Source organism: Dromiciops gliroides, chromosome 1 (assembly GCF_019393635.1).
Source record: "Dromiciops gliroides isolate mDroGli1 chromosome 1, mDroGli1.pri, whole genome shotgun sequence".
In the NCBI taxonomy this organism is placed as follows: Eukaryota; Metazoa; Chordata; class Mammalia; order Microbiotheria; family Microbiotheriidae; genus Dromiciops; species Dromiciops gliroides.
Window position 1 is genome coordinate 318,394,768 of NC_057861.1, and position 144,179 is coordinate 318,538,946.

Here is a 144,179-nt window from a genome sequence, read left to right on the forward strand (position 1 = left end):
AAGACCAGAACACAAATTAATTATTGATGGAGTTGTGAATTGATCCAACTATTCTAGAAAACAATTTGTAATTATGCCTAGAAAGTGACTGAAAAGTCCATTTTGACCCTAAATATCTGTTTGATCCAGAGATTCTATTACTAGGTGTTTTTTCCAAGAAGGTCAGAGATAGAAAGAAAAGCTCATATACACCAAATATTTATGGCAGCACTTTTTGTAGTAGCAAAGAACTGGAAGTAAAGAAGATGTTCCTGAATTAGGTAATGTCTTAAAAAGTCAGTGTTATGGAATATTACTTCACTATAAAAAATAAAACCCAATGAATATGAAAAAAAAACAGAAAATCTTGGAAAGATTTATATGAATTGATGTAAAGTAAAGTAAGCGGAACCAGGAAAACAATGTATGCTATGATTACCATGACTGGAAGAAACAAGAAAGACTGAAATGAATACTTTGTTAATATAATGACCATGCTGATCAGAAAAAAAGAGATTGAGAAAAAGTGCCTCATTCCCTCTTTTGCAGAGGCAGAGGACTAAGGTTGTTTATACTTATTCACTTCCTTTCGATTGTCTGTTTTGCTGGCATATTAGTTTCTGAAATTTCACGCTTCTGTTATGAATTTACCTATTTGATTACATTTTGGGGGGTGATTTGATTTATTATTTCTTTTACTTGATTGGCTTAGTTAATGGTTTAAATTTTAAAAAAATATTTTATAAAAGAATTGTCAACTATATTTAAAAAAATTTAACCTTCATTTTAAAAAAAAAATTGAGTTCCACCCCTTAAGAGGGCAAGCAAATCATGGAAAAAATTTCCATATTTAACTAATGGTTTTAAAAGTTGTATCACAGGGGGCAGCTAGATGGCGCAGTGGTTAAGCACCCGCCCTGGATTCCGGAGTACCTGAGTTCAAATCCGGCCTCAGACACTTGACACTTACTAGCTGTGTGACCGTGGGCAAGTCACTTTACCTCCGTTGCCTGCAAAAAAAAAAAAAATTATAAAATTATAAAAAAAAAAAGTTGTATCACTCTTTAAAAAACAAACAGGTCTTAGTTTTCTGTATCAGTCTAATAGTCTTTTCACTTTCAAATTTCTCTGTTTTTTCTCTAAAAGAAAATTATCTTAGTACTTGTTTTGGAAATGCTGCTTTATTTGTTTTCTAGGCCTTTTAATTGCATTCTTTCTATTCATTTTATTGGTATGATATCAAAGACACAAATATGCCTAGGAGGACTGCTATAACTTCATACTTTAAGTTTTGGCATTTTGCTTCATGGTAATTATTCTCTTGAACATAATTATTTATCATTTCTATGATTTGTTCTTTGACCCACTCGTTATTCAGGATACCATTATTTAGTTCTCATTTTATGTTTATATTCCTTGCTTTTCTTTATTAATTACCATTTTTATCTATAGCCTTTAATAATAGTTAACATCTTTGTAGTACTTTAAGGTTTACAAAGCACTTGACATAATTAATGTCATTTTATCCTCACAGCAATCTTGTAAGGAAGATGCTTTTGAGGAAACTGAAGATCAAAGAGATTAAGTATGTTGACTTGGATTGTACAGCTAGCCAGTCAGAATCAGAGACAGGATTTAATCCAAATCCTTCTGACTTCATTACTAGCACCTTATCCATTACTCCACACTACTTTTATAGAGGGTACATCTATTAATTCTGTCTTTTTATATTTGGGTATGATTCCTTCAACTCCTAGCATATGGTCACAATGGGAAACTGAGAAATATATATATTCTCTAACATTCCCATCTAGAATTTAGGGGCAGCTAGGTGGTGCACTGACCATAAAATTGGAAGAACCTGAGTTCAAATCTGACCTCAAACACTTATTAGCTGTGTGACCCAGGACCCAATTGCCTTAAAGCTTCCAGTGCCATCTTCAGTCATCCTGATATATATCTTGCCACTGGACCCAGATGGCCCTGGAGGAGAGAGTGAGGTTGGTAACTTTGCACAGCCCTCCCTCACTTCAATTCAATTCATTACAAATCATGACATCACCTTGATGTCAGGTCCTCTTCAGGAATGCAGGACAAACAACAAAAACCCATCTAAAATTTGTCACAGGTCAGTTATATCTAATTCTTACAAAAATTTGTTCATTTATATATTTTCCTTTATTTTTTATGTTGTATTTATCTATCTCTGAAAGATTAACATTAAATGCTTTTACTATCAGTGTACCACTATCATTGCCTTTTTATGATTCTCTTTTCCTTCAAGAATTTAGTTGCTATTCAATTTGGTGCATACATTTAATAGTGTTATTTATCCATAGTGATTATTATCATGCAATGTGGCTTCTTTGAATCTCTTGCCATTATCGATTTTTATTTTAATCTTATATGAAGTCTTGATTTTAACTTCAGTTTTTAAAAAGAGGTGATTGAAGCCTAACAGACTTTGTTCTCACCTATCATTTTCACTTTCTATGTATCTATATTTTATATGTTTCTTGTGTGCAATACATTGTTGGGTTATATTATTGTAATTTTTATCCATTATATTTTTTCTTTTTACTTTGGAATTTAACCCATTTATATTTAGTGTCATAATAATTAAGTTTGTATTTTTCCCATTAAATCCATAACTTTTAAATCAGCATTGTTTCTGTGGATTGTTTTGTTTATATTAATCTCATCTCAGTCTTTTCCCTCCCATTATCTTGCATGATATGAAATTCTTTGCAATTGCTTTTACAGTCCTTCCTTTTCCTTCTTTTTTTTTATAACTTTTTTTTTTTTTTTGGTGAGGCAATTGGGGTTAAGTGACTTGCCTAGGGTCACACAGCTAGTAAGTGTTAAGTGTCTGAGGCTGGATTTGAACTCAGGTCCTCCTGGCTCCAGGGCCAGTGCTCTATCCACTGTGCCACCTAGCTGTCCCCCCTTCTTTTTTTAAAAAATGTTTTTTTCCTTCCCTTTCTAAGAGTGTGGTACTTGAACCTCATAGTGTGTGGCATCCATGATCATACCTCATCTATTCTCTTAATTTCAGTCATATTAATTTGTAATGTCCTTTTACAAGAAATATTCTTTTTATTCTTTTAGAAAAATGCTTTCCCCTTCTGGATACTGAAATGTATTTCTACTCTAGGACTGTTAATTCTTGATGGACACAGTAGTATGCAGGGAGATATCTTCTATCACTTGAGTTGAGGATTTCTGTTCTCTCTCTTTTCTCTCAAGGCTTATTCCTGTTTATGTCATGTCATCCTCCCTTTCAACCTATGACATCCTTTTTAGCCCTCTCTGAAGTAGGGAGGCAGAAAAGTTTGAATAACTTTCTCCCTCCTAGTGAGAGTTCCCACCTCATGCTTGTGTTCTTATTGTCCAAGGCACATGAAAACAAATATGTATTTTCTTAGTCTTTCACCATTATCTGAAAGTGTTTCATTTCAGTTGTCTTTGGTTTGGTTAGATTGCATGTTGAAAACGCTGACCAAGAACCCTCTTGGTTCTTTAAAGATATTTCATTTGTTTTAATCACTCAAAATCTGCCTGCCATCACCCCAGCTCTCCATCACAATTGAGAACATAAGAAAAAGAAAGCCCATTGCAATCATATATAGTCAATCAAGACAAATTTCACATTGACCATGTCTCCCAGGAACCTTCTCATATTCCCATTCTTTACCACCTCAAAAAGAGCTATAGATACTTTTGAATTTGTTTTGCTTAGAACTAATCTTTCCCTTAATATACATTTCCTTTAAACCCCCCTCTCCCTTCTCTGTATTTCCTTTTATTTCTCTGTTAAATGAAATGTATTTCTCTACCCAATGCTCTCTCTCCCTCTCCACCCCCTTCTTTCAGCCAGTTCAGATGAAAGTGATGTTCAAGTGTCAGCCTCTCCTCTTTGTTTGTATAGATGTCTATTTGTGCATCTTGAAAATGTGAGATAATTTCCCCTAATTTTCCTTTCCATCTCCCTCCCCAGGGTATTCCTCTTCCTTTCTCTTTTAATTTTTTTCTTAAGGTCATCAAAACATAATAGAATTCACAGGCTTTGTTTGATTGGATTTCCTCTGTGAACCTTGATGATGATAGGGTTTAGAAGAGACTCATATATAATCTCTTTATATTGGAATGTAAGCTGTTTATCCTTGCTAGACCTTTATGATTGCTTATTCATAGGTTTTTTGGGGGGGATAGTGGGGCAATGAGGGTTAAGTGACTTGCCCAGGGTCACACAGCTAGTAATTGTCAAGTGTCTGAGGCTGGATTTGAACTCAGGTCCTCCTGAATCCAGGACTGGTGGTCTATCCACTGCGCCACCTGGCTGCTCTCTCATTCATGTTTAATGTTTCTCTTCACTCCTATGTTTGAACTTCAAAAAATATGTGAAGCTCTAGTCTTTTCATCAGGGATGCTTGGAAGTCTTCTGTTTCATTAAAAATTAACTTTTCCCCTTGTAGCATCGTACTCAGTTTTATTGGGTAAGCTGTTCTTGACTGTAAGCCTAGATCCTTTATCTTCTGGAAGACTGTGTCCCAAGTCCTCCACTCCTTTATATAATAGTAGTTGCTAAATCATTTTGTTCCTGACTGTGGTTCCTCAGTACTTCAATTTTTTTTCTTTCTGGTTGTTTGTGCTATCTTTTTTCTTTGATCTAGGAACCCTGAATTTTGGCTAGGTTGTTCCTAGAAGTTTCTACTTCAAAGCTTTTTTTCCCCCAGGAGGTAATGAGTGGATTCTTTCTGGTTGCACTTTGACCTCTGGTTCTAAGAGATAGGGGAAATTTTTAATTAATATTTCTTGAAATAAGATATCTAGGATCTTTGGAGGGAAGGAGCATTCATGGTGTTCAGAGAGTCCAAAGATTCTAAAATTTTTTCTCCTTGATATGTTTTTTAGGTCAGTCATTTTTGCTATGTGTGATATGAGATACCTCACATTTTTTTCTTAAATTTTCAGTCTTTTGACTTTGTTTTAATATTTCTTGTTGCCTTGTGGAGTCATCAACTTCTATTTGGTCTATTCTAATTTGCAGAAAGTTTGTTACTTGGGCAAGGTTTTGTATTTCTTGTACTCAGTTATTAATTCCCTTTCTAATTCTTCCATAGCTCTCATTCCTTTAACATTTTAAGTGCCCTCCTTTCATTTATTTTTAAAAAATGCACATTTTTACTCCTTAAAAAACAACCTCTTTCTTTATGTTTTTACAAGAATCCTAGTTGATTTTTTTTGCCTGAGCTGTATTTTTCCCTGAAGTTCTGCTTGTAGATGTTTTGGAGTAATTGTCTTCTTCAGACTTTGTGTATTGAGCTTCTTTGTCACCACAATTTTTTAGGTGGGATTCTTTTTTGTTTGCTCATTTTTTGAGTCTACTTCCTAACCTCAAATTTGATTTTGGGGTTGGACTTTGTGACACTCTTCTAGAGGGAAGGTCTGGGCTGGTCCTATCTCTGCTTTCTTGGGATATCGAGTGCTGTGTTATTCCAGAATCTCAGGAACGGGTTGGGGACCTGCAAGCTTTCAGTGCTCCCAAAGTGGCCTGATCCAGGATCCAAAGTATGGTTGATGCTCTCTGGTATGAGCTTTGCAAGTTCTTTACCTGGGTTTGGGTCTGAATGAGAGTAGACTGCTGCTGAACTCTGCCCCTATGAGCCAGATGGAAAGCTCTCTTGGTTTAGAGTGGCAGAATTGTAGAGTCCCTTTAGGTATGGGATTCCTTCCCAGGATATTCCTCTGCAGGCTAGACTAGATGCTAGAAGAGATACCCTGCTCTGTGCTTGAGATCTGAACCACATTGTTATTGCTCCTGACTTCTGAACTTCCTCCTTTCTCAGTATACCACCCAGGGCCTCCTTACCTCATATCACCAACCCCCCACACATGGTTTTTCTTCTCAGTCTACCCTGGATCTGTGATGCTGAACTGTGTAATGGGTAAACCTGCCCATTTGCATTTATCCCTGGTCACAGTGCCCCTCGTATAGATCTAATGGTGCCCTGGAACAGGTATATTGATCTGGGACTTCCTCTTACCCTAGTGTGTAGGCTCTCCCTAGACATTGGAGTGTTCTTTGCAGGTATTGCTGGCCCAACCCATACTCTGTGTTCATAGAACTCCCCATCTGTCTCTCTATGCCAAGCTGGGATGGACAAATGACTTAATGACTTTTTCTGGATTAAGTCTGGTTTATTTTCTAGATCTGTTTGAAGGAGTTTTGTTGAGGGGAGCTTGTCATACTGCTTCCTGCCACTTTGCTATCTTGGATCCCCTCTGGGTTCTTTTGAAGGAATGAGTCAAATTCTTCCTTATAAATAAACACTAATTTCTTATTTGAAGCTTTTCAGGGGGTTATTTTTGTATGCCAACCAATCTTTTTGCTCTTTTAGGATATCCTATTCTAATTTCTTCTTTGATTTCTTGAGAGAGCCGTTTTTTGTTATTCCGAGTGATTGTCCTTGGAATGTGATTTTTTCCCCCTTATTCCCTACAACATTTAATGTTTGATATTTTAATCCTAAAGTCTTACTAATGATAGTTCATGGTGAATTAAACTTGGGGTTACTTTCTTTTAGTGTTCTCTGAATATTTCTGGTTTTTTCCTGTATGATTTCCAGAAGTGTGGTATTCATCTTTTCTTTTTCATGATATTTTTATGCAATGATTGTCATCCTTTGATTATTTTTTAATTATAAAAGTATTTTATTATTTTCCAGTTACATGTAGAGATAGTCTTCAACATTTGTTTTTATAATATTTCTAATTTCAAATTTTTCTCCCTCCCAACTCTTCTTCCCCCCCTCCCCAAGACAGCAAGTAATCTGATATAGGTTATATGTGTACAATAACATTAAACATATTTCTCCATTAGTCATGTTATAAGAGAAGAATCAGAGAAAAAAGGAAAAACCTCAAAAAATAAAAACAACAGAACCAAAAATAAAAGAAATATTATGTTTCAATCTGTATCCATATTCCACAGTTCTTTTTTTTTTTTTCTGGATTTGGAGAGCCTTTTCCATCATGAGTCCTTTGGGACTTATACCATTGTATTGCTGAGAAGAATCAAGTCTATCACAGTTGATCAACACATAATGTTGATACTGTGTACAATGTTCTCCTGGTTCTGTTCATCTCACTCATCATCAGTTCATGCAAGTCCTTCCAGGTTTCTCTGAAATCAGCCTACTTATCGTATCTTCCAGCACAATAGAATTCCATTACATTCACATACCATATCTTGTTCAGCCATTCCCTAATTGATGGCAGTCCCTCAATTTCTTTTCTTGCCTGGGGTCACACAGCTAGTAAGTGTTAAGTGTCTGAGGCCAGATTTGAACTCAGGTACTCCTGACTCCAGGGCCGGTGCTCTATCCACTGTGCCACCTAGCTGCCCCAGCCCCTCAATTTCTAATTCCTTGCCAACACAAAAAGGGCAGCTATAAATATTTTTGTCCATGTGGCTCCTTTTCCCTTTTTTATGATCTCTTTGGGGAAAAGACCCAATAATGGCATTGCTGGGTTAAAGGGTATGCACAGTTTTATAGCCTTTTGTGCATAATTCCAAATTGCTCTCCAGAATGGTTGGATCAGTTCACAGATCCACCAATAATGCATTAGTGTTCCAATTTTCCCACAGCTTCTCCAACATTTATTATTTTCCTTTTCTGTCACATTAGCCAATTTGATAGGTGTCAGGTGGTACCTCAAAGTTGTTTTAATTTGCATTTCTCTAATCAATAGTGATTTAGAGTATTTTTTCATATGGCAACAGATAGCTTTGATTTCTTCATCAGAAAACTGCCTGTTCATATCCTTTGACCATTTCTCAATTGGGGAATGACTTGGATTCTTATAAATTTGATTCAGTTCCCAATATATTTTAGAAATGAGGTCTTTATCAGAAGTACTGGCTATAAAAATTGTTTCCCAGATTTCTGCCTCCCTTCTAATTTTGGATGCATTGCTTCTGTTTGTACAAAACCTTTTTAATTTAATGTAATGAAAATCATCCCTTTTGCATTTCATAATATTCTCTATCTCTTATTTGGTCATAAACTGTTCTCCTTTCCAAAGATCTGAAAGGTAAACTATTCCTTCCTCTCCTAATTTACCTATGGTAAAATATTTTTTATGTCTAAATCATGTACCCATTTTGATCTTATTTTAGTATAAGGTATAAGATGTTTATCTATGCCTAATTTATGCCATACTATTTTCAAGTTTTCCCAGCAGTTTTTGTCAAATACTGAGTTCCTATCCCAGAAGCTGGAGTCTTTGGGTTTATCAAACAGTACATTACTAAAGTCATTTACTACTGTGTCTCCTGTGCCTAGCCTATTCCATTGATCTTCCACTCTATTTCTTAGCCAGTACCAAAGAGTTTTGATGACTGCCACTTTATAGTAGAGCTTCAGATTTGGTACAGCTAACCCACCTTCCTGTGCATTTTTTTCATTAGTTCCCTTGATATTCTTGACCTTTTTTTTTTTTTTTTGGTGAGGCAATTGGGGTTAAGTGACTTGCCCAGGGTCACACAGCTGGTAAGTATTAAGTGTCTGAGGCTGGATTTGAACTCAGGTCCTCCTGACTCCAGGGCCGGTGCTCTATCCACTGTGCCACCTAGCTGCCCCTGACCTTTTTTTTTTCCAGATGAATTTTGTTATTATTTTTTCTAGCTCTATAAAATAATTTTAGGTAGTCTGAATTTTATGGTGCTGAATAGTAAACTAATTTAGGTAGAATTGTCATTTTTATTATATTAGCTCAGCCTATCCATGAGCAATTGATATTTTTCCAATTATTTAGATCTGATTTGATTTGTGTGAAAAGTGTTTTGTAATTATATTCATAGAGTTCCTGGATTTGTCTTGGAAAGTAGACTCCCAAGTATTTTATATTGTCTACCATTACTTTAAATGAAATTTCTCTTTCTTTCTCTCGCTGCTGGACTTTGTTGTATAGAAATGCTGATGATTTATGTGGATTTATTTTATATCCTGCTACTTTGCTAAAGTTGTTAATTTTTTTTTGTTTTGTTTTTGTTTTTGCGGGGCAGTGGGGGTTAAGTGACTTGCCCAGGGTCACACAGCTAGTAAGTGTCAAGTGTCTGAGGCTGGATTTGAACTCAGGTACTCCTGAATCCAGGGCCAGTGCTTTATCCACTGCGCCACCTAGCTGCCCCAGTTGTTAATTGTTTTAAGTAATTTTTGAGTTGATTCTCTAGGATTCTCTAAGTATACCATCATATCATCTGCAAAGAGTGATAGTTTTGTTTCCTCCTTGCCTATTCTAATTCCTTTAATTCCTTTTTCTTCTGTGATTGCTAAAGCTAACATTTCTAGTGCAATATTAAACAACAGAGGTGATAATGGACATCCCTGTTTCACCCCTGATCTTATTGGGAAGGCCTCTAACTTATGTCCATTACATATAATGCTTGCTGATGGTTTTAGGTAGATACTGCTTATTATTTTAAGGAAAGCACCACCTATTCCTAAGTTCTCTAGTGTTATTATTAGGAATGGGTGTTGTATTTTTGTCAAAAGCTTTCTCTGCATCTTTGATTTTTTTTTTTTTTACAATCTATCTTGAATTTCACTGTTCTTTTGTGGGGCTTTTAATGTGTTCTTTCAATTTTCTTTTGATTTTCTTAAATTAGTGAACTGGTCTTCGGTTATTTTTTTTCTATGACATTTACCTTGGGGTAGGTTCTTTCAATTTTCCTCCCCTTTTCATCACTAAATTTGCTTCATTTTGGGGTGTTTTTCTTCATACATTCTCTTTAAAAAAATTTTTTTTTGGTGAGGCAATTGGGGTTAAGTGACTTGCCTAGGGTCACACAGCTAGTAATTGTTAAGTGTCTGAGGCCGAATTTGAACTCAGGTCCTCCTGAATCCAAGGCCAGTGCTCTATCCACTGCACCACCTAGCTGCTCCCATATATTCTCACAAATATCATAGCATTAAAGTAGATTTGAACTGAAAGAGAACTTAGAGGTCATCTTTTCCAATCCTTCATTTTATGAGAGAAAAATGAGGCCCACAGAGGGCAAGTCACTTGCCCAAAGGAGCTGGAATGCATTCATATCTCATCTTCTCTCAAGATCCTCATTCTTCTTCAAGGTTCAGCTTGTTTCACTTCCTTCATGAAGCCCTTTCTTATCCCCCTAGCTGGTAATGATCTTCTCTCTTGATAAGTTAGCTTTGCAGTTCTCTATTATACTTACTTAATATTGCATTCATTTAGGATAATCTGTTTTCATGTATACTGCTAAACTATAAGCTCCAGAAGGACAAAGACCCTGCCTTATGTGCACTTTATATCTCCCCCAGAATCTAGAGCTTTCCATAAAGTTGGTGCTTAAAAAAATGCTTACTGGCAGAATGGCTTTTCTCCCAGATATTTTCTCTTCTCTAGGTTTCTATGACACTGCCGTTTCTCCTGAGCTTCTCTCTGCCCCTTCTCAGTCTCATTTACTACATCTCATTAAGGTCATGCTCTCTAATTTTAAATGTCTCTTAAAGCTCTGTTCTAGGTTCTCTTTCTCTCTCTCTCTCTCTCTCTCTCTCTCTCTCTCTCTCTCTCTCTCTCTCTCTCTCTCTCTCTCTCTCAGTTTCTGTCTCTCTGTCTCTGTGCATCTCTTTCCCTCCCTCTCTCCTATCTGGCTGGTTAATCACATCACCTTCCATGGATTCAACTATCATATCTATGCACATAATTCTCAAATCTATTTATCTAGCCTTAAACTCTTTTTTGAATTCCTGTCTCACATAACTGGCTGTCTCTTAGTCATTTAAATCTGAATTTGCCATAAACATCTTAAACTCCACATATCTGAAACTCTTTACCTTTCCTCCCAAACCTTCACCTCTTCCAAACTTCTGCATTACTATTGAGGATACCACCATCCCCCCAGTCACTGAGGCTCACAACTTTGGTGGCATCTCCCCACACAGCCACCCTTCTTTACCATTAGGGATGGATTTTCAATGAGTCATTCTGTCTTACCACCTCTACAATCAATGAGACCCATTTATTAGATGAACTGCTGAGATTAAGAACAGAAGCAGTAGGTTCTAGTGGAAAAAAATAGTATCTATGTCATTAAAAGATCTGGATTTCAATCTTGGTTGTGTTAGTTTTTACCTATATAATCTTGGTCAAATCATTTAAATTCTCTGGGCTTCAGTGATCTTATGTATAAAATGAGAGTGCTAGACCAGATTGCCCTTATGATCTCTTCCAACTATTAATCTATGGTCTCCCTTCTACCTCTAGAACCTACAAACTATAGTATTATATGTTTGTGGGGTACAGAGCAAAGGTGATGCCTGATATAGGGATTAGGGCCATAACCTTGACCTTATTATCACCCTAATTATAACCAACTGTAGTTATGTGGCTACCAAGAGGAATAAATATTAGTCAAGCAGTTAAAGTATTGAAAGAGGACTATGGAATTCGAAAGTGTGCACCCAAATAAAAACCATTCTTTGGAGATATTTTTTCTATAGAAATCTAAGTGGCCCTAGAATTTGGGACCAAGGCACTGTTAGAGGCAAGTCTAATGTGGTCTACATGTGAAGTATATGGGATCAGCAGATCAGCTACCCTCATATTGAATACTTCTCTGTCTGAGATTGTCTGGACAGTGTCCAGGATACAGGGAGATTATTCATCCCTAGACATTTCTTTTCTTGACCCAAAGCTGAATGTGGGGCTATTGTCCAAGGAGGCAGAAGGCCCTGGGTCACTTTTGCTGCAATCTTCAAGTCACAATGACTTTTAACAGGCAACATCTGATGGTGCCAGAGCCCTATGCAGCCCTGGGTGAAATTATGATAACAAGAGAAAAAAGCTATTACTGCCACCATGCTTTCATTATGCAAATGATATTAAGATAGGCTGTGTGGATCGCCCCTGGCTATGCTATAATCTCCATGCAGTGATTATAATGTGTCAAACTTAGTCATTTTGATTATGACATGTTAATTACATGCCATCCTCATGTAGACATGAATATTACTCGCAGTCAGACAAAACACAAATTGGGGGCATTGTTGGTTGGTTGTGGGTTTTAAAAAAAAAACTTTTTTGATTAAATGGATTAAAAGATTAAAAAGATACATAATATTGCAAACTAATTAAATATCGCAAAATCCTCTCTGCTCCACTGGGCGGGGAGAGGCGGACACAGCACACTTGGGCTGCTGGGGTTGCATTTTTGTTCTCTGGTGCCGCCGGCAGGAACAGAGTGCATTGTGTTTCCTGGGAAACATAGAGCCTGGGTTACGTGGGAGGAGGTTTTGAGATTGGATTTGGGGGTAAGGAGACAGGAGGGGCTGAAGGAAAGAATATGTCAAAGTTGCAGACACACAAGTAGCCCTGGACTTAGAATCATGGAATTTGGGGATTCGGAGGGACTTTGGAGTCAGTGTCCTTATTTTAAAGATTCATTCATTCAATTCTACAAACATTTATTAAGTTTCTATTGTGTGAAGAAGCAGAAGGATACAATGCTTTGATAAGGCAGGGATTTTACCATTCGGGATATTAGTCTAATAGAGAGGCATTACTATGGTGAGATGACTAAGCAGAGATTTAGAGGGTGTTGGTAACATTTATGCCCTTTTAGCCAGTAGAAACAACTGAGGTGGGACCTAGTTGCAAAGAATAATTATTTAAAATAGGAAGATATCAAATAACCTCCTCCCTGTTCTCCACAAGAGCTCTTCTCTGGCTAGGTCTCTACCCTATTTCTGCTACTCTATCTTCTGAGGGGGCACTGACCCCTTCAGTAAGTAGCCTGGAGGTGTCTAGGTCACCATGAAGCCTGAAGTCCAGAGATTTCTCCTTGTCCCTCAGCTGAGTTTGTCTTACTTCTTTCCCCAGGTTCCATAATTTCTAGTTGTGGCTCTGGTCTAGTAGGGAGATAAGACAATAACACAAAGAGCCATCATATACAATAATATGTGAAAAGTTGCAAAAAGAATGCTATGAGGAGGAAAGACATTACTGACTGGAAGGAATCCAAGAAGGTTTCCTTATGGATAGGGCACATGGGCACTAAAGGAAAGATAGGAATTCAAATAAGAAAAATAAGAAATTTAAAAAAAAAGAAAGATAAGAATTCAGAGGGGGAGGGAGGGAATTCCAAATTAAGAAGAGGCTTTCTTGGAGAGCTTACCCAAGGCAATCCAAGTGCAATCACTGTCTATTATTCTTTTTTTTTTTTTTTTAGGCAATGGGGGTTAAGTGACTTGCCCACGGTCACACAGCTAGTAAGTGTCAAGTGTCTGAGGCCGGATTTGAACTCAGGTCCTCCTGAATCCAGGGCTGGTGCTTTAACCACTGCGCCATCTAGCTGCCCCTGTCTATTATTCTTACTGCACTGGAGTTCATACTCCCATTTTATCTCTGCAACTGAACTAAAAACTCTTTGAGACTAAAAGCATGTTTCTCAGAGGCTTAGTAGAGATCTGAGCACATAGTAGTTGCTTAACTGAGGTTGATCCACGATGGCATGCCTTATTGATCTAGAGTTGGAAGAGACCTCAGAGACCATCTAATCCAACCCTCTCATGTTACAGAAAAGGAAACTGAGGTTGTAAGAAGTTAAGTGTCTTTCTACTGGGCTACACTGATTAACTGAACCTTGAGCCTGTCAAGCTACTGGCAGAATTTCAGAGCATTGCTGCTCTATTCCCATCATGGAAAAAACATATAAATACCATTCTCTGGCCAATGGGCATAATCAAATGGCTATGTAAAGAATTAATTGTTATTTGAGGTTTTATGCCTCTTCGAGCACTGGCCTGGGGCTCCGCAAACCGCACGGTGCTCCACCCACTGGTTGTAGCTGTTGCCAGGGCTCTGGCACTTCACGTCATCACCACTCCCGGACGCCTACATGGGCCTGGCAAAATTATAATGATTGGAAGCCTAGTGAGGGTAGTCATGTGACTGTCAGAGTGGCCATCCCACTGGCTGGGGCTGTGTGGGGAGTTTCTAGGTTTGGGGGAGGAGAATTGGGCATTCTGGGTGGAAGCTGGAAAACATTCTGCTGCATATTTTCAGCTGATTCCTGGGTGGTGGTATTTTTCAGGCATTATAATTTCCCTTTCCCCATTTTTATTTCCTTTCCCTTGGTCCTACTGATCCTGTTTGTGTTTTGGGTTTTTTTTTAAGTTCGTTCTTGTTAAAATAAATCTTGTTCTGTTTGAGGGAGGCTGCTGGTTTCCTTCCTTGCCCCAATATTGCAGTGAACTGCTTAGCTAGCACTCCCCAATTAAAAATTGGTCCCCACAGCTATTAGCTTAAAATCTTAAAGATCTCACAGAAACCAGGAGCTTTTCTCTTCCATTTCAGGTTAATGCAAAGACCACTGTAACTGGACTTTGCTAAGATATCTACATACCTCTTCTGATACCTCCCCCAGGTAGCACGGAGGTAGAGTGGGAGAAGAACCATAGGCAGAATTAGCTCTGCTCTCTTATTTAGTAGGATACCCTGGGCAGGGTGGAAGAGGTTACTTTAGTGCAGTGGCACACATTGGATTTGGAGATAGAACGTCAAGGTCCTTTTCTGCTACTTATTATGTGATGGTGTGACATTGGACAAGTCACTACCACTTAAGTGGGCTTCAGTTTTCTCCTTTGTAGAATGAAGAAGATAAATGAGATCATCTCTAAGATCTTCTATATCTTTAATATTCTATATTTCTGTGACTATAGGCCTTGGGCAAAAGCAAGGCTTAATAGAAGGGCTGACTTTTGTGAACTTTGTGAATGGTATTAAATGTTTGTCCTTTCCTCAGTCTGGATAGAGGAAATAGAAACATTTAAATAGCTAAGAGATTTACTGGAAATGTGGAGGGATTACTCATGTGGGAGGATTGGCTTCCTGATGAACTGGGAGTGAGTTTGGGTTAGTGGACCAGTGAATGAGCATTGGTCAGAATATCCATGTCCATGTGGGTGAATCCTCTAATAGTAGTTGATATTCTAGGATGAGAGCTGGTTCTCATTAGAGCAATGGATGATGGGAGGATGTGTTCCTGACCTACATCATTTGAGGAAGGAGACTTTCTTGTTTGTCTTGACATCAAAAGATCTCCAGGTATGCAGATTGCAACTCATCCATGCCTGCTTATCCTGTATTATTCTTGCCTATGTGTCCCCATTGGAGGGAGCATCCAAATTGATGAGATCATAGATCCATATGCATATTTGAGTAGATTTGATTATTCTTTACACTACCATAAACTGCAACCCATCCATAGGATTAAGTACGTTTTCTTCTGTTCCCCACCCGCACCCCCCCCAAAAAAAAGACAATTGATTGCTGATCTTATGATGACAAAATTCTCTGAACTTTCCTATTCTGGTCACCAAACAAGATAGATAGCCCTTCATAAAATCCATACCAATATCACTCCAACTTGTGCTCATGGTCTTTGAGAACTTTATCATGATGCCATGGTGTAATTAAGCATCAGTGGAAATAGGATTTTAGATGAAGACTTTAATTGTATTGACACTAAACATTTCCTTGACCTTACTTATTCTTTGCATGTATGCACACACAAAATTCTTTCCTTTTAGTAATAAGGAAAAATGCACTTTTGTGGTCAGTCAAATATGTCTTAGAGTCAAAGAGACCATAGTTTAGTTCGACTTTGTCTAAGATACTTACTTGCTGTGTGATCCTGGACAAATAACTTAACCTTTCAGAGCCTCACTTTTCTTGCATGAAAAATGGAAGGATGGATTTGATGATCTCTAAGGATCTTTCCAGCTCTACATCTATGAAACCATCCTCTTCTGTGAAAGATAAAGGAAAGAAGAAGCAGGTGCCAACAGCAGTCTAGGATGTCTAGTTATGGTGGGAGAAGTAGAAGAAGAGAAGATGATTAGGAACCAAATATAACAGTTGCCCAAATCCAGGGAACTATCACCACGACCTAATATTTATATGGCCTTGGCCCATTCATCTTTCTGGACCTCAGAACTTTTATTTATAAAAAAAGAGTTGGGTTAATTGATCTCTATGGTCCTTTCCAACTCTAAATCTATGATCTTATGAGCCAAGCAGACTCAGAGACAGGAGGTGTGGTGCCTTGAGCCAGGCTTTAGAAAAGATCAGTGAAGATTTTTAACATAACTAAGGAGAATGAATGCTCTGGGTGGGGGGGGGGAAAGTCCCCTCCCTCACAGATCTAAGGAGGAACCAAAATTTGGTCAAGGCAAGCTGACAAACCACAATACTGACAGCCCCCGAAGTGATTAACACAGATCCATCACGTCATTCCCCTAATCAAATTCCAGTGGCTCCCTATTGCCTCTGGGATCAAATACAATGTTTCATTTTTAGCATTTGGAGCCCTTCATAATCTATCCCTCTCCTACCCTTCTAGTCTTTTTACACCTTATTTGCTGCCATATTCTTCCATATAGGGACACTGGTCTCTTGTCTATTCCATGTGCAAGATACTCTATCTTGGCCATTTTCTATGGCTGTCCCCCATACCTGGAATGCTTCTCCTCTCCACATGTCCTTCCATATATTGGCTTCCCTGGCTTACTTTAAGTCTCAACTAAAAATCTAATATCATACACAAAGCTTTCCTCGATCTCTCTTAATCCCAACACCTTCTCTCCATTAATGGTTTCCTATTTATTCTGTATATATTTCACTTTATATATTTGTTTGCTTGTCATATCCCCCATTAGGTCTTAAGCTCCATGACTGTCTTTTGCCTCTTTTTGTATCCCCAGTGCTTAGAATAGTGCCTGGCACACAGTATGTATTAAATAAATGTTGATTGATTGATTGATTGGTTGGTTGGTTCAGAAAAGCCTAAAGTGATTTTTCTGGGGGGCAGAGAAACGAGGGTTAAGTGACTTGCCCAGGGTCACACTGCTAGTAAGTGTCAAGTGTCTGAGGCCGGATTTGAACTCAGGTCCTCCTGAATCCAGGGCTGGTGCTTTTTCCACTGTGCCACCTAGCTGCCCCACCAAAGTGATTTTTTTAGACACAATCACACACTCTGGTATCTGCTGGATTAAACTCAGTAGCATAAGACTCTGCTAAATGCAGACAGGTAGCATGAAGTCAGCAGGACAATAGGCACAAATGAGTCTAGGCAGGATACTCAGGATCAGAATAGCTAGAAACAGGGAGAGTTACCATCTGGAGATGGTTCTCCTGCTTCACTGTCTAATCCATTGGCAACTTTAATGGTGGGAATTTCAAGCCAATCGGGGGCCAGGGATAGTGTGGAAAGAGCACCAGTCTAGGAGTCAAGAAATGTGACTACTAGTTTAGGCTCCAGTAATAGAAATTTGTTTGACTTTGCAGAACTTTTGCCATTGGTCTCAATTACTAACCATATGGGTGAGAACGGTAACATCAGTTTTTGGTTGTTACTCAAGAACATTCTGATCCTCCATTCTTCTTTTTTACTCTGCTCTCATATCCAACCAGTTGCTGAATTTATCTCCTCTACACTTACATGGACCAGTTCAGGACTTCATCACTGGATTACTGCAGTACCCTTTTAATTGTACTTCCTGCCTCTAGTCTTTCCCACACTGATCCATTCTCCACATGGCTGACAAATGATCCTCCTAAAGCACAAGTCTGAGCAGCTCACTACCCCACTGAAGAAATTTCAATGGTTCCCTATTATATCTAGGATGGAATACTAATTCCTTTATTTGTTATTTAAGTTCTCTTACAATAAGGATACAATTTACCTTTCTAGAATAATTCCTCATTACTCCCCTTCATGTATTCTGTACTCCAGCTAAAGTCATCTACTTTCTGTTCTTCATACATGAGATTCCACTTCCCAAAACTGTGCCTTTGAACAAGCTCTTTGCCATATCTAAATATTCTCCTTTCCCCCCTCTGTATCTGATAATTACTAGGTCCCTTCAATGTTTTGCTTAAGTGCCACCTCCCATACAGTGCCTTTACCAATCCCTTAAATTGTTACAGCTCATCCCCTTGAAATTATGTTGTATTTAATTTTGCATCTCCTCTCTGCCCGCATGTTTTCCCTCCCAGGAGAATGTAAATCCCTTGAAGGCAAGAATTTTTGTGCACCTAGCACAAGTGCCTGAAATATTATAGGTGATTAACAAATACTTATAGAATTAAATTCCATTTAATGTGATGTGACAAGTCCCCGAGATTTTCTGGGGACTTTTGTAAAGTCTTTTGTAAACTGAAGGGTTGAATTAGATGACTTCTAATTCTCCTGTCAGCCCCAATTCTATTTTGTGCCTATTTTACCTACCTTACAGGTTTGCTCTTAGGATCAAGGCATAATGAATGACATGTATTGAGAACTTACTATATACTGAGCCCTGTGTCATGTGGTATGGTAGTATACAAAGATTAAGACAAAGCCTCAGGCTTTATATATTGCGGGTTTTCTACCATGATGGGATAAGATTTTTTGTCTTTCATTTTGAAGAGGACCAGTGACATCAGGAAGGTGATATCATGACTTGAAAGTGAATTGGATTTAAGTGAGGCAGGGCAAAGTCAACAGCCTCACTCTCTCCCCCAGAGCCATGTGGGTCCAGTGGCAAGAGGTACATCAGGATGACTGAAGATGGCCCCCTGGGTAAGATACACACTTAAGAAAAACAGTACTTTATAAGGCATTAGATGCCAAACACTAAATAAGTCACATAGAGAATAAGATAATACAAGCTACAGGTGTTCAGAGGTTGATGTCTGCACTATTAGAGGTGACCAAATAAGGCTTTTAGGAAAGAGGTGAGATTTGACAAGATGAACTAAGATTGCAATAAGTAAACACAAAAGGAAGGATATTTCAGATGTGTATATAATAGTGAAAAAACCCCGTTGGGGTTTTTCAACTATCTTGAAAGGATACTTACTGGGGATCAAAGGTCAATGTCTGGAAAGGCAGGTTGAGGCATGTGGCATTCTGGATTCAGGCTCAAATGAAACCAAGTCTCTTAAGGTGCTTTGAAAAGCAGGAAGCATTATACAAACATAAAGTGTTATTCTTAAAATAAAATTTCAATGAAGATACTTTAATACAATGTTCCCTCTGTCATGAAATGTGTCATTAAATATAGAAATGGATCATATGCTTTCCCACAGAGCATCCCTGGGATGAAGTATCTAGGTGAGAAAAAGAATTGTTGAGATAGCTCTGAAAATGTGAAGGGGTGGGAGGAGAAATTCCTCCCTAGGGAGCTATGCTTAACTAGACTTATAAACAGCCCCCCATCACAATGGCATTTGATTAATTTGGGAGGAAACAAGTAAGAGCATTTTGCCAATTCATCAGATTTCATGCTTCCAAAGCTGTTGATAATGTAAATACTAGCATCCGAACTAACAAATTGTCTTTGGTAATTAAATGCCCTAATTTGCGAGTTCCATTAGCACAGAGCTTAAATGAACTTTGTCTCCCTTTCTTGCTTCCCCTATTTTAACTTGGCGTTAGTGTCATTGGATACATTTGGAGTGGAGGACAATGAGTCAGTAATTATTATCCATCTTTGAGGTGCAGGATCTTGAACTAGGGTCCCTAGGGAGATAAAAGTGAAGACTCCATGTTAGCCCCAGCCCCTATGAAGCCTTAAGTCAAATGAGGAAGGAAAGATGAATTTAAACACTGACAAGTTGGAGGAATTCCAGGAACTTTTAGGGGGGCTGGAATCCTAGGAACAGACCAGGAAGTGAGAATGTAGACTCCCAAGAAACCCATCATGGTAAAGCAGAAAAAGCCTTGTCTCTGGAGTCAGAGTTCCATTTCCCCTCTTACATTTCCAATTTGGGTAACCTTGGTCCAGCTATTCCATGTCTAGGGTTCAGTTTCCTCATCTATAAAATAAAGATGTTGTATTAGAAAGCTTCTGAGGTCCCTTTAATACCTAGATTTATGATCTGGGGTGTCTTTAATATTCTTCCCATGGAGATCATATATCTAAATCTGGAAAGGACCTTAAAAGCCATTAAGTCTAACATTCTCATTTTGCAGATGAGTAAACTGAGTCAAAGAGACATTAAATGATTAGCTTAGGATCATGTGGCCAGTAGGTGTCTAATGTAGGATTTAAATCCAGGTCTTCATAGCTCCAGGTCAAGTAACTTATCCACTCTGCCATTCTGCCATTCGTGATTTCCATTCTCTTGTGATCATTTCCTGTTAATTTAGGCATACTCCATGTGGGAGGGCTGGCTAAGGGGGCAAAACAAAAATTTATGAAAACATAGGATTTCAAGAAAAGAAACTTTAGAGATTATCTGCTCCAGCCTCTCATTTTCTCCTTTAGAACCCACATCAATGACCACCTCTTTTAGGAAGACTTTCCTTATTCCCTTAGTTGGTAATGATCTTTTCTTCTTATGTCATGTAGCATTTTATTCTTGTCTAATTCACTTTTCATGCATTTGGGTGCATTATCTTTATCTATGTATGCATCATGTACCTCCTGCCCCATCCTTAAACTTTGGAAAAAAGTTTGGATTGGACATGTGATAGCATTGATGTATGGAACTCCCAGCATAGAAGTACCCTCTATCAATGTAACATATATTCTAAGAAAATCACCTGATTTAATAGGGGGTTAAATAATGTGCCTAGGGTCAGATGATCAATACATCTTAGGGGCAGGACTTGGACCCAGGTCTTCTTGACTCATGAGCTGGCTCTCTATTCACTATGTCATACCATCCCATTTATCCACCTGATAAAGAGCAGTGCCTTCTTACAACTTACACAGAAATCAGTTGCAGTTATTTGTAATTCAAATCTCTTAGCTCTTTCCTTAGTTTGTCCTAGAATGAAAAACCTTTATGTAAGCTGATAAAATTCAAACCTAGAACTAGAAAATATCCAAAAATGCAATGGGATGCCTTGAAGAAGTGAGTTTCCTTTCACTGAAAGTATTCAAGTGAAGGTTGGAAGTCCACTGGTCAAGGATGTCATAGAAGGGGTTCTTGTTCAGATATAGGTTGAATAAGATACCCTGTGTAGTTCCTTTCAAATCTGAGATTCCATAGTTTTATTAACTAAAACCCGTAAGCATGTTGAAGGAAATTTAGACTTCAATGTTATGACCAGAAATTGGTGACAGTCTTTCTTCTGGACAGGTATATGACACTTCTAATGTTGGGTTCAGTGGAGCTTATGCCCTATTTGATTCATAGAGTCATTTTGCCACAGAGGATTCCATTCTATGTCTAGTTGCTGTCCATGATTCTAGCATAGCTGGATCTGCTATCAGTTTAGGCATCTGTATTGTGTATGCAACAAGTGGACTCAGCAGCAACCATTACAGCACAGGTATGGTTTGCCCCCCCCTCCCCAAATGACACACACAGAGGTAGGTGTCTGAACTGTTGGGTGAGTCTATTATTTCAGCACTTTGGCCAGAAGCTGGATCCAGATTCTGGTTCTGAACATATTTTCTTGTTTGATCCTCACAACAATCCTGAGGAGGAAAAAAAATGTATTTTCCCTGTTTTGAAATTAAAGAAATTGAGGCTCAAAGAAGATATTTAACCTGCTTGGGGTCTCACAGCTATTAAGCCGTAGAGCTGGGACCAGAAACCAGATTTTTTTGTTGATGTTGTTCAGTCCTATCACTCTTTGTGATCCATTTCGGCATTTTATTTGCAAAGGCATTGGAGTAGTTTGCCACTTCCTTCTTCAGTGTATTAAGGTAAACAATGGATTAATGCCCAGGGTCATATAGCTACTGTGTGTCTGAGGCCAGATTTGAACTTAGTTCTTCCCGACTCCAGGCCCAGCATTCTATCCACCAAGCCATCTAGCTGCCTCTTAGGTATAGGTTGAACAAGATATCCTGTGTAGTCCCTTTCACCTTTGAGATTCTCTGGTTTTATTAACTAAAAGCCATAATATGTTGAAGGAAAGTTAGACTGTAATGTTATGACCAGAAATTTTGACAATCTCTTGATAGTTCTTCTGGGAAGGTACCTGACATCTCTAATGTCAGGATCAGTGGAACTTATGCGCTATTTGACTCCTAAGTTTTCTTAAATAAAGCTGTTGTCTGACAGGTTCTCATGAATTTGGAGTTGTCTAAAGAAATATATGATACTCCCATTATCTCCACCTCACCTCTTCAGGGATCTTCATTTGCCCAAAGCTGGATTTTGTATTCTATGCTAAAATATTGAATATTAATTTGACTTTTGAAATTCTGGAACCAACTCTTCATTCATCTGCAGTGGCCATTCAAGATTTGTGTACTGATGGAAATATGTAAAATGCTGTGCAACCGCATACCATAATCTGGACCATATGCATTCTGTATTCATTCAATGCTTTTATATATCATATGGTTGGTTTATTTTGAGTAGTTGTTTGTCCCACTGAGAAAACTGTCATATTCCAGGGCCATCAGCACAATATAATCCATAAATAGTAACATCTATTTGAACCCATATTCAGCTGGAAGAGGGAATCCCTCTCCCAATTAGGATTTGTGCAGGACGTCCTTGAAAGCATTGGCAAACATCTTTGAGTAGAGCACATCTCTCTGTTTTATGTTTTGTTTGATGTAAATAGTTGGAGGATTGCTAAAAAAAAGATCTCTCTGTGGTTGTACCTATCAAGGAATGTTATATATGATCTTAACATATGTCTAGAAGATAACATAGTCCAGGAGAACCTTGAAAACTAAAAAAAAGAGATGAGTCTGGGTAACATGGGGAAAAACACATAGCACTTTCAATGATGCTAAGTTGTTTCCTGACTCAAAATATTATATTTTTTAAAATATAGTTTACTGTGAATTTTGGAACACTATGATATGAAGAGAACTAGAACTTGAAGTGAATCAAAAAAGTTTAAAAAAAGATGCATTATGGCTCTGCTGACTTGCACATAAAGAGGGACAAAAATACATAATCAAGAATGCAGATGATCAGAAAATGAAAGTGGATACATCTTGTACTGAGAATAAAGGCTATCACATGGACAAGACCAAATGCTGCACTGCTATCCAAAGGATATTAGAAAGAACCAGAGGAAGTTCTCCACTATGTTGGGTAGATCTTTGAGAGTAGAATTATGGAAAGACTTGGACAAAAATCCTACAGGGTTGTTATCTATAATGGTGAAAGGCATACCAACATTGATGAGATGAAGATTTTACTGAACTATTAATATAGATAAACTATCTACTGTCAGATAGTAAACTATCAAATGGACATGTGCATTTTTGGTTAGAAAGCACCTAGAACTATCTGTGAGAGGGAATATTTTTGGAATGGGTAGGATCTGAATTTATGATTTAATCAGTATAGGCAAAACCATGATGGGAAATTCCCTCTACCAATGCAGATAGCCAAGTAGATGGCAAATTAGAGTCTCAGAGAGTTGCCTGAAAGACTGCCCAGGGTTATATGGCCAGTATTTGTTTAGAGACAATACTTGAACTGAGGTCTTCCTGAGTCTTGGTTGGTTCTTTTGCTGTTGTTATTGTTGTTGTTGAGTCAATTCAGTTGTGTCTCACTTTTTCTGACCTCATTTGGGGTTTTCTCAGCAAAGATATTGAAGTAGTTTATGATTTTCTTCTCCAGATCATTTTACAGATGAGGAAACTGAAGCAAACAGAGATAAGTGACTTGCCCATAATTATGCTAGGCTGTTATTCTAAAGATAAATTACCACTCTTAGGAGGAACCATTGGGTCTTTCCATCTGCCCTGCAGCTAAATCATTCTATGTATATACTATATATGTGTATAGTAAATATATATTCTGTCTCTACATGTATATATGTATTGCACACATATACATAAATATAGAGACAGAGTATATATTTATAGGCATATGTGTGTCTGTAGATTTTATATGTGTATGTGTATATGTATATATATGTATGTGTATGTGTTTGTGTGAGTATATATATATGTATATGTGTATATGTATATAAAATTTCCTACCACTTAAACTAGATCTCTTTGAGAGCAAGGCTTTTCTTTTTCTTATTGTATCTCTAGTTCTTGTCACATCAGTGCTTAATAAATATTTTTCATTCATTAATTCATAAAAACAAATGATCAGAACTTTGGCCTTATCATACCCCAATGCCCTTGGACCTGCTTTCCATCTCTTCCCCTCTGATTCCCCTCTCCACACTGCCTCCCACCCATTGCAGAAGATAATGAACAAGTTGCTAACTTGGAACCACTAAGGGCAACTTTTTGAAAAAGACACCAAAATCCCTGATTTTGTAATTGAGCCATTTAAATAGAGCATCCTGTACAGAGAAAATGTGTTAAAAATATCAGTTAATTACTTTTTTTTGAAAATCCCAAGGTATGAGTTTCAGTTAATTGGTCTTGCATATCATATGTTTAGGTATAACCAACCTTATATACATAGTACAAATATATCGATGGACATGCATGCATCTAGCTATATGAAGGGTGTGATTGCAAAATGATGAGGGTTTTTTCCCTGTGGCACATGGGATGCACCTCAGTACCTTATAATCATATTTGTATGTATAGTACACTTCATGACTAGAAGCAGGCAGATCAGAGAGAAAAGTGAACAAATTCATGAATCATAGTCATTTTTTATACTTGTATTGGGAAGAGTAATCATTCCTTGCTTTAAGTAAGACCTTCTGTCTTGATTCTAAGTATCATTATAAGAAAATGTTAACTAAGGTTTGATCTTCATTATGTAATTGAAGACTTGAAATTCAAAAGCATTATCCTTTATTCATCATAGGCACTAACTATTTTGATAACATCACACTACCTTTATGTACAATCAACCAATGAGTGTCCTTACTAGCAGAAATATGAACAGGATCCCATTTAAAGAATATTTGTTGTTGTTGTTGTTGTTTTTTCGCTATGACTAGGCAGCTAAGGGGTATAATGTTCTTGGAATGGAAAAGACCTAAGTTTAAATCTTGCCCAGTCACTAGCTGTGTGACCCTGGGTAAGTCACTCAACTTCTTAGTCTCAGGTTCCTCATCTTAAAATTGAGTTAACTTACTAGCTGTGTGACCCTGGGCAAGTCACTAAATCCTATTTGCCCCAGTTCCTCCAAAATGAGCAGGAGAAGGAAATGGCAAACTACTCCAGCATCTATGCCAAGAAAACCCCAAATGGGGTCACAGAGTTGGTCACAACTGAAAAATGGCTTAACGACAACAACAAAACACCCCAGTCATCCAGCTTACTGGCAGTTCAACTATTCAGAACACACCCCTGATGAGCAAACAAAATAGAACTCACTAAGCTCATGTACTATTGATGTACTTTACTATTGAGAGCCTGACCCTCACTCAGAACCCATTTACTCTCATTTTACAATCAATTATAACAAACTTGTTACCTACTTACTTGACCCAAAGAAATTAGAATCAACCAATTATATTAGGAAAGAGAAGACCACTGCCAGAGCAGATGTATTATAAGGTGCAAGAAGAAGCAGCAGAGTGAGGGAGGAAAGCAAAAAAGTGAAGAAAAATATGAAAATATAAGAATTCACAAAGCACAACTTGTCCATGGCCTTTTAGAATATGGACAGTCTTTCACACCTCAATAGCCTTTGAGGGAGATTTGCAGTAGTTTAAATGCAGGGTGTTCATAATCATGAGTGGATTGATTTGATGATCTCACAAGTCTATTTGAGCTTGGTGATTCTTTACTCGTGAATCAGGAAGCAAAGTCTCAATTATGTATGTACTGTCTGTACTCTTTACTGAGACATAGAGGTGCTCAACATGCTTTGGAAATATTTTCATCGAAATGGGCCTAGCAGAAGAAGTCAGTCTGGGTACTTATAAAGGGGTAAGCTTCATTCATTGGGAAAATTCACTTATGTGGAAGGAACCTTCATTCCGCAGATAAATGAGGTGTGACTGTTTATGGTGATGGTGCATGTCAAGGAGTGAATGAAGAGGGGATCTAGTGTTAGCATTAGGATTAGGGGATTTGTTCTCAACCGGAGAGATGGGGGCAGGGGAAGAGGCAGTGTCCTTCTGGGGATCCAGGAGAAAACATCTGCCCAGGGGTTCTAAAGGGAGCCATTGACAATGTAGGACTCAGGCCAGTACTGTGACCACATGGCATTAGTTCCGGTAGCACCAAGAGAATGACAGAACAGAATCAGGCCCTCTCTGCTTTACCCATTCCTTGTCATGGAATGTTAGGATGAGGCAAGAAATGACGAATATAAGGAATTCAGAGGATTGAGGGCTTGTATCATATAGGTCTGCAGACCTAAGAATACCATCCCTTAATACTGCTGTAGCCAAGGGCAAGGACTGACCCCTGCAGTAGAGGTTTCGTTGTTGCTGTTAGTTGTTTTTCAGTCACGTCTGATTCTCAGTGACCCCATTTGGGGTTTTCTTGGCAAAGATACTGCAATGGTTTACCATTTCCTTTTCCAGCTCATTTTAAAGGTAAGGAAACTGAATCCAATGGAGTTAAGAGCCTTGCCCAGGGTCACGCAGCTAGTAAGTGTCCGAGGCCAGATTTGAACTCAGCATGGGGAATGTTCCAGACTCCCCGCCCAGAACTCTAGGCACTACTCCTCCTGGCTGCATTAGAGGTTAGCTGGGGTCTATCAGCTGAGTGGGGAGAGGGATGGAGTCCTGTTCTACTTAGTTCTACTTAATAAAAACCGCTTGGCCTTGAACTACTTAGTTCAAGAACCTCCCCAGTCCAGCTCTAACTGGCCTTTCTAAATTTCTCTCACTGCTCCCTTTAATGAACCTTTCATCCCAACCTAACTCTATGACTCCTCAATCCTGACCTTATCCTGTCCTCTCTTGCCTCTGTACCTTTGTTTATACAGTCTCGGTAACCTGGAATGTACTCCCAATCCCCATTGCCCTTCCTGCTCCCTCCTTAAGTGTCACAATATGCCTCCCTTCCATCTAGGCCCAAATCAGGTGTCTTTTTCTTCATGGAGCCTTCCCCCATGCTCTCAGTTGACAGTCATCTTTTGGGGACAACTAGGTGGCACGGTAGATAAAGCACCAGCCTTGAATTCAGGAGGTCCTGAGCTCAAATCCGAACTCAGACACTTGACACTTACTACCTGTATGACCCTGGGCAAGTCACTTAACCCTCATTGCCCCACCAAAAAAAAAAACAAAAAAGTCATCTTTCCCTGCTCACATTCATCAGGACACATCATGTGGACCTCTCTTTTATATTTAGTATATTGTCTCATATTTGATTTTCTTATACATAGGTCTTATCCCTTGAATAAGATGGTAAGCCCTTGGAGAGAAGAAGGAAAAGGACTATATCTCCTTCCACGTTAAAATCTCCAGCAGCTAGCCCGGTGCCTTTCACAAAGGGAAAGTTTACTAAACGTTTGCTGAATGTCTGAACAATCAGTGATGTCTACTTGTCATGGAATGTTATGGTGAGGTGAGAAATAACGAATATATAAGGAATTCAGAGACTTGAGGACTTGCATCAAGTAGGTCTGTAACCCCAAGAAAACAGAACTAGAAGACACACAACGACTACAGTAATATAAAATAATAGTCATACCTGGCATTTATATACAGCCTGTATGTTCACAAAGTACTTTACAAATATTATCTCATTTGATCTTCCTCACAAGTCTTGAGTTGGTGCTAATATTATCCCCATTTTCCCAATGAGGAAACTGAGGCAAACAGAAATAGGTGACATGGCTAGAAAGTGTCTCAGGACAAAATTTTAATCAGGTCTTCCTGACTCAGGTCACGAAAGAAGAATGGGAAATAAATAAATAATTTAAATAAACTAAAAAATAAAGCACTAGCTTTATTCATGACACCACCTAGCTGTCATTTTAACTCAGATTGGTTGCAATAGCCAATAATTAGTTATAAGCAATAGACACTTAAAAACACAGAGAGGTCAGAGCCTTTGTGGGAGAACGTTGCCTGCACTTTCTGATCGATGCTTTGTTGGTTGGTTTTGCTTAATTATTCTTTGTTTACAATAAAAGATAATTCAGCATTTGCGGCTTATAAGAAAATGACTGGCATAAAAAACAAAAGGTACCTGAGATAAAAAAGTTGGCTAAATTCAATCAGACTGATGTGATTTGACCTGAGTTTCTCCAAGTCTGTGTAATAAGAGCCGCGTTGCCGTGAGGATCTCCCAGGACTCCTGAATTGCTGAATTCATTTTGGGTTTCCATATTCTGCTGGGTCACTTGCCAAATTGTGGTGGAGGGGGAATGGCCCATAGTGTGGGGAAGGCTTGCACAGGCTGTCCCAGGCGCCTTGAGCTGCTGTATCATTGGATGTCTTCCAACCCCTCAAGCACCCATGCCTGGGGCCTTACCTAGTTCTGTACTTACTCTAGGGCCCAGGGCAGCATCAGCCCTGAAAAATTAGGGATTAGAATTGCTAATGATAACAGCTACTGGTGCACGATAAGAAGCACCTGTGATATCTGTGGAGCATGCTATGCTTTACAAGCTACTTTCAGAGGTTATTTTCCTCATTGCTTAGACAGAATCAGACATAGCAGCTCCCTATGACCTCCAAGATCATCAGTTCTTCCCTCTCATTTTAGAGGGGCGAAAACTGAGGCCCAGAGGGAGGAAGATTCACATGGCTAATTCATGCTGGGTTGGGTACAACCCATGTCATTTGCCTCCCAATAACTAGTCTTTCCATACTGTCCACCAAGTAGAAACATTTAAACTTACCTCCCCATCTGATTGTGTGTGTGTATATGTACACACACATATATGTGTGTCACACACATGTATGTATACATACCTGTATGTGTGTACATGTGTGTATCATACATATACATATGTGTGTATATGTGTATACATAGTATACTATATATGGTATATGCAGGATATATAGTGCTTTAAAGCAGAGCTTCTTAAACTTTTTCTACTTACAACCCCTTTTTGCCCAAGAAATTATATGTGTGTGTGTGTGTGTGTGTGTGTATTTTATTATTTTTCAGTTACATGTAAGGATAGTTTTCAACATTTGTTTTCATAGCATTTTAAATTCCAAATTTTTCTCCCACCCTCCCTTCCCTCCCCCCTCCCCAAGATGGAAAGCAATCTGATATAGGTTATATAGGTACAATCACATTAAACATATTTCTGCATTAGTCATATTATGAAAGAAGAATCAGAGCACAAAGGGAAAAATAGCAAAAAAGATTTTAAAAAAACAGCCAAAAAGTAGAAACAGTATGGTTCAATCTATATTCAGAATCCATAGTTCTTTTTTCTGGATGTGGAGAACATTTTCCATCACATGTTCTTTGAAATTGTTTTGGATCATTGCACTGTTGAGAAGAGCCAAATCTATCACAGTTGGTCATCACACAATGTTGCTGTTACTGTGTACAATGTTCTCCTGGTTTTGCTCATCTCACTCAGCATCAGTTCATGTAAGTTCTTCCAGGTTTCTCTGAAATCCTCCTGCTCATCATTTCTTACAGCACAATAGTATTCCATCACATTCATATACCACAATTTGTTTAGCCATTCCCCAATTGATTGACATTCCCTCAATTGCCCAAGAAATTATTATGTGACCCCAGGTATATAGATATATAGGGATATAAAATTGGTATATATAACGTTTTACTCAGGCCAAAGTTTTTGCAACCCCCATATTCAGTTACCCCACAATTTAGGAAGCTAGGCTTTGAAGCACTGTATGTATATATATGTATACACATGTACATATTTACAGACACAAACATATGATTCCTACAGTGAAACATTAATATAATCCTCTTCACCAATGAGCAGAATTATACCATGCAGATCTACTTGCATACATAAATTTCTTCCTCCTCTCTCCTTTTCCTCCCACCCTACCATTTTTGTTCTTTTGCACAGCAGTTACCTGATAATTTCTGTGTTTTGAAAATCTGTGATTTTTATATACTGGGATTGCTTAATAAAGTGAGGCCCAATTGGATACCAATCAATTAATAAGCATTTACTATAGCAGCTAGATAGCACAATGGATAGAGAGCACTGGGCTTGGAGTCAAGACTTGAGTTCTAGTTTCAGATACTTACTAGTTGTATAACCCTAGTCACACTAGCTGTATGACCTGTTAAGAAAGTGAATCTGGACAAATCATTTAACTGCTTTTTGCCTTACTTGTAAAATGGCATAATAATAGAACCTAGCAACCCTCCCAAGGTTGTTTTGAGGATCAAATGAAATAATGTTTATAAAGTACCTAGCATAGTGCTGGACACATAGTAAACACTTAATAAATACTTAATTCCTTCCTTTCTTCCTATTATGGGCTGGACACTGGACATACAAAGAGCAAAACTGATATAGCCTCTGCTCTCAAGGACCTTACACCTTATTGTAGAAGGAAATAGTGTGTGTATGTATGTATGTATGTGTGTGCATACACACATATACACATACATACATACATACACACAAATATTCAAAATAAATCAAAGTAGTTAGGGAAGACTTCCTATAGAAGGAGGTCTTTGAACTGAGTCTTCTAAGGAAAGGAGTGCTATGAGGAATGGGGAGATGAGGAATGAGTGCATTCAAGACATGGGGGGACAGCCAGTGCAAAGATATAAAACCACCTAGTACTTGAGACAATCTCTGGGTTTACTGTATCAGTTTCCATGTGGACTGCCCCAGTTATTCCTGGTTGATTTGAGAACTCAGTGGAATTTTGCCTTCACTCATTACAACTGGGTGGGTTGAGTTCAGAAGTCAGTAGCTTGGTTAGAACATAAGATACAAAGGATAATAAAGCTAGAAAGATAGATTGGAGCCAGATTTTAGAGCATCAAAATGAATATAAATTTCAGTTTCAAGGGGGTGGTGGGTGGAGAGTGAACTAGGTGAAGTCCCTTCAACCTTGAACAATCTATGTTATAGATATCTTATTGGAAAAGTTAATAGGAGGACAGGATTGGGTAGTAGAGAGAGTGTTGCACCTGGAGTCACAATATAAGATTTTAAATCCCAGCTCCAAGGCAAATCACTAAAATTCTGGGTCTCAGTTTCCTAATCTGTAATAATGAAGTGATTAGGTGACCTCCAAGGTCCTTTCTAGATCTGTGGTCTTTTTTATTTTCCTCTCATCTTCCTTCCTCGCACAAGAACTAAAACATTCAAAGTCTCTGAGGACATGGTTATGGTGAGTGGTTGGTGGAGGGTACAAATGGGAGTTGTATTTGGGGTCTTTTGATCTTTGTCTAGGTTTGACCATCAGTCTGAAGGCACATGCCCCACCCCTATGGGCAAAGCTAAAGGTTATACACCTCTCTCCCTCTAGAATCTTGCACTCCTGTGGACCTAGCAGAAAATGAAACTGAGTAGTTAGTTGATTTTGCAGCAGCTGCTGCCAGCTGCCCAGGCTCCTGGCCTGACCCAGTTTCTCCTTCTCCAACTCAAAGATAATAATCCCTGTTCTCCTCCTCACCTCACTGGGAGGCTATGTGAGTTCATTAGATTAAAAAAAGAATCTATAAACTACTTTGAGCACCTTGGAGGTAGGGGCTCTATAAGTACAATGTAATAGTAATAATGCTGCAATAATTACCTTGATTAATTTATGCGTAAGGCAGGAAAAAAAGAATCTTAATTAAGAAGCATTTCAATGTAGCTAATATGGGTCCCATGTATTTGAAGGTGATCCCAGGCATAGGACTTAGAGCAGGCAGGAACCTTAGAGATTATTGAGTTCAACCCCTTCATTTTTATAGATAGGGAAACTGAGTCTCAAAGAGGCTAGTCACTTGTACAGTCACATAGATGGGTGATTTGTACCTCTATGATTTTTAAAAACCAAAAGCAGGTGATTCTGCTAATTAAGCCCCAAAATATGGAGGTGGGGGCATTTTGGAATGGAACTGTTATTCAATAAAACACACAATGAAGATTGTGGGACATCTATCAATGGTACTAAATCATTTTATTATGCTCTAAAATCACTGGGCACAGATGGCAAGCAGTTCACATAAGTAGAAATCATTAATTCTTTTTTTTTACATAGTCTGAACAAGGGTTTCTCAGGTTGGCTAGGAGACAGGCTAGGAAGTGGAATGAATTGAATAGAAGTAGAGAGCTGGTGGCTTCCAGTTCCCTCCCCTGCTAGAGAGAAGAGTGAGCCATGGAAAAAGCAGAACCTGAAATAATGGGGTGGTTGTGTGAATGAGAAAGGGAAGATGTAGGAGAAGTTGAAATTGTAAGATATAGCAATCGATTAGACATGTAAGGTGAGAGAGAAAATTCATGGGAATGCTGAGGTTGTGAACAAGGGAGTCTAGATTAAAGGCGTTGCCTTTGATAGAAATAGGGCATTTTGAAAGAGGGGAGGGTTTGGAAGGGGGCAGGTAGGTGGTACAGTACATACAGTTCCATGTCTGGAGTCAGGATGACTCATTCCCTGAGTTCAAATCCAGTCCCAGACATTTACTAGCTGTGTGACCCTGGGCAAGTCACTTAACCCTCTTTGCTTCAGTTTCTTGTCTGCAAAATGGGTTAGAGAAGGACATATCAAAGCACTCCAGTATCTTTGCCAAGAAAATCCCAAGAAGATTCAGACATTATTGAAAATATGACTGAACACAGTTTGGGGGGGGGAAGAAGGTATTAAAACACATGTTGTATTTAGGATGTCTCTAGGAAATATAGTTCAAAATTTCTGATAGGTAGTTGGTGATGTGGTGATTGGATGCTGGTGTGTTGCTCAGGAGCTGGAGCTATACATCTGGGTTTCATTTGTATGGATAGAGGTAGAAGTTATCCACATGGAGGTTGATGAGATCACCGAGAGAGAGAGAGAGAGAGAGAGAGAGAGAGAGAGAGAGAGAGAGAGAGAGAGAGAGAGAGAGAGAGAATATAGAGGAGAAAAAGAAGGCCTAAGCAAAATCTGGGAGAAAAACCACAGTTAGATGAGAAAAGGGTCACAAAAACCCATAGAAGAGAGAGCATCTGGGAGCAGAGGATGGTCAGCAGGGTCAAATGCAGCAGATTGAATGAGAAGAGGGAGTACTGAGAAAAGATGATTAGATTTGGTAATTAAGAGATGGCTGGTGACTTTAGGGAAAGCCACTGAGGTTGGATGATGCAGGCAGAAGCCAGATTGCAAAGGGTTTGGCAAGTTTTTTCAAGGAATTTAGCTGATAGAGGAAGGAGAGATATAGCACAATAGCTTTAGGGGATGGTATGGTCTAATCAAGGTTTGTTTGTTTTTTAAAGATAGAATAACTTGGGCATGTTTGAAGCCATAGGGAAGGAACTAGTAAAGGTCGAAGATTTGAGACAGCGAGAAAGACATACAGATACAGAGACACACACACACACACACACACACACATAGAGACAGAGAGAGAGACAGACAGAGAGAAAGAGAGACAGATAGAGAGAGACAGAGAAGATGATTGAGGATGCAATTTGATGGAAAAAACATCAGGGGATGGGATCAAACATTTCTTCTGAGGGGTGGACTTGGTAAGAACTATCTCTTTGTCAGATACTAGGAGGGAAGAGGAGAGAGTAAAATATACTGTTAAGGGGGGTTGAGATGAAGAGAATGAAAAGAGAAGGATTGCATGTCTAATGGCCTTACAGTAGAGTAAGAGTAAAGATCTTCATCTTAGAGAGAAGATGAAGGAAAAATGTGGGAGGCTTGAGGAAGGAAGACAATATTTAGAATAGCTTCAGTGGAGAATGAGAAAGAAAATCAATTAACCAGGAATAAGACTATTGCCTGCTCTAGTGAAGGCCCAGTTGAAACGTTCTCTTCATCTCTTCCTTTTGCCTATCTAAATTCTATTGATCTGTTGGGGCCCAGCTCAAATCCCCATGAAGTCTTCTCTGGCCATGCCAGCCCCTACCAGTCTTCCTCTCATAGAACTATTGTGTAGCAATTCTTGTTAGTGCCATACAACTTAGTACTTTATTTTGTCAGTTTTGTTTCTTGTATGTGACCTTTGTCTTTTCAACTAGATTACAACCTCTTGAGCTCAGGGCCTGGGTTTCATACTTCTATGTTTCCTCATAGTAATTAGTAGATTACTGGACATATAATAGGAGTTCCATAAATATAATTTGTGATTGTTTTTAAGGCTTAGATGACCCTTTTATCAGAGATTCTTATGAGTCAAAGGGCATAGGCACTTGGGGAGATTTTTTTCACTCCCTTAGCGAAGGGCCCCACCTGGGAGAATGTATGAGAGTTATCTTTCAGTATTTTGAGACTGATTCTCCATTTGTAAGCATGAGGTTCACAACATAACAGAAGGGAGTTTTATTAAAATAAAAGGGGGATTTCAGGAGAGTCACTGATCATTTGGGTAAGTTCCCCAACCAAGGAGATGGACATCATTTGTAGTAGGTATAAAAATATTTGTTGATTGATTGATTAACCCAAGGACATTGTTATTGATAGAAATCTCAGGTCTTTGACAGGCCAGTGAAAAAGTTTTATCATGAAGTGGGGAGGGAAAGGGGTTTGGGGACCCAGGATTACTTGTACTATATGTTGGTCTATCCCTTGTTGGAACAAAGACTGTTCTATCTAAATCCACTTTATGAGCTGTTCTATCCAGGTTTTACAAGAGGGAATTATGTTTAAAGGTCTTGAGTCGGGCAACTAGGTGGCACAATGGATAGAGCACTAGCCCTGGATTCAGGAGGACCTAAGTTCAAATCCAGTCTCAGACACTCGACACTTACTAGCTGTATGACCCTGTGCAAGTCACTTAACCCTCATTGCCCCCCACCCCAATAAATAAATAAATAAATGAATGAATGAATGAATGAATGAATGAATGAATGAATGAATAAATAAATAAATAAATAAATAAATAAATATAAATAAAGGTCTTGAGTTCTTGAGTCCCTTAAGAACCCAGAGCCAGACCAAAGGACAGGGTGGATCCACAGGCTTTCTGAAGCTTTGCACTGAACCAATGCCCCGCCCCCCCAGCTTTCTCCTCAATAATTATGGCTGTGGTGGTGGATATGGTGGACATGGCTGATCCTCTTTTGTTCCAAATTCATGCTTAGTAATGAATTGTAGTGTCCCAGAGTTATACAGGTAGAGTACATTCAAAACATACTGAACTGTTTTCATGTAGACAGGATTGTGTCTCTATGACCACAAAACAACCTGTCAGTTTTGTCACCTCAGAAAAACATCTGTATTACTCGTTGTTAGACAGCCCAAGATAACATAACAAAAATAACACATTAGTGTATCATTGATAGCTTGAGCTGACAATCAGTTGATGTATTGTTTCCCTTTGTGTACTAGTTGTGATATCACAGAGTCTCAGATTTGAAGACCAACCCACAGCTGAGTAGGCACCAGGCTAAGTGCTAGGGATACAAATGGAAAGATGACAGCGATCCCCACTTCCAAGGCTCTTGTATCCATTCCGACACAGAAGACAACAAGCGATATGGGAGCTGGCTCCATTATTTCCTCTGACCCCCAGAGCCTGAAATTCTAGTGACTGCTGAAAGTGGACCTCCCTTGGATGAGATCATTCTCTCTCTTGTTCTGACCTGAAATTTTCTCTCACTCCCAGCAGAAGAGTTCATTTGCTCTCATGTGATTGTTGGCATATTTTAATCTGTAAAACTTCTCTGATTGCTTTTTGCTATTTTGCTGGATAAAATGGGTTCACTTCCTATTTATTTGTGTTGGTGAGTATTTTGTGTGACTAGTACAAGGTGGATAAGATGCTGAGTGTAAGATCAGAGAAAGTGGCTTTTATTCTGCATCCCTAAACATTGTGCTGCTAGGCGAGATATTCGAGGGATAGCAGATATAATTCTAGATTGATTACCCTTTTTGCATATGACAGAGTTATCAACTTCTGATGGTCCTGGAACCTGGCTGTTCCCTGCCCCCACCCCGTACCTCCAAACCTAAGCGGCTGGCTTGTATAGGCATGGTTTTCCTCCTTTCCACTAAGGTAAGCCAGACTTCAAATCAAATCTATCCATGCCACCTATGAACCCTATTTACAAATCATTACATGACTTACATTTTATTTTTATCCATTTAAAAAAATGAGTCATTGGGGCAGCTAGGTGGCGCAGTGGATAAAGCACTGGCCTTGGATTCATGAGGACCTGAGTTCAAATCCAGACTCAGAAACTTGACACTTAACTAGCTGTGTGACCCTGGGCAAGTCACTTAACCCTCATTGCCCTACCAAAAAAACAAAACAAAACCAAAAAAATGAATCATTGTACGGTTTTGTCTTTATATCACAATCATTTCAAACTTGCTTCCTCCTTCCCCCACAATTGAACCCTCCCTTGTGACAAGGAGAAGCAATTAAGCAAAAACATCTGATGCAGTAACCATATTTAGCAATGTATTCATAAGTGTGTTTTCATAGCCCACCACCTCTCTGCCCTGGGAGTAGGAGGAGGGAGAGGTTTTGTTGTCCATTCTCCAAGACTGTCACCAGAATTTCAATTGTTGAGAATTAAAACTCCTTTTTAGTGATTTTTGAAATTTACATTGTTGTAAGTCATTGTATATATTCTTGTTTCACTCTGAAGCAATCCATAGAAATCTTCCTATGTTTCTCTGAATTCTTCATAATCATTTATTACCACAAACTATTCTATTACATTGATTAATTTATTTTAGCTTTTGATCATGGTTGGTATTATTTTAACCAATAGGAGACAGGTACCCCTTCTACCCTGCCTGACCTTATCCTCACTATACCATGAGACTTTTTCAATGAATCTCATCCCAGGCTTCAGTTTCTACATGATTCTACTCAAATAGAACTACTTAAGCTAAAAAAATTAATCTCTAAAAGTCAAATTTCAGGCATCATCAAACAAAAGATTTTTTTTTTTTTGCGTGTGAAGCAGGGCCTTTTGGGAATCTAAATTCATACTCCCCCAAATGGCTATGCATAAGGCTGGTTTTCTTTGCATGCATAAATGTATCTATACACATACCTGAACAGATTTAGATATTTTATAATATGTGTGACTGCTTTTTTAATTTTAATATATTTATTTGTTGGGGGTTTTTTTACATATAAGGTATTTTATTTTTTCCATTACATGTAAAGATAGTTCTCAACTTTTGTTTATACAAGCTTTACAATTTCAGATTTTTCTCCTTCCCTCCCCTCCCTCCCCCCTCCCCTAGACAACAGGTAATCTGATATAGGTTATATCTATATATCTATATACATATACATATAGATATATAATATGTATGACTGTTAACCAGGCACCTACCAGTTTGAAAATTCTATAAATCTGTAAGGATATCCATACACAAAAGACCAATTCTAGGCAAGATGAGGATTGATTAAGATTTGTCCTGGGTTACCCTGGCTTCTAAGTTCTATGTCCTTTGGGTGGTGGTCCTCAAAACCCCCTCTCTGTTTTTATTCCCAGTAGCCTCTTCCTTTGATCCCTTCTCCCCTCAAACCCTGCCCTCAGATCCCTTGGAACATCTAGAGAGGACCTCAGTCCCTCAGTTATAAAGTTAGCCTTTGCCCAGAGTCCAGTTTTAGAAGCTCATAAGAGTGGGTTATTTAGTTTTAATCGAGAAAATACATTTAAAATAAAATAAAGGAATCTCCCTCCGTGTCCCCTCCCCTCAGAAAAATCCCAACATTCTGTGTGGGTTTTCTCTTTTCAGAGGGACATCTCAAGACAAGTTTCACACAGGTTTAGCCCAAAGGGAAATTAAGCTCTACATTTAAATGGAGATTGCGCACAAAGGAATCCATTAGTTTCAATATTTCTCAGCAGGAGGGCTCAGAGTTATTTAAATAAGTTTAGATATTAAACCTAAAGTAGCCATTAAAGGAATGTGGATTTGTTTGCCTAGATTTTTTTCCCCCTCAGAAATCTTTTTTTTTCCTAGCTGACTGAAAAATCCATTGCTCCTCCAATGGAGGATATTTTAATGCATTTTTTAAAAATTTCAGTGACTTTTTAATATAGCACTTCCTTTGAATTCTTAAATATCATATTACCATGTATTTAGTACAGCCAAATGTCATCTTTTGGAGACATTAAACCCCAAGCCTATTTCCTCCCCTGGCCCCGCCCCCATTCCCTCACCAGAACAGCAAGAATATAAACACTGCCATTAAAACCATATTGGCTATAGAAGAGTCTTTGATTGTCATTGAGATTATTTTAAAAGTTATTTAGATCCCCCTGTTACATCTCTGCAAACCACTGAGAAAATGTTGCGAGCCAGGTTTCTCTTTGTGACATTTCTTTGGGGATTCATAAATATTGATTGTACCGTAAAAAAATTGATGGAATCTCGAAACAGACTGCAGTTGAGGCAGCTGGGGAATTTACTCAATTTTTCTCAATCGCTGCAGTCTATAAAAAGAGGAGATTTTGCAAATTGTTTCTCACCTTGTCTTTTTAGTATTTAATAGCTCTCAATTCTGTAGCCTTCTGAACCATGCATGGGGCATGTTTTCTATCAGAACTGTATCAGGCCTGTTCAGAGGGAATTAAAAAACGGGAGTAGGTTATGGAAGGGTTAAGCTTGTCCCCCTTACCCTACCTTCCTTTGCATCCTCCCTTTCCTTCATCTCTTTCCTCTTTGGTAGTAGGGAAGGGGTCCAACTTCCTTGGTCCCTTAGTTCCCATTACTGCTCTTTGTCCAGAATTTCCTGTTGTTGTTTTTTTTCATTTTGTAGTCACAGAATTTTACTTTTGGAATGGACATCAGAGGTCATCTAGTCTACTCTTCATCTGGGCAAGTCACTGGAGAAATTGTACCCTCGTCTCTTCTTCTGAAAAATGAGAACATTGGATTCAGTAGGTGCTAAGATCTAAATCCATGATGACTCCTCTGTCATTCCTGATAGGTGGACAGGCATCCTTCATGGGGCCATATTGGGGAGCAAACTGAAGAAAACAATCTCAGTGACTCTTCTTGACCCCTCTCCTCCTCTCACTCTGACTAGCCCACCACCTCCAGGTTATTCTCCCTGAAACACAAGTGTTTCAATCTGGAGAACAGCCCCATAGTTTTTTTGGATTCAAATTTTGACTTGGCTACTTATTCCCTATATAGCTCAGAGTAAGTCATGTTGCCTCTCTGGGACTCAGTTTCCTTATTTGTAAAAGGAAGGGATTGGATTTAATGATCTCTAAATCTTATGATACCATGGCCACTGTTACCATATCAATCACTTTCAGTGATCTACAGGATAGAGTCCAAATTTGTTAGTTTAATATTCAAAGCCTTCCTTCTATCATCTGACCCCAACCTACCTCTCCAAACTAATCTCCCATGATCTTCCTTTATATTATTTATACTCTAACTTATACTCTGGAAAGATCTAACATTAGGAATAATCTAAAAACAACTAATTTTATGGATAAGAAAATGGAAACCCAGAGATCTTGAATAACTTTCCCAAAGTCATGCTGGTAGAAAATAGTAGAGCCAGAATTTTTTTAAAAATTGTTTATTTGGGGGCAGCTAGGTGGCGCAGTGGATAAAGCACTGGCCCTGGATTCAGGAGTACCTGAGTTCAAATTCAGCCTCCGACACTTGACACTTACTAGCTGTGTGACCCTGGACAAGTCACTTAACCCCCATTGCCCTGTAAAAAAAAAAATTTCTGAACTTAAGAAATAACATGGTAGAATGGGGGAAAATGATTGTACATGAAAGCCATGTCCTCTGACCTCCATTCTACTGTTCTTTTCACTTTATGGTGCTTACTGTCATGATCCATAGTCCTCTTGCTCTTCTTCCTCTGACCTTTTACAGCATTATTGTCTGTACCGTCTGTCAGCTCTTATCCTATACTGATTTGTGACATCCCTCATTTGGTTACTTAATGTTTCTTTCATGTCTTGTCTTTCTAAATAGACTTTAAGCCTCCCAAGGTCAGGGACTATGCCATATTTCTTCATATTCAGCACAACACTGGGCTCATGGTAAATGCTCAATAAATATATGTGTAAAAATGAATTGATGAATCAATGAAACTTCAGAATTTATTCATTCATTCAAACCTCTCAGATGAACAGTGATTACAAAGCACAATGTGAGCTGGACATTAGGGGAGATACAAAGTTTAATTAAAACACAGAGTTGATAGTCTAGTAGGGAAAAAGGCAGAGATAGCTATAATATGCAAAGTGACATAGACTTGGACTCAGGTGGTCTTAAATTTGAATTCTTTCTCAGACCCTTACTAGCTGTGTGACCCTGGGCAAGTCATTTAACCCCATCCAGTGCCTCATCTGTAAAATAAATGAATTGAATTCTATGGCTTGTAAAGTCTCTTCTAGCTCTAGATGTCATTATTATCCCCATTTTATACAGATGAAGAAACTGAGGCAGATAGTGGTTAAGAAATCTGCTCTATATAGAACAGTTCATATCCTTTGATCCAGCAATGCCACTGCTAGGTTTATATCCCAAAGACATCCCCCAAAAGAGAAAAAGACCTATCTGTACAACAATATTTAAAGCAGCTCTTTTTGTGGTGGCTAGGAATTGGAAATCAAAGGAATGCCCATCAATTGGGGAATGGCTAAACAAGCTGTGGTAAATGATGGTGATGGAATATTATTGTGCCATAAGAAATGACAAGCAGGATGATTTCAGAAGGGCCTGGAAAGACTTGTATGAAGTGATAAGTTGTGAAGTGAGCAGAACCAAGAGAACATTGTGCACAGGGACAGCAATAGTGTTTGATGAAGAACTATGAAAGACTTGGCCATTCTCAACAATACAATGATCTAAGACAATCCCAAAGGACTAATAATGAAACATACTAACCACCTCCAAAGAAAGAACTGATATTGATGGAACACAGACTGAAGCATGCTATTTTTTCACTTTCATTTTTTCCTTTTATTCAAGTTTCTTGTACAAAATGACAAACATGGTAATGTTTTGCATAATCATACATGTATAACCCATATCTGATTGCTTACCACCTCAGGGAGGGGGAAATAGAAGGAGGGAAAGAGGGATAAAAATAGGTACCCTAAACTATAAATAAAAATGTTTATTACTTAAAAAAAGAAATCTGCTCTAAATGCAATAGAAAGGTACAAAATTAAAGGCTAAGTGATATAGTAATTATTTTCAATGTCACACTTTTTGGGTTTTTTTGCAGGGCAGTGGGGGTTAAGTGACTTGCCCAGGGTCACACAGCTAGTAAGTGTTAAGTGTCTGAGGCCGGATTTGAACTCAGGTACTCCTGACTCCAAGGCCAGTGCTCTATCCACTGCACCACCTAGCTGCCCCTGAGGCTATGTGATATAAAAAGGGAGCTTGAATATGTAGTGGAAGTCTGGCTGAAGAAAAAGAAGTTCCACATCTTCTCTTCCCATACCATCAGACTCCTATAAAAACAAATTTGACAACTTGGAGAGCTACCTGAAAAATCTCTGCCTGTGTGTACTTCTAGTTGGTGAGGAAGAGAGGGCTTATTGGTCAAAGTAGAGGTAAGAAAGATTTGGAAATAAACATTTCTGAGTTCATATATTTTAGAATGAGGCTGATGACTTTGCTGAAGCTCTGCCCCACTCATATCCAATTCACTTGCAAGTCAAGACACCACCCTCATGATGTCAGTGGTTCTCTTTGAGCATGAAGGATGAATAACAACAACAACCTAGATAGTATCAGAGGAAAAATCTAAACCCAAGACTGCTGACTCCAAATCCATTACTCTTATCATATTGCCTCATATGGCCTAATCATTATTTTAAGGGTGCCTGCCATGTCCTGCAGTGTCCTAGGGGCAGAATGAGTAGAGGTCCTGCTGTGAGCAGTGTATGGTAAAGGAGACTTCTCTATGGACAATTGAGACAAACGGGGGTGATGCCATTGGGAATTTTGCTGGACATGCTAAGGGAAGTATATTGAGACCAACCATTCCTTGAGGGTTGTATAATGTATAACTGAATGCCAGGGAGAGTTTGTATCATGCATGTAGGGGAGAGATTGAGAGAGGTTAGGGGCATAAGTGAGTAGCATCTGTGATTTTCAGTTCCCTGTGCTCTCATTGTGGTGGGTGGAGCATGTACTAGGGTCTCTTCCTTAGTCCAGGGTCCTGGTGTGTCCTATCCTAGAGCTTACAGAAGGCATGCACCAGATACAGAGATGATAATGAGCAGATTCAGAATGGGGTCAGCATGGCTTCCATCACTAGGGCAGGGAGCTGGTGGCTCTGGCCCCACCTGCAGCAGCTAAGTGTACCTGCTGGCCAGTGATGTAGGGGAGGGGGGCATTACACTGTTGATGGTTGGGCACTGACTCTGGGAAGCAACAAAGTCTGGGAGAGAGGAAAGGGGGATGGTGGGGTGAGGATGGCTTCTTTGTCTCTTGGTGCTTAAAAAAGGGACCCAAGTCTAGAATGGGAAAGTGAGTTCACTGTGTAACTTGCATTGACCTTCCACATCCCCTTTTCTCTCAGCACACCACTAGAGATAGATCCCTGCAGAGAAATAAAGATTGATAACATTTACATAGCACTTTAAAGTAGCTAGGTGGTACAGAGGATAGAGGCCTGGGCCTGGAGTCAGGAGGACTCCTCTTCCTGGGTTCAAATCAGGCCTCAGATACTTACTTGCTGTGTGACGCTGGGTAAGTCACTTAGCCCTGTTTGCCTCAGTTTCCTCATCTGCAAAATGAGCTGGAGAAGGAAATGGCCAACCACCTGAGCATCTCTGCCAAGAAAACTCCAAATAGGGTCAGGAAAAGTCAGACACAATGACACGACTGAGAAATAACTCAACAACAACAACAAAAGGTAGCACTTTAAAATGTGCCAAAGATGTTACATGTATTACTTCATTTCATTCTCACAACATCCCTGTGAGGCAGGTGCTATTATCAACCCCATTTTAAAGATGAGGTAACTGACAGGGCAGCTAGGTGGTGCAGTGGATAGGGCACTGGCCCTGGATTCAGGAGGACCTGAGTTCAAATCTGGCCTCAGACCCTTGACACTTACTAGCTGTGTGACCCTGGGCAAGTCACTTAACCCCAATTGCCTCACCAAAAAAAAAAAAAAAAAAAGATGAGGTAACTGAGGCCTAGGAGATTAAGAGATTTGCGTATGGCTGGTCAGTGCCTGAGGGCAGATTTAAAGCCACATCTTCTTCATCTCATGTTCTCTGCTCTATCCATTGTACAAGGCTGCTGGACTACTCCAGTTGATTGACCCTGGGATGAAGTTTGTGACATAGGGCAGGCCCATGCCCACCTGAAGCGGTCTTTTTTTTTTTTTTTTACAGGCAATGGGGATTAAGTGACTTGCCCAGGGTCACACAGCTAGTAAGTGTCAAGTGTCTGAGGCCGGATTTGAACTCAGGTACTCCTGAATACAAGGCTGGTGCTTTAACCACTGCACCATCTAGCTGCCCCTATCGATTCTTTTCTAATTTTAATTTTTTTTTTTTTTTTGCGGGGCAATGGGGGTTAAGTGACTTGCCCAGGGTCACACAGCTAGTAAGTGTCAAATGTCTGAGGTCAGATTTGAACTCAGGTCCTCCTGACTCTAGGGCCGGTACTCTATCCACTGTGCCACCTAGCTGCCCCTCACCTGACACCTTCTAACAAACAGCTTAGAATCACAGAGTGTCAGAGATTGAATAAAGATCTCAGTGATAATTTAGATCAGAAGTTCTCAGCCTCTTTAGTGTTTTGGGCCACATCCTTCCCTGGTCTACAGAAGCCTAGACCTCCTTCTCCAAATGATGTTTTTAAATAATCGAAAGAAATGGGGAATTTCAGTTAGAGATTACAAAGCTGTATTTTTCCTCATCCAAGTGCACAGACTGCTAGGTTAAGAACCTCTAGTCTAATCCAACCTTCTCAGTATTCAGATGAAGAAACTGAGGCGAGGGAGATGAAATCATTGCCAAAGAATGGTAGAGTTAAGATAAGAATTTCAAATCTCGGGCCTGATCCAGGAGACCTGGCTGATACCAGGAAGAGAGCTGCTCTGTGCTCCTTGCCTGACAGATGGAAGCTTCTCATCGGGTCAGTACCTTGGAGAGTTACTCAAGGATGTTTGGGAGTTAGCAGAGGCTTTCAAAAATCCATGAAACTGCTCTGTTTCCCCACCCCCATTTAAAAAAAATCACGGCTAGGCTGTGGTTTCCATACAGGAGGACCAAGCTGGAACTAAGGCATGGCCCATGAGCAACAACAGCATGACTAGATGGGGCAGATCTGTGACAGTCTCTCCCTTACTTCTCTAACCCCTTGCTAGGTGTTCATTCAGAATGATCAATACAATGCTTGATCTAGTCAATAACTCAACGTGGTTTATAAATCATTCATGGGGCCCTGATGTTGGAAATGAGCACATCTTCTCTGGAAGAGACTGAGCAGCAGGTGGGAAGATTGGACCCTCCCATCACCACTGGTTTCCAGGTTCTGGCTCATTCCCATGTTTGTGGCTGCTTCTAACCTGGGCATGACTCTCTTCCCCTCCAGCCTTTAATTGACACTAATCCTGCCCAGTGACCTGGGAGGCCCCTCCCTCGAGGGCAAGCTGGCAGAGGGAGGGAGAATTGAGAGTTCTAAAGACAATAGGATCCAGTGCCTGTCCCTCAACACAGCTAGAGCAGATGGTGAGCCAGGAGAGGATGTCAACACCAGGAGCAGGAAATCAGAGCAATCGTTCCATCTGCTCTACTGTGCCTAAACAACAGGGAGAGAGAGTTAGGGTCTTTTACTATTCATCAGCCTGGAGACTTCAGCAGCCTTTCTGAAGCAGAGGAAGCCTCAGATGTAAGGAATAGAGGGGCTTTGACCTTGGTGATCAAGAGACCAGGAAACAGCAGCCTCTCCAGGCCCTAAGGGGCTTAGGAACAGGCCAGATCTGTCAGCCAGAGTGTTTATTGAGCACCTACTGTGTACTCAATAAAGCATTGTGTGCTAATCACTGGGGAGGATTCAAAAGAAGGGGGAGATATTCTCCCCACCCTCAAGGGCTTTGCAGTTTTAGTGGGGTGATGCAACACATGTTGTTGTTGTTTAATCATTTCTAGCTCTCCATGACCCCATTTGGGGTTTTCTTGGCAGAGATACTGGAGCAGTTTACCATTTCCTTTTCCATCTCATTTTACAGATGGGGAAACCGAGGCAAACATGTTTAAGTGACTGGCGCAGAGTCACACAGCCATAAGTGTCTTCGGCCTAACTAAACTCTAACTAACTGAACTAAGGTCCACCTACAAAAAGCAATTAAAGAGAATAAGACACTATGATTAAATTGGTAGTATAAAATATAATTTAAAAAAATCATATCTGCAATTTCATTGGTGAAGGAATATCCCAATGAAGAATCCTTTTGCCAAATAAAGTTGGCATCTTCCCAATTTCATCTTAGAAAGTTGTCTGGGGCACCTAGAGGGTAAGTGATTTGCCCAGAAACCCCAGCCAGTAGGTGTCAGAAAGTAGAGTTGAACTTGTATGATCCTTACTCTGAAACAGGTACTTTTAATCGAGTGTACCAGGCCATTTCTCCATAAAACATAATGAGATTTGTTTATATTTGTATAATGTTTTATTATTAAATATAATTAGCAAAATTACTCATATTTTGCTATAGACTTTTAACACTTTGTAGTGTTTTGAAAGAGGCCTAAAAGAGAGGTAGTGCCATCTTCATTCTATAGGTGAGAATATCTGAAAATTAGAGAGATTAAGCAATTTACCCAGGATTTCCAGGTAACACTCTAAGACTTGAAGTTTCGTGTTGGATGCAGCTCTGCCTTGGTAGGAATTTCATATGCTATCAAAAACATAGGTGTGATTAAAAAAAGAGTACTTCATGTTTTACAACAGCCTTCCTTCTCTCCCAAATCATTTTGCACATACTTGTTTTGCATAAAATTATTGGTTTATATATAAAATGTAAATAAGCCCCTTAAAGGCAGGGTCTGTTTCATTCTTGGCTTTGTATCCCCAGTGTCTGGAATACATTAGGCACTTAATAAATGCTCGTTGGTTAAGTATCCTATCCTGTTTGAGCCTCACAAAAATACCATAGATACTATGTGAGAAATGGGTAATTGTCTCCTCTCAATGTGGATATAACAAGTCAGTCATACTCCCCTGACCTGTTTGTAGGACAAAGGTCTCAGATCCCCTCCTCCCCCTCAGGTTAGCAAGGTCACATGGTTCAAGGAGCCCTGGTCTCAATTAGGTCCTCTCCAGAGTTCTGTCCATATAAGGAAGTATAAGGTCCACTCCTGAGTTATGCCCATACAAGGAAGAAGGGTGGGAATACTGTGTTCTGATTAGCTAGTTTTTGCCATAGATTGTAACCCTGACCAGTGATGAAAAAGGGGAAGGTCCATTCGAGTTAGGGACTAGGGTATAAAACAGGGCCTGCGAGCCCCCTTTCTGGGCACCCACTAGCTTCACACTAGGGTGCCTCCTTCTCATGAGAAGAAAATAAAGCCTTTGTCACCTCCCTGCTGAGTTCCTGAGAATTATTGAGAAGAGGATGAATTTTTCCCTCACATACTATATCCTAATTGATGAGTATGAACCTAGTTGATGAGGAAACTGAGACTCTTATAAATGTTGAATACTTTTTCCAGACTTGCCCAGGTAGTTAAGTGCCAAAGATGGGCTTCAAACCAAGGTCTTCCTGATTTTTGAGTCTGGCATTCCATCCATTATGCTACTTTGCCACACTGTGAACTCCTGGAGAGCAGAGACTATCTTTTGGGGTTTCTTCCCCTTTCTTTGTATCTACAGTGCTTAGCCCAGTGCCTCCCACATATTGTCCTCATTGACTTGACTTGACTTGTGCATCTAATACATTCCAGGGCTGGGATTCTTAGGTTTTCTGACTAAAAACATGGAGTGGTTTCCACAACAATCCTTCTGTTATAGGGCCTAGCATCCCAGAAGTTCTCTGGTGTACATAAAAGAAACTTCTCCTGGAGAAATTAAACCAAAGGACAGACACACCTAAAGAGATAAGTGGCACCAGATATTGGGACTGAGCTAGCTCCAGGACCACCACTCTTCATTCCAGTCTCCACCACTCCTGGGGAGATAAGATTGGATGTGGCTGCTGCCTTTGTGTCCAGAGGAGAGAGATGGCTTGAGAGATCTTCAGCCACCCCTCACCCAACTCCTCCAGCCACCACCAGTGGGGGATGATCCTCCCTCAATAAGGGAACTTTCCAGTCAGATGATCACCCCCATCAGTCCTCTAAAATACCGGCCTGTCTCTTGCTCAAGGAGATTGGTATCTCAGAGCCATGCTCTGTGCCATGCCTTCTCCCTGTTGATCTGATTCTAAAGACTGGTCTAAATCTGTTTCTGAACTCAGGTCATCTCCAATAGAGGGAGCTGTTCTGGTATCCCTCTATTGGAGATGACCTGAGTTTGCTGGAAGGTGCTCGAAGACTCTGCTGTGTATTCTCAGCTGATTCCTGAGTGGTGGTGTTATCCAGGTTATATAATTTCCCTTTCCCCATTTTATTTCCTTTCCCTTAATCCCACTGATCCTGTTTGTGTTTTTTTAAGTTCATTCTTGTTAAATAAATCCTGCTCTATTTTGAGGGAGGCTGTCGGTCTCCTTCCTTGCCCCAATATTGTGGCGAGCCACTTAGCTAATACTCCCCAATTAAAAATTGGTCCCCACATCCCCATGAGAAGAAGTCCAAGGATTTCTTTCTTGGTTTCCTTTCCCCAGCCCCTAAATAAATTATTATCTTATTCTATTGGATTTATGTGCAAGAGGGTGTAATTCTTTAAAGAGGAATTCCTAAGGACCCCAACCCCTATCCCTATCTCAACCCCCCCACACCTATTTCCCCATAACACTTCTATATAGATAGTACAAGTATTATTGTCCCCATTTTATAGATAAAGAACCTGATGCTCAGAAAGGATAAGTTGGCTTATCATGTGACTAATAAGTACAAAGTCTTGAGTTCAAGTTTCACACGTGAAACTTGAACCCACATCTTCTGACTCTAAGTTCTGCTTTCTGAAAGTTCAGATTCCTTCTTTATGCATTCTGGCGGGGTAGGGGAGGTGGGTGAAGAAGAGGAAGAAGGAGGAGGGACATTGTTATAACTAGGGGAGGTCTTTCCACTCCAGTCCATCATTTACCCCACCCAGGTGCCAAAGGGATCTTCCGATCCCTGTTCAATAAATTGCAATGAAAACAATCCTAGATTTCAGCCTTGGCTTTGCCCCTAACTTGCTATGTGACCTCTGGCAAGTCAGTTCTCCAAGATGGGTATGTTTCTACATTTTTGGGATGAGGGGAGTAGACTAAACCAGATTCTTGATTTTTGTCTATGTGGCCAAAGGCTGGCGAGAAGCTGCAGCACACAGGTGACATCTCCTGACTACAAGTGTTTTCATTGCCCCCACGCCTGGAATGCTTTCCCTCCTCACCTCTGTTCTCTTCTGTTCTCTAGTTGCCTTCGAGTTTCTTCTTCAAGAAGCCTTTCCTCTAAGTTTAACATCTCATTATATACATTTCTTGCTTGTACTTAGTCACTGGTATGTTTTTTCTGCCCCCTCTGCCCCATTAGAATGTAAGCTTCTTGAGGGCAGGGATTGTTTATTTGCCTTTCTTTGTATCCCTAGAACTTAACCCAGTGGCCGGCACATAGTAGATGTTCATTGATTGTTGAAAGAATGAATGGGCCAATCCTCATTCTTTTCCCAATTCCCCAGTCTCTATGTCCCTGTCCCTTTCCCTGGGTCCCCTTAAGACCTTCCAAAGAAAAAGAGAGAGGGGGGTGGTAGATGAAGTGAGACTGTGGAGCTATAACTAGCCAGACTAGTTTAGAAGTTAAATAACCCTAGTCTGAGATTACATAGATTTTTTTTATTTGTTTCTAATTACCTTAATCTAGCGTATAATTTCTAAATTTGTTTGTTTCCTGGACCCTTGTGAATAAACTCTAGAAAACTCATTGATCACTTCTGGAATGTGAGGAGAAAAGGGTTTAGAAGAGAAAGATGGAAGCAAGTGCTAGAACTGGGCTCCAAGGCAAGGGGTCAGCAGGAGCCAGAGGCAGATGATTAGGATTCAGAGTTGGCATATCTCTGAACTCAGGAAAACAAACAGGTTCCCTAGTCTAGAAGGCTGGGGAAGCACAGACTTTTGGTTGGGGCTTAGAGATTCATGACAGTTAAGAAAATTGTGGGGATATAAAGAGAGGGAAAAGACAGCCCCTCCCCTCAAGGAGTTTACAATCTAATGGGGGGACATGACAAGCAAACATATATATACAAAGCATGCTATATGCAGGACAAATAGGAAATAATAAAAGAGGAAGGTACCAGAATTATTTAACAGAAAGCCCTGGGGTCAAAGGCAAAGGTCCCCTTGTCACTTATGAGGAAGGAACTAGAACCACTGTTCTAGGGAAGCCCATGGCCCAGGACTGAATTGTTTACATAGCTTTACCATCCATCCATTCAATTGTTCATGAATAGCACAGTAGTGCTCACTGAAGGAAAACACAGAAGACATAAAAGGCCTGTTCGTTTCCTTGAAGAAAACAAGTTAATTAGGGAAACAAGATTGATACACATGAAGCAAATTACTCTGGACTCGGCAGGAAAATGAAGTGATCTTATCACAAGGGTAAGACATCAGTCAAGAGTGTGCTGGAGCCAGCTCATATTGGCTCTCCAGAGCTTGTTGTTAAATTTTTAGTGTGAGCATTTAGACCTTGGAAATAGACAAATGCTACAAGTCAGGGCATGATTTATTGTTTTTTTAATTGTTTAGCTTTAGGAAAGTAATAGAGAAAATGTTAATTATGCAGATTAAACTTAAAAATTTGTTGTGGGTGTGGGTCCTTTTTTAAAAGAATTAGTTGTTAAACATTTGTCAGAACCCTGTTGGGCAGGATAGACTTGCAGGGTCAGGCAGGGGAGCAGGTGATCAGATGAAATAATGGGTGTGCATGTGTTTGTAGAAATAGAAAGTATTTGTGATCATGAAGCATCACTGTTATCTAGCTTTTGCTTGTATAATTTCAGGGAAGGGGGAATCATTACTTCCTGAGACAGCTCATTTCATTGTTAAATATCTCTGATGTAGCCTATAGTCTAGAACCCTGAGTTCTGTTGTTACATGAATCCTGGGGGCTTCTCAAAAATTATATTGCTATGGGCTATTTTGTTCCTACATAGTATTTCTTTAGGAACCTGAGAACAGAGTTTGCGTCTACATCTCCATGGATGGGATAAAAGGGTCCATATCTAAGCATTCAAGTTAACAACGCACTTGAGGTATAGGGCAGCTTTTATTTCACCCCAAATAAAATAAAATAAAAACCACAAAGGATTCACAATAAAAACAAGCATGGGAACAGAGAAGAGATATAGGAAGACACCCTAAAGAGGTCTGAGGTTCACAAACATGTAATACTATATATATTTTGACTTTTTCAATTTATCAGTTGTTTTATTTTGTATACCTTTTTCTTTTTTCTTAAAATATATTCTCCATTATATGGGTTGACTCTCTAAGAACTGGAAGGGGGAGAGGGATGCTAAGAGAAATTTTGGTGATATGAAAACAGAAAATATAAATTTAAAAATCTATATAGAAATATAAATAAAATAGATATAAACAAAACAACCTAAATATGTGAAATAAAACAACCTAAATATCATGTTCACCGCAGACTATAAATAATTGACACTGTTCACCTCTATTTTTGGTGAGTTCTGCAGCCCCACTCAGGGTCTTAAAATGTTCTCAGACTCATAGTACCACACTGTGGTTTGAACCCTTTCAGAAGGGAAATGAACTTGACGTTGATAAAGAGGAAATCGTCCCCCAATTCTAATGAACCATGTATGTGTACAGACCTCCAGCCAAAGGATTGGAAGGGCTTGAAATCTCCTAGGAAGGAAAATGAACTTGGAGTGGCTAGAGAAATGACCTCCTTTCTCAATGGACCTACAACACCTATATAACTCAATGGAAGTAGGAGAGGACAAAGCCTAGGTCTTTTCTTCCTCTTGGTTTCCTTACAACTGCAAGTCTAAATGTATAATCCTTTCTTACTCAAGACACTAGTCTAGGAACTCCCCTTATCTCTAGAAAATTGTCTGCTCAAACTCTCTGAAACCATGATTGTCCAGGAAACTCACCTTCCTCTATCCAGGAGGCTAGGTCTCCAAATTCTCCAGGAACTCAATATAATCAAGAAAACTCCACTTCTATTCAGGAAGTTTAGTCTGGATCTCTCTGCCACCTGACCACATGGTTCCTTCTCTCTTGACCACCTGGTTGAGAACTTGACCAACTGCAACATGCCTCGACTGCTCTCTTTCCATGACTCAGTCCAGGAACTTGGGGTCCAGGAATCCTTTCTACTCCACTACTTCTAGCTGCTGCATCTCAGGCCAAGAAGCTCTACCATTGCTTCTCCATGTTTCTCTCTCTGGAGTTAAAGGCAGAGGGGTGGTGGGGTGCTTATTGGTCCCAACCCTTAAGATAGCAGTGTTGAAGCACAATGACTCCCTAGCTCCACCCCACCCTAACCAGGGAGCAAAGTTTACTCTCAAGTTGTCTCATCTCCGTCCGTCCGTCCCTCCCTCCCTCCCCCCTCTCCTTTTGTAGGCCAGCACAAAAGAGTATCTTTGATTCATAAAAGACTACACCAACCAAGTCATTCCAGTCAGAGATTTTAGAAGATGACCTTATCCTCAGTGTGGTATTAATGGGCATGTCCCAGTAGATGTTTCTCAGACATCTCAAAGAGATTGTCAACAGGCAGCAGCTACCCTCCAGACACACACACACACAGAGTAAAAGTCCCAAGTACAAAGGTTGATCTTCCTGTAACCTCCTCAAATTGATCAGGAAGCTCCTTATGGCAAACAGAAACTTGCCTATACTCCCACCCCCAGTCAACTAATAAAGTACTTATTAAGCATCTTCACCTACTACTTGAAATCCAGCCTCTCCAGCGTTTGGTAAAAGCTCTGTTTAGTTGTAGGTATTATCTAATGAGGACAGCTAGGTGTTGAAGTAAACAGAGTGCTGTACCTGGAGTCAGGAAGAATGGAGTTCAAATTCAGCCTCAGACACCAGCTGTATGATTCTGGGCAAGTCCCTTACCCCTGTTTGTCTCACTTTCCTCATCTATAAAATGATCTGGTGCAGGAAATGGAAAACTACTCCAGTATCTTTGCCAAGAAAACTCCAAATAGGGTCAGGGAGAGTCACTCAGTTCACTACTGAAAGGACAGAACAATAACTACCTTCCCTGTGCCAAGCACTGTGCCAGTTGCTGGAGATAAACAGAAAATAAAATACTAATTGAAAAAATTCACAAATCACCTCCAGAAAAAAAATCCAAGGCTTCAGATTACAAGGTACATTGTAGTTATATTTAACAGTTCAATTCAGAAACAAGTTCTGCTAATGACCAGGAGAAAAACCTTCAAATACAAAGGGAATTTGAAAATCACAGGACTATAACACCCACCAGAAAATGTAGAAGGGAATGGAGTAATGTGTTCTAAAGAGCAATTGAGCCTAGGGTGACCTGCTCTACAAATCTGAGCTTAACCATAAATTAGAAAAAACCCATATGTTCAATAATAAATCATGAATCTGGTCTATACCATCCCTGACAAGTATTCTTCCAGCCCCAACTTGAAGACTTCTAGTGACAAGAAACTCATGATATGCCTTGAGGCAGCCTGTTCCACTTTGGTACAGCTGTAATTGTTAGGAAGTTTTTCCTTATACTGAGTCAAAATCTGCCCTTACAACTTTTATGCCTTGATCTTAGTTCAGCCCTCTGTGGCCAAGCAGAGAAAATAGGATGACCCTTCCCAATGTCAGCCTTTTAAATATCTAAAGATAGCTATCATATATGTATATATGTATGTTTATTTAAATGTATATAACACACATATACACACATATTTGTATATTATCTTCCTTCCCTCCTTTCCTTTCTTCCTTTTTTCTTCTCTCCCTTTCTTACTTGCCCTCCCTTCCTTCCCCTTCCTCCTTTCCTCCTTTCCTCCTTTCCTCCATTCCTCCTTTCCTCCCTCCCTCCCTCCCTCCCTCCCTCCCTTCCTTCCTTCCTTCCTTCCTTCCTTCCTTCCTTCCTTCCTTCCTTCCTTCCTTCCTTCCTTCCTTCCTTCCTTCCTTCCCTCCCTCCTTTTTTCTCCCTGATCCCCAAATCTTCTTTGACTGATAACCAAGACAAGTCTGCCTTAGGCTTAGAGCTTTTATATGCTTCCTGTTGAGGTGGGAGCCAATTCCAGTGCAGCTATCTTGGGCCCAGCAGGTGAGAGCAGGTAATTGGGAGCACCTGGTTTAGGTAGAGCTCATATATGGAAAGGAAGTGGTGCCTCCCGGCAGGCAGATCATGCCACTATCCTTACCCTCTCCCCATGGGAGCTGATATTAACTTCACTTCAGTTGGTCTAGAATGCCTCAAGTGAAGGCTACCAGCTGAGAGTGGGGAAAATAAAATACCTTAGGTTAACATCACTTACTCGCAAAATAACAGACATGCAGCTCCTTGATTACATCTTGTTGGAGCGATCCCGAGCATCTGACCAATTTGCTAATGCCTGGCCTCCACTTGGAAAGCGTCCAGCTCATTTCCATGCTACACTGCTCAGTCCCGCTTTCTTAATGTAGTTTTAAAGTTGTATTAAATAAACAATGGGTATAAAATGAAATTAATTATTGGACACTCCATGGCACTTAATTTTAAGTCTCCCATCTTGCCAGTATTTCTTCCAAGGACAACAAGGCGCAGAGTGCCAGGCTGTCCTGAATGGTTCTCCTTAAATATTCATTTAGGAGGAGAAGGAGAAGAAAAACCCACATGTAGATGGCTCAAGCTATTTGTGAGCAGGAAAGGGTCCTTGGTCCAATTACAAGGATTTCCCTGTGGATGCGGACCTCTGAGTGAGAGGAAGCCAAATCGTTCGTGCAAAGCTCTTCATCGGAGTACTTGTTGGCCAGTCCTATTAAAATCCCTTTCTTTTGGGAGGGATGTAACAGCCACCTTCCTGAAGATGATCTGGTCTGTGCTGCCCCAGGAGGAGGGAAGGAAAGTCATTTTGAACTGGTACTAGGAAAACTTCCAACCCCAGGAGCCTCTAGATGCCAGATCTAATTAGGGCAGGGTGCTTGGATCGGCACCATGCCCCACCCCCCAACTCAGCATCTTATCTCAGAGCAAAACTTTTGACTTCTCTTTGACAACCTGCTTTCAAAATGACACTTTCTGTAGGTCTTCTGTCTTCTTATTTGACTCTTGAATTGTGCATCTGTTCTGAGAGAGAGAGAGAGAGAGAGAGAGAGAGAGAGAGAGAGAGTGTTTTAATTTTAGGATCATAGTTTGAGACCTGGAAGGGACCCCCTTAGTCTATCTAATTCACTCTCCTTACCCCGCCCTAATACACATACACAATTTTACAGATATGGAAACTGAGCTTCTAACAAATTTGGGAAATGTTCGCTTATGGTCAGGGGCCATTTCTTCTTTTAAATTTTGTCCATTACTATACAGGCCCATTTGAGGCTTGGTTGAAAGAACTGGGAATTTATCCTATAGAAGATTGAGGGGAGTGGGGAGGGACACTTGAGAGTTGACTTTAGGTATTTGAAAGGCTGTCACATGGGAGAGATTATAATTGTTCTCATTGGTCCCTCAGATTAATGGGCAGAAGGTACAAAGAGGCATACTTTTACCTGGATACAAAGAAAAGCTTGCTAACAATGAAAGCTGTATAAAAGTATAATTTAGAAGTAGTGAGTTTATGTTCTCTGGAGGTTTCCAAATAGAAGCTGGATGATCATTTGTCAGTAATGTTGCAGAGTGGATTCGCATAAGAGATGAGACTAGATGACCCATGAGTCTCTCTCTTTCTGTGATTTCTCCTGCCTAAAATGTCCCCATCCAACCCAGCCCATCCTTCTAGGTCCAACTCAAGTGCCATCTTCTCCATAAAGCCTTCTCTGACTATACCCACTCAAATTGGTTCCCACCACTTAAAGCACTTACCATCTGTGGCTAAATTGATGGTCCTTGATTACTTACAGTCTCTGTGTTCTTTAATTGTTTCATGTGTATAAAGATTGTGATCTTCCTAAGGTCCAGGTCCAAGGTCAGACCCTCTCTATCTCCTGTCTCCCCTGTAGACCTTAGCCCAAGAGCTGCTCAGTGCCTACTTGTTTAGTGACTATTGCCTGGGTGATTGATTAGTATCATTGATAGACTGAAGTCTTCATGAGAACTTTTAAAAACCTTTAGGTCAATGAACATTTTATGGAACCTGTAGAGCCGCAAGAGACCTTAGAGATCATTTAACCCCATCCTCTCATTTACAGCTAAGGAGAGGGACATCAGAGTGGGGTAGTGACAATCCAGATTCATGCCAGTAATAGATAGGATTATAGACTGAGAGCCTGAAGGGACTTTAGAGATTATTGAGGAATCTGAGGCAATTGTCCTTTCAGTCATGTCAGACTCTTCCCGAGCCCACTTGGGGTTTTCCAGGCAAAGATTTCCAGGGAAAAAAACAAACAAGCAAACAAAACACTGGAGTGGTTTGCCATTTTCTTCTCCAGTTCATTTTGCAGATGAGGAAACTGAGGTAAACAGGGTTAAGTGACTTGTCCAGGGTCACACAGCTAGTAAGTATCTGAGGCAAGATGAGTCTTCCTGACCCCAGGCCCAGGGTTTTATCCACTGTGCCACTTAGCTGCCCTATCTGAGGCAATACAAAAATACTACTTGAACTTGCCCCAAATACTTTCATAATAAAAGACTTTATCTAGTTTTCTGTGAGGTAGGCAGAGCAGGCATTATCCTTTGCATCTTCCATCTTACAAATGGGAAAACAGAATCCCAAAGTCACACAGGTGTTTCAAGGTAAAGACAGAACTAACACCTAGGCCTGACCTGTACTCCACCTTACTATCTCCCCGGTAGACAAGGAAGATAGAAGAAATGATTGGCTGGATGCTGTTGCCTTCTTGGGTGGGTGGGTCGGTGGGGGGAAGGCAGTAAATCAAAAAGTGCTCAAGTAATTTATGCCACCTTTATAAACTTCATGAAATTTCTTCACCTATAAAAGGAAGGGATTAGATTAGGTAGCCTCCAAGCTCCTTCTTACCTCTATAATCCCTTATTATATTAGAAGGATCCTGATTCTTGATCATTGGGCTGCTCATTAACTTCAATTAATGGGACTGGTGGGAAATAAATGGAGTAGAAACTTGTCACTCATATACTATTGGTCAGCAGCTCTAAATAGGGAATTGGTAGTGGGGAAGTGTGAAATCATTGGTTCTAGTGTGAATTTGGGGTTATCTAGGGACGTTGTTAATTCATTAAACAAGCATTTATTTAGTACTTGCTGTATACAGAGCCCTGTGCTGGGTACTATGAAGTTGAAAAAAGAAGAGATGATACTTATCTTCAAATACCTTACAGTCTAGTATCACAAAAGGAGTGGAAATGTCAACTCACCCAAGAAAGGCAGGTGATTTATGTGTGTCAGAATTTTGAAACTGAGAGGATCCTAGAAGAGATAATCTAGTCTACCTCCCTCATTTTACATAGGAGGAAACTGAGGCTCAGAGAGATTAAGTGACTTCATGAAAGAACCCAAGCCAGAGTTCAGTACAGTGCTCTTTTCACTGTACATTAATAAGCTATAAAATAAGTCACTATATATAATGTATATCATATTATATTATTATATCCATACTGGTAACATATGAGTATATAATGTATATTATTATACTTATATGAGTGACTTACATAAATATATACTGTATTATTATATTAATACAATTCATACAATAAAGTTATCCATATTATATTAATACATATGAATATTATCATATCCATATATATTCCTATAAAATAAATAAATTTGAATTTATTTTATAGCTATTTCATGTGTGAGAGAGGAAGTCAACACAGATAATACTTACCTTGCCATATTATTGTACAGTTCAAATGAAATAATATGTGGAAAGTACTCTACAAACTTTAAAGGGCTATGTATAGAATTATATTACATCATTAATTACCAATGCTTTCATATATATTATTAATCCATTAATATTATATCATAGATTATTGAATGATTTCCATACATTTCATTCAAGTTGTACATGGTGAGGGAAGTATTATAGTCATTAGTATCCCCATTTTGTGGGTGAAGAAACTGAAGCCGAGACAGGTTAAGTGACTTCCCCAGGGTCACGTAGCCAGTAAATGTCAGACACAGGATCTGACCCTGGATCTACCCGACTCAGAGGACCTCCCTCTAGCTACTACACCTGGTTCCTTCTCAAAATTCCATGCCTGGACTAGATGACCTTTCAAGTCTCCAACTCTAGCATTCTCCTGCAGTCCTGAACCTGTCACTGAGATCAGAAAACTTCCCTGAGAGTCTGAATCCTGGAGGGTCCTCACAGTCCTGGCCAGAGGTCAATGTGTTCTTGCTGTGTTTTTTCCCCCCACAGGGTTATGCCCTTGCAACAACCCTCCAAGGACCCAGCTGTCAGGACCACCTTCCTGAGCCCTACACCAAAAACTTATTAAGCAGCCGCCTGTCACCTCAACCTTAATAACTAAGAATCTCTTTTCAGCCTCTTTGTCTCCTTCACCTCGGGGCCCACCTCCTGTAAACACACTGTCAATTAAACCTTCTGTCTAGCAAAGCCAGTGCTAATGAAAAGCAATAGAGAATTCACTGCCTTTTAATGAGGGAAACATTGCTTTTTACAGGGAACAATTTATTGGGCGAATTCCCCCCGTCCATCACCCAGGGGAGCTGCTGCCTTGTTGGACCCCATGTTTGCTACTTTGTCAGACGCCGTGTAAAATTGCTTGCACAACGCTGAGGGGAAGACTCTGACTCAATTTATGGGGTGACATCTCTGATCTTGCTCTCTGGATCAGTAAGCGATCTTGGCAATGATATGCATAGAAATTAATTACTCTGCCCACGGTCTCTGAAGTAGGCCCCTCCTCCTGTGGCTAGTGGTTGTTGATCACAGGCAGCAGGCAGGGGCAGTCATGAGTGCTTCTCTATCTGAGACATTCAAGGATGCTCAATGGTGAGGACCAATGGTATCCTTGATGTTGTCTTCTCTCCCTGGCTCCTTGTCCCCTTGTTAACAGAACATAGAAAAAGAGAGGGGAAGCAAGAAGAGGAGAGGAAGGGAGAGTGTGGGAAGAAAATGAGAAAGGAGAGAAAAGGGTAGGGGAGGAGAGAAAAGGAGAAGACAGGAGAGGGGAGAAGAGAAAAGGAGAGGAGAGGGGAGAAGAGGGGAGGAGAAAAGAAGAGAAAAGAGGAAAGGAAAAGAAGAGAGGAAGGCAAAGGAAGGGGGAAGAGATGAGAAAGGAGAGGAGAGGAGGAGAAAAGAAAGGAAGGGATGAAAGGAGAGGAGAGGGGAGTAAAGAAGAAGAGAAAAGAGGAGAGGAGAGTGAAGAGGAGAGGAGAGTGAAGAGGAGAGGAGGGGAAAGAGTAGGGGAGGAAAAGAGGAAAGGAAAGAAGAGGGGAGGTGAGGAGAAGGGAAGGGAGGGGAGGAGATGACAAGAGAGTGGAGGGGAGAAGAGGAGAGGGGAGGAAAAGAGAAAAGAAACGAGGAGAGGGGAGTAAAAGGATGGTGAAGAGAGGGGAGGGGAGGAAAGGAGAGGGGAGGAGAGGAGAGAAGAAACTATTCAATGAGAAGAGAGCAGAGTGAGCCTAAAGTGAGGGTCTTACAAGCTCTGTACCATTGAAGGTCAAGCACAATTTACTTCCTAGGAAGAACTGAATGTATTGGGAAGATGTAGAGAATTAATCCATGGTACTTATTAGCATTTAAGGTGAAGGTACAACACAGATAGTGCCAAGGGAGCCTGTGCATAGGTCAGTGGACTTGATTCTGTCCTTAGAGTTTGGTTGATAATCTGACTTCTGGGCAAGTAGTTTCTTGTCCACAGGACTGTGCTTTACAGCTATATTGAGAGACCCAGAACTTTGGGAATGGATTGCCTCATTTTTATATAGTGCAAATGCTGATCATCCCACCATGTGGTAGCAAGCAGTGTTACAACCAGCCATATAAGTCAAGTCAGAGCTGGTTATTACCTCTGCTTCCCAGTTCATTGAGTTCTTCCATAATCTGGATTACTTTGATGAAATCATGTTCTAAAATATTAAAGATCAGTTATCATATTGAATAGGACCTTAAAACTCATCTGATCCAGTTGCATCATTTTACAGGTAGGAAATGGGTCCAGAAAAGTCTAGTATCTTGTCTAGTGACACAAAGCATGTGTTTGTCTAAAATGAGATTCCAGGCCAGGTATTCCTAATTCCAGGTCAAGTATTGTGTCCGTTACTAAGAGACTTAGAGAAATTAAATTACTTGCCCAATGGCAAGTTTATGGCTAAGCCAAGACTGAAAAGCTAGGTCTCCTAATTCTAATCTGGTACTCTGTTAATAGCAGATCAATGAACCAGGGAGAGAAGACAACGTCAAGGATGTTCAGTGGTCCTCACCATTGAGCATCCTTGAATCTCTCAGCTAGGGAATAATTATGTCTGCCTTATTTCCCTAGAGGGCTGTTGTGAGGCTCAAGTGAGATAATATGTGTTAAATTAAAAGCACCATGGAAATGAAGGTCATACTTAGAATTGAAAGCAGAAGAGCCAGAACTGACCTTAGGGGTCACTAGTCTATTCATTCAGTGAACTGAGACCCAGGAGGAATGACTTCCCCAAGGTCACACAAGTAGTTAATGGTGAAGGTAGGACTAGTAACGAGGTCATCTCAACCCCCTCCTACCCTCCCAATGCAGTGCTTTGTCCATTCTGCTCAAGTAGAAGTAGAAAGAGTCAGGACTGGTAGCCACAACTTCTATTTCCTAGCCCTGTGCTTCTTTAAAGTGGTTAGTGAAAAGACCAAAACTTACATAGCCAGGCTTATATGGTATACTTGTAAAGAGTCATTTGGAGGAGTTTCACCGAGATCTGTGGTGATGCTTACCATTGCCAGGGACTCTTATCATTTCATTTTGGTAATGATCTTCAGAGCTTGGGCCACATTCTTTCAAATATCCCCAGTGGAAGCAAATCTTCATCCTTTTAGGATGGGTTTGATTTTTTGAAATATCCACAAGTCTTTCTGGGTCAAAAATAGTGACAGAGGGGGAATTTCAAGCTGTGGAAATGTTTTTTATGAGAAACGAATTGAACAAAACCTATTTTCTTGCCTGGTTAGTAAATTAGCTCTATCACCAATCCTAACTCACCAGGGTGACTTCTTTGAAGCAGAGCACCCATTAGGATGGATAAGTACTGGCTGGTTTGCCAGGAGATCAATCCAATTGCTTTATAATCACCTCACTGATTATACAGGTATACCAATACCTGTTCTTCCTGCGGAAATGGCCTAGGTATAAGTAAGTTGGGGCAGGCTCCCTATTGAGGAAGACCATTTGGTGGGAGATACTGGTGTTGTGGTGTGAGAATGAGATCTGGAACAGCTGTGTAAAAGCTGTACTTGTAGACCTGCCAAAGTTACTCCATGCCCTTGCTTAATCAAGGACTCGGAGCAAGAAGACCATGTACTGTAAGACTTAGACCTGGAAGAGCATCTTCAATGAACCTATGAGAAGGGATAAGGCAGGCATTTGCAAATGCTATTTTAAAACAAATCTCATTTTACTGGCACACTATTGACAAAAAGGTATATAAAATACAAGATCCCACGGTACTTATTGTGTGTGGATGGCTAAAAGTGTTTTATTTGGCAGGGGTAACAGCCAAAATCACTTTGTTCCATGACCCTTTGTTTATTAAAATCAAATAGGATGGAGATAGCTAGGTGGCACAGTGGATAAAGCACTGGTCTTGGATTCAAGAGGACCTGAGTTCAAATCAGACACTTGACTAGCTGTGTGAGCCCGGGCAAGTCACCTAACCCTCATTGCCCCACCAATCAATCAATTAAAATACAAAATAGATAATTTTAAAAAATCAAATGAAACATAAAACAGAGTGGTGGGTGCTAGTGACAGGTGTTCACCACTTTGGTGGAGGATGTAAAGTACAGAGTGAAAGAGGGATTCCCTATGTGTGGTGAGCATCTTCTCGGTGCTCCTGCCTCAGAAGGACTTTGTGCTGGCTGCATCAAGACCTAGAACCGTGCATATCCTCTGGAACAAAATCTATAACCATTCAAAAGTGTTTGGATTAACTATTCACACAGGAAAAAAACCAAGCAGATGAAGAAGAATATCTCTTGTCTTTACTTTGAGACACAGTTTGGTGGACAACCTGTAGAGCAGGTTCAACAACATAAATATTCCAAAGGACAAATATATGAATAATAAAATAAAGGAGGAGAGGAGAATAGGTTGGATTGCATCTGTTTGGCATTTAAAGTCTTTTACAACTCCTTCCGAGCTCAGTTTAAGAGTCACCTCTTAGATGAGACCCTCCCTGATGCATCTAGCTATTAGTGCCATAAAATACTGGACCTGGAACCAGGAATTAGCTGGATGAATCACTTAACCTCTGTCACCCACAGTTTCTCATCTGTAAAATGGGGAAAATAATAGCTCCTCACAGGATTGTTGTGACAATAAAGTGAGATAATTTATTAAGAACTTGACAAATCTTAAAGTATTACATGTTAGTTATTTTTATTTCTATACACAAATGTATACACACACACACATATATATGTATGTATATACACACACACACACACACACACACACACACACACATATATATATATATATATATATATATATATATATACACATGTTGTCTTCCCTGGTTATAAGTTCTTTGAAGGCAAAAAACATTTTTTGTCTTTGTACCCTCTGGTGCCTAGCACAGTGCTTCACACATTGTGTGTACTCAATGAAATATTAAGGAATAATTACTAATAGGTAATTATTATATTACTGTTTATTACTAAGAAATAAGTATTAATTGAATGATTGACTATCTTCATTTAGTCCAACCCAAACCTGAACAGGAAATTCTTCTACATCATCCTGAAAAGCTAGGTTATTCAGACTGTAGTTGAAGATCTGTAAGGGGGGATGGCCACTACTTCTCAAGGCAGCTGATTCCTCTTTTGGACTTTTAAAATTATTAGCAAGTTTTGCTTGATACTGAACTGAAATCTCCCTCTCTCCATCTTCCACTTCTGCATTCCAGAGCTAACCAAAATATGTCTAAAGCCTTTGCCACATGACAGTCCTATGGTTTAATATCATTTTGGGGGCTTGGGGGGGCAATGAAGGTTAAGTGACTTGTCCGGGGTCACACACCTAATAAGTATAAAGTGTCTGAGGCTGGATTTGAACTCAGGTCCTCCTGAATCCAGGGCCAGTGCTTTATCTACTGTGTCACCTAGCTGCCCCTATATTGTTATTTTTTAAAAGAATTAATAGATATTTTAAAAATCTATCTGTTTTGATTTCTAATATGACAAAATATCGGAAGATAGAACCCATATGAAGCAAAGTTCTTTGGAGTCCTCAATACATTTTGGGAGTGTAAAGGAGTCCTGAGATGAAAAAGGTTTGAGAGAACTGCAGCATTAGCCTGTAATTACCTTTCTGGATCTTAGGTCTGCTATGCAACATATTAATGTTCCCTCCTAGTTTTGTGTCTTCTGTGAATTTGGTAAGTATCAAATTATTTTATCTGTGCCTTTGTCTAAATCAATGATAAAAACTAAACAGCATAAGGAACAAGGAAGATTACTTAGTCATTTCATTAAGATCTCCCTCCAAGTTCACATCAGCTCATTCATGGTTACTTTTGCATTCTATTATTCAAATTTCAGATACAACTAACTGCCCCAAGTCTAACCAACATCAATCTCTTCATCTTCTCTATATGTTCACTATGAGAAACGCAGTCAAATGCCTTGCTGAAATTCAGGCGTACTATATTTAAATATTTGTTGTTGTTCAGTCATTTCAGTCCTATCTAACTCTTCGTGACACCATTTGGAGTTTTCTGGGCAAAGATACTGGAGTGGTTTGCCATTTCCTTCTCCAGCTGATTTTACAGATGAGGAAACTGAGGCAAACAGGATTAAGTCACATGCCCAAGGTCACCCAGCTACTAAGTGTCTGATTCTGGATTTGAACTCAGGTCTTCCTGACTCCAGGCCTGGTGTTCAATCCACTGTGCCACTTGACTGCCCTTTTTAAATATTAACCTGATGTATAAGTTTAAAAAGGAAACAAAGTTAGTCTGATTTAACCTGTTACTGAAGAAATCATGCTAGCCCTTAGTGATTGTTCTTTTCCTTTCTATCTCTTTAATAATATGTCCTAGGATTTTTCTAGTAATTGAAATCTCATTTGCTGGCCTTTATACAAATTGTACTCTTCCTTTTAAAAACAAAAAAAAATTAAGACATTTGCTTACTTCCACTCCTATAGCACCTTTCCAATTCTCTTTCATTTTTCAAAATCATTAACAGTGGTTCAGCAACGGCATCTGAGAGTTCTTTCAGTATTCTGAAATGTATTTTTTCTCAGTGTTGGTGACTTGAACTCATTGAAGGAAACTTAAGTATTACTTAATATCTGCTCACTTATTTTGGTTTTCTACTCCATATTAAGCATATTCTTCCTATCTTTTCCAGAATGAAAATCATTCTCATTTTAGAGAGAATGGCAAAGTAAGAAATACTCTGTTTCTTGCCCGTGGTTTGTTATCCTCTTTGAGTAAGGAATCCTTTCTATATCTGGTTTTTGTTTTCTTTTGGGTTGGTTTGGTTTTTTTGCCTGCCCCCATGATAGGTAAAGGGCAGCTAGGTGGCGAAGTGGATAGAGCACCAGGCCTGGAGTCAAGAAGACTCCTCTTCCTGAGTTCAAATCTGGCCTCGGACACTTGCTAGCTGAGTGACCCTGGGCACATCACTTAACCTCTGTTTGCCTCAGTTTTCTCACCTGTAAAATGAGAATGATAATAGCATCTACCTCCCAGGGTTGTTGTGAGGATCAAATGAGATAATTCCATAACACTAAGTGCAACGCCTGGCACATGGTAAGTACTATGTAAATATTATCAAGCTATGGAGTCCAGCAACAGAAAGACAGCCCATGTATGAAGTATGGGAGGAAGATATGCCCCTCCTCTTTCCCCTCATCAGGGGAGACCCAGGGGTGGATGGACCTTAGAAAGAGGCATCAGAAGGTGAGCACTGGGAGTGGGGCTGAATAGCAAAAGAAGAAGAGCTATGAGCTCAAGGTTTTGGGGGCCAAGCAGCCATGAACTATTCTCCAGGCCTATTTCTTTTTCTTTTCTTTTCTTTTTTTTTTGTTGGGGCAATGAGGGTTAAATGATGTGCCCAGGGTCACACAACTAGTGTCAAATGTCTGAGGCTGGATTTGAACTCAGGTCCTCCTGAATCCAGGACCAGTGCTTTATCCACTGTGCCACCTAGCTACCCCATCTCAAGGCCTATTTCAAAGTACCAGGAAATAGCCCTGGGGGCTGGGACTATGGTTTTTGGTTTGTTTTGTTTTGTTGGGGTTTTTTGTTTGTTTTGTTTTGTTTTGAGGTTGGAATCTGATCTGGGTATGGCAAAGGAAAGAGACTAGACAGAGCCGTCATTTGTGCTAAGAGAAGATGTGGATTGGTTGCAGGTGCCCTGGGTATACAGCCAGAGATAATGGTATGAATGGTGGCCAGAAAGGACATAGAAGGTTTCTGATCAGTCCAGGGTATCTGGAGCATAAAGTAGAGTAGGGTGGTATTATAACTAGAAAACGAGGATGTATCCCAGTTTGGAAGGTCCTCTACCTGAGGTCCATCCCTCAGGTGTATATTTGGGGGCTTAGAAAATCCCTTTTTTTTTTCATCACCATCTTCCTATATCATTACCTTCCATTCAGAAGCCCCATTTCCCTTCCTTACTCTGCCATGTCTTGCTCTAGGAATGGTAATGAAGTCAAATACATCTATTGCTTCTAGAAATGGCAGATTAGTTGACTGGATGGTCAAAGATGGGCAACTGCCATCCTTGTGACTTCCCAGAACAAAACACTCCTCCCTGATAACCACTCCCCTATTGTCTGCCCATCTGGAATGTAAGCTCTCATTCTTCATTCATGATCCAACCATGGAATAGGCATTTAAGCTAAGATACTCTTATAGCAAACTTCTTTAGCCTTTCAACATAACTAACTCCCAGGTCTCTTACAAGGACATTGACTCTCCTGAACGACATTATGAGAACGGGCCTGTAGAGCTTGGACATGAAGTGGGAGGAGAAGGCTCTGGGATCTTTAATAAAGAAAGTCAAGTCAAGTCAATATGCATTTATTAAGTACTTACTGTGTGCTAAGCAATGGGCATATGAATCAAGGCAAAAATAGTCCCTTTTCTCAAGATCTCACATTCAAATAGGGGAACCAACATGCAAACAAGTATGTAGAAACAATATAAACATACAATAAATTGGAGATAATCCCAGAGTGAAGGTACTAGAATGAAGGGAGAATTGAAAAAGGTAGAATTGTAGCTGAGACTTGAAGGGAGTCAGGAGGTGATGATAAGGAGGGAGAGAATTCCAGTCATGGAGAACAGCCAGGGAAAAGACAATGAGGTTGGAGATGGAGGGTCTTGTGTAAAGAACAGCAAGAAGTCCAGTGTGACCATTGCCACTGGATCATAGATTTTATGGAGGGGAATAAAGTGTAAGACTGAAAAGGCAGGAAGTACAAATAAATAAAATGTAAGATTGAAAAGGTAGGCAGTGAAGAGCTTTTTTTGTGGAGGGGGGTTAGAAATTTCAACCTCAGACTAGAAATCTTTTTTAAAAAATTTAATAGTATTCTATTTTTCCAATTATATGTAAAGATAATTTTCATTTTTTAAAAGATTTTGAGTTCCAAGTTTTTCTTCCTCTCTCTCTGCCTTTCCCCCTCCCTAAGATGGCAAGCGATCAGATATAAGTCATACATGTACAATCATGTTAAACATATTTCCTAATTAGTCATGTTGTAAAAGAAGAAACAGAAAAAAAGGAGAAAAACTACCAAAAAAGTGAAAATAGTATGCTTTGGTCTGCATTCAGACTCCGCAGTTCTTTCTCTGGATGTGGAGAGTGTTTTTTTTTTCAATATGAAGCTTTTGGAATTGCCTTGGACCATTGCGTAGCTAAGAAGAGCTAAGTCTATCACAGATGATCATGACACAGTGTTGCCGTTACTGTGTACAATGTTCTCCTGGTTCTCTATTCACTTCACTAAGCATCAGTAGTGAAGAACTTTAAAAGCTAAAGAGAAGGGGCAGCTAGGTGGCGCAGTGGATAGAGCGCCGGCCCTGGATTCAGGAGGACCTGAGTTTACATCCGGCCTCAGACACTTAACACTTACTAGCTGTGTGACCCTGGGCAAGTCACTTAACCCCAGTTGCCTCACCAAAAAAAAAAAAAAAAAGCTAAAGAGAAGGTTTTCTATCTTATCCTAGGGGTAATAGGGAGGCAGTGAAATTCATTGGATGGTTGGGCATAGGGGTAGGGCAGGACATAGTTGGACCTGCACTTTAGGAAGATCACTTTGATAGCTTAGTGGAAGACAGACTAGCATGGGGAGAGACTTGAGACTGGCAAGGGGGGGGTCATGGGGTCAACCAAGAAGTTATTGCAATAATTCATTTGTGAGATGATGAGGGTCTGCACCAGGGTAGAGGCTGCATCAGAGGAGAATAAGAGTGCATATATGAAAAATGCTGGGAAGGTAAAATCAACAAGACTTGACAACCGATTGGATAAGGAGTGAGAGAGTAAAGAGTTGAAGATGATACCTGGCTTGTGAGCTTGGATGACTGGAAACATGGTGGTCCCCTCGATGGTAATAAGAAGGAGTTATTGAAAGGTCTTACTAGCATGGCACATGGAAGAAAAAAAAAAAACTCTGGAAAAGCTTGCTCCTCTTTTTCCAGGAGCCTTCTTTTTGGCCCTGGTCATGCTTCAACTTTTCCTTTATTTGCTGCTATCTGAGCAGGATTTGGAGGCTGCCTGTCCACCAGAGCATTGCACGTACATGATTCAATTAACCTTTAAGGTAGCTCGGGAAGTTTGTGCGAGAAGAGATCCTCACATTAATTGGCAGCCTGACACAGACAATTAAGTCTGATCAGATGAAGAGGGCATTGGGGACATCATTAGCATCCTCTACTGAAGACTATATGGTGTGTAAAAGTTGTTTAATTTCTGCTGGAGAAGGAAGAAGAGTAGGAAGCTGCTTCAAATTCCCTGCATTTTCGGCTTATTAAATATTTCATTTCCCCACTGTAGGCATTAAACGAGCCTGGTGTTTGGGCCTGTGAGCTTCTTCGCATCTTTCTTTTACAGCGCTGAAATCCACCCAGTGATCGTTTCTTAGTTATTAAAACTTTGCATTAAGCAAGAGGTGTTGTGTAAAAACAAACAACCATAGAGACAGATGGAGAGATTTCTATGAAAGAAAGAGCTTCAAGTTAGATAACTAGCTAGGGGTGGTGTGGTTGGGTGGGGGGTCTGGGGGACTAAAAGAAATGATGTTAAGGTTTGGGGAAGAGTAACAGGCTTACTTTATGGGAAATGGGCATTGGAGAAGCTGGCCTTGACTGGGGATAGAAGGTCTGGCAACTGGGAGAGGGGGAGGCTGCTCTCCTCCAGAGGCACCCTGCTTTGCCAGATATGAGAGCCCCATTCTCATTGAGGCTCACCAAGTGTTCTTCCTCCCACTACTTTAACAGCTTCTATGATTTCTGTTTCTCCAGGAAACATTATTTGAAAAAATATAGGGATAGTGCTGCTTTTCTTTGAAGGAAAATTCACACATTGTAGCCTTTCTTTGCTCTCCTCTTTTCTTCCCCATGTTCTGGCCTTCTTTTTATGTTCACCACTGACAAATATATTTACCTAAATAGATTGCTCTGATGTAGAGAACTCCCTCCACCAACACAGATTACTATAAATCTATGACTTAGTGGGGGAAGTCCTAGGGAGCTGCTACATAAAAGTAAAGTGACTTGCACAGTCACACAACTAGTCAGTGGCAGATATGCCATCTGAATTCAGGTTTTCCCATTTCTTCCAACAATGCATCCACTAATCATACTGCTTCAAATTTAAAAAAAAAATATTGACTTCATGAGGAGGAGGAGTAAGAGTAATAATAGTCATCATAGAAGTAGTAGTAGTCATCAGAGTAGTGGTGGTAGTGGTGGTGCTGGTGCTGGTGGTGGTAGTAGTATTAGTAGAGGCAGCTAGCTGGCACAGTGGATAGAGTGTCAGGCCTGGAGTCAGGAAGACTCATCTTCCTGAGTTCAAATCTGGTCTCAGACACTAACTGGCCGGGTGACCCTGGGAAAGTCACTTAACCCTGTTTGCCTCAGTGTCCTCATCTATAAAATGAGCTGGAGAAGGAAATGGCAAACCACCACAGTATCTCTGCCAAGAAAACTCCAAATGGAATCATGAAGAGTTATCACAACTGACTGACTAAACAAGTAGTAGTAGTAATAGTAGCTGCTATTGTCATCATTGTCTTAGTAGTATGACCATGACTACTACTAAGATTACTATGACTATTACTACTACTAGTAGTAGAGGCAACTTGAATAATATTTGGCCTTAGAGTCAGAAAAACATAGGTTCAAGTCCTTCCATGACATATATTGTCTCTGTGACTCTAGGTACCTCTATGTGGTTCAAGCAACTCTATAAGTTGCAAAGAAAGTTTAGATCTACATTGTTGGTAGAAGAAATTTCTTACTGGGAACTCCCTCTGTTGGTGAAATCATTGGTTCATTAAAAATGTACTTGTTACTCAAATACTTGTATGTATCTTTTATTTGATAAATGTAGACATTCTCAACCATGCTGTGTATCACAGCCTGTCTGTGCCTGACCAACTTGTGTTGTTCTTGTCCATGCCCTTCCGTAAGATTGCCACAGGGGGTCCTCCCAACATGACGGGAGCTTCCTTAATTTCTCTTGAGATCACAAACATACAAATGGAGGACACAAACCATTCACCACTTATCATTTGTCTATTACTTATTACTCTTGCCTTGAGACCAACACATGGGGAAAAAGACAGATACCCATGGTTCAGAATAGGATTTGCAGGTATATGGATAACCCACAGAGCTTGTCCATCAGTGTGTGTTTCTTTACACATATACGCACACACTTAGATATATGCACATATTCACATATATATATATATATTTGTGAATACAGATATTTTATATATGCATGTTTACATATCCATACATATTTATATATATATATATATATATATATCACCTATCTCTCTATATCTATATTGGTCTCTACCTCTCTATCTCTCTATCTATCTGTTTCTGTGTCTATATCATCTATCTCTATCCTGATATCCCGGACAAATGCTGCAAACAAATAAGAAGCCAGGCCCAGACTTTAACAGGGGAAGCAGAATGGTCTAGATTGCCTTTGGGAAATCACAGGGCTCTTTTAAAGATCCCAAACTTCTCCCAGAAATAAAGGCCCCTCTTTTTAACCCCAATACTCTAATTGGGCAGCTATATGGCTGTGAGTGTAACACTATAGCTTCAGAAAAACTAAAAATGAGCATCAACCAGAGAGCAGTGGAGAGGTTCATGGCAGATGTTAGTAGAAAGCAATCCATTACAGCTGGAGATTTACCAAGAAGAAAGGGAGTAAAGAATGTCATCAGAGAAATATTTCAGGGGAAACATGTATTAGTCTTTCAATACGATAGCTCTTTGAAATATGTATATTTTTGTCCTCCAAGGATCAGTGAGGACACTCCCTCCACCTGTGTTAATTGCTACTCTTTTCATGCCTAAGGAGAACATTTTGCTGAGTTTCTGTGCCCCAAAACTCTCCTTACTCTGTGGTTAATCTTCTGGTTATGAGGCTCTTTAAATCAAAGCTAATCCTTAGATGATCAAGATATCAGCCCACCTACATGAAAGGTCTCTTCATTTTGCTAGGTCCTGCTAGATCTTACTCCAAGAGTATGTGGATCGTGTGAAAACCCAGGGCCCTTCTGTGCTACAGTGAGGCATTGAGAGAGGACTTCAGTAAAGGTTGAAAGATAGAGAGCGATATACAAATGTAATATTATATTATTTTATTTTTGCAACATTATCTCCATAATACTCTTCTTCAGAATCAAATCGATCAACAGGAGTCAGGAAGACTTGAGTTCAAATCCTGCTTCCGATATTTATTAGCTATGTGACCCTGGGCAAGTAAGTATATGGAGTGTTCAGGAAGACTAGTATCTTTGGTGTGAGGGCTTGCTGAGCCCTTCAGGGCTGCTCATTCATCTTTGGTGTCCCCCTGTCATCCAACTCTCACCTGTGGCTCCAAGAAGCTTCAGCATGCACAGAGGCCACACACTGGAAAAACCATCTCAGCAGATCAGCCAAACCAGGTTGAGAGTAACAGACAGACCCCAAACCCATCAGTGAGTTAGGGGATTATCTACCCCAAACATGTGAAGACTTCCTCAGGCAGAATGAAAAATGAGAACAATTCGTTCCAAAGACCACGCTGGTAACTGAAGCAGGTGCTGTGGAGCACTTAGGGCTTGGTCAGTCAGACACAGGACATCAAGGTCACCCACTGCATCCTCAGTCATTGCCAGTCATCCTGATTTTTGTCTTGACCCTTAACTTTGAAGAAAGTGAGGCTGACAACTTTGCAAAACTCGGCCTCACTTAAATCCAATTCATGGGCAAGTTAAGACAACAACCCATGATGTCATTGGCCCTCTTCAAAAACAAAGGACAAACAACATTTATTATATCCTTTATATACAGACAATATGTATATCTCTTTGCATATAAAAATTAATAGGGGTCTAACATTGGTGTTCTAACCCTTAGTGACTGCCTTAAGATGGTAGAAGAATCATTCATGACCTTGCAAGGCCAGTGGGAGAGATTCAGTTCAATCTAATCTAATCCAGTCCAATCCAATCCAACTCAAACAACACTGAATAAGCAACTACTGTGGGCTGACTATCATGCAGGGTTTTTTTTTAGGATGAAAGGATGGCTGTCAGCACTTCACATTTCTCCTTAGCAGCCAGTCCCAAACATCCGATAAACATAAGTGTAAAGAAGATGCAGGTTTAAGAGATGATCAGGTCATGAATCAGGAGCCAGATTTTCTGTGTGTACCCTCAGCCTTTCAAATTCCTTATTCTACAGTCATCCCCCCCCCAGAAACATTCTGGTATGATTTACAATGCCAGCAGAGCGGATGGAATAGCAAAGGCAGGAATAATGAGGATGGTGATGATGGTAATCATCATCACCATCAAGGAAGTGATCATTTATAGTGCTTTTTGTTTTCAATTTTCATCTTCAATCTGCCTCAAACAAAACATTTGCTAATTGATCCTCCTGGCACCTCTGTGAGGTAGGTAAGAATTAGCATTTCTCCCCAAGAAATATCTAGGTTATTAATAGCTGAATGGGCTATATAAGAGTCATGATGAGCTTTTCCCATCAGAAGCCAATTGTTACCAACACAGATTCTGAGCTCACCTATTGACTCCACAGGCCACATGAGAGTTTCCCTCCCCTGCTCCCCCAGATACAAGCTGTTCTGAGTTCTCCAGGGGCTGATTATCCAGTGTGTGGATTATCCAGGCCCCAGACCAGAGGGGGTTTCATGTGTATGGGAAGTCAGGTCACCCCTCCATGTAGGGTGGTTTGAGGGGAACCTTCCTCTGACCCCTAAATAGTTCTCCTACTGACCTGACAGAGTCAGCTCAACAATTTAGCAAGCATTCATGGAAACATGAAGACCTAGGTTCATGCCTCTGGCATGTACTGGCTGTGAAACTCTGGCTAAGTCACTTAACTATTCAGTGTTTGGGTCAACTCTGTAATACTCAGAGTTACAGAGAAGGTGCTAACCTATACCCATAGGAGTTTTTTTCATCTGGGAGTTCTCTATAAAAATAAAATCACAGGTCTAGTCCCTATCCAACTATCTATAAGGTATTCCATCCCAACTTTCATCTCTTTATTGTAGACTAAGCTACCTGAAGATAGCAATACATGAGCAGGAGTGAATCTGATTGACCCTTACTTTTCTTCTTGTCCTACGGTATTTTTCCCTTCTTAAGTCCAAACAGGACTTAGAGTTAGCACCCTTGGGAATATACATGACCCATCCATCCCCTTTTCTTATTTACTTCCAGAGGAAGTATGGATGGTAAGGGAAAAAAATCCGTCACTATTTGGACAATAGAGATGCCAAACCCTCACAACTGGGAGAAGGTAGTTATGGAAAGTTCCAGGGCTACATCTTAACTCTCACCTTGCCTTTATGTCAGTCACCAAGTCCTATTAAGTTTTCTCCTCTTTTCTTTTCACCTTCTCCTCTCTGATCCCATGATGATTATCCTAGGCCAGACCTTCATTGTCTCAGTCCTAGATTAGTGTGATAGCTTTTCAGTGGCCAACTCTGACTTCAGGCTCTTCTAACCTATCTTTGGAACATCTGTGAGATTCAACTGCCCTGGACCACCATTTTATCCCCTGTCCTTCTGGCTTGACTCAAAAGCCTGCAATGTCTATTTTATTGATTCCAAATTCATCCACTTGACATTCAAAATTCCATAAATCCTCTCTGATTCTCCCACCTCCATTTGCCATGCTCATTACCAGATATAGGCCTTTGTTTATACCATTCCCTTCACTGGAATACCTTTCTCTCCCCTCCTGTACGCATCATTCAAAGTCCAGCTCAAACCCTATCTCTTCCATGAAAGCCTTTTCTAATTCCTCCAGGCCATAAACATCTCTTCATTGGAAGGAATCAGTCTTTCCCCTTATGAAGCCTTCCCTAACCACTCCAGGGCCTGGAGCCCTCTGCCTTTTGTGAATGCTTTAGTCTGCTTACTCTCCATAGTACTCATATGTAGCACTTATCCTATGTACACTACCTTGTATTGTCACTTTGCTCTTTCATATAGATATGTATTCTCTCCTCGGCTAGAGAGTAAGTTCCTGGAAGACTGTGACTTAAATTGTTTTTTTTTTTGTTTTGGTTTTTTTTGCGGGGCAATGAGGGTTAAGTGACTTGCCCAGGGTCACACAGCTAGTAAGTGTCAAGTGTCTGAGGCCGGCTTTGAACTCGGGTCCTCCTGAATCCAGGGCCAGTGCTTTATCCACTGCACCACCTAGCTGCCCCTTTAAATTGTTTTTTAATTTAAAAATTATTATTTATTTTTAAGTTATTTTTTAAAATTAGAGTTCCAAATTCTCCCCCTTCTTCTAGTCCTTACATCATCTATTAAGAAGGCATCATTTATACATGTGAAATCATCCAAAATACATTTCTGTATTATCTATATTGTAAATAAGCAAGAAGAATAAAGTGAAAGTAATATATTTTAATTTGCACTCAGAGTTCATCAGTTTTCCCTCTAGAGTTGGACTGTATTTTTCATCATGAGTCCTTCAGAATTGTCTTGGATCATTGTCTTGATCAGAGCAGCTGAGTCTTTGGTAGTTGATCATTGTTACAATATTGCTATTGCTGTGTACAGTGTTCTGGTTCTATTCACTTCACTTTGAATCAATTAATATAGGTATTCCCAGGTTTTTCTGAAACTATCTCCCTTATCATTTCTTGTAGTACAATAACATTCCAACAAAATCATATACCACAACTTGTTAAGCCATTCCCCAATTTATGGAAACCCCTTCAATTTCCAATTCTTTGCCAACACAAAAAGAGCTGCTATAAATATTTTTGTACATATAGGGCCTTTTCCTTTTGCTTTGATCTCTTTGGGATATAAACCTAATAGTGGTATTATTGGGTCAAAGGGTATACACAATTTTATAGCCCTTTATGTATAGTTCTATATTATTCTCAAGAATGTCTGGACTGATTTACAATTCTCATGTACCCCATGAGACCCAGCACACTAGTTGTTATTGTTCAGTTGTTTTAGTAGTGTCTGACTCTTCATGATTCTATTAGGGGTTGTCTTGGCAAAGATACTAGAATGGTTTGACATTTCCTTCTCCAGCTCATTTTACAGATGAAGGAACTGGGATTAACAGTGTTAAGTGACTTGCCCAGGCTCATACAGTTAGTAAGTGTCTGAGGCCACGTTTGAACTCAGGTCTTCCTGACTCCAGTCCCAGCACTCTATCCACTGTGCTACCTATCTGCCTGTGTGTCTAATAAGTGATCACAAAGAGATGTTATAAGCTTTATCCTAGGTTATAAACTGTATGAGTATAAGGACCTTATCTTATTTATCTTTGTTTCATCCCCAGTTTCTGGAACAGTACTCTGTATTCAGTAAACACTTAATAAATATTTCTTGAATTTAATGAATGAGTGAATGAATAAGCAAATGAATATATGAATAAGTGAGTGGTTAGGAAGTAGATATAATTTAACATCTCTAAAAAAGTTTTTTTTTAAATGAGAGTGTATACTTTTCACTTTTACTGATTGAAAAAAAAAAAACTCAAGCATTTGTTAGGTGCTTAGTGTATGCCCTGTACTGGGAATTCAAATCCAGGCAGAAAGAAAGACAGTCTCTACCCTTAAGGAGTTTTCATTTCAATGGGTAATGAGTGAATACAACACATAAAAAGAAGATTAAAAAGCAAGAAGATTTGAGAAATGAAGGTACCCAGCCAGGAAGTATGATGGTGAAAGTCCAAGAGAGTCAGGAATACAGTATGAACAGGAGTAAAGAGGAAGAAATTATTCAAATCACAGTAGAAAGGAAAGAATTTCTTGTTCTTTCTTTTTGTTTAAAGATTCTGAGATTCTGGGACAGGTGACCAAAGTTGTTGTAGAATACACTATGCTAGGGATGAAGTTTTGGGAAGAACTACTAAGAAATGGTGTTGGACAAAACCAGTGGTTTTCTAATCTACTCCAGTCACCTTTTGGCCTCTTTTTCCTCTTCTATTACCCCAAGATTATAGGACACATCCTTTTACAGCAATTTTTGGACTCCTGGTTGGAATCCCCAAATTGCCACTAGACTGGGAAATTATGATGGTTATAGTGAGCTGACTCAGCAGACCCAGGCATGATTAAGGAGACTGAACTTTCTTCTGCTTTTGTGGTCAAGACAGACAGAAGGGAGAGCTATTACAAGCCCTGACTATTGGACAAATGAAGGGAATAGTCCCTAGGGTTCTTCCTATGACTTCTTCTTGTAAGTAATCAAGATGTTAATTAAATCTCCTGGCATAAGATCTGAAATGGAGACAAGTTGTCCTCTGGGTCATGGCTGTGATTTTTCTTTTTTTTTTTCTTTTTTTTAGTGAGGCAAATGGGGTTAAGTGACTTGCACAGGGTCATACAGCTAGTAAGTGTTAAGTGTCTGAGGCCAGATTTGAACTCAGGTACTCCTGACTCCAGGGCCAGTGCTCTATCCACTGTGCCACCTAGCTGCCCCATGATTTTTCTTTAATCCTGTCACTTGAAGTATACAGTTCACTGTAAGTCTTTGATCCAAAGCTGGATGATCCTTTGTCAGGGATGCTTTAGGGAAGAAGGGTGAATAAAATACTGGTCTTGGAATCAGGAAATCTTGAGTCCAAATCATACCTCCAATGTTAACCAGCTGTATGACCATGGGGAAGTGATTTGAACCTCAGTTTCTTTATCTATAAATGGGTATGATCATACCTGTCATACTTATCTCATAGAATTGTCATTTGACTTAAGTGAGATGTATAATTCAATTTACTAAATGCTTATTAAACACCTACTATCAATCAATCAATATTTACTAAGTGCTTCCTATGTGCCAGGTACAATGCTAAGTGCTGAGGATACAAAAAGAAGCAAAAGATATACCCCTGCCCTCAGGGAGCTCACAATCTAGTGGAAGAACAAAATATTCTGCCAGCCGCTGGTATACAAAAACAAATTCAAAATGTGAAGTGATTCACAAACCTTAAGGTGTTACATAAATATATATCATCACATGATGGTGATGTCGATGATGATTCAAAAAGAAGGTTAACTAGATAATCTCGAAAGTTCCGTCAACACATAGGACCCTATGATTTAGAATAGAAGGAACCTTAGTGGTCATCTCATTCAAATCCCTCCATTTCAAAGCTGAAAAAATTGATGCACAGAGAGTTCAAGTAACTTGGGCTAGTTCATGCTGGTGGGAAGTTGCAGTCAGGATTCAATCCCAGGCTCTCTTACTCCAAATCCATCTCACTTCCTACTGTACCACATTGCCTCTTAGTTCTATTTCCATTTGCCTGCATCTTGCCTACCATGCTACCTGGTTTCTCTGAATTTTTTTCACTCTGCTAAAGCCCTCTTCCAATGCCTCATCATGGTTTGAAGGTTACTCTGTGTCCTCCGAGGCCATGTCAGCAGAGCATAGGCTCTGGCATCTACTACTGAGTTGGAAATGAATGATTCAAATATAAGGCCAGCAATGGACCTCATGTTGATCATCCAAGAATCAGCATGGTTAAAATTCCATAAAGTTAGTGATTTCCATCACTAAATTGACTATAGGGTAATGAATTTTTAGAAAGGCTTCTCTGGCTAAACGTTTGGTACCTACTTTGCTGGACTATTATGAAGAAAATTCTCTGTCAAGTTTAAGGTACTATATACAGGTTATGATGAACAGGATATTATCAGAAAAACCTGGAAAGACCTACATGAGCTGAAGCAGAGTGAAATGTACTGTATACAAAATAACAGCAATAGTGAGTGGGGCATGATCTGCTGGGAAGCATGTAGTTATTTTCAGCAATGATCCAGTATAACCCTGAAGGACTTATGAAGATTGGAGCCCATCTGCAGAGTAAGAACTAATAGTATCTGAAAACAGATGGAAACACATTTAAAATTTTTTTTTCTTTTCCTCTTTGACAATTCCTTAATCTGAAGTTTTGGGGTTTTTTGACTGTTTTCTCTCACAACTAGCTAATATGGGAATTTTCCCATGACTACTCATGTATAACTTATTTTGAATTGCTTGAGTTCTTGTGGGTGGGGGGTGGGAATGGAGGGAGGAAGAGAAGTTGGAACACAAAGTTTTAAAAAATTGATGTTAAAATTTGTTTTTACATATATTTTGGAAAATAAAATTATATTCAAAGCAAAAAAAAAGAGAAAGAAAGAAAGGCTTCTAAGACTTACCAAGTTATAAAGAGGTTGTGATCTGCATAGTGAACTTACTAATAAAACCATACTAGGTGCCAGCAACTCAGAGACAAACACATAGTACAAAGTGAAATATGCAAGTCTTTTCACTGGGTTAGCTTGATTACACATTTGGTACTTCTCCAGTCTTGTCACTGGGGCAAAATGTTTAATGCCTTGGGAACATAAACCCAATGAGAGTTCCTACAGTCTCTGCTCACTTAGCCAAAGCGTGCCTACCCAGTGTCCCTCCATCATCCACCTTAGTAGTTCTTCCCCTATGCAGGGTAAATGATCTTTCCTTTGTAGTCATTCTGTTTTCCTATAGGCTAAGATTCCCTGGTCCCACCCAGAGCAGATCTAGTTGTTGTCTTATGAGATTGTATCTACAACTATTAGCAGGGCTGGATCTAGGCCACACTTAGAAGAAGGGTCTTCAGGGTCTCGCTCACCTCTGCTGTTGTCTTATAGCACTCTCCCACCCCAAGACCTCATTTACTTATGCTAACCCTTACTTGGGCCTTCCCTCCAAAAAAAAACATGGCCTAGACATCTCTTCTCTCCCCACCTCCTCGATCTTTACCCAATTACTCCAAATGTGACTTTGCTTCCCTCAGGGTCCTGTTCTGCTCTTGGATCATCTAATAAAATAATTCTGCTAAGATATAATGACTCTTAGTGAGTTAACAAATTTGCATTTTAACAGAAGAGGCCTTCAAAAAGTTAAGTTTAATGGTGGGAACATCAAGCACAGTGACAGTCATGGACAAAGATGGTTTAAAGTAGGCAGGCCTCTCAAAGCCCCTCAGGAGATAATAAACAGTCGTGTCTTTTTTCAGCTGATACCTTCTCAGGCCTACCCTGGCTATAACCAGAGTGCTGACATAGCCTATATTCCCCCATCAGTTCTGCCTCTGAGAATTAATTTTGTAGCTTTTCCCTAGGATGGAGCATCATCTGTGGAGATGAACTATGCAATGAAGCTGTGGATGCTACATCCAGAGAATTCGTACAATTGAAGGGAGTCTCACTCCATGGTGACCAGCTTGAAACAAGCTTAAGAAAGCCCCGGAGACCAACAGAGTGAGCTGTGCTTTCTAAAGAGCAAATCACACCCATCTGAAATTGTCCAGAGGCACAAAGGTTTCCTTCCATCCTCTATTTGGCTCTACTCCTATGAAAGGAGCATTAGCTTAGCTCTCTGTCTCCAGTCTCTTAGTCTTTCACTCTACTCTACACACTACAATGTCATGCATGAGTTACATTAAGGCACTCTGTTGTCATTTAATCATGTCTGACTCTGCACAACCCCATTTGGGGTTTCATTGCCAAAGATAATGGAGTAGTTTGCTGTTTCCTTCTCCAGCTCATTTTACAGATAAGGAAACTGAGGCAAAGAAGGTTAAGTGACTTGCCCAGGGTGACATAGCTACTATATGTCTGAAACCAGATTCAAACTCAGAAAGATGAGTCTTCAGACCTGGCACTCTATTCACTGTGCCACCTAGTTGCCCAATATATTACAATTAATGGTTACTGGATAGAAATATCTTGAAGACATGGCAAATGTCTAGAAGCATTGCTTTCTGAAATGATTTATTATTATTATTATTATTATTATTATTATTATTATTGAGAAGTATGAGAATTAATTCAATGCCATTTATATTAATTATATAGGGGATTTAAGGGAATCTATGCATATTTATCAAAAACTGAGTATATAATATGCTGTTGTGGAAAGAACACTGGCTTTGGAGTCAGTGAAGCTGGTTTCAAATCTCAGTTCTGCAAAGCACTGGCTGTGTGACACTGGATAAGTCACTTTCCCTATCTGTAAAATGGAGTTGGACTTAGTCACCACTGAGGTCCCTTCTAAATCCCAGAGGAAAAAACCAAACAAACAAATAAACAGTGTCATTGAAATATCAAAGACTAAGTAATGTCTATCAATGGGTAGTGTGGTTTTCAGTCATAGCCTGTAATATTTCGATTATTATTTTATAATACTGTTTCATGCCACCCCCATTATCAAGTCATTTTATGATGATGTTAATATACAGATGTTGTCTTAATCTGTTTTTTAATTTACTTTGGCTCTCTCCCATGTACATTTTCAGGAAAGGTATTTTATTTAGTAGCAGCTCATTTATTTTAGAATATGTGTTTTTGTTTTATCAATGTGAGAGTGCTAATGACATTTATATCTGTGTTCTATTTCCTCCTTCCCCAGCAGCTTCCTCCATAAAAAGAGAAAAAAGGCTTCCCTTCTATTGCCTAAGTTTCCAGGATAGTTTTATGGGTTCTATCATTATGTTTCTGTCTCTGTCTCTGTCACTGTCTCTGTTCCTGTTTCTCTCTGTTCTTGTTTCTGTTTCTCTGTTTCTCTCTGCCTCTGTGTCTGTGTCTGTGTCTGTCTCTCTGTCTCCCTCTCTGTCTCTGTCTCTATCTCTGTCTCTGTCTCTCTCTCTCTCCCTCCCTCTCACTCTCTGCCTTTATTTCTCTCTGTCTCTGTCTTTTTCTCTGTCTCGCTCTCTGGCAGACCTTATCTCCAGGTTCCCTTTGCTGCTACCAGAGTAATTTTCCTAAAGCAGAGGTTCGCTCATATCATTAAACTGATCAAAAATTTTCAATGGCTCCCCATTGCCTATAGCATCAAAATCAATTTCTTAGACTGCTAGTTAGGCAGTCTTTACAATCTGGTTCCAACTTACCTTTCAGACCCTATCTCCAATGATCTCTTTCTTCCACAAACTCTCTGTTCCATTTAGACTTGTCTATTGCTTTCCCTTAATCTACCTGAAGTATTTCTATGTCTGTGCCTTTGACGGTATGACAAATACCTCATAACCACCTGATTCTTGCTCAAGTCCCAAAGCCTTCCCTGATTTCCCCTCTTCTCCCAGTCCTTCCCCTCCAGACCATACCAATCTTTCCTTCTTCTAAATGTCTCTAGCCTAGTAGGTCTATATTCTTCATGAAATACTCTTCATGTGTTGCTATTCTTGTTAGCTATCTTTTCATGTGTATGAGTTTTTCTGCCAACTATACTGTAAGTTCTTTGACGACAGAGAAGAAATTATAATCTCTTTTGTATTTATTATCCACAGTACCTATCATAGTATTCTATACATCATAGCTGGAAGAATCCCATTCTTAGGTAGGAGCAGTGTGGGACAAAACACTTTAATATGGCCAAAAAGGGCCCTAGGTTGTGGCCAGTGAAGCCTGGTGACCTGTTGGGTTCTAGACCAAGGATTCTACTAGGTTATCCCTAGGATAGAATGTCTGGGGCCTCCTGGTTGTTGCTGGCAGGACTTGGGGGATATGGCTCACTTGGGGATTGTAACTAATAAATCTGGGTGAGATAGTGGCTATAAGGAACTGGGATCATACATATCCCATGACAATTAAAATATGAAAAACATAGTTTCTGGGCAATTTAATTATTTTATTAATAGGGCAGCAGTTTATTAATAAAAGGGTGTTTGGTCCATGGCCATCTCACTCAGACCAAAGATCCCTAATGGTGGTGGGGCACAGACTATATGCCCTTTGAAGGTGAGTTGCTCCTGAGAGATGCCTAATCACCTCTGATTGGTGAATTTAATTTGGAGGCAGGCTATATTAAAATGAAGGGCTGATAGCAGATTTCCGCCCCCCCCCCAACCTTGAGTTAATTATTCAAAGACTGTATATCCTCTTTCAAACAGGTGAGTAGCCATTCTAGATAAACAAAAGGTCTATTTCCACCCCAGACCAAATTTTTATTGCCCTAACAAGAATTTAGAAGGGTCATTCTTATATTATCGAGATTTCTACAGATTTATAGTCATGACCAAGGACAAGGAGAATATCTTATCTTATAGGTTTATAGCCTTAACCAGGACCAAGGAGAGTTGATTTTATATTATCAAAAAGGCCTTTGGAATGGGGAAAGTCATGCTTGAATCTCCAAGATATTGGTTCTAAATAATCATTTCTCATCATACTGAACCACCAAGATATTGGTTACAAATAATAATTTCTCACATATCCCTAGCTCTAGCTACAAGAACATCCTATTTCCTTTTCAAATCATATATTTCCTGAATGGAGTTATCATTGCTAACATGCTATAGTTTATATATATCCACCATATATTTCTCCATTGCCCTTTGGGTTGCTCACAATTTTGGTTCTTTGAACATTGTGGTATTCTATGATTTGTAGTCACATAGCAATAACAGGAGAATACTGCTGCTAAAGGGCAGTTTTTTGAGGGGTTAGAAGAATCTTGGGAGTATTGGAAATGTGTCTTAATTTGATAAATGTAATCAGAACATTTTCATTTTCCTATGCAATTCTTTTTTTGGAGGGGAGGGGAGTGAGGCAATTGGGGTTAAGTGACTTGCTCAGAGTCACACAGCTAGTAAGTGTTAAGTGTCTGAGGCCAGATTTGAACTCAGGTTCTCCCAAATCCAGGGCCAGTGCTCTATGCACTGTGCCACCTAGCTGCCCCAAATATGTAAATTCTTTTTTTTTTTTGTGGGGCAATTGGGATTAAGTGACTTGCCCAGGGTCACACAGCTAGTAAGTGTTAAGTGTCTGAGGCCAGATTTGAACTCAAGTCCTTCTGAATCCAGGGCTGGTACATTATCCACTGTGCTACCTAGCTGCCCTTTCCTATGCAATTCTGACCCAAGTTCATTATATATTTATAGTATTTGTCCTAGGTCAGAAAAGTAGGATTGCTGTGCTAACTTGATTAACTATTTATCCACCTGCATTTTAGTTTGGGCAATAGGCATTTTTTCATCCACTTTGTTTCTATAGTATGGATTGCCACGCCTATATCTTTTGGGTAGTTGTGGATTTCATTAGGGAATTCATAAATCTGAAGCTTGATTAAATCAGTCCAATATCATATACAAACGGGAACATCCAATAAAACTCTTCACTGTCTTTTTTTTTTTTTTTTGCTCACTTTCTTTTAGTATATACCATTTGGACTTTCCTCTATAGTAGTGAAAAGTACCTTTGCCTTATCTGATATAAACAGCCACAAGTTTCCATGAATAGTATAATTTCTGTGGTCATATCTATGAAAGAATCTTATATATTCTTAACACATATGTAAGAGAGTTATTGATGAAGGAGAATCTTTGAATCTTTGCCTTGATTCTTCTGATATATATGTATTTATGTATATCTATTCAACAAAAATACTAAGACTTTGCATTTTCTATACTTTTCAGTTTATTTTGTGACTGAAGGTGAAGCACACTATAATATATTTTCTGTAAAAGCCTAGTTATTCCCTTCTCATATGTTCATCAATGTTGTATGTACAGGCCCCTCTTTTAAAATATTATAAAAATGATAAAATAGGCATATGGATAAGGAATATTCATGTTGCTTAAATAGCCTTGGTGTGCATGGTGGGGTGGGGTATGTAATAATATTGTCCATGATTATTTCTATTCTTTTGATGCATCTGGAGCAACCACTGCAGACAGGCAATGTTTTAGACCTAGAATTAAATAAAGGAAGTGAATGTTTGGGACACTGAACAGTGCATTTTATGGTGCCAGGCATTTAGATCCCCTACAATAAGATTCACCTCTTTAACCCAGCTATTCTCTTGGCAATGCCTTATAATTGCAAATCATAGAACCTCATAATCTTTGAAGAAGAAAAGATGCTGATGTCTAGAAGGACAATTTAGAGTGAGTGGTGGATGCGAGCAGCTTCAAGTGTTGTTCATAGTTCTAGCTACAGGAAGGGATGTTAGAAATATTATCTAGGCTTTTGAAAACAATACAACATTCATTCTTATTAAAAACACTAGAAAGCATAAGAATAAATGGAGCTTTCCTTAAAATGATAAGTAGTATCTATCTAAAACCATCAGCAAGCATTGTCTGTAGCAGGGATAAGCTAGAAGCCTTCCCAATAAGATCAAGAGTGAAGCAATGATGTCCATTATCATCTCTATTATTCAATATTATACTAGAAATGCTAGATATGGCAATAAGAGAGGGAAAAGAAATTCAGGAATTACAATAGGCAATGAGGAAACAAAACTATCTTTCCATGTGATATGATTATGGAGTTAAAGAATCCTAGAGAATCAACTAAAAACTACTTGAAATATTTTATTTAACAACTTTAGTAAAGTTATAGGATATAAAATAAATCCACATAAATCATAAGCATTTCTATGTATTGTCAATAAAACCCAGCAGCAAATAACTTTAGAAATACTTGGTTGTCTACCTGCCAAGACAAACACAGAAATATAAGAATTCAACTGCAAAACACTCTTTACACAAATAATGTCAGATCTAAACAAATTTAAAAATATCATTCTCTACTGGGTAAGACAAGCAAATGTAATAAAAATATCAATTCTATCTAAATTTATTTATTTAGTGCCATAACAATCAAACTATCAAAAATTATTTTATAGAGCTAGAAAAATAATAAAAAAGACAAAAGATCAAGAATATTAAGGGAATTAATGGAAAAAAGGAAGGAAGGTGGTCTGTCCATAGCACAACTCAAACTGTATTATAAAGTGGTAATCATCAAAACTATCTGGTACTGACTAAGAAATAGACTGGTAGATCAGTGGAATAGATCAAGTACACAATACATAGTACTAAATGACCATAGTAACCTGTTGTCTGATAAAGCCAAAGACTCAAGCTTTTTGGACAAGGACTCACTATTTGACAAAAACTACTGGAAAAATTAGAAAACAGCATGGCAGAAATTAGGTATAGACCAACATCTTACACTGTATACCAAGATAAGGTCAAAATGGTTCAACATAAAGGGTGATACCATAAATGAATTAGGAGAGAAAAAAATTATTTACCTCTCAGATCTATGGAGAAGGGAAAAATTTATAACCCAACAAGAAATAGGGAGCATTACAAGATGTAAAATAGATAATTTTAATTATATTAAATTAAAAGTTTTTGCATAAACAAAATCAATGCAATTAAGATTCAAACTGTGATGTTTAAAATCTTAGTTGTGGTCACCAAAAATTAAAAGGCTTCAGTACCAGTCTTTGGGCATTAAACATTTATTAGAGCATACAGATATTTACAAAGAGTTCAGAAGGTTATGAAAAAGAAGTCCTACCTAGCCTAATGTTCCAGCCTGTTTGGGTTCTTCCTGAAGTCCTCAGGAACTCTTCCACAAGCCTGTTTTAATCAGGAACTCCTTCTCAAGCTGATTGTGGAAGCTTTTTTATAGTTCTGGAACAGAGGCGGTCCTTACACACTGCTTCAAGGTGATTGGTTGGCGTCATCCAAATCCATTGGCTTTGAAGGTGATCTCAAGTTGAGTTCACAGTCTAGTTTCTGAGAACAATACAGTCTTAAGGGCTAGCCAGGTGTGATTACAATCCAATTAACTTGAAGTAGGCTTAATCAGCAGTCAATCACTCTCACTTGATTCAATCAGTATAGATTAATCTCCAGGTGGGTCTTTGAGTATCTGCTAAACCCATTATTTCATCATATCCCCCCTTTGTTTCTTCTAGGAACAGGTGTTCTTAGATGAAACAAAAGGAAAGCAGAAAGCTAAGGATTTTTTATAGCAATTGTGTGATAAAGGCTTCATTTCTCAAGTATATAGAGAAATGAGTCAAATTTATAAGAATGAAAGTCATTCTCCAATTGACAAATGTTCAAAGGATATGAATAGGCAGTTTTCAGGTGAAAAAACAAAGCTATTTATAGTTATATGAAAAAAATGCAATAAGTCACTATTGATTAGAGAAATGCAAATTAAAAGAGCTCTGAGGTAACCACCTCATACCTCTCAGATTGGCTAATATGACAAAAAAGGAAAATGTTGGATGTTGGAGGGGATGTGGAAAACTGAGATACTAATACACTGTTAGTGGAGCTGTGAACTAATCCAACAATTCTGGAAAGCAGTTTGAAAGTATGCCCAAAGGGCTATAAAACCATGCATACCCTTTAATCCCAAAATGCTACTACTATGTCTGTATTCCAAAAAGATTTTTTTTGCAGGACAGTGAGGGTTAAGTGACTTCCCCAGGGTCACACAGCTAGTAAGTGTCAAGTGTCTGAGGCTGGATTTGAACCCTTGAATCCAGGGCTGGTACTTTATCCACTTTGCCACCTAGCTGCCCCTAAAAGAATTTTTAAAAGGGAAATGACCTTATTTGTTCAAATGTGTTTATAACAGGTCTTTTTGTGTTGGTAAAGAATTGGAAATTAAGGGGATATGCATCGATTGGGGAACTGCTAAGTGAATTGTAGTATATGATTGTAATGGAACACTATTGTGCTATAAGAAATGATGAATAGGATGCTCTCAGAAAAACCTGGAAAGGCTTACATGAACTGATGCAAAGTGAAGTGAGCAGAATCAGAAGAACACAGTAACAGCAATATTGTAAGACAGTCAGCTGTGAATGACTTACCTATTCTCAGCAATACAATGATCCACGACAATTCCCAAGGACACATGATGAAAAATGCTCTCCACCTCCAGAGAAAGAACCAATGGAATCTGAATTAAGATGGAAGCATAATATTTTAAATTTGTTTTTGTGTGTGTGGGTGTGGTTTGGTCTAGTTAGGATGGGTATTGTTTTGGATAGGAACTTGGGAGATGGAAAGAAAACTCTCTGCAATCATGAAATTATACCTGATGGGTATAATTAGGGAAAACGAATCCATCTGTGAGTAAAGTTAAACCAAGAAATTCCCAAGGAATTTCCCACCTGAGCCCAGAATCAATCATTTAAGATTGCCCAATCAGAACTGGCCAGGAAGCTGTAGTATTTTTGTAGGGTATGACTGCTACCACTGCCGCTATTGTTGTTGAGTTGCATCCAACTCTTTGTAAGCCCATTTGGGGTTTTCTTGGTAGAGATAATAAAAAATGTCTGAGGCCAGATTTGAACTTAGGTCTTCCTAACTCCAACCCATCAATCTATCTACCTTGACATCTAGCTGTCCAATAAGATTAAGAATCTAGAAGCAGAAGAGACCTCAGAGGCCATCTTGTTAAAGCCCCTTGTTTTATGGATGAGGAAACAGTGGTCCAGGGAAGTCAGTTTATTTGCCCAAGGTTACACAGTAGTAAGGGGTAGGGGATCAATTTGAATGCATGTCCTCTGCCTCTATAGGTAGGGCTCTTACTACAGAAAGCCTACCCAGCCTCTAACTCTTTCCCTTGTCCCCTTCCCTTATAAAAGGTTTAAACCTCAAGGAAGGCCTTATGGGGGGTGGAGATGGGGGCTTAAAGAGGAGGAGCCATTTGGAGCAACCAGATTGCCCCAGTTCTGACTTTTTCCAAATGTATTTGCTATTTGCCAGTGTGGACTTGGCAAACCCCTGCTGTTCCCAATTGTCCGTTGTCTATTAGGGATGGTTCCAGCTAAGGGACTTTTTCTCTATTTATTTACTTCCCTTTCCCAGGGAACTTTTCTATGCATGAGCAACTGGCCTTCGAGGCTGCTTTTGTTTGACACTTTGCATTCCTTAAAAACCAGTCATCTGCATATTTTGTAAACCCGTAGGGGTCTTTCTCCCTTTGATCTATGTGCCTAAAGGTCCATTAACATCTGGGGGAGTTATGGTTCCAGACAGGGGGGAGATGATAGGCCTGCTTAGTGCAATTTTAGGGGATTAAAAAAAGCCAATAATTCACATTTGTTTTTATCCACCAGAGTTACTAATAGAAGGAATTCTATTAGTAATAACACCTCTGACCCTTCTAGAATGCTCTTTCCATCTTCAAGGACCAATTCAAGCCCTGCCTCCACCAGGAAGCCTTTCAAGAACACACTTGCCCACAGGGTACTCTCTTCTCTCTTCTCTCCCTCTCCCTCTCCCTCTCTCTCTCCCTCCCTCCTTTCCTCCCTTTCTCTCTCTCTCTCTCTCTCTCTCTCTCTCTCTCTCTCTCTCTCTCTCTCTCTCTCTCTCTCTCTTCTGTGCACCCTTATAACACCTATTAGCAACAACATTCTTTTGCTTCTTAGGAATGATTAATTTTCTTCATCCTGTCTTCTCAATTAGACAGTGAATTTCTTGAGAACCAAAGCTGGAATTTATACATCTTATCCCTCATAGAACCTAATGCAAAGTTGGGCACATTGTAAGTGGTCAATAATTGCTTGCTGGTGTTGATGACGATGACGGTGGTGGTGGTGTTGTTGGTGACAACTACGAGCAGCCAGGGCTTTGTTCCAGGCACTGAGGGAACACTAGAGACACACTTTCTCCCTGCCATAGTCCAGAGAAAACTATACTTGTACCTCATGATCCACTGGTCCACAATCCTTTAAGGGTTGGGAGAGAAAGTGAACCTCAGAAGAGGGAAAACATGGAGTCACAGACTAGTGGAAAGCTGGGAAGTCATCTTCTTTCCTGACTCAACTGCTTCAATAGTTAGGCTGCTTTCTACACTAGTTGCCGTCTCACCCCAGGCACAGGTGGGTGGCTCAGTGGATAGGGTGCTAAGTCAGGAGTCAGGAAGACCTGAGTTCAAATCTGTCCTCAGACATGTACTAGATGTGTGACCCTGGGCAAGTCACTTAACCCTGCTTGCCTCACTTTCCTCATCTTTAAAATGAGCTGGAGAAGGAAATATCAAACCACTCCAGTGTCTTAGCCAAGAAAAATCCCAAATGGGGTCACAAAGAGTTGGACATGACTGAAAGAACTGAACAACAATGATAATAACACATGAAATAGTTTGAAAATTACAATGCCCTATACATAGATGATAGTTTAGTGTTCTGCCCTGCTCAGCAGAGATATAACTAGGAATTTATTCATGTAGGGGAAAACAATTGGGATGGGAGAGATATAGAAGTAGAGACCAAAGGCAATAGGGGTGGGGTGATATTTTTGTTGTTATTCAGTCATGTCTGACTCTTCATGATCACATTTGGGGTTTTCTTGGCAAAGATACAGGAGTGGTTTGCCATCACCTCCTCCAGCTCATTTTACAGATGAGGAAATTGAGGCAAACAGGGTTCAGTGACTTGCTCAGGGTCACACAGCTACTAAGTGTCTGAGGCCTGATTTGAACTCATGAAGATGAATATATATTCTACCCACTTTACCACCTAGCTGCCCAAATGTACACCTAGGAATTAGCAAATAATATGCCTCAAAGCTTGATTATTGCTTTGTTGAATGTCTAGATTTAAGAAAGCAATGGATGGGGGGAAAACCACATTACTTCCTGGTCCAAATCCAGTTTGGTGTTTAGAGGGGTTTTTCAATAATTTCTCCTAGCTCTTCTTGTGGTCAAAAAACCCCCACTATTCCCTTTCTGGCAGTGGGAGTATTCCTAGCCACTCCCACTTTAATCTAGTTGGTTACTTTGCCTCTCACTGTGTCAGCTTGAGTTTATATTGACATCCTTCATTCCCTCCCTTGGAATGTAACCAAGCTAAAATATTCCTTCCAGAGCCTTAACTACCAACAAAAGGGTGTGAAAGATCCCTGTGTCTTGGAGGGGAATGGGTCTGGAGGGCTTAGGTTCTGAAGGACTCCTAAGAACCACATGCAAATTCTGCCTCCTTTTATCTGTGGGCACCCTTGAGTGGTTTGTGGATAACATTCTGGTCCTGTCTCTTTTCTCAGTATCTGTGTCAGTGTCCCGGTGGCCCCTTCCTAACCCCCAACACTGGGAGCCCTGAAAAGCAAATCCTTACAATAACACTTCCTCATCACTAGCCCTTGAGAAAGACCACTGCCCAACTCAGTGTACACTTGCAAGATGGTCCTAACCAATGAGCTAAATGAGGGCAGTGTTACCCCTTGGCCCCTGACATTCTCCATGGCTCTATGCTTTTCCAAGATACCTTTTTTGATAGGCTTATTTCCACTGACAGGCTCTAGCTCATATTGACTGCTGCAGGTTAAGTCGGGGGATGTGGCTCTAAGGGGCATATATTTTAATGGGGATTTATTTTCTGCATTGTTAAAGCTTAATGGTTCCTTCAAATCACATGGACACAAAGAGAATGGAGAGCAGTTCACCAAACAGCAAATTTTGCCCTGAGCAAAGGCACTACTCCATGCGTGGAGGGTCCCCCACTGTTTCCCATAAGAGTCCTCCGTGGCTTTAGAAATGGAATAGGCTGCATCAAACAAAACATTCTCCTCCAAACAATTGGAATAAGAGAGGCAAGGGAGGGTTAGAGAGGGATACTTTATGCTAATAATAATGTTAGGCAGTGGTCTTTGCCTTCCCTTGGTGGTGGTGGCGGCATTGAGTGTGGTGGCTAGGACACCATCTATTTCTTTAAAAGCCGGGATCGGGCTGAGCCTTCACAAAGTGGGACTTGGGGAGAGGAGGGAGCCTTGTTGTGTCTCTAAGGAACCTCTCCAGAGGTTTGTAAGACGCTGGGGAGAGACTTTCAGAAAGGCTCTTTTGTCATTGTAGATAAAAGATTACATGTCTTTCAACAGTAAGTTTTTAAAGAGAACTCTTTAGTAGGTCTATAATTAGAACTAGAAGAGGCCTTAGAAATCAGGTCTGTCCCCTTCTTTTTACAAATGAAGAAACGGAGGCCCACGGAGGCAGGGACTTGTTAACAGTTACTCTCAGTAGAGTGGAGACTAGAACACAGTTCTCCTGGTTGGCTGTCCAGTGCTCTCACCACCACCCTAGAGAAGAAGAAAGGCCAGAGTTAGGAGAAATGGTGGGTAGTATAATTGTGGCTGATGCCTTTTGACATTTTCTCATGAATTCCTACCACTTGTTAATTTAACCAGAGTTACTAAATTACCATTCCCTGAATACAAAAGATATCAATGCTCATACCTGCGGGTGACTCTGGGCTCTCCAAAGCTATCCATATGTAGTATATCATATGGCAAATTGTACCAAGTTGGAAACACTTCAACTATCTGTTTCTGTATAGGCCCTAATACATTTAGAGATGCTTATCACCAGGGGATTTTTTTTTTTTTGCTATGGTACCTTAAGGGATCATCCTCTATCTAGGGAAGGAATCCTGATTTTGGGTGGAGGGGGTCCCAACACTGCTGATATCATGACTCTTGAATATAAAGTATTGCAATGGATAAAGTCAGTTCAGAGTGATCAATGATCAATTGCTGCAGAAATGTTAAAGCTGGAAAAGACTTTATAATTTATCTAGGGCAATGCTCTCTCTTCACAGGGAAGGAAATTTGGGGCCAGAGAGGTGACAAATCCAAGATGATACTTTGCCACTAGTGCTTAATGCCACCTAATGGCTTAATGATTTACTGGGTAGTTGCAGTCCCCCTTGGAAGTACTTGTGTTTTGTCACTCACTGGATGTATTACCTTTGTATTTACTCTTTTGTTTTTAAAGCTAATGATCTCCTAACGGAGGGCTGAAATGCTGATATTGAGTCTGGCAGGTACAAGATGAGGAAATTCAGGTTCTTCTAATAGGCTAAGAAAGTGGCCTTCTATGCATCCATAGTCCTTCTCTTCCTGTTCCGGCCTGGTGGGTTACACTGTATTGAATCCAGGGCTAATGGAGAGGCAGTCTATGCCTCTCTGCAGGGGGTTTCAATAGGAATGTTCTCATTTCCAAGTCAGCTTTAAACTCCCTTCCCAGCATGGGTTATGGGGGAAGGGTTAAGGGAGGGGGTGTCTCCAGAGGTGCCTTTTGTATCCTGAAGAATCCTCCAGTACTTCTTAGAGTCTGGGCATGAGGTCCTGGCCTCATTCCAATTTGGGTAATTGCATTTTCCCTATGCAAATTTATCCCCTAATTTGCATAGACAGAATGTGGTTGAGGCCTAGCAGCCCCTACACACACACCCAAGAGGGTGAGATGCTTGGGGATATAGGATCTTTCTACTTGGCTCCTCTGTGGTGTGGCCAAGTTTTGAGGAAACATCACCATCAAGCCCTCTGCCCTAAACCCAACTGTGAAAATTACATGAATCCCTGTCATTTATAGAACACTTTATACATTTTAAGAATTATTTCTCATCTATTGCTCAGTATGATAGAAGTCAAGTCAAGCAATAAGTATTTATTAGGTACTTACTAGGAGCCAGGCACTGTGCTGAAAGTAGTGGGATGGCTGTCAGGGACATGGATTATAGTCCCAGACTCACCGGATGTAACCTTGAATAAATCTTTTTCTCTCTCAGTCTCTTTCCTCATCTAGAAAATAACCAGGAAGGCCAGTCTTGGTGGAACCCTACTGTAATCCATGCTCCGGGGAAGGCTGATTGGTGGGTCTTGTTAGCTTGGAAGTTCTAAACTATAGGAGGACTAAAGAAAATCAAGTGTCCACAAGAAGTACAGCACCAATATGGTGCTATCCCAGAAGTGAGAGGGCCCACCAAGAGGTATAAGTAGGGGAAAAGCAACTCATGTCAAAAATGGAGTGGGTTAAAGTTGGGTCAGAAGAGGAAGGAAGAAAGGGGGAAGAAAGGGAAGGAAAGGGGAAGGGGAAGGGAGGAGAGGAGAGGAGAGGAGAGGAGAGGAGAGGAGAGGAGAGGAGAGGAGAGGAGAGGAGAGGAGAGGAGAGGAGAGGAGAGGAGAGGAGAGGAGAGGAGAGGAGAGGAGAGGAGAGGAGAGGAGAGGAGAGGAGAGGAGAGGAGAGGAGAGGAGAGGAGGCCAAACTCAGAACCCAGGTCTACCTATCTAGGCTAGAGTTTCCCCTCCCCGCCCCCCCTCACTGGTAGCTAGCTCTTTTAAAATGAAGAAAGCAGCAGGTAAGGACATTGGACAACAGGTAGAAGAACTAAGAGACTTGGCCTTTGACCTGCCTAGGAATCTGTCCACAGAAATCTCAAAAGATGTGGTTTGGTTTCCCTAGGAGGTATTTTACAAGATATATGAGAAGGCCACCCCCATGCTGTGCCATGAGGGTCCTGAAAGGTCTTACCCCAACCAAAAAAACCAAAATTCTCTCCCTAGCAGGCTGTCAGTGTGCCTAAAATTCCCACTATTAGTCACTCCTTTGATTTAAGGCATTATCTCCAGAGGACCCTGGGAAGAGGAACACATTAATCCATCAAAGGTCATTATCAAATTAGCATGGCTTACTTCATTAGGTTAATAACACATTTAGATAGCATTTTAATATCCTTTATCTCCTTACATTAAACTTTTCAGATGATCAGGGCAGGTATCACTAGCAAAGCCCAGCAAGCACTACCTCCTTCACTTGTCCTGAACCAAGATCCCACGCTCCCATTATCCTCCTGATAGGCTAGCATCCTCCCAACCAAATTACATTGTGTTTACTTCATAAATGTTTCATATTTTCTCATCTAAATAGGTGTTTCCACCCCCCCACAGAATATAAATTTCGCTTTTATCATTGTATCCCTAGGGCCTAGCAAAGTGCTTGGCACATAATGGGTATTTAATCGATGCCTCTTATAATAAATGCTTCATAAATGAACTCAAAACTTTTAAAAAGTTAAAATTATTTTTACATATAATTTGGAAAAAATAAAATATTATTTAAATAATAAATACAAATTTTAAAAAGAGTTCCCAAACTGGAAAAAAAAAGTTGTGGTTAAGTGGCAAAGTGGATAAAGTATTGAACTTGGAGTCAAGAGCTAAGTGCCTCAGGCATTTAGCTGTGTGACTCTGGCCAAGTCACCCAATGTCTGTTGGTCTCAGTTTCCTCATATGTGAAATGGGGATCATAAAAGCACTTATCTCCCATGGTTGTTGTGAGGAGCAAATGAGATAATATATGTAAAGTGCTTTGAAAAGCTTAAAGTGCTATGTAAATGCTAATTCTTGCTGAAAGATTTAAAGAATCCTCATATGAAAGATGAGGAAATGGAGGTCTAGATTAGAGAAGTAATTCATCTGTGGTAACATAAACAATTTGTAACAGAGCAAGGATGAGAATCCAGTTCTCTTGACTCCCCAAAGTGTTCTTTTCATTAGGCTATACTGCCTTTTCATCTACATTGGTGAGATAAAACTTTGGCAAGCAGGGATCTAAGGAGAAGGAATATGTGACAGTGGGGTAAGAGACAGGTAATGGTTGCTGGGAAGGTCCGGAATGTAATGTACTGTGAGAAGGGGCATTGTAAAGAGCCCTGGGAAGCCAGAGAGCAGCAGCAAAGTGGAGAAGGTAGTAACTAAGGAAGCTTAAGGAAGGTTTTAGAGAAAAGTCAGACAGGCCCCAGAGACTGGACCTCTGAGTTCTGTCCAGCTTTCCTATTTTGTGATGATCTGCATGGTTTGTTTGCAATTTATTCAAAGGGAACTAGCAGCACATGAAGAAATTGTAATTTGTCACAGAATTCCCCCACTCCCACTTCAGTTTGGTTTTTGCTATTGAAGACCCTCTTAGGTTCAGATAACATAACAGGGAGGGGGAAGGGACTAAGCCTTTGTATAGCTTGTCCTTTGTGCCAGGCACTGTGCTAAGCACTTATCTCTTTTGATCCTCCACAACAACCCTGAGAGATTGGTGCTGAAATTATCCCCTTTTTACAGTTGAGGAAACTGAGGCAAGCAGGGATTCAATGACTTGCCCGTGGTCACACAGCTAGTAAGTGTCTGAAGCTGGATTTGAACTCAGGTATTCCTGACCCCAAGCCTAGTGCTTACCCTAGCTGACTCTCAGGAGGCCAGCTTGTCCAATCTTTTTACTTTATACCAAAAGCAAAGTGACTTTTTGAATCCCCAACAGATCATCAGTAAGGCTTGTTTTTCTTTCTCAGGCATTCTCATTTACAGAGGACACTCTTAGGGGCTTAATCAATAAAAAAAGTATTTACTGTCTTTATTGTGTACCCAGCCCCTGTGCTTGGTGCTACAGTTATATGAGGGATGTGATATAACACAGGCTAATGTTCAAGAAACTTACGCTTTGGTTGGAAAAATAAAGCACACAAAGGGAAAAGAGAAAGGATTTCGAACCAGAAGAGACCTAAGGGACTGTTGTCCTAAATGGGATCAGGATCTTTACTGGATCAATTTCTCTCCTCTACCCCTTCTCACCATGGATAGGTTCTGGGCTTTCTTCTTTTTTAACACCCTCTCTCTTACTGATCACTTTGGCTTCCATAAATTCAACGATCATCTCTAAGGAAATAACTCCAAGCCTCTACATATCTGAGTTCCACTCCTACAGCTCTATCTGGATGTCCCAAAGTCAACTCCTCTCAACATGTCTAAAACTGGACTTCATTATCTCTACTTCAAAACCCAGTCTTGTTCCCAGTGTCCTTATTTCTACTCATGGCACCAACATGCTCCTAATTATCCCAGTTCACAACCTAGGCCTTCTTGACTCTTCACTGCCACTTACTACCCTTTCCACATCCAATTAGTTGCCATGTCTTGTTGATCTTATTTCCACATCTCTCATATTCATCCTCTTGTCCATTCATAAAGCAACAGCTTCAGGTCCTCGGCACCTCTTGCCAGGACTATTTCAATAGCCTCCCAAATCCTGCTTTTCCCTCTTTCAATCTCTTCTCCACACAGCTGTCAAATTGGTATTCCTATAGCTGGCTTTGGCCATGTCCCTCCCCTACTCAAGAAACTTCAGTGATTCCCCATTGCCTCCATGATAAAACACAAATTCTTCAACTCAGCCTTAAAGTCCTTCCCAGTTGGGTTCCAGACTATCTTTCCAAGCTGATTACATATTACTGTGCCTCACACTTACTGCATTCTAGGAAAACTGACGGGGCTTGCTGTTCCCTATACTCAACGTTACATCTTCTGCCTTCAGGCCCATGTACAAGCTTTCCTTCATGCTAAGAATGTTTACCCTTCTCTTGGAATTGCTAGTTCCCTCCAAGGCTCAGCTTAAATGCCTGCTTCTAAAAGAGGCCTTTTCCTGATACCACCTGCTATTAGTGTCCTCATTACTTAGTCTATATTTTGTATTTAATTGTCTAGGTACCTGTGGTTCCCCTCTCCCCAGAATGTTACTACCCCAAAGGCAGGGACTGTTTCTATTTTGACTTTGCAACCCCAAAACCTACCACTGTAGATTCTTATTGAATTCAATTCAGTGTATGCCTACTGACACTTCTGGAACCAAGTCTATTTCCCATTGTTGGACCTTGCTCTCAGCTACTAATCAGGCAAAGGGCTGATAAAGGCTTCTGATACTTCCCCTTTCAGAGATATTTGCATGTTAATAAGAACACTTTGAAGACTGAAAAGCCCAAAGGAATGAATCAGTAACAGTGGAAATGGAGATGCCACACACAATAGGAAGTACTGGAAGGTTTGGGTGTTGGAGAGGTGGGGCTTCCCTGGATTGGTCATCAAGTTCCACCTTACAGGGGCACCTCTTACCTTATCAACACATAAAGTCAGTAACACCTGATCAGAAGCTGGCCCATTGATTGGACTCACCCCATCCCTTGTTTTGTAAGGACTTCCTTTTCATCCAGTTGCTTTCTTAGTCTATTTTCCTCTCCCCTCCATACCCTCTCACTTGGTCCCTGAAGATGAAATAGGTGGCCTCTTGTGTGGTGTGATTTAGAGGCACTGAGCTGTCCCTGCTACCTGGGGAGAATAGTGATTTTGCCCCTCTTGGTGGCAATGCAGTGAGCTCTTGTTCTATTTAACGGCCAAAAAAAAAAGGAAAAGAAAAGAAAAGAAAATATAGAGGAAGTAACATATGCTTTCTTCAGAGCAGCCTATGCATCACGGTGGTGGTGGTTGGGTGGCAGCAGTAGGGAGGTGAGTGTGTATGTGTCTGCTCAGTTTTTGTACTTGTAGATGTGTGTGTGTTTGTCAGCAGTGAGCCAACTGATCTGGATTGTGTTTATTTTCTTTTTATTATCTTTTCTTCCCCCCCCACCCCCACCCCTCCTCCTTCCGTAAAGCACAAGAATGGGAGCTTCGCATTCCAGGCAGCGCTTGCGAGTGGCCCTCCAAGCCTCGGAGCCGGCCTCCGCTGTCCCCATGCGGTGCACGTAATGGGTCCTCCCAGGGACAATTTGCATAAAGGATAAATAAGAGAAACACAATGTGAAGTTTATTCATTTTTAAATCCTGCAGCGTTTGTGATTGAAGGCCCAAGCTCAGATGTTTGCCGGATGCGTCCCATTAAGACTCGGGGCTTTGTCTAATGTCTCCTCTGTTCCTGCAGGGGGATGTAATGTGCGCTCCTTGCCCACACTGGAGTATCGTTTCCAGCGCCGCCCGCGCGACAAGGGAGCGAGCAGCGACGGGCTGTGCGCGCCTTTACCGGGCCCCCTCGCTTTAATTTGCTGTAACGGAGCCAGCACATTAAATACAAAACATATTGATGTTCTCCGAGAACCCTGGAGGGCTTTTACCCGTCCTTGCCGGAGGAATTCGGCAAGCCGGATGGGAGGGGAGGAGGCATTTTGCCACCGCAGGCAGAGGGGCGTCCTGGGCAGGCCGGAGCGGGCGTCCTGCCGGCCTCCTTGTGCTCCCTGCGCGAAGAGCGAGGATGCTGGCTTGGGACTTGTCGCTCTCCTCCTGTATGGTGAGAGCCACGGGGCAGCCGGGGTGGTTGTTTGCTTAGCAGACCCGGGCACCTGCGAGCACCCTGGAGTCTCAGAAGCAGCGGGGGCGGGCCAGTGTCCAGGAGGTCATTTTGGATGCTTGTCTAATGACGAGTGATGGATAGTTAGCCATCGGTTGCAAAGCGGTGATTAGACCAGTGGAAACTGGAATGGAGAGTACATTAAGAGAGTACATAAAGAAGAAATCAAGGAGTTAGGACCAGAAGAGGCCGGGGTGCAAAGAAGGATGGATGATAGCTTCAGACCCGTCCACCCGGCCTCTGCAGCTAATCATATTTATTCCAATGCCTCAAAAGAACTTCTTCAGTGAAAATACTTGTGCCCTAACACTTAGGCCTTAGGATCACAGATCTCCAGACTAAAGGGGACCTTTGAGGTCATCTAGTTCAATTCCCTCATTTTATAGAAGAGGAAACTGAGGCCCAGACAGGATAAGTGACTTAGCTCAAAGTCATTAGACAATACATTTAGAACTGGAAGGAACCTCAAAAAAAAAAAAGACCCTTGATTCCAACTCTCATTTTACAAAAGAGGAAATTGAGGCATAGAGAGTTTTGGTGGCTTGTTCAGTGTCACACAGCTGGTAGTCACCTTCAGAGTCAGGATTTGAACCCAGGTCCTTTGACTCCAGAGCTAGTACTCTTTCCATCACAGAGAATATTCACTGCCGGGTTAGGTTTTGGATTGGAGAGAGAAGAGAAAAGAAAAGTACTGTTCATCCCTTGTATAGCAGGATGACCCCCTTGAAGATATTCCCCTTTAAAATCCTTCCTTCCTTAAGTTTTCAAGTATCATTAGGCCGTCTCTCTGCACTGCCACTCTACTCTTCTGAACTGGTCATTTTACAAACTTGTGTTTATAAACCAAGTTATATAGCCCTTTTCAGTTTTTTTTTATCACTTTCCTCACACCAACCCTATAAAAAAGTATATACATGCCACCCATGTTTGCATGCATATATACATACAAATACACACATGTGTACATGAATATATATACAAACACATATGTGTATGTGCAAACATATATAAATATAATATGTAAGATATAATAAAAATATAATATATAAATGTTATGTATATATAATATTATCTATCTATCTATCTATCTAAAAATCTCTATTTTAACAGACAGGGATACTGGGGTTTATGGAGATTAAGTGACTTGCCCATAGTGTTAGAACCCATAGTCTTTTGACTCAGTCTGATCTCTGTCTACAGGGCCATTTTGGAAAAACAGCATTTTCCTCTTGTTCTGGAATATAATCATGTTAACCTTGGGATAACTATGGTTCTGCTAATGAGGGGAATGCACAAAAAGAGGTCTCTCCAAGAATGAGGATGGGTTTGCCCTGAGTCAGCCATACTGTCTCCTCTGGTCAGCCTTAGGTGGAATAGGTGCCCACCTGGGTGGTATGATCTGAGAGACACTGGGCAAACATTGCTACTTAAAGAGAATGGTGGTTTTGCTTGCCCTGGTAGCAATGCAGATAGACAGGCACCACCCACTGAATCCAGCCAGGAGCCCTACTTGGATGTTTATAATTTACACAAGGTTGCCTTAGTTTGGGGCTGAGCTCTATGTGCTGTCTTTGGCTGAAGTCACTTGTCTAGGGTAGGCATACCATGTCTTCTATGTGCTTGAACAGTTTCCTTGTGGGGTTTTGCTGGTTTATGTGTAGGAGTCTGGAAGGTATGTGAGTATGGGACTAAGTTAACTGAGACATCAGTATGCTGCTAGCCTGAAACAAAAGCCTGTTTCTAGGGTAGTCAGTACCTTAAGATTTTAAATTGTTTTGGAGTCATCTTGGAATCAGCCATCTAGTTTAATTGAAAGAGGAGGAAATAGAAAGACAGAGAAACAGAGGAAAACTGAGAGATAGGGACAGAAGGAGGAGGAGAGAAAAGGGGGGAAGAGATAAAAGAAAGGAATAATAGGGGAGGAAGAAACAGTGGAGGGTGAGGGAGAAATGAAAGGGAAAGAGAGAGGGAAAGGGAAATGAGAAACACAGGGAGGGAAAGAGGGAGAGGGAGAGGGAGAGGGAAAGAGAGAGAGAGAGAAAAAGAGAGAAAGAGAGAGAGAGAGAGAGAGAGAGAGAGCTCCCTGAATAGAAATGAAACATCTCTCTACTCTAGTTTTCTCACTGAAGGCTTATTGGATGCATTATTCTTAGATGTTTTACACAGCTTTAGATCCTCTACAATCAGTGGCTGTTTTCACAGAATAAAGCCTTTTGTGGAGTTGGAATGTTAAATGTGGCTTGACTGCCAGGCAGTGCCCTCTGGGACATTGGAACAAAGCTAACTGATCCATTCTTACAAAAAAGCAACCCTTCATGGTGTGGTCAAAAGGATATAGAATTTGGAATCAAAAGACTTGGGTTTGAGTGGAGACTCAGCTAGTTACCACCTGTAAGACCTTGGGGAAGCCAATAGACTTCCTTGGATCTCAGTCCCCGATGCATAAAAAGAGGAAGTTGGATAAAGTGATGCCCAAGGTCCCTTTACCTCTTTTTTGATTTTTTTTAGCAGTTTGGGAATGTTGGTACAATCATATGATGGGTCAGTAGAATTGTTCATGTTAATTTGCGTGAATTTTATTTAAGTATTTTAAACAATGACAGACAGCATTCAGAAAACCTGTGTCCAGATCTTAGGTCAAAAACTTGGCACCTGTGTGATGAGGAGTCTTGATTTCCTCACCTATAAAATGGGACAGTAGTAACTACTTCACAGGATTGTTGTGAGGCTAAAATGGTATAAATGCATATAAAACACATTGTTAACATTCAAGCATTCCATGAATGACAACTATTATTAACTTGCAATGGTTCCTCATTGGCTGCTTGATGAAATCCAAACTGCTCATTGGAGCCCCTTCACAACCTGGCACTGCCCTGCCTTTCCAGCCTTATCTTACATTTCTCTGAAGGGTAGAGGACAAAACAGTGTGCCCTGGCCTACTCAAGTCAACAAGAATCTATTAAGCACCTACTGTGTGCCAGGCATTATGCTGAGCACTGGGGTTACAAAGAAAAGCAAAAAACAGTCCCTGCCCTCAAGGAGCTTACAGTCTAATGAATGAAAGAGGAAAAAATGCAAACAGTTATGTACAAACAAGATGCATACCAGATAAATTGGAGATAATTACTGAGGGAGGGCATTAGCATTAAGAAGGATTGCAAAAGGCTTCTTGCAAAAGGTGAGACTTTAGCTGAGACTTGAATACAGCCAGAGAAACCAGGAGGAGGGAAAGAATTCCAGGCATGGAGACAGCCCCTGAAAATGTCTAGAATTGGTAAACATTGTTCAAGAAACAGCAAGGAAACCAGAAGCACTGAATTGGAGAGTACAGGGAAGGGAGTGGGGTAGAAGAAGCTATTGGAATGGAAGGAAAGAACCTGGTTTTGAAGGGCCTCAAAAGGCCAGTGAGGATTTTGTATTTGGTCCTGGAACTAACAGAGAGCCAATGGAGTTTATTGAATGGGGGGAGTGGTGGTCAGACCCACTCTTTAGGATGTGCCACATTTGGGTACCATATTTAGGACAGACATTGACAGTCTGGAGCACATCTTTTCGATATTTTTTCTTTTCTTTTTTTTGTAAGGCAATTGGGGTTAAGTGACTAGCCCAGGGTCACACAGCTAGTAAGTGTTAAGTGTATGAGGCCGGATTTGAACTCAGGTCCTTCTGAATCCAGGGCCAGTGCTCTATCCATTGCCCCATCTAGCTGCCCCACCTTGGGTACCACATTTTAGGACAGACATTGACAGTCTGGAGCACATCTATTCGATGTTAACCCAGATGGTGTGGTAGCATGCTATCATGTGCCACTGGGGAGGCTTAGGCTGAAGAAGAGAAGAATTAGGGAGGATTATTTCTTTCTTCAAATATGTAATAGCTAATATTTATGAAGTACTTACTATGTACCAGGCATGGTGCTAAGTACTTTACAATTATTATCTCATTTTATCCTCATAGCAACCCTGGAAGGTAAGTATGATATTCTCATTTTACATGTGAGGAAACTGAGACAAACAGGGTAAGTGACTTGCCCAGGGTCACAAAACTATTAAGTGTCTGAGTCTGAATTTGAACTCAGATTTTACTGACTCCAGGCCCAGTGCTCTATCTACTGTACTACTTAGCTTACTAAAAGTTGTTGTAGGGGAGCAACTAGGTGGCACAGTGGATAAAGCACTGGCCCTGGAATCAGGAATACCTGAGTTCAAATCTGTCCTCAGACACTTGACACTTACTAGCTTTGTGACCCTGGGCAAGTCACTTAACCTCCATTGCCCCACCCAAAAAAAAAAAAAGTTGTTGTTTGTCCTTTGTTTTTGAAGAGGACCATGACATTGGGTGATGTCATGATTTGCAGTGAATTGGATTTAAGTGAGGGAGGGCTGTGCAAAGTCACCAGCCTCACTCTCCCAGAGCCATCTGGGTCCAGTGTCAAGATATAGATCAGGATGACTGAAGATAATCCTGGATGTTTAAGGCAATTGGGGTTAAGTGAGTTGTCCAGGGTTACACAGCTAGTAGGTATCTGAGGTGAGATTTAAACTCAGGCCCTCTTGACTCCAGGGACAGCATTCTAGCTTCCCCAGCTTACTAAAAAGTTATCATATGGAAGAAGGATTAAATAAATTCTTCTTAATCTCATAAAATATAACTAATTAGATGTTATATATAAATAGTATTCCAGGGAAAATGACTACATGTCCATTGAGAGGAAAATTTTGTTCCATCATGAGGAAAAATGGGCTGCCTTGGCAGATAGTATGCTCTCTCATGCTGGAAGCCTTCAGACAGACTCTATGACTATTTGTTAGGGATAATAATAGCTAATAATAACCAGTACTTATATAGCACTTAACACCTTACATGCACTTTCATTTGATCCTCAAAATAACTGTGTAGGTAATTGCTACTATTCATCCCCATTTTAAAGATGAGAAAAATGAGGCTGTAAGTAGTTAAATGATTTGCCCAAGGTTACACAGGTCTGAGGTATGATTTGAACTCAGGTCTTCACATCCATATTATTTATAGATTGGGCTAGATGCTTCTGAAGTATTTTACAACGTGATAAAATAATGGGATTTGGCAGGCGCCCAGGGGCCTCACCTGAAGATTGATTTGGAATTGATTGACTTGGGTGAGACTAAGAAACTGAGAACCTGCTTAAGATTGATAAAATGGAGACCATGCCTTGTCTGGCCCTGAGTGAGTGTTGTTCTCAGAGGCTGTGGACTATGACATCAACAGGAGACCATCCTAAACCAATCGGCTTGAAGGACCTCCCCTTTGGGGGAGGGAGACAGAAAGTAGGAAGGTGAGGCTTGCTTGCTGGATCTTTCTTTTTTCATCTGGGACTTAGTTATGGTGGCAGAACTTCATATGAGCTGCTAGGGAAAAGCAAGGCTTTCTCTCTGGCTATCCCTCCTAGATCTAAGCTAGCGTTTTCCATTCTATAAGAGATCTGTTCTCACCCTCTCTCTCTTCACTAACTTCTAATACACTTTAATAAATACTTAAAAGCCTAAACTTGCTGAATTTATCAGTAAATTTTAGCTAGTTTCCCCAACAAAACTGGGTGGGGGGCAGGTAACGACCCACATTAGATTTTAAATATCACAACAACTTTGAGTCTATAATTCTGTGGACTATTGGTTCCCTGTTCCTGTCCCTCCTTTCCTACCTCTTTTGCTTGTGACATTCTATATGCCCGAAATACACTTCCTTCATTTCTCCTGCTGAAGTCTTTCCAAATGCTGATCAAATGCCACTTCCTGTTGCAGAACGTGCCCCAGTTCTCTCAGTCATAGATGACTGTTTCTTTCATGGACTTTGGCCCTTAATTTGTACCTCTCTTGTCATGTTCTGATTTGTATTATATTTATTGATGTATTATACCATAGGATGAGTGCTAGACCTAATGTTAGGAAACTTTGGTTTGAATCCCATCTCCGACTCTTATTTCACTTTTTGTGAATGGATAAATTCCTACACCTGTTTCCTTATCTATAAAATGGGGGAGTGTGGCAATACTACTATATATCCCATAGGGATTTTTTGTAAAGTGCTTTGTAAGGCTTAACATACTATCGAAATGTGGTTTGTTATTTTATCTTTACAAAAGTAAGGCATAAAACAGGACAACATTCATTAATGATGTTCAATAATATCACAAAGGATGTCCTGTGATAGGAGGAAGGGAAGGAAACAAGCATTTATATAGCACCAACTGTGTGCCAACCACAGTTGACCCTGTTGGCTTCAGTTTCCTCACCTATAAAATGAGCTGGGAAAGGAAATGGCAAAAACCACTATGGTATCTTTGCCAAGAAAACCCTAAATGGGGTCACAAAGAGTTGGACATAACTGAAAAAAGACTAAACAACAGAAAGAAGGTCTAGGTTTTTATGATGTTCATTCAGTCTTTAGTACCTTATATAATTTGGAAACAGTAAGCATTAGTTTTTTTATTTGTTTGTTTTTGGTTTTGGTGAGGCAATTGGGATTAAGTGGCTTGCCTAGGGTCACACAGCTAGTATCAAGTGTCTGAGGCTTCATTTGAACTCAGGTCCTCCTGAATCCAGGACCAGCGCTCTAGCCACTGTGCGACCTAGCTGCCCCAAGCATTAGTTTAAAAAAAAATTTGTTTTTATAATTATGTAAAACATTACCATATTTGTCATTTTGTACAAGAAAACTTGATTAAAAGAAAAAAATTTAAAAAGTGAAAAATAACATGCTTCAGTCTGTTCCATCAATATCGGTTCTTTCTTTGGAGGTGCATAGTATGTTTCATTAAGCACCTACTATATAGCAGGCACTGTGCTAAATTCTGGGGATACAAAAGAAGGCAAAAGACAGTTCCTGCTCTCAAGATGCTCCCAGTCCAGTGGGAGAGATGATATGCAGACAACTCTGTACAGACAAGATAGTTATAAGAGAAATCGAAGAGAGGGAAGGTATTAGCATTAAGGAGGATCTTGAAAGACTTCTCATGAAAGATGGGATTTTAGCTGAGACTTGAAGGAAGTCAGGGAATCCAGGAGGCAGAGAGGAGGGAGTAGAGAATTCCAGGTATAGGAGACAGCCAGGGAAAATGCCCAGAGGAGGAGAAACAGTGTCTCCTGTGAGAAACAGTCAAGTGACTCATTAACTGACCAAATTCCAAGTTAGATCAGGAAAGGTCAGTGATCTTTGCCCAGAACAGAAAATTACTTTGTCATTTGACTATCTCATAGCTGGTTCCTATCAAACAGGACTTTAGATTCTTCCAGGGTCTCAGCTAATACAGGGTAGAGAAAAAGATATATTAGGCAGATATGTTCATTTTTTTTTGTCCACTAGAGGCTATTTCAAATAATGAAGCAATCTTTCATTTAATACATGGACCACTTATCTAGAGCTGGTCCTGTACATTAGTGAACTAGGTGGGTACCTACACAGTATATGTGAGAGGTCCTCCACACAAATGCCAAAAATATACCCTGCTCTGCTGTGGTACCAATTTTTCTCTTCTTAGCTGACCTAAAGTTCTCCTTATTCAACTAACTTCTTTTATTTAGGTGCAAAAGCAGGGATGTTGTCAGCAGAAGGCCACGTGTCTATCTATAGGTACCATGGAAGTAGGCTCCAAGCTTGATCCCATTAGTTTATTAACCCAGATTGGCTTATCAAATTATCAAACTGTCACCTTAGGAAGCATATAGAGCCTGGTCCAAGAGGTTGGGATAGAAGATAGGAGAGTGGCCATTTGGTTGGGGGTGAGGGAGTTGTGGTGATGTTTCTGATCTGGGAGAAAAATCCTGTGGTAGTACTTTTCAGATAAAATATTGGGCCAAGTAGCTAGGTGGTTATAAGTCAGACACAGGAAGGCTGTCCTTGACAACGATGTATCTGGGTGGAGAAACTGGGCAGTTAGGTGACTCAGTAGATGGAGTGTTGGGCCTGGAGTTAGGAAGGCTCATCTTTCTGAGTTCAAACCTCCTACACTTACTAGCTGTGTGACCCTGGGCAAGTCATTTAACCCTATTGGCCTCAGTCTACTCATCTGTAAAACGAGCTGGAGAAGAAAATGGCAAACCAGTCCAATATCTTTGCCAAGAAAACCCCAGATGGGGTCAGGAAAAGTCAGACATGACTGAAATGACCGAACAGCCACAATGGAGGAACTACTGAATTGACAAATGGAGAGAAAGGAGAGGAAGGGCAGATAAATAAGGAAAACTTTGCTTCCTTTTTTAATCCTTCTTGATCTCTTTACCATATAACACTGCTGATTACTTCATCCTCCCTGGATACTCTTTTCTCTCTGGATTTTCATCACACATCTCTCTCCTGTTTCCCTTTACACATCTAACCTACTCCTTCTCAGTCTCCTTTGCTTGTTTTTTCCGCATGTAATATACATTAACTATGAGTATCCCCTAAGGCTCTCTGACTTGGACTGTTTTTTCTTTTTGCTCTATACCAGTTCACTTGGTGGTCTCCTCAGCTCCCATGAAGTCAATTATCCTCTCTATACAGGTGATTCACACCCATAACCCCTCACCCCCAACATATATATGTATGTGTGTATGTATATGTATGTATATAATATATTGTATTTGTGTGTATATAAATATATAATATATGTGTATTCTTTTTTTTTTTTGACAGGCACAAGGACCCTGCCCCTACAGTGGGGGGCGGGGGCATTTATTGTAGACACAGGCCAGGATCAGCGGCTGGACTTTGCCATTGGCTCCAGCTTGTCCTTCTTCTTGATGTCGTAGGAGTTTGAAGAGCCCTTGGCAGCACTGATGAGCTCATCAGCCAGACATTCGGAGATGGTCACCGGTGCACAGGAGCCAGATGGCCTGGTTGACCCGCTGCAGGGGGGACACGTCCACTGCCTGGCTCCTCACGGTCCCTGCCTGCCAGATCCTGGTGGAATCCTCACGAGGACCGCTGCTTCTGATGGCGTTCACGAGAACCTGCCGTGGGTTCTCTCCCGTGAGCAGATGGACGATCTCCAAGGCGTGCTTGACTATGCGCAAGGTCATGAGCTTATTGCCGTTGTTGCGCGCGTGCATCATCATGGAGTTGGTGAGGCGCTCCACGATGGGGCACTGGGCCTTGTGGAAGCGCTTGGCGGCATAGCAGCAGCCCGCGCTGTGGGTCAGGTACTTGGCGTACTTCTCCTTGACGGCGATGTAGTCCTGCAGGGAGATGTCATTGATCTGAACGTCGTCCGTGCTCCACTTGCCAAAGAGCTTGATATCCGGGGTTTCTGCCACGGCCGGTGCCGCTGGCTCCCACTCGGTCATGTCGGTTTGGTCCTCGCTCCGTCCTCGCTCGGCCCTCGGGGCCGGGGAAAGGGACGCACACAGAGTCACGGCTGCGTTCCCTCCACGGGCCTCGCTCAGACGCCGAAACAGGAAAGAGCCATGTGTGTATTCTTAATGTATGTATGGATTAAAAAAACCCCAAACAACAAAAAAACCTAATGTATGTATGTAGGCAGCTAAGTGGCTTAATGGATAGAGTGCTGAGCCTGGAGTCAGGAAGACCTAAATTCAAATCCAGCCTCAGACACTTATTATCAATGCGACACGGGACTAGTCACTTAACTTCCGTTTGCCTTAATCCACTGGAGAAGGAAATGGCAAACCACTCCAGTGTCTTTGCCAAGAAAATCCCATAGACAGTATTAGCCTGCTATGGTCCACAGGGTCATGAAGACTCAGATACAACTAAATACCTGAACAACAAATTGATGTGTGTGTGTGTGTGTGTGTGTGTGTGTGTGTGTGTATCTCCAGCAGCAAACTGTCTTTTGGACCTTTTTTATTGGGTATCCTATAGGCATCTCAAACTTAACATATCCAATCCAGAACTCATTCTTCTTTTCCATAAACCATCTCCTTCTCTGAACTTCCCTTTAAGGCATCACCCTCCTCTCAGTCACCCAGACTCACCTCCTCACTATCAGTTCCAAAAATTACCACATCTTTTCATATCTGCCTTCACAAAATGTCTCGGACATCTTTTCTCCCTACTCCCTAGTTCAGGCTCTGATCACCTCTTGTTTATTGCAGTTGTCATCTAATTGTTCTTCCTGTCTCAAATCTCTCCCCATTTCAATTTATCCACTACTTATATGCCAAAGGGATTTTTCTAAAGTGGCTGCCTGACCTTATGAATTTCTGCCCACCCCTAAAGCTCAGAGGGTTCCAATAGTTCCCCATTATCTGCAGGATTATGTATAAGTTTCTCTGGCATTGAAAGCTCTTCAAGAACCACCACCCCCCTTCCTTTGCTCCTTTTCATACACTCTATGATACAGCAACATTGGCTTACTGGATATTCTTCAAATAAGATATTTCAACTCCCATCTCTTTTCCTTTACATTGATAATTATTCATGACTAGAATGCCCTGTGCTACCCACTTTTCCCACCCAATTCTGTTCTGCCTTTTAGCATCCCTAACTTCACTCAAATCTAAACTCAATCCCCCTTATCCCTTCTTATTCCATCCTTGGAGGCCTTTCCTGGATGTTAGTGCCTCTCCTTCTGAAATTGTCTTCCAACTATTCTGTACATATCTTGGATGCACCTAGTTACTTATGCTTTATTTATCCCACTAGAATGTGAGTTCTTCTAAGGATCATTTATTTTTGCCTTAGCACAATGCCTTATATACAGTAAGCACTAATAAGTACTTACTGGCTGACTTGGCCCCTTACATGTCAACTACATTGCCATGGAGGCTGCCTTCTGAAGACTTCTAGTCAAGTCTTCCTTTCTTAAAGCCAGCATCTCTCCTGAGTATATCACTAGGCTTTCCTCACTACCCACCACTACACCCTCTCATTCCTTCCCACCCACCCACTTCCACAGCCCCCATTCTTCACATTCTTTGTCGTTGGGAAAACCTAAGACTACCTAATCCTGTCTTATGCTGAGTGAGCCCCACCGTGGCCACTGAGCTGTAGCAAATGTGGAAAATCCAGTAAGGAGACTGACAGGAGCTAAGTTGTATGGTAAGATAGTGAGATCATTTATCTTCACAAAAATGTAAAGGTATCTTTAACTCCCTATCAAGGGAACATCAATTCAGTAGTAGCCAGGGAACTCATTAATCCTGATGTGAGCACTGGAAGCATTCAGATCATCTCAGCTGACTTGTATGGAATGAGATTTGTGTTTTAAAAGAATGATTCCAAACCATTCTCTGCTTTTATTTTTGAATTTCTAAAATAACCACGGGATTCTGGGTGCTGTTCCTGGTGCTGAAAAAAAAAAAGTGAGATGCCCCAGCCACGGCAGGGGGCGGGGTCACATTATCATCAAAAGACTTTAGCATAGATTGCTGCTGGGGCAGCTAGGTGGTGTAGTGGATAAAGCACTGGCCCTGGATTCAGCAAGACCTGAGTTCAAATCCGGCATTAGACACTTAACACTTACTAGCTGTGTGACCCTGGGAAAGTCACTTAACCCTCATTGCCCCTCCAAAAAACAAAACAAAAAAACAAACCCACAAACAAAAAAGAATAGATTGCTGCCAACCAATCAGGAGAAGTTAGCACTTATCATGAGGGCTGGCAAACTTGTGGGCTTTCGTTACAAGGTAGCTTTAAAGCTTAAGATGACAGCTAGGTGTTTCTTTTCCCAAAATGACAACCCACTCCAAGGATGGTGGTTGTGTCTTTGTAGCTTCTATTTCAGGGCTTTTTCTTAATTTTATCTCTGACCTCATAACCTCATACAAAGTCTGCCCATACCAATAGCTTTTGGTTATAAGATGCCAGGGAATGATTGCATGGAAGTAAGGGGTAACCTTATGCATCGGTAGAATGATCAATTGCAAAGTGTGACTTGGGGATCATGGGAAGTTTCTCATTCTCCACAATTATGGGTCCTGCTTCTACACCTTACTATGTGACCACAGACAAGTCATGATAGAGAAGAGGCAGCCATGTTGTAGTGGAAAGAGCTTAGGATTTGGAACCTCAAGATCTAGGTCTGAATTCTGGCTGTTTGCTACGTGTGTGGCCTTGGACAATTCACCCTTTGTAGCCTAGTTTCCTTATCTATAAAATGAAAAGTTCAAACTACATGATTTCTGATGTCCCTTCCCTCCAAATCCTATGAACCACCATAAAATGTGAGTTTTTTTATGAACTGAATTTCTCTGGTCTTCAGTTTCCTCATCTCAAAAACGGAAATTATAATAATGGCTGCACTGTCTACCTCACAGGCTTATAATTGGGGAAATCCTTGTAAACACAAAAGCATGCTATAAATATAAGATATTGTTACTATCTGTAAATTGAGGGGATTGAGTGATTAAATGAGGGGATTAAATGATACCTATCTCATCCAGTCTGAAAGAAGTACAGCAGGAATTCTTGGGTTCAAACATAATACTAATCATTACAGGAGTTCTATCCCAATCTTTTTTTTTTCCAAACCTGGGCCAATTTGCCTCTCCTTAGACAACCTGATTGCCCTCTGCTTCCAAGGGCTTCTAATAATGGTGCCAAACTTAGTGTGAACACCCAATTGGCTAGCCAATCTATAGCTCAGGACTCCTGAGCTCAAGTGATCACCCAGTCTCAGCTTCCCCAGCAGCAGCAAGGACAGTGGGTTGCATGCACCCCCATGCCTGGCAGTCATAGTGATTCAACTGTGGCAGCATGGAGCAAGCATTGTAAAGAACTGTAAAGGTGGGAAGGAATCATGGCATGGGAGAATGAACACTAGATGAGAAATGTGGATTTGAGGTTGAGTCCTGTGACTACACTCCATAAAATCAGAGTTTCAGGCTTAGCCCCAGAGCTTAGCACAGTGCTGGGCACATTGTAGGTATTTAATACATGCTCATAGACTTGACTTTTGAGTACTGATGCAGCAATATGGTTGTCAATCTACTAGCCTTAACTTTTGTAAAATGACAGTCCAATTCCTTCTCTAGTGATATATTTATTTATTTGTTTGTTTAATTTTTTTTTGCAGGACAATGGGGGTTAAGTGACTTGCCCAGGGTCACACAGCTAGTAAGTGTCAAGTGTCTGAGGATGGATTTGAACTCAGGTCCTCCTGAATCCAGAGCTGGTGCTTTATCCACTGTGCCACCTAGCTGTCCCCTCTAGTGATATATTTCTTGAATGATAACCCTTATACAACTTCTTGAACAGAATGAAAACACAAAAGCATTTATTAATCATGTAACAATGTGCCAAGCACTATGCTAAATGTTAGGAATATAAATACAAAAGCAAAGACAGTCTCTGCCTTCAAGGAATTTGAATTGTTGTTGTTTAGTCACTTTTCAGTCACACTTGAATCTTTGTGACCCCATATGGGGTTTTTTTTGGAAGTGATACTGGAATGATTTGTCATTTCCTTCCCCAGCTCATTTTATAGTTGAGGAATCAAGGCAAACAAAATTAAGTGACTTTCCTGGGATCACCAGTAAGTAACTCTAGTAAGTATCTGAGGCTGGATTTGAACTCAGGCCCTGCACTCTATCCAGTGCATCACCTAGATGCCCCTTACAGTCTACTAGGGAAAGACAATACCAGTAGGTGAGGCCTGAGAGGGATATTTGGGTTTGGAAATGTATAGGGATCATGAGTGGAGCTTTAAGGCAGTAGTGTCAAACTCGAATAGAAATGGGGTCACTAAGCAATACATGAGGTTCCCTGTGCTGCATATTGACTTAGAAAATCGCATATTAACATTATCCACGTTCTGTTGTATTTTTATTTATTTTGTTAACATTTTATTTTTGTTTTTTGGTTAGAAAAGAGGATGGAGGATGGAGGAAAGTGGGTGAAATGAAGAGTGGCTAGAGCTGGGTTAGATGTAGTGGGCAACTGAGATAGCTCCCAGCTATCATTCCCTAGGGCAGGAATTCTAGACATCAAAGGATTAATTCTTCCAGAAACTAATTTCTCATCTGGGCAGCCATGGAAGCTGTTGAGATGACTGAGGAGTGAGGTAAAGCATGACTGAATCCAGCTGTAGACATAGTGGGTGATGGAAGCATCATTCATTCATTCATTTCCTAAATGATTTTCAGACATTTGAAATGCCAGGTACCTAAAAGATATCAGAAGGTAAGGCAGAAACAATAGGATTTGTAATAGTATTGGATATATGGGATGACAGAGTGAGGAGTCCAGAGTGACAACTGAGATTTTGAGCCTTGGTGACTAGAATGATGGTGATGATCTCACTAGTAGTAGTAATAGAGAACTATGAAAGAGAGAAGGGTTAGAGAAGAGATGGTAAGTTCTGTTTTGGACATTTGGGGTTCCTATGGGACATCCGATTCAAAATGCCTCCAAGGAATTTTGATGTATGTGGGATGAGAACTGAAAAAAGGCCATTAGATTTGGCAATTAAGAGATCAGTGTTTTTTTTGGAAAGCAGTTTTTCAGCTGGAGTGATAGGTGCTTAATAAATGTTAATGTATTGCAATTGTTATGGGGGAAATAAGGTGGGGGGTTGGGGTCCTTAGGAATTCCTCTTTAAAGAATTACACCCTCAGGGCAGCTAGGTGGCACAGTGGATAGAGCACTGGCCCTGGAGTCAGGAGCACCTGAGTTCAAATCTGGCCTCAGACACTTAACACTTACTAGCTGTGTGACCCTGGGCAAGTCACTTAACCCCCATTGCCTCACTAAAAAAAAAAAGAATTACACCCTCTTGCACACAAATCCAGTAGAATAAGATAATAGTTTATTTAGGGGCTGGGGAAGGGAAACCAAGAGAGAAATCCTTGGACTTCTTCTCATGGGGAGAAGGCATAGCACAGAGGTGTGGCTCTGAGATACCAATCTCCTTGAGCAGGAGACAGAAAGTTTTATAGAGGTCCGATGGTGGTCCAATGAGGTGATCATCTGACTGTGGAAAGTTCTCCTATTGAGGGAAGACCATCCCCCACTGATGGTGGCTGGGGGAATTGGGTGAGGGGTGGCTGTGGATCCCTCAAGCCATCTCTCTCCTCCTCCCAGCACAAAGGCAGCAGCCACACCTAATCTTATCTCCCCAGGGGTGGGGGAGACTGGACAGAAGGGTGTCGGTCCTGGAGCTAGCTCAGTCCCATCTGGTGCCACTTATCTCTTTAGGTGGGTCTGTCCTTTGGTTTAGTTTCTCAAGGAGAAGATTCTTTGATGTACCCCAGAAAACTTCTGGGGTGCTAGGTCCATAACACAATGATTGAAATATTTTTACTATCTTCCTAAAAACCAAAGAATCTAGAGCTGGAAGGGTCCTTGGAGTTCTTCTAGTCCTTAAGGGATTGTTGTGAGACAAGTGATTTGCAAGCCTTAAAGTCCCATATAAATGTAAGCTATTATTTATTATTAGATGACTTAAGACCTGACAGTAAGTCAGTGACAGAGCTGGGACAAGATCCACAGTTGGCTCTTGATTCCCATCACAGAGCTCTTTTCACTAGACCACCCTGTCCTTGACAGGAATGCTTGCCCCAAGCAGCCAGGCACGAGCTGCAAGGCTGCCTTTTATACTTCAATGTTGTATTGATCATCTTGGTTTTAATGGTATTTCATGCCTGTGGTACACTTGTTTCTTGTGATTGAAGTAGACCAGAGGAGGATGAATGCTCAATATAACAGCCACGGTCCATTTCTCACCCTTAATCTGCACATGTATGAACTTTTGGCCTGGAATACAGCCCAAGAGACAGGGCAGGGAAAATGACCAGGGCAAATAATACTCGATCAGTGGCTCTCCAACCTTTCATAAGCATGGCCTGGGGTTCATTCGACCTCGTTTTCAGTTGGATCCAGGATTCTATATCTCTGATGGAGGCAAGAAATTGGGGAGAAGAGGAAGGGGGTAGACAGTGACATCTTTCGAGATACCATCCCCCAAATCTTTACCTTCTCCTTAAGTGAAAACAAGCACACTTATGAATCTGCTGACATCCATTCATATCCTTCAAAGCACATACTAATCCCCCCCCCTTGTTTTTTCTTTCCTAGGGACTGGGATAGTTAAAGGAGTGAGGAGACTTCTACTTGTGACCCATTTATCTATCTCTCTCCCCTCAGTTTCCCCCCCCCATTTTTCTGCCAGTAGCGGTTGTGAATTTCATGACATCTCTATCACGGGCATCTGCCTGGCGATGAGTTGGGCTGGCTGGGTGGTGCATGATCTTCCAGAGAAGACTGGGCTTTGGGAGACACGTTGGAAGCAGCACCATCCATTCTAAGGAGAGCAGTCGGGAGGAGGATGTGAGCTCCCAGGGCCAGAATCCCACATGCCAGAGAGAGATAAAACAAACACACCGAACAACCAACAAACCAGCCCTCCCTCCAGCAGAAACCTCGGGAGGGCTCTCTAGCTTTGGATGTCTTTTGGTGTGTTGGTGGGGGTGGGGGGTTCTTATCAGATTTCTGGGATGAGCCTATGTGTGCAGTAGGCTGTGATGGTGCCACCACGGCTGGGGTTTGCGTGTCACTGTGTGTGTGTGTGTGTGTGTGTGTGTGTGTGTGTGTGTGTGTGTTTGTGTGTGTGTGTGTGTGTCGGTGTGAGTGTGTGTGCGAGCGCGCGTGTATGTTTTCTCCAGAGTGACTTGTTTGTGCTGTCATCAGCCGTTGTTTTGGTAAATGGCGAGTTAAACAGATATATCCAAGCGTAAAATCTAAAAAATGTTCCCTCTGGGCGCCCGGGGGGTGTTGTTTGAAATCAACTACATATCAATTGAGCGGCGGCGAGCGGATCCGATGATAAATTCCAGTCCACAGACGCCTTATAAATTACATTTTTTTGTTCGCGATCTTGCCTCATCTCAGCTCCCCAGAGGCCCTTAGACTGAGAACTATGATTGTGTTGGAGAAACGTTTGCTCAGCTTGAGCGATGCCATTAGCATCGCGCGTGCCAGGCCTTTCCCTCAGCTCCCCCGCGCCGCCCCCCATCAGCCCCCCACCCCAGCCGAGGCCCCCCGGCCCCCTCCCTCCTCTCTTCCCCTCCCTTTCTCCCTCCCCCACTGCCTCCAGCCTCCCCTCCCCCTCTCTTCCCCTCCCCGCTAACAAAATACAATATGTGCCTGGTAATTTTTCTGTTCATTATCTCATTGTTTTCTGTAAGTACAAGGTTAGATTGAATTACTGCGGGCTCCGTCGTCTATTTGTAATTCTCCTTCCATGCCGCGCTGCTAATGAATGGGCAATTTAGTCAATTCTTTGTAACGGCTTCTTCTGTGCGTCAGCCACTTAATTACTCTGAGTCTTTCTCACCGCTGCTTTATTGCACGGAAAGTCGGGCTGCTTCGAGGGCTTGGCTGGGGGATCTCTAGCTTCCCCTAAAATAAATAAATAAAAGAAAGAAAGAAAGAAAGAAAGAAAAGAGGGGGTGGGGCGGGGGGAGACAGACAGCCGGGATCCGGGATCCTACATGTTCTCTGCAGCATCATCAGCCGCAGCGGCCGCGTTGGTGACGGCACCTATAGTGGCGTCCCCAGGCCTCCTCGTGCTCTGTGGTCCTTTTTTTTTGGGGGGGGGTGTATTTCCATCCGTCCCCTTCCTCTCTAACAATTTTCACTAATCCTGGTGTTGAAAAACAAAACAAAACAAACCTAAAACTGTCAGCCAGGATAAGCTCTGAGGACATCTTGCTGTTTTGAAAAAATTATTATTAGTTTTGCTATTATTAGTTCATGGGTTAGTGGAGAGAGCACTGGGCAGGGAGCTAAGAGGCCTGGGTTACCATCTTGGTTCTGCTCTTAACTTGCTGTGTGAATTTAGACAAGTCTCTTCTCACCAATGACTTGAGCCTGTTGTCTTTGGAAGCAAAGGGGGAGGGTTCATACCATAAACCTTACTTGTGACCTTAGGCAAGTCATTTAGGCATACTGGCCCTCAGTTTTCTCACTGGCCTAATAAGAAAGTTGGATTTGATGTTCTCTAAGGTCTCTCCCAACTCTAAATCTATGTGACTCCATCTACAAAATGAAGGAGTCAAAGGTGTGCTTTAATGCTTAATTTAAATTTAATTAAATTTAAACATTTAATGCTCGAAACGTTTAAGCTCTCTGGGGAAAAAAATCGTTCACAGGACACACTTTCAAGTTTAACCTCCATTATTAACATTTCCCCCATCACTTTCTTAAGTCTAGATCATCAACAAGACAATTAATCAAGCCCTGGTTTGTAATGCTTGCTGATTTCTGAGGTATAAATGCTTACAGTGAAAATTTAACAATCAGCTCATGGTCCCAGATCAATATGGTTACACATTTGATGATCCTACATGACTTTCAAGCCCCACCATTTTTTAAGTCTACGTGTGACTATGAATGAATGAATGAATGAATGGATCTGTTATTAAGCACTTACTATGTGCTCAGTACTCTCTGCTAAGCAAATACAAAAGCAAGACAGTCCCTGCCTCAAGAAGACAACACTTATAAGGGAGTGGTAGCCAACCAAGAAAGGCTGTTTTTCATCCTGGAAGTCACAGAGATGGTGAGTGGAACAGGGTAGAATAGGGGGTAGTATGTTAGTGAAAGCCAGGTAGAAATTGGTCTGGTTGAGGATGAGGATGGTCACAGGGACTGGAGAGCTCAGTGCTCCACTTTCTCCTGAGCATACTGTCTGTTTTGAAGGGTGGAGCAGTGACATCAATAAAATGACAGGAAAGATTAGGATCATTAGAATAAGCATCGTGTAGCAAAATATACGGAGAGCCCAGATGCTGAATTGCAGAAATATCTTGTATTTATGTAAGGGTTTTGTATTTTTCAGTACACCTTCACCCAGGCTATTCATCTCCAAGTCCAATGGTCCCACCCATTTGTAGACCCATTTGGGGTATTTATGCACAGTAAATAGAACTTGCAGCCTGGAGTCAAAAAGACCTGAGTTCAAATAAGGTCTCAGAAACTTGGTTAGCTGTGTGATCCTGAGCAAGTCACTTACCCTCTGCCTTCAGTTTTCTCATCTGTAAAATCGGGATAATAATAGCACCTCCCTCTCACAGCTGTTGTGAGGATCAAATGAGATAATAATTATATAACACTTAGCACAGTGTCTGGCACATAGTGATGTATACATATACATAGCATACATACATGTTATATGTATAAGTAATATATATGTAATATGTATGTCTATATAGCATATATAAACTATTATTATTACCTTATTAGGTATTATTATTATCCCTTATCTATATCTCCATATAATAATTAGAATTTGTATGGCAGTTTAAGGTTTGTAAAGTGCTTTAGAAATGTTTTCTTATTTGATCCTCACAACAACCCTGGGAGAGGGAAGGTATGTGCTATTATCATCATCCCCATTTTATATATGAGGAAAATGAGGCAGGTAGAGGTTAAATTGCTTAGGGTCACACAACCAGGAAACATCTGATACCAGATTTGAACCCAGATTTTCCTAACCTCAAGTCTGGCCCTCTATCCATCACACTACCAGTTGTTTATGTATCTATAACAAATGAGATAATATGTAAATTGCTTTGCAAACATTAATCTGTTATATAAATAATAGCTATGATTATCATCTATATCAATAAGTTGTATGTTACATATTCATGTAAACACATGTGTGCATTGAGTCTCATATAGCACCCATAGTGCTATTTTCTGGCTTTTTTTACCTGTTACAAAACATGGAGTGATGCCCCTGGAATAAAGAGTTTTACCTTGCTTCCTTCACCATCACTTTGAGACAAGCACTTTCCTTGGATCCCAACTCCCCTTCAGTTTCCAGGAACCATACTACCACCATGATCACATTCCAGGAGGTGAATATGTTGTCCATGAATGCTTTTGATACATTAAATTCAAGTTGAAAAGTGTGTGTTTTCTTTGGCATTTCCTTCCATCATCCAGTGAAGTTTCCTTGAAGGTTCATGTACTGGACATCACATAAGCAGACCTCTGGTGAGGGGATAAACTAAACCACTCATCTCAGAATCTTAGGGGCTGGTTAATGTTTGGATTGGGGTCTTTCCACTTTATGATTATAGACTCCTAATCTCACAGATTTAGAGCTTGAAAAGACCTTAGGGCCCATCTAGTTCATTGTACAGATGAAGAAACAGGGGGTCCAGGGAGGTAGTCAATAAACATTTATTAAGTGCCTACTATGTGCCAGACACTGTACAAAGATTAAGTGACTCACCCAAGGTCACAAGGCAGTAAGTGTCAGAGGTAGAAATAAAACCCAAGTTCTTTGACTCCAGAGGCAAATGCCGTTCTCTCTGCTATACAGTATGGGGTCTGTTCTGGGGGTTGTTGTGTAGGGTGACAGCCAACTTCTTTGAGTTCTTTGTGCAACATCAATTGGAGTATGAGGGTAGGGTGGGATTTAATGAATGGAAAGAATGCTTTGAACAAGTAAACATTTATGTAGCAATCTGAGAGGTGATTGTTATTTTTAGTGTCCCTCACTAATTTCAGTGTGTATCTATCTATTAGTCATAGTTAACTTGGACTTGTCTGTGATCACAAAGCTGGTAGTGCCAGAGGCTAGAATCAAACCCAGCTCTTCTCATTCAAAGGACAATGTTTTTCCCACTATGTTTCTCATGGAAAAATGGGCTTGATAAATGGTATATCATGGAATCTTTGGATCTCAGAACTGGAAGGCAGGCTAGAGGTTATCTAATTAAGGAAGTTCCATGGCTAGTGACACAAGTTTAAAGGAAAGAGATTTGAAAACTGTAGGAATTCTTTGCCATCTTTATTCTATCATTAACAAGTAGAATTCTATTTACATGTGATGCTATGATAGGTATTGTATCAACTGAGTAAGGAAAATATGGCTCCTCTCAAGGAGTTTACAATCAAGAAGACTTGTTTGATGTAGAAAATTTAAAGAGGAAGAAAGGGTGGGAGGGAGGGAGGGAGGAAGGGAAGGAAGGAAGGAAGGGAAAGGACAGAAAGAAGGAAGAGAGAAAGGTATAAAGGAGGAAGGGATAGAGAGAGGGAGGGAGGAAGAAAGGAAGAAAGAGAGAAAAGCACAGAGCTAATCAGCATTTTTTTATTGAGTACCCACTGTGACCATCCCTGAGCTAGGGGCTGTGATGCATGCCAAAGGAGGAGATAGCTAACAGTCTGGTTAGAGAATCAAAAATATCACAGGTCAACTAATTTCAAATCACTACAAGTATGGAGTCAAGAGCTAGAGGTTGCGGGACAGTCAGTGTATAAATCCTCCAAGGGCTCAGAGAAGGGAGAGAACATTTGGGGCTAGAAAGGTCAGAGGAGAATTCATGGGAGAAAGACTTGAACTGGGTCTTGAAATATGGATAGGCAAAGAGGTTTGAGAGAGGAACTTGGGGAATAGCATGAGCCAAGCGCTAGAATAAGAGGTGAAAAATTTTACATGGAACCCAAATCAAGTAAAGTGTATGACCATGAAGAAAGTAATCGGAGGAGTTCCAGATTGTCAGGATACAGCAGATGACCCTCTCTCTTCCAACTAATTGAGGAAGACTAATTTGCTAAACTTCTTGAGTCCTTCCAAAAGAGACATTACTATAGGAATCTCATATGGACAGAGCTCAGGTCCCTTTAAATGCTCCCCACCCTGGTAAACTAATTGACCCCTTGGAGGATCTTATGACCATAGATTTGGGACTAGAAGGGGCCTTAGAGATAGAGTCTCATTTCATTAGAATATGTTGTTGTTGAGTCATTTCAGCTATGTCCCACTCTTCATGACCCCATTTGGGGTTTTCTTGGCAAAGATACAGGAGTGGTTTGCCATTTCCTTCTCCAGCTCATTTTAGAGATGAGGAAACTGAGGCAGACAGGGTTAAGTGACTTGTCCAGGGTCACACAACTAGTGAATGTCTGAGGCTGGATTTGAACTCAAGTCTTCCTGACTCCAGGCATGGTGCTTTATCCATTGTGCCACCTAGCTGCCCACATTAGAATATAAGTGGGGTCTAAATTTTAGCAAACCAGGCACCTAATGAGAAGAATTAATCAGAGGGAGATGAGGACGAGGTCTGTGCATCTCCTCTATATGAAAGGTTTTGCAGCAGTAATCCAAACTGCAATCTAAACTGGCTCCAGCCTACAAACATTTAGTTGATTCACAATGTTTCAGGACCATGTCTTTGGCTTAAAGCAAGGGCCTGACTGTGGCTGGAGTGGAAACAGATGTGTGAACACCCCAGTCCTAACTCAGGTGCGCCAGCCTCCCCCAATTCTTAGGACTGGATGGCGCTCAATGCCCAAGGGCCTCTGCATTTGCAAGCCCTACTGCAGCCTGAATGAATTTCCATCCAGGTGCTGGCCGTGATCTATGGTCAGGCTTACGGCAGGAAGGTGATGTATTGTGTGGCTCCTGCTGTACAAAGCCAGGTCCTGTACATCCCCGACAGGGGAAGAAAATGCCACTGTGATGCCTGCTCAGGGCCAGCCTCGCACATAAATAACTTCATGCTTCCTTCTATCCCTGGCTAGCAATTCTGCTGTGTGCATGTCAAAGAGCCCTCTGTTTAGAGACTGCATTCCTTGGCCTTGACTCAGCTCCGTAGTCTTCCATGGGCTAGGAAGGAAACCTGATGTGGAGAGTGAGGTTACCAACAGGGCAGCCCCTGGGATGAGAAACTTGGGGTGACCAGAACTTCCTAATTAGTGTTGACATGTGCTTTGACAAAGACTTCCTTCGAAACTACCTCTTCTTGCTTGATTTTGAAGAATCCTTTTATCAGGAAGAATTTATCATTCATGGTCCACCTCCTCTTTTCCAGAGTAGCTCCAAAAACTTGCCCTTCTTTGCCCCTAAACAATCTCTCTCCATCAGTCCCGTGTACTGCTTGAAATCCTACCATTTCTTTGGGTTAAGACATTTCCTCTTTAGGCAGTCTCTTCCAGAAGGCAAATAAGCACTGGCTGCCACAGGCCTGTGATCTTTTCCACAAGGAGAGTTGAGGCTAGTAAATCTCTTGGGTTCTGACCTGTAATAGAGCAAAAGTTCCTCCCATGTTTACACGAAACCTGCCACCAATATGTGAGCCCTGGGAGCAAGGGGCCTCCAGGCTGCCTGAGGAGGGTGAAACCAACCCAAGTTGAGTTCAAAGCATTCATGCCAATCAGGCTCATAGGATTGTGTGGGATCAGACTCATGAATGGGCACTGCACCTCTGGAGTGGGAAAGATCTGGGTCTCTAGTTTAAAAAAATTGCAAATAACTCCTTGGAAATATAACACAGGAATGTGTTGTCAGTTTAGGTCATTAATGCCTTTAGTAAATTAGTTCATTGATAGATTTACTTCCCTATACCTGAAATCAGGACAGTGAGAAAATGAGAAAAATTTTTAGAGGCAGGGGTAAGGACTAAGAATTTTATAATAAAAATAGCCAACATTTATATAGCATAATAAGGTTTGCAAAGTGCTTTATGTGTATGGGCTCATTCAGTCCACACAATAACCCTGTGATATAGCTTTTCCCATTACCATTTTATAGATGAGGAAACTGACTGTCAAAGGTTGATTTCTCTGGGGTCATCTAGCTTGTAAGTAACTGAAGTGGGATTTGAACTCAGGTCATCCTGACTCCCAAGTTCAGCACACTATCCAACAACTCTAGGACCTTTTTCCCACCTTTTTTTTTTCTACCGTCTTACCTGACCAATGCTTTCACTGTTCTCCCTTATGAATTAGTGAAATGGATACCATTCCCTCTCTCCTTGAGAAAAAAATGTGACTTAGAATCTAGTCTTAGCTTGGGCCTTAAATCACTGTGTGACGTGGACAATTTTTGTCTGTTTGGGTATAAGTTTCATCACCTGTGCATGAGGGAGCCTCTTCTAATACTGAACTCAGGAGAATTACCTGATGTTGTGCTGATAGGCTTGTGTTCTGCTTTTCCCGCTCACCCCTAGATTATTCAATGTAAAAACAAGGTCTCCAGCAACAAAGTCTGAGGATGCAGAGAACATTCCCACCACCTAAGGTAGGAAACATGGGACAGCAATGTATGTGGCTGAGTGCATAGATAGCACCTGAGGGGACTTTTTTTTTTGGGCGGGGCAATGAGGGTTAATTGACTTGCCCAGGGTCACACAGCTAGTAAGTGTCAAGTGTCTGAGTCCGGATTTGAACTCAGGTCCTCCTGAATCCAGGGCCAGTGCTCTATCCACTGCGGCATCTAGATGGCCCATGAGGGGACTTCTTGAGGTGACCCAGCCTCGTCCAAAGGAAACAATGTCATCACACCTAACTATCTAAGTGCGATTATGGCCGTGAGCACAAGGAACTTCTTGGGCAGATTTTTGTAGGGCATCACAGGAGGTAGCATTGGGCACACTTGGTATCTAAGGGTAGGGGTGAATCCTTACAGCTAAGGGGAAGAGGCTGAGAAGGGAATATCAAAGATACACTTTTATGCACTGAAAACCATAGTCAAAATATCACTGGATTCAGGAGAACAAATTCAAGTAGAGTAGTGGAGAGAGTGCCAGAGTCAGGAAGATGTGAGTTCAAATCTGACCTCAGATACCCACTAGTTGTGTGACCCTGGACAAGTCACTTAACCCTGTTTGCCTCAGTTCCCTCATCTGTAAAATGAGCTGGAAAAGGAAATGGCAAACCACTCCAGTATCTTTGCCAAGAAAACCCCAAATGGGGTCATGGAAAGTCAGAAACAACTGAAAAATGACTGAACAACTATAATAACACTGTGCCATCTCCTGAGTTGATTGTGGGTGTGTCACTCTGAACCTCGGGATCTTAATCTACAAAATGAGAAGCTTGCACTTGATCTAGGTCTGAAAGGGAACTTCTACGTCATCCAACCTCCTCATTTTACAAATTAGGAAACTAGGGTGTATAAATGCCTCACCCACGGTTATACAGATAGTCTTTGGGGTGGGATTTGAACTTAGGTATTCTCTTTGCATTTTTAACACTTACATCCTACAGTTCCAGATTCTTCACACACCTATAAGGTAAGTCCTTCCATAATTCAACAGTGAACCTACAGCTAGTCTTTTTGTAGAAGTATTTGAAGACAATCTTGAAAAATAAGAGCTGGACCATACATTGGGGTTTCTTCCCTATGTCTATGAAAAGCTTGTTCCAAATTAAGTATGTAGAAGTAGCCTAGCAGTACAAGTACCTGGGAGCCCTGGGAGCAAGGGACCACCTGTGCTGGGGATTGGAGTCCTGGATTCTGCCACTCCCAACTGTATAAACTTTGGCAAATAACTTTGTTTCTTTCTGCCTCAGTTTCCTCATCTGTAAAACAAAGGGGTTAGACAACATGAGCTCTAGCTTTAGATTTCTTCTAGCTCTTAAAATTCTCTGATTTTATATTCATTTGGGGTAGCTGGCTTGGGCTTGGGAAGATTTGAAGAAAATCCTTTCCAAATGAGTTTCCTTTCTCTACATGAGGATGATATTCCCTTCCAGTCTGTGGTTGCAGTTCTTGCTGTAGACTCTAAGGTCTTATGGTCCTTGAGCAGGGACCTCCATGTTTGTAAAGTCACCTTGAACAAGCAAAGGATAGATTCCTGCGACCATAGTGGGATTAGGCAATACTGGGATCCTGAACGATGAGGCATTTGGAAACCTTGGAAATTATGTGTAATGTAGAGATTGGTCAGGGGATCCCTGGTAAATTGATTTTCTCACAGTTCAGCAGGTAAAATCACAGAAGATAAGGAGCAGGAACAAAGACAATGAAATGTTAGGCTCTTAAAACAAAAGGCAAAGATATGTCTGTATTCTGTTATCCTTTTACAAAGTATAAGGAAATTCCCCAATCAGAATTGATGGAATTAGAAGCTAGACATTGGCTGGCGAGGGATCAAACAAGTCTTAAGTACTTTTGAAAAATCAGGCCAGAGCTTCTAAGATTCCAGTTGTACCTTTGAGAGTCAAAGTGAGAGAAGGTTCTGAGGAGTATGACCTCTTTGACTTGAGAAAACTTCTAGAGGGAACTGGACTAAGAACTCAACTACCTACATGCCTCCACAGAGGTACTACACCCATGGAGGCCCCACTATGATACGATAGAGAGAGAAAGAACCTCGGGGTCCTGCAGGGCCAGAGGAACTAGTTGCCTTGGCCATGTGTGTTTCTGAAGTGTGTACCCACTTAGTGTACCCTAAGTGTGTGCCCACTTTTCCCACTGATACTGTGCATGTTTGTGGGAGATTACACCCCAAGTTCATGGGTGAATGCTTAATGGTTATTGTTATTAAAGTACCATTTCAGTAAATGCCTTTGTTTCGAGCTAATTGTGTCTAGCTAACTCTTTTCTTTTCTTTTTTTTTGGTGAGGCAATTGGGGTTAAGTGACTTGCCCAGGGGCACACAACTAGTAAGTATCAAGTGTCTGAAGCCAGATTTGAACTCAGGTCTTCCTGAATCCAAGGCCAGTGCTTTATCCACTGTGCCACCTAGCTGCCTCTAGCTAACTCTTAAAAGTGAACACACCAGGGGGAAGTTAGATGGCATAGTAGACCTGAGTTCAAATCTGGATTCGAACACTTGACACTTACTAGCTGTGTGACCCTGGGCAAGTCACTTAACCCTCATTGCCCTGCAAAGAAAAATGAACACACCAGTAAGGTCTTATGTGCTCAGAATACCTTTGTAGCGATTGGAATGATGCCACCTGCTGGAAACTTGCTGTAGAAAAGCTGCGCCATGAAAGGAAGGTCTTTTCTTTGGTGTCAGGAGGTGACGTTGGCTGGTGGGAGGAGAAAGGGGGAGCCGGGCGCTCTGTCTCTTTCTCTTTTTCCTGAGGACTCTGGTGGAGAAGGGAGCAAGAAATGTGCTCTCCCTTTAATAGATAGGAATCTAGGCCTTTCTCTCTCTCTTTACCAAATTCTTATTCTCCTTAATAAATGCTTAGAAGTCTAATTCTTGCTAGAGCTTATAATTTATTGGCGACCACTCATTAGATATTTTAGACAGTTTAGCTAGAATTTTAGCTTTAACACCTTGAACCTTAGAGTAGTCACCTCTGGGATTCTAACCTGAATGCTTAATATTGGGGGGGGGGTGATAACCAGCAGGGTAGTTGTACCCAAGCAGGTAGTTGTCCATTCATGAATAAAGCTGACCATGGGTAGGGATGGGTAGGGGCTTAAGATGAGGGATAATAGGGGCAGCTAGGTAGCACAGTGGATAGAGCACTGGCCCTGGATTCAGGAGTACCTGAGTTCAAATCTGGCCTCAGACACTTGATACTTACCAGCTGTGTGACCCTGGGCAAGTCACTTAACCCCAATTGCCCTGAAAGAAAAAAAAGATGAGGAATAATGCAAATGTTTGTTGTTGTTGTTATTGTATTTTAGTGATGTCTTACTCTTCATGACCTTATTTAAGATTTTCTTGGCAAAGATAACAGAGCAGTTTGCCATTTCCTTCCCCACCTTCTTTTGCAAATAAGGAAACTGAGGCATCCAGGATTAAGTGACTTGCTGAAGGTCACACAACTACTAAATGTCTGAGGCCAGTTTTGAACTGGGGTCCTCCTGAATCCAGGGCTGGTGCTTTATCCACTGTACCACTTAGCTGCCCCTGAGGCCAGTTTTGAACTCAGGGAGGTGAGTCTTCCTGACTTTAGGCTCAGAAAGCTCTATCCACTGCACCACCTAGCTGTAAATGTTTATATGGTAGAACTATAATTCCTTCTCCATGGAGCCATAAAACCTTTTCTTCATGTCAAAGAGTCAACAACTCTAGGACTCTCCCTTCTTTCCTTCTGTCTTCTCATTTAACCAAAGCATTCAAAGTTGTCTCTTGGGAACCAGAGAAGTAATATTTACCATTCCTCCTCCCCCTGCACCCTGAGAGATGTGGCTTAGCATCTAGTCTTTTTTTTTTTTCAGTATCTAGTCTTAATCTAGGTTTTAAATTGCTATGTGACCATGGACAATCCTTTTTCCTTTTTGGGTCTGTTTCCTCATCTGTACAAGGGCAGATCTGATTTGAAAATAATTTCTAAGGATTCTTCTAATGCCAGTGTTCTGGGAGTCATATGAGGATAACTTGGATGGCGGAGGAGAGGCCAGAGACAAGAAGCCTTGCTAGGAAGCTATTATAGTAATTTAATTGTAAGATTATAGGCACCTGGATCAGGGAGGTGACTTTGAGTCTGGAGAAGGGATGGTGTGAGAGATAATGTGAAGGCAGAATGAATAGGACTGTCTTTTCTCAAATCTTCCTAGAGCACTTTAGATCTCCTTTTCCCCCTATTATACTATTATTTGCACTGTATTTATCTGTGTGCATTGTATCTGTCAGTATTAGGCAACCCCTTTGAGGGGACCGACCATGTTGATTTTCATCTTTGTTGATTTTCATCTTTGTTTGTAACTCCAACATCTAGCAAAGTCTTGCCTAGGGGAAAAGGGGAGAGGGAGAGCTGATGAGAGGAGTTGGACCAGTGACTTCATTGATGTAAGGAACTCTCATTTAGAAACCCCTTCCACCACTGTTAATTACCAGCTCATTTGTAACTGTGGGACATGAATTCCTGACTCCAAGGCTGGCTCCCTCTCTGTACTATTACCTGTTGCATCTCAATTAATAAATGTGTGTTGAGTTCAATTGGATTTCTTCCTTCCTTCCTTCTCTCTCTCTCTCTCTCTCTCTCTCTCTCTCTCTCTCTCTCTCTCTCTCTCTCTCTCTCTCTCTCTCTCTCTCTCTCTCTCCCAGGCAATGAGGGTTAAGTGCCTTGCCCAAGATCACACAGCCAGTAAGTGTCAAGTGTCTGAGGTCAGATTTGAACTCAGCTCCTCCTGAATCCAGGGCCAGTGCTTTATCCACTGTGCCACCTAGCTGCTCCAGTTCAATTGAATTTCATTGGCAACTGATTGGATGGTAAAGAGATGAAGGGATCAAGGGTGACTCATTCTTAGATTTTTGAGCCTGGTGACTGGGGCTAGATTCTAACTCCTATTCTGATACTAAAAGTGACACATTAGGCAAGTCACCTCCCCTCTATTTCCTAATCTGTACAAACATGGGATGTAAAAATTTTACAGATGAGGCAACTGAGGCACAGAGAGGTTAAATGACTTGGCCAGGGTCACACAGCTAGTAAGTTGCTGGCGCTGAATTTGAACTCATGTATTCCTGATGCCAGGTCTAGTGCTCTCTCAACTAGGTAATTATTAAGGACTTTTCTAGCCCCAAAGTTTTATGAGTTGGTTAGCCTAAGCGCTGTGATTTTAAGGGCACCAGGAAAGCTTCTCCTTCCCAAATCTTTCTCCTATTTAGGTGTCCTATGGTATGAAATTCCATCATTCATTCTTTCTTGTTAGGCTTAGTTCCCTGAATGTCCCTTTAAAATGAAAACATCCCAGATATGGTGAACATATTGAACCATTATCCTCTGATTGTGTGTGAGTATTCTCTCTCACAGAAGCTGGGATAGTCTAGGGGTCTTGGGGTTTGGGCTTAGGGACAGGACTCTTATGTGGCAGAAGGGACTAGAAGTTGGTGAAAGCGGGAAAGGGTACTCCTAAAAGACAGGATCCCTGAAGACACACTTTATTCTCTTCACATGGATGCATTATAGAACTTTGTAGGACCACAGGGCTGGACAGGACCTGAGAGATCATCTCTTCTAACCCCCTTCTCTTGGAGGGGACAACTGGATGGCACAGTGGAATAGAGCACTGGCCTGGAGTTCAGAGGACCTGAGTTCAAATCTGACCTCAGACACTTATTGACAGGGTGACCCTGGTCAAGTCACTTACCTCAGTTTCCTCCTCTGTAAAATGATCTAGAAAAGGAAATGGCAAACCACCCCAGTATCTTTGCCAAGAAAACCCAAATGGGGTCACAGAGAGTTGGAGACGACTGAAATGACTCGATGACAATGACATGAAGTGACTCAGGTAGTTAGGGGCAGACGTAGGACCAGCCTCCTGGCCTGCCTTCCTTCATGCCAGTCCTCTTGTCTCCCAAACTGTTACTCCAAAGGCCATCCCTGTTTTCAGGAACAACTTGCACACTGAACAGGGTCAGGCAGGTAATATAGCCAGAATCCCTCCAAACAGGATAGATCCCAAAGGGAAGGAAGAACACAGTATTTAATACTCACCAATGTTAATGTTGGCCTAGGCCACTGTGGCATCCTGGCTACAGCACTATCCCTGCATTGTGTAAGACCTGAATTCAAGCCTCACTCCAGATAATTCCTAACTATGTGACACTGGGCAGATCATTTGGCTTTCTCTTAGAGAAAATGGGGGCTAAGAAAAGCTCCTATATCCCAGGGCTGTTGTGCAGAACAAGTGTAATAATGTATGCAAAGGGCTTTGCAAACCTTAGTGCCATGTAAATGGGAGATATTATTATTGCAACACTGGGGACTGCTAATGCATGTATGTGCATGTCCCCTCACAGTCCCATGCATCTGCTCACAAACTAGAACAAACCTAGCTCTTTGCGGCCCCAGATAAGCTTTTCTCCTGCTTGGTTATAATCTTTCATTGGAACTGACACATTGATAGCCCCAGTTTTTCTAGAGAGTGACCTTCATGCTGACTATTGATTTCCAGTGGCTATCAGCTGCCTGCCACTGGAGTGACAGACCAGGTCAGGGGTCAGCCCTTAAATAAAGCTTCTAGATTACCCAAGCTCCAGTGAAAATGGAAATTGGCAGCACTTGCTTTTATATGTCATGTTACCGCTGATGGCATTTCTCCTGGTTACTCCCATTCCTCCTCTCTGATGCACCTTGGGAGCTGACTGTAGGTCAGTCTGGAGTTCCCTGTCAGCCAGTGTCTATGAGTGGAGGAAGCGGGGCTAAGGGCAAAGATGTTTGTGGGGGATGCTTTAGGTAATTAATCTGGGAATAGCGGGGAAGTTAGAGATCAAAGTCTTACATATCTGAGTTCTCAGTTATCTGGAAAGGGGGTGGTAGGGGAGGATTTTGGTTAATCCTCTTTTTATGGTTGGTAGAGAGTTGTCATTTATCATAGTGGGACTTGAGGTGTAAGGAGACATATCTTAGGGCAAGTCACTCAGCATCATTGGACCCCTCTTTCCCCATCTTCCAAATTTTGATAATAATAGCCATGCTCTCAGTCCCCACAATGTAAGGTGATAGTAAGGATGAATGTATTAGATATGAGAGTACTCTAAACCACATAAAATGTTCCATAAATATAAGGGGTGCTTCTCCCTAATATCCAAACTGTTAGAAATGCCTTTGTCCCAAGTATGTCCCCTTCTCTCTGCTCATATGGCAGCAGCCCTAGTCCAAGCCCTCATTCCCTGGCCTACTTTAGTTATTTCCTATTTAGTCTTCCTGCCTCAGGTCTCTCCTTACTCCAATCCATCCTCCTCACAGATGTCAAAGTGATCTTCCTAAAGCAAAGTTACTTACACTGTCATGTCTTCTCACCCCATCCTCAACTACTCAATAAATCCCAGTGCCTCCCTATTAACTGTGACATCCACTATAAATTTCATTGTTTAACATTTAAAGCTTTTTACAACCTGGACCCCTTCCTATCTTTAAAATTTTTCAAAATATTTGGCCTCCCTCCCCCTTGTAACCTATGGTCCCATCACACTGGCTCCCTTGATCTTCCTCATACAGGACACTCCATTTTCCACCTCTGCCTTGAATGTTCCCTCTTCTCAGTTCCAATTCATAGGATTTCTGGCTTCCTTTAAGACTAAACTCAATTGGCACCTTCTCTACCAGGCTTTTTCTCAATCTCATGGCTTCTAGTGTCTTCCCCTCTAAGGCAAAACTACATCTTGATTATTGGGTCATTTTTCAGTTATGTCTGATTCTTCTTGACCCCATTTGGGTAGGGTTTTTTTTGGGCAAAGACCCTTGAGTGGTTTGCCATTTTCTTCTCTAGCTCATTTTACATATGAGAAAACTGAGGAAAACTGGATTAAGTGACGTCCCCAGGGTCACCCAGCTAATAAGTGTCTGAGGCCAAACTTGAACTCATGAAGATGAGTTTTCCTAACTCTAGGCCTGGTTCTCTATCCACTGCACTATCCATCTAACTTCCCTAAAACATAATTACATCTACACTCATCTTGTATGCTTTTACTTTTATTTGTTGTCTCCCCTGTTAGAATGTAAGATCTTTGAAGGCTGATGCTGTTTTTGCTTTTTCATTTTATTCCCACACTTAACTTAGCACAATGTCTGGCACTGAGAAGATGTTTAATAAAATCCTTGTCACTCTATTGGTCAATCCCTTACCAACGTCCTCTTTGGATGCCTCGTTGTACTATGGAGGTGACTCTGGGTTCCAGAGGATCATCATTTCTAACTGGTATCAGTCCAAACACTGACTATAGGTCTATCATCTGATGACCCAGTACACTAAGTCTGGTGTGGTGTAGTGAGGATTTATTTTTCTGTCTGCTTTGGGCCAGATGGCCCAGTCTTCTGATTTCCTTTAGCATTCCAAGATTCTATTCTGTGGAGACAAAACAATCCAGATGTGCTGGTGTGCTCTGCAGCTTCTCAAGGTCAGAGGCCATTTCTGCCTTTCTTTGTATACTCAGTGCAGTGCCTGGCACATAGTAGGTGTTTAATAAATGTTCATTGACTGAGAGAAGCCACCTGGAGATAAAGGCAGGCTGCTATAGTAGAAAGGACCCTTGTTGGGAATTAAGATACTTGGTTATAAGTCCTGGCTCCACTAGTCTCTAAATCAGTGACCTCAGATGAGTTACTTCCCTTATATGAGCCTCAATTTCCCTACCTATAAAATAAACAGACTGAACTCAATGATCTCCAATATAATTTTCATCCCTTATATTTTATGTTTTGACTGAACTCTTAAGCGATGTGGTATAGTAGAAATGTTCAGTTGTTTCAGTTGTGTCCGACTCTTCATGTCATGGGGGAATGACGTTAAGGATGTGTTACCATTTGCATTGCCATGATTGCCATTCTAAGGAACATTGGGTCTTTCCAACTACCCTCTAGCTGAACCCTGCCCAGCAGGGACTGTCTCACTTTTCTATCTTGTATTGTGTATGTGATGTATACAGTAAGCACTCCAAAAGGGAGTTTCTTGGCGAAGATACTGGAGTAGTTTGCCATTTCCTCCTCCAGCTCATTTTACAAATGAGGAAAATGAGGCAAACAGTGAATGTCCATGGTCAGATTTGAACTCAAGTCTTCCTAACTCTAGGCCTGCCTGGCATTCTATCCATTGTGTCACCCACAGTGAAAATGATGTTAAATTTAGAGTCAGAGAAACTGTGTTTAAATCTGTGGTCTGCTACTTCAGTACCTGTGTGACCTTGAACAAATTATTCCAGTTCTCTGAGACTCAGTTTCTTTGTCTGTAAAATGAGGAGGTTGGACCATATAACTTCTCAGGACCCTTCCAGCTGCAAATCTATGATCTCATGTGTGACCCAATCATTAAATGTGATCTCCTTTCCTACAGAAATACATCCTTTCTATGATGGCAAAGAAAGCATCATGATATCCTTGTCCATGGTGGCAAAAAAACAAAAACAAAAACAAAAACAAAAAAACCAACCCACCACCACTGCAAAGGGAGTGCCAGACTCTAGCTTTGGATCCACATGAGAGTAGGTACTTTTACCCAGGGAGCAAACAGTGATTCAGAATCAGCCAGTGAGTATTTATTAAGTGCTTACTGTATACATCACATACACAATACAAGATAGAAAAGTGAGACAGTCCCTGCTGGGCAGGGTTCAGCTAGAGGGTAGTTGGAAAGACCCAATGTTCCTTAGAATGGCAATCATGGCAATGCAAATGGTAACACATCCTTAATGTCATTCCCCCTGATAAGCACCTTAAAAGGTGCTGGGCATGGTGTGATTGGGCACTGAAACCAAAAGTGAAGTGATCCCTTCCCTGAAAGAGCCTGTTGTTGTTTGTCCTTTCTTCTCCAAGAGGACCATGACATCAAGAAGTAATGTCATGACTTATGGTGAATTGGATTTAAGTGAGGGAGGGCTGTGCTAGGTCACCAGCCTCACTCTCTCTTCCAGAATCATCTGGGTCCAGTGTCAAGACATATATCATCAAGTGGCCCAGGATGTTTGAGGCAATCATGGTTAAGTAACCTTTCCAGAGTCACACAGCTAGTGTCAAGTGTCTAAGGCCAAATTTGAATTCAGGTCCTCCTGACTCCAAGGGCCAGTAGTCTACCCACTGCACCACATAGCTGCTACTCAAGGAGCTTACATTTCACTGAATAGTCCCAAAAAGCAGATAAATAGAAATCCTTTGATTTTAGAATGTGCTCTCCATATTGAGATCTGCGTGCGTGCGTGCGTGCGTGCGTGCGTGCGTGCGTGTGTGTGTGTGTGTGTGTGTGTGTGTGTAGCAGAGGCAGCTAGGTGGCACAGTAGATAGAATGCTGGGCATAGTCAGGAAGGCTCATCTTCAAGAGTTCAAAACTGGCTTCAGACACTTGCTAGCTGTGTGACCCTGGTCAAGTCAATTAATCCTGTTTGCCTCACTTTCCTCATTTGTAAAATGAGCTGGAGAAAGAAATGGCAAACCACTCAAGCATCTCTGCCAGGAAAACCTCAAATGGTGTCATAAGGAGTCTGACATGACTGAAAACCAATCAAACACCACCAAGTGTGCAGCAGGTCTGTCTTCTGAGACATATTCAGTTTGGGTTCATTTAAAAATGATTTTGTATTCCAGTTGCATGTAGAAAGTAGGTGCTTCAAACTGAAGTTGCTGATGGAATAAAGCTATTGCACAGATCTGTCACTGAGTAGTAGCTATGTGACTTCCAGCAGATTACTATCCCTCTCTGGGCTTCAGTTTCTTAATTTGTTCATGAGAATATTAATACCCAATGGCCTCTTTAGGTAAATTCTAGCCCTAGCAATCAATGAATCTATAAACAATTTATTTATTTATAAATGATAATTCATAATTATCATTTACAAATACTTTATAACCAATTTATAATGATATTTTATAAGCAATCTATAAATAATCTAAAATAAATATAAAGAGATGAATACACTATAGAAGGGTTCAATTCAATTCGTAAAACATTTATTGAGCACCTACTATGTACACAGTGTTAAAGACACAAAAATGAAAAGCAGCACAGTCTCTGTCCTTAAGGACTTTAAATTTTAAAGAAACATCCTCCAAACTCTTCCTTTCCAGAGCTTAACACAGTGTTTGGCCCAGAGTAGGAATGTAATAAATTGAGGCTACTCAGCCTCAAGATCTGATTTGAGTCACAGCATGATATAATAGATAGTATTCAGGGTCAGGAAGACCCAAATTCAAATCCTGCCTCAAATACTTACTAGCTGTGTGACCCTGGACAAGTCACTTACCTTTTCTGTGCCTTAGTTTCCTTATCTGAAAAATGAAGGAGTTGAACTCGATGACCTTTTGGCTTCCTTCATATTCAGAATCTTTGATCTCATGATCCCCTCCCTCCAACAGGGGAGTTTTCCTTGCTTAAAAAATATGGGTTTTGCATTATTACCAACAGTCATGGATTTACTGTTAAAATCCTACCGCTTGATTAATATTTCACAAATTGTTTTTAAATATAAAGGTCTATAACTTCAAAAAGTTTGAACCCTCTCCCTGCCTCATATATGATTTGAAGGACATTGAGGCGTCCCTTGGTCCAAAAATATCTCCTTATCCCACCTGTCACAGCAAATGAATTCTCACCATTAGCTCTCATTCCTCTGGGTTTCTCTCCCTGGAAGTTTCATTTGAAATGCAAATACCCCTGGGAAGAATAACCTATTAAGTCACTAACACGTAGGATGAATGAGTGTTATGGGGAGTCAGTGCCTTATAAAGGCAAACAGGGGCAGGAGATGGGAGCTTTGGTACTACTCTGCTATGGCCCGCTGTGTGACCTTGGGGAGGTGGCTGCTTCATTCTGAGCCAGGGTTTTCTTTATCTGGAAAATAAAGGCTCTGGGGGAGATGACCTCTGAAATCGCTTCCAGCCCCAGCACTCCTGTGAAACAAGTGCAAAAAGATTTGGCTTGCCCTTGATAGATGAAAGGTCTGGGGTGCACCCACGTGCCACACAGGACACACACTACAGGTTCTGCTTCCGTGACTTACTTGCATTCCTTCACTAAAGTAACTCATCCCTCCATCCCTAGCTTGTTTTCCTAGATTATTCCACCAAGTCTTGGAGGCTTAGAGATGCAGCTTCTAAAACATGCTGAAATACATCTTTGCAACACCCTGGCTGGCTCTGGGGTTAGGTACGAAGCTTCAGCTGCCTTTCAGCCCCAGGCCACTGGGGCAGATGGAGCTTGGGTCAGCAGCAACCAAACATCTAATGATGTGTAACGGCTGCTGGCCGGGCAGCGGAGACTTGCACTGGCCCCTCTCAGGCCCCCACTCATCAGGGGAGAAGGGGTTCATAAATAACAGCCCAGTGACAGCTGGATAGAATGCTACTCAGCCTGAGAGGCAAAAGCAATCCCCTAGGGGCGAGGCCCCTGAGGGATGGGGCTCTGGCACTCTGGCCCTGCGAGGGGGAAGGAGGCTCATGTGGCACATGGCTCCCTGGGTTGTAAATGGTTCTGGTGATAAATGAAGGACTTCCATCCCCAGGCCTGTCAGTCACCCTCTCCTGAAGGTGAAAGTCATTTGCTTTGCTGTATATATGGATGACTCAATTCTCAAAATGGTAAATCATTCCCCAATATCAGAACCATTACAATTTAGGACTTCAAGGAGTTTACCCCTCAAAGAGGCATATTTTGGTGTAGTTAGACCAGCAGTGGTCTCAGAGCCAGGAGTCATGGTTTGAGTTCCAGTTTTCATACTTCTTGGACAAATCACTTCACCTTTCTGGACCTAAGCTTCTTCATCTGTAAAATGGGCCTGATAATACATTACCTGGCAAATTACGAAGCACAGTGACTTGCCCAAGGTCACTGGGCCACTTATGCCAGCAATAGGGTTTGAACCAGGCCTTTCTGACTTCAAGGTGGACCTTCTCTCCACTATGCCATGCCAATGCTTTTCCATTAAAGCCACGAGGGAAGTAACTGTGACAACAAATGTGAAAATAAATGTGTTACTTAAATGTAAGTTGTTATTTTATTATTATTGTTAAAAGAACCATATATTTTGGATCACAGGATAATTGCTTTAGAGTTAGAATAAATCTCAGAGACCACTGTGTCCAACTCCTTTATTTTACTATCAAGGAAACGGAGGTTCAGAGATGTTAAATGATTTGCCCATAATCATACAAGTAGGAGGCAGAGTGCAGATTTCAAGCCAGGTCTGATGAATACAAATCCAGAGCTCTTTCTAGTGCCTCTCCCTTTCACACACTGAATTTGCCTATTATTAATTTTTTTTTTTTTGCGGGGCAATGGGGGTTAAGTGACTTGCCCAGGGTCACACAGCTAGTAAGTGTCAAGTGTCCGAGGCCGGATTTGAACTCAGGTCCTCCTGAATCCAGGGCCGGTGCTTTATCCACTGTGCTATCTAGCCGCCCCCTATTATTAAATGTTGTTTAGACTAACAACTGTAAAGGGTCAAAACTAAAATATATTCACATGTAAATCATTTACCCCAACTATGTCCCTTAAATACTCCTTAGATTTGTATAGCACTTTGAACTTTACAAAACACTTAAAAAATAGTGATGCTTGGGGGCAGCTAGGTGGTATAGTGGATAAAGCACTGGCCCTGGATTCAGGAGGACCTGAGTTCAAATCCAGTCTCAGACACTTGACACTTACTAGCTGTGTGACCCTAGGCAAGCCACTTAACCCTCATTGCTCTGCCCAAATTAAAAAAAAAAAGAAAAAAGAAAAGATATGGTATGTGGAGTGCCATTGTGCCATATGAAATGAGCAGGATGGTCTCAGAAAAAACTGGGAAGGCTTACATTAACTGATACAAAATGAAGTGAGCAGAACCAAGAGAACATTGTACATTGTAAAAGCAATATTTTTCAATGAAGAAATTGTAAATAACTTAACTATTCTTAGCAATACAATGATCCAAGACAATCCTATGGGACTCATGATGAAAAATGCTGTCCACTTCCAGAGAAAGAACTGATATTGTCTGAATGTGGACTGAAGCATGCTATTTTTCACTTTTTTTCTTTTTTGTTCAAATCTTCTTGTACAAAATGATTAGTGTGGAAATGTTTACATAATTGCCTATGTCTAGTCTATATCAGGTTGCTTACTGTCTCAGGGAGCTGGAAGGGGAGAGAAAGATGGATGCAATTTGGAATTCAAAACTTAAAAAATTAAACAATAAAAGTTAAAATTGTTTTAACATGTAATTGGGGGGGATAAAATATTATTTTTAAAAAAGAAAAGAAAAAGGTGCAGATGGAGTTGACCATAGGGAGAAAATTCTTTTTGAAAGCAGGCCAAGAAAATCGTCAGGCTTCTAAGAGGTTGGACCATGTTTTCAAGGGCTTTGGCTCCTAATTCTTCTATAAGGCCATGCCTCATTGTCTCCTGAGGAGATCCTACCCTGATTCCTAGTGAGTCGGGCTTAGTGATCAAAGGAGATGTGATGAGATGGATCCTGGAAGTCGGCTTAGAGTAAGAGTTCTAGATATAGTCCTCAGCTCATCTCAGGAGACTTTGGTTCCCAAACTAGCTGCTCATTAATACACTACTGAATGATTGTCATAGAAAGACAAAGAGATGGAGAATTGGAGGCAAGGAAAGGAGGCCCCAGAATTGCCATAATGATGAAATACGGACTCTGTGACTAATTCTTCACAAGTGGTGCCTATGATGCAGTTAAAACTCAACTCTATTCATCTGAGTTTGATTAACTTATCTAGGGCCTCCCCAGGCAGCTATGTGTCACAATGGATAGAGCGCTGGACCTGGAGTCAGGAAGACTCATCTTCTTGAATTCAAATCTGGCCTCAGACACTTATTAGCTATGTGACTCTGAGCAAGTCACTTAACCCTACTTGCTTCCATTTCTTCATCTGTAAAATGAGATGGAGAAGGAAAAGACAAACCACTGCAGTATCTTTGCCAAGAAAGCCCCAGATAAAGACACAAAGAATCAGATAAGACTGAAAATGCCAGAAAAACAAGTGTCTTCTTGGTTCTAGACACTAGGGAAACAAAGACAAAAACAAGACCATTCCTCCTCTCAATAAACTTACATTTTAATGGGGGTGAGGTACAACTTGCATACAGATAAATGAATGTGAAGTAGAGACAAAATAAACACAAAATATTTTGTGTTTGTCTGGGTGGAACACCAATAAGGGGGTCAATGTGGGATCAGAAAAGGTTACATCTAGGAGGTGATAACTGGGCAGACCTTTGATGAAATCCAGATATTCCAATGGCAAAGGGAGGTATGGGAGGAAAATTTCTAAGTAAAGAAGACAGCCTATGCAAAGGTTTGGAGGCAGGACATAAATCATGTAAGGGCTACAGTAAGTGTGTCAGTTGGCCTAGAACTAGAGAGGCTATGCAGGGCACTAATGCACACACACACACACACACACACACACACACACACACACAACTGCCACTGCCACCAGTACCAGCACCACCACATACATAAACTAAATGCAATTCAGTTGTAAGTTGTTATGGAAGGGTAGCTCACAGTAGCTATGCCTTTATATTTGATTTTTTGTTGTTCAGGCATTTTTCAGTCATGTCTGACCTTTAGTGACCCCATTGGAGTTTTCTTGGCAAAGATACAGTAGTGGTTTTCCATTTCCTTCTTCAGCTCATTTTACAGATGAGGAAACTGAGGCCAGCAGGGTTAAGTGACTTGAGAGTCACAATTGGATATATGGAGCATTAATCTCCCTCTTTTATATTTTTCCTATATCTCCCAGGCCAACAAGAAAAGGAGCCTCTGAGCTTTAGTTCATAAAGGATCAGGTTTTATTGCTTGGGAATTAATTAGAACACAAAGGTGAAACCAATTAAGGAAATAAGGAAGTAGAAATGTAGATAGATGGTCTTAACACTAAACTTAGGGTTTTCCATCATTAACTCACCAACCCAGAACTCAGCAGTCTAGAGTCTTCCTGACTCCAGGCCTGGTTTTCTATCCACTGCTAAATTTGGGTTATATGTAGTCAATTGTGGCTAACTAAATATTGCATTCCCTTTGTATACACAATAATAAAATGAGGTAAAGGGATGACAAGAGGAGGGAGCATTATTCAAGATCATGATTTCACTCTGGGAATAGGAAATGATTTTTCATTTAAGAAAATTTTTAGACTTAAGTGGACTGATGCTCGGTGAAGTGAGCACAACCAGGAGAACATTGTACACAGGAATAGCAACATTGTGTGATGATCAACTGTGATAGACTTAGCTCTTCTCAGCAATACTATGATCCAAGACAATTCCAAAGAACTCATGATAGAAAATGTTATCCACATCTAGCAAAAAGAACTGTGGATTCTGAATGCAGATTGAACCATACTGTTTCTACTTTTGGCTGTTTTTTTTTTCTTTTTTGAGGTTTTTCCCTTGTGCTCTGATTCTTCTTTTACAACACGACTAATGCAGAAATATGTTTAATGTGATTGTACATCTATAACCTATATCAGATTGCTTTCTGTCTTGGGGAGAGAGAAAGAAAAATTTTATGAAAACAAATGTTGAAAACTCAAAAATAATAAAATACTTTTATGATAAAAAAAGAAAATTTTCATTTAATTGGAGATCTGGGGAAATTACTTGGACCTCAAAAGGGAACTACTCAAAGGTGTCAGTCTCTTCATTTATCAACTATATAAAATCTGCCTCTCATCTATCTATCTATTTATCTATCTATCATCTATCTATCTGTCTGTCTGTCTATCTATCTATCTATCTATCTATCTATCTATCTATCTATCTATCTATCTATCTAATCTATAAAAGCCCTTCCTGCAATAACCAGACAAATGATGCTCTTACTCTAATTTACATACCATGATGACCAACCTTGATCCAAGAGCATAGGTGATGAGACATACTACATCCCTCTTCACTGGTATGCACAGGTGTGCAATGGTGCTCATACTGTCAAACATGTCCATTGGTTTTTCTTGCGATTTGTTCTGTGTTACAAGGGAGAATTCAATGGAAATCCAGAAGATAACAGAAAATGACTGTGGGGTGAAAACCAAAGGCATCAATACAACATTATAAAAAAAAAAAACATTCTTTTACCAGCTGGTTCAGCCACTGGGTGCCACTTAAGTGGTACTGATAGGTCCGTGGCTCTGGGGGGGTATTTTGAACCTTTCAGGACACTTCCACTGCCTCATTTTACATGTTAAAGGATTCAGAGCTGGCTGGGACTTTGGAAGTCACCTGTTCTAACCCATCTCATTGATAAATGAGAAAATTGAGGTCCGGAGAGTGGTAGTCACTTGCCAAAGAAGACACAGAGAGTAATAGAAACTGGGTAAAAATCTACTCTAGATCCAATGTTCTTTCATCTCTACCACATTGGCTCACAATAGCTCCCTGTGGTTGATGTAGGATATTGAAGAATACTGTGTTCAGGTCTGAGTACCATGTTTTAAGGACATCAACTAGCTGAAACATTCTTACACAACAAGGTAGTTCAATGGATAGAGTGTTGGGCCCAATGTGAGTAAGACCTGAATTCAAATCCTGCCTTAGGTACTTTCTAGTTGTGTGACAAAGGCAAGTCACTTAAACCTCCATTTCCTCAGTTTCCTTATCTGTAAAATGGAGATGATAAAAATAGCACCTCCCTCCCAGGGTTGCTGTGAAGACCAAATGAGATAATAATTGTAAAGCGCTTAGCATAATACTTGGCACATAGTAAATACTCTATAAATATTAGTTATTATTATTATAAGGGGATAGCCGGGTTAGTGAAAGGCCTGGGGGCCATGCTGTATATTGGAGAGGTTGACGAATTAGGGAATGTCTATCCTGGAGGAGACTGACTAGGGACACGATAACAGGCAGACCTTCAGGTATTTGAAGGTCTACAATGCGGAAAAGAGATCACAGTAGTCAGCCTGGCCCCAGAGGATTAGAGTTTGCAGAGAGGCAAATTTATGCTTGATGTAAAGAAAATCTTTTTACAATTACAGCTGTCCAAAAGTGAGATGGGCTGCCTCAGGGCTTCGAGTGTCCTACTTAGGACAACTCTGAGCAAAGGTTGGATGGCCCCTTATAGGGCTTCTTGCAGAGGGACTCTCTGTTCAAGTACAACTTGGTCTGGTTTTCCTCCAAGGCCCCTCCCAACTCTGAGTTTCTTGGATTTTATTATTCCTATTTTTTAGATGAAGAGAATAGAAGGAAGGAAAGGGCACAGAGAGATAATATGACAGCATAATAATAATAACATTTTTGTAGGGGTTTAAAGTTTCAAAATTATTCTCTTTTTTTTGGTAAGGCAATTGGGGTTAAGTGACTTGCCCAGGGTCACACAGCTAGTTAAGTGTTAAGTGTCTGAGGCTGGATTTGAACTCAGGTCCTCCTGACTCCAGGGCTGGTGCTCTATCCACTGCGCCACCAAGCTGCCCCTAAAATTATTCTCTTATGACAATTCTTTGATGCTGTTAATAACTTGAACTTGTGTAATATACATTTTCATTCAGATACTTCCTAGCTGTATGACCCTGGGCAAGTCACTTAACCTTGCTTGCCTCAGTTTCCTCATCTATAAAATGAGCTGGAGAAGGAAATGGCAAACCACTGGTGGTATCTTTGCCAAGGAAACCCCAAATGGGGTCACAGAGAGTCAGATATGACTGCTATGACTGCATAACAACAAATATTCATTTATTCAATCTTCTATTTATGCATTTACTTTTTAAAAATTAAGGCTAGCTCTCCTTATCATGCCCAGGCTAGACATCCAGGTGTTGTTTATGGGCCTGATCCCACTACTAATCAGCACGGGAGTTTTGACCAGCTCCATTTCCAATGAGGGCCAGGTCCTTAGGTAACCTAGTAACCCCCTGCTCCCAGAAGCTCACTGAAACAATGATGAACTTGGTGTGGACACCTGATCAGCTTAGCCATTACAGCTCAGAACTCCCAGACTCAAGAGATCTGCCAGCCCCAGCAGCCTAAGCAACAGGGATTCTATGTGTATGCTACCATGCTTGACTGTAATAATTTTGTAAACCCACTATACAAACCATTGATGAGTCACCTAATATTTCAGGGCTGGATAAATTCCTAAATTGATCATTTGTAAAGTAATTGCCATGTATCAGATTTTGAAAGGCCAGATGGGAATGGGAAAGAAAGGGAGCAAACATTTATTAAACATCTACCATGTGCTAGGCATTGTACTACATAGTAGCACTTTACACATAACTCATCATTCAATCCTCACAACAACCCGGAGAGGCGGGTACTATTTGATCTCCATTTTACAAAACAGGAAACTGAGGCAGATTCCAATTAAGTGACTTACCCAGGGTCACACAGCTCATAAGTGTCTAGGACGGCATATGAACTCAGATCTTCCTGACTCTAGGCCCAGCACTCTATTGCACCACCTCAGGTCTTAATGATCTCTCCATCTACTGAATTCCTCTTTCCCTCATTTTACACAAGTTATAGCCAGGAGGTACAGTGGATAGAGTGCCAGGTCTGGAGTCAGGGAGACTTGTGTCCCAATATGCCCTCAGATACTTTTTAGCTGTGTGACCCTGGGCAAGTCACTTAACCCTGTTTGCCTCCATTCCTCATCTGTAAAATAAGCTGGAGAAGAACATATCAAACCACTGCAGTGTCTTTGCTAAATGCGGTCACGAAGAACCAGACACCACTGAAACAACTCAGCAACATTTTACATGGCATACAATGCTTTGTGCTGCAATTATTATTTTTTCCACATGTGTAAGTCTTAGCTTCTTGACTAGATGACTAAGTGGCCAGTTCTTGGAACAAAGGAGCCATGTTTTCTGTACTTTTGTATATCCTGCACGGTTTCTTGCACACTGTAGATGTTCAATAAATATTTGTCATTGTTGCTGCTGCTGATCCAGTTATATTAATCATTGAAATAATCCATGGATTCAATAACATTTATAAAGCACCTTCTCCTATGGGTAGGGCAGTATTCCAGGTGCTGGGGAGGTACAAGATTCAGGGAGGAACTGCCTTTATAGGGTTTACTGTCTACAAGAAGAACATACACTAACACTATTACATGTTAAGTGCATTTCAGAGTTGCAAAACTACATACATTGAGAGATCTGAAGATCAGTCTATCAATCAATGAGCCAACTAAGTGCCTACTATGAGACAGGTACTGGGGCTATCAATACAACAATGTAACAGCCTCAAGGAGCTTACATTATCAGAGGTAACATGAAGAGTAGTTACTGGCAGGAGGAGTTGGAAAGATATTCTAATTGAGCTGGTATTTGGGTTGGACTTTAAAGGGTGAGTAGGAATTCCACATGAAGAAGGAGGTAAAGAGAATAGTGTGAGCCCAGGCACAGAGTTAGAAATGTATAAGGTGCGGGGGCAGCTAGATGGCGCAGTGGTTAAGCACCGGCCCTGGATTCAGGAGTACCTGAGTTCAAATCCGGCCTCAGACCCTTGACACTTACTAGCTGTGTGACCGTGGGCAAGTCACTTTACCCCCATTGCCTGCAAAAAAAAAAATTATTAAAAAAAAAAAAGAAATGTATAAGGTGTGTATTCTTGGAGAAGGAAGTGGCAAACCCCTCCAGTAATTTTGCCAAGAAAATCCCAAATGGGGTCATGAAGAGTTGGACAGGACTTGAAAACAAGATGTGTTCTGGGTCCATTATGACTGAAGAACTCATGAAGGATAATAAGGTGGAAAAGGTGATACTAGTCGTGGACTGTTTTGAGTATCTGGCAAAGGATTCTTACCTTTATTCAGGGAGTAATAGGGAGCCACTGAAGACTTAAGCAGAGGAATAACACGACCAAATCTAGGCTAACAAAGATTATTTAGATAATTTGAACATATCTGGCAGCTAAAAGAACTGATGTAACCCTAGGCTGAATTAATTTTTTAAAAATTTTGTATTCAAGGGGCAGCTAGAGTGGTGCAAAAGCCCTGGAGTCAGGAGGACCTGAATTCAAATCTGACCTTAGACATTTGACACTTACTAGTTGTGTTACCCTGGGCAAGTCACTCAACCCCAATTGCCTCACCAATACACACACACACATATGTGTGTATATATAAATAATATATGTAAATAAATGTGTATATAAATAATATATATATGTATGTGTATATATAGTGTGTATGTATGTATGTATGTATGTATGTAGTATTCAAGATCAAAGGAAGTCATAGTACTGTTGTATCCTGCACTAGTCAGACAACTAGAGCAGGATTTTTGAAACTTTTTTCACTTGTGACCCATTTTTGGCCAAAAAATTTTTACTTGACCCCGGGTATATAGTTATATAAAATAGGTACACATAACCTTTTACTGTTGTCAAATTTTTTGTGACCCTCACATTCAGTCACATGACTCCATATGGGGTCAAGACCCACAGTTTAAGAACCTTCGATCTAGTGTATTGTGTGCAGTTCCAAATACACAGTTTAAGAGAGGCATTTAAAAAACACACAACTGGTGTGGGTCTGGAGTAGGATGGCTAAGGTGACAAAGGATCTAGGGACCATTTCTCAAGAGGATCAGTTGAAGGAAATGAAAATGTTTAGCTTATAGAAGAAAACATTTAGGGGGAATTTGATAGCCATCTTCTAATAGTTGAAGTGATGACAAATTCAAGAATGAGTAGACTTGATCTATCTGGTAACCCAGACCACTGAGTGAAAGTTACTCAGAGGCAGATCTGGGCTGAGTATAAGAACTCCTTTTAATCATTAAAGCTGATCAAGAATGTAACAAAGCATCTTTAAAAGCTATGAGTCCCTTGTCACTGTAAGTCTCAAGCAGAGATGGGTGAATCCTAGGGTTGTTGTTGAAGTGCTTTATTAATTGATCAGAAGCTTGTCTAGATTTTCTCATTTAAAGCCACTTTATAGGGGCAGCTAGGTGGCACAGTGGATAAAGCACCAGCCCTGGATTCACTAGGACCTGAGTTCAAATCTGGCCTCAGACATTTGACACTTACTAGCTGTGTGGCCCTGGGCAAGTCACTTAACCTTCACTGACCCACAAAAAAAATAAATAAAGTCACTTACAATTCTGAGATCATATAAATGTTAGGTAGAAGAATTAGTTCCTGCTCTTCGGGAGCTTAGATTCTCTAGTATTTGGGAAGCAAATACCTCCATGGGTAAAACCGTTGGGGAATAGGACTAGGTAGGGAAAATTATACCCAAGGAATGATTTTCTACCACAATCCTTGGTTCACAAGCCCCAACTTTCACTCAATCTCAACATAAAAGAAAATAAATTTGCTTAACTAGGAATTAAATCAAGAAGAAAGCCCTCTCCTCACTATTTCCTAAGGCTAGCACCTCCCATGCTCATAGGATATGATGTCTATAAGTCAGTCCACTTCCCTTATCCACTTCCCTCACTTCTTCAGCACAATAAAAGGAACTGAGAAGGAAGCTCATGCTTGGTCAGCATTCCCAAAGGCCTCTGCTCAATCACTCCTGTACAATCACTGGGTGCCCCACCCCCCACCATGCATGTCACAGGAATGTCTTCTCCCTCTGTTCCTTTCCAAATATCCGAATTCTTCTGAATTTTGGAGCCATCTCCAGAAAGCCTTCCATGAAACCCTACACTGATCTCTCCTGTCCCCTTATTACACTAACTGTCTGTGGTTCCCATTTAGGCATTGTTATATAAGGTGGTGGGCAAGAATGCCATGTTCTTTTTGGGAATCACATCTCCCAAAAGCTTGTGTGTGAACTCAATCATTTCTTTGTCTTTATTCACCTCCAGTCACCAAACTGGGTTCTACAGGATAGGGAATAGAAAGGGTATTAGAGAGTTGCCAACAATCTAGTGGTAAAGCCTTGGTGTTAGGCAGTGAGGAAAAAAATTATATGCCAAATGCTTTACAAATATCTCATTTAATCCTCAACAACCCTGGGAGGTAGGTGCTATTTTTATTCCCTGTTTTACAGATGAGGAAACTGAGGCAGATAGAAGTTAAGTTTCTTGCTTAGGGTGACACAGCTAGTAAGTGTCTAAGCCAAGATATGAATTCAAGTCTTATTGACTCCAGGCCCAGGGCTCTATCCATTATTTCACTCATCTGCCTTGGAATAGGCGCTGTGGTTCTTCCAAGAACCTCATCTCTTCCTCTAGTGAGCCAGAGTAGGGAAAACCTCCTGCTGTCATTCTTCCTAGGGAACTCTAGCACTCACGTGGTCTGGTTGTGACTTCTCTTTCTTCTCCTCTCCCTCTGGCTCTGCTGCCTTAGTCAGCAGACTATTTTGATTCTTATGACATCTTTGTTGAAGACATGTTGAAACCAAGAGTGCTTCAAGTGTATTTGTGTGTGCTAGCACAGTATAGCCACCTGCCAAGCCCCACCACGAGCTTTCTGGAGATGCAATT

At 40.8% G+C, this 144,179-nt stretch overlaps 1 protein-coding gene across 1 annotated transcript; it reads right to left on the bottom strand.

Annotated features, from left to right (window-relative positions):
• Window positions 1-105,538: 105,538 nt before the first annotated feature.
• LOC122735276 (40S ribosomal protein S5-like) lies at window positions 105,539-106,036 on the bottom strand. The gene has a single exon (XM_043976661.1). The coding sequence runs from the start codon at window positions 106,034-106,036 to the stop codon at window positions 105,539-105,541; it is 498 nt and encodes a 165-aa protein (XP_043832596.1).
• Window positions 106,037-144,179: the final 38,143 nt, after the last annotated feature.

Excerpts from the sequence above, each read along its gene's own strand:
- LOC122735276 (XM_043976661.1), bottom strand. The coding sequence starts at position 106,036 with ATGACCGAGTGGGAGCCAGCGGCACCGGCCGTGGCAGAAACCCCGGAT.